Consider the following 144,179-nt stretch of genomic DNA (forward strand, 5'->3'; position numbering starts at 1 on the left):
GACAAAAAATCAATAGCATCACAAAATATAATTTCTTATTCGTCATTTTCGTCAAATAGTAGCAAAAATAGGAACCTCTCTCCTTCACGTTATGTTAGCAGTCAGCTTAAAAAATTACGAAAGGAGACACTATACATATAAAAACATGTGGAGTACCCGCTTTAGTAATTTTATAACTTGACTGTTAATACATCTTGAAATGGAGCAGTATCTGGCATATTTTTAATACAGACGATATAATCTGTATTACTACTTAACTAGAGTGATGAGTTTTGGTTATTACACTTTCTGACGCCATTGATTAAAATCAACTTGCAAGGTGTCGGTAAAAGTTTTACTATACCAAATGATGATCTGTGGACCGAAAGTCGTATATTCAAGAAATTTTAACAGCAACTCCTGGCGCTCAATCATGACATTTTTCTTACATTTTATACCTTCTTAAACCGTAAATTTTTGCATACTTTTTGTAGTGTATTGTCTTTTTTGATGTGCTTTCCAGTGCATGTTGCACGCAAACATAAACAGTAATATACAACGTATTCCCAAAATTGCTAATAGAAAATGAAGCGTTCTCTCCGTAAATGAGTATTCAGAACGACAGACTGAGCAATGAAAAGTATTTTCAGTCAGCGAAAAGATAGTTAAGAATACTCGAATTCTGCTCCATTATTTCTTTCAGAAACTAGAAGTACAGATGTACCAAACTGCATCTTCGTTTCTCTCAATGACGAAATAAAGGAAGAGAAAATACCCTTTACAATCGTAATTGAAGACTGTAGGGAACAGGTGTAATCCTAAAAATCACTGAGCACTTCCGGTCTAAGTTGGTGCATCGAAAGTACAGCATGCTTAATATGGAATTAGCGGCAATAGTAAGTGAAACAATAACATGAAATGAATTCGTATGGTATGACTGGCTGAAGGAACCCCAAAAGCGATACTCAGCCACCTGTTTGCAAATTCTTTCAATTGGACACCACTTCAGCAAGTAGCGCGCACCCTAGGAGATAGGAGATCTGCAGTTATACATGGAATCTGAATCACGTGTCCTTCCTGGTATATCTACCACCGGACCACAAAACAATGACATGATATAGGCTATTAGAAAGCTGGAAACTGACGCTCTAAGCTTTAGCATTAGAATAAGAAAGGTTGTAGAAAGTAGTACTATACGGGGTGACCAAAAGAACGTTTGGTGAATGAGAAGAAGTCTTGCTTCGACACATCTGCTATACTGGTCTGAATCTTTATAAGAAAATTATCAGACGGTTACTAACTCTGTGCGCAGCATGCTGTGGATGTGGAGATCCGTCAATAGGAAACCGGATATCGAAAAACTGTAAGCGTTTTAAATGTGACGCTGCGAAAGTGCATTAAATAAACGCCTGTACATAAGTGTCAAGTGAATACAGCTTATTTATGAGGTATCTAGATTTGAAATCACCGGAACTGGACAGGAAAAGATGCAAAAATGCACGGAGCTGAAACTCCTGAAGTATATAAATTCATACTAAACGACTTGTTAAATATATCTTTAACAGGTATCAAGTGAGCTAGTTATTCCGCACATTCAATTTATCTGTCTCTGCTGCTAATAGCGATAGTAGGGCTGCAGTCATGATGGCTAACTATTGAAAACTTACATCTTATATAAAGCCCGTCTTTAAAATATAATTTCAGTTCTTGTTGCTTATTATAACCAGCGACTTAGTTTCTGAACTATATCGCAAAAATATTCAGAATTTAGCCTGTTTACGTGAAGTGTACATAAAATTAGTAAGCATCTAAACATTGAATTCAAAACTCAGAAATCATATGGTTTTTCACATTACAAGTAAAGACTGAGCTAGTATGATACCTTGCGAAGGTAATACTAATTCAAAATTCTTTGTGAACGTAATTCCATTTTGACCTCAGTCAGAAAAGACAGATCCTCTTTCGGGCTGTATTTGTGAAACCTCTGCGACAAGTTACGTCCGTATGCCCCCGAAATTCGAAAATTTTGTAAATTTTTTGTCCCTAATGAAATAAGAGAAAACTAAAGTGGACGTTCTGTAAAAGACACATTTCAAGAAGTGGACGGATGTTGTTACTTCGGAAACTGAGTAGATAAGGAAGAAAGATGCAAGAAAGACGTAGTAGGAAGATTAGATAACACCTCCTAAGATCCGAAAATGCACTGCTACCCTTGAAAATTACAACACCAGTAGGGATAGCAAATAACGCCGTTGTACTTGTGCATACACAGTATAGCAGGAACTATATACGCTCTAAGAAGAAACAAATGGCGCACCGTGAAGAAGTTATCGGAATGGGACGGACCGACCGATGTGATTATGCGTACAGACAAACAAATGGTTACAGTTTCAGGAAAAATGGATGGTTTACTAAAGAGAGAGAGCTTCACAAATTCAACAAGTCAGTAAAGCATTGGTTCACTTCTGGTCCTTATGAAAGCAGTTATTCTGCTTGTCATCGATTGACTGAGTTTTCGGATGCCATCCTCAGGGATATCGTGATAAATCCTGTCCAATCTGCGTCTTTTATCGTCAAAATCTCGAGCTGGTTGGAGGGCCCTGTTCATAAAGCTCCAAACGTTCTCAATCGGATAATGATCCGGCGACGTTGCAAACCGAGGTGGGGATCGACAAACACGAAGACAAGCAGTGGAAATTCTCGCCATATGACATATGCGTATGTTGTTTAAGAACCTTTCTGCGAGACATAATTATTGTTCAACTCAGTACTCTGAATGAAACCCGCAAAGACATTATGCCCTGGTGTCGATAGTTCATCGTCTTCTATTCTTTCCAGCTGCACGGTGAAACTGCACTTGCGCTGCAGAGTCACGCATTCATCCATTATGTTTATAGTTTTGAATTTTTCTTCGATATCTGTGAGAGTATTAACTTGTGACCAATTTGCCCTTCTCCATGCGACGTTTTGTATTTAATAACCTGCAGTGTATAAATCATGAGCTAGAAAAATATGTCTGGAAATGTGTGTTAGAAGCACAGCGCATAATGTGTGTGAGGCATGGACAGCTGGAAGACAGAAGTTAATGTGTTAGAAGCCTTGAAATTGTTGTATTACGGGAGACTGTCAAATATCGAATGGACTGTTCACATAAGAAATAAAGACGTCATAACACCTGCATGCAGTGTTCTGTAGAATCCTAAGAAGGATAGCATTGGCCAAGAAACTACGGCTGAAGTGACATTGTTGTTAAAATATTGGACGCGTGCTTGGGAATAATGCTGCTGATTTACCCATTTGGGCCCAGTTTTCAATTCTCCTTGGTTTCCCTACATCAGTCCGAAAGAATGACAATAAAAATTCCTACTGAACGGAATTACACACATCTAGGTCACCAATGCAATTTTCTATGAACACCTACTTACACGTTCCGGGATATTCCCATCATCAGTCTGTGGTAGATATATAAAATAAAAAAACCGCCAATTGCTGTGAACAAAAAACCTGAAAATTATACAATGTGCCGCTAACCAAAGACATTTTTGTGTGTTGCTTGATGTGAATGTGTCTTTGTTACGCTGAAATATTGTAGATTTACTGTTAAAAAATTATTTTTGAAAAGGAAAGACGAGTGTAATTCTATAGTGTGTGCTAATGATGATCGCAGTTCTCCTTAAAGACTTCTTGTCAAAAGTTATAAAAAATTCGAACGTTGCCGTCATCGTCCAACTGAGATAATGATTCGTCTAACCTGGATATCGATGGATAATTCTTGAGGAAACCATTGGGAAAGAAAAGAGCGAACACAGCTACGTATCTAATCAGAGAAATTTAAACAATTAATCCCGATGAATAAGGAACCAAGGGATTGAAAATTCACAGGCTTCAAACATAGTTAAACAACATATAGATAAATACCGGGAACAGATATATACAGCAGCGAAGCTTGCAAATTCATGTAGCACATTACCATAGGCAGCCAAGACAGGACGAGACGTAGCTTCTGAACACACTGGAGATTGCGACAAAAGTGACACAATGAAAGAACGCTGGGTGAGCACAAAGGTCGAAAGGATTTCATTCAGATGTCGTAGACCATAGCTGGCCAAAACGAAAAGAAGATGGCGAATGTGCTACCTAGCTGGGACACAATCTGACTTCATTCTGTCCATTGTTGTCTTTGTTGCTGCTGTGACGGCATTAGTTTTTTAAAATACAAAACAAAACTTACTTCAGTCACAAATTGTGATTTTGTGACCTAGGAGATTTGTTTCCTTCACAAACTGATTTCTTCAATGCAAGCCGTTGAGGCCACTTATGGATCTCTGTATCCTGAAATATAGCCTTCTTCAGAATTCGGTTTCTTCTTTTTAATGCACATATAAATCAGCCAACAAAGTGATCAATACTGTCACGCATCAATTAAATGTCATGCCTTCTGACGCAAATGATAAGAAATACTTCTATGTGTGAATACCCATTCGCCGTAAAATGTTGAAACTACTTTAAAATTTCTTGTATCATCTACCTTAATTGCTCTACGTAACTTAAACTACCATCATCTCCTTGAAATTAGGTAAGTATATTTGTAACTAACTCGTAACTGCACTACAATGCAACGCAACTAGAAACGAGTCGATTATTAACATGATCATTCATGGGACTTCTGGTTGGAAGAGATACCTGCCGAAACTCGCTTATTGAGCTGTAGTTACTACCATAAGTAACTAGATAGAAACAGGCACTGCTTTTGCTGTTTCCTCTGGAAGTTAAAATGTGTGCGTTCTTCATTAATAAATTATAATGTTCTATAGAGTGAAGCACGTTCGTTACATATTAGCATTTCACCGTTACATAAAGGTGTTTGTTGAAACAGTTTATCACCCAATCGTTTTGTGTCAGCAAACCCGAGGTCAGATTTTGCGACGAAATATGTAATTTACGAAATTATATCATTACAGAGCAAGAACTTTCCCAGAATCGGACAATTTACTTTCCCATAATATCCATTTTCCATATTACGTCATAAACGTTAATGCGTCTTGCCGAGAAGAAGTTATTTTATGTACTGATAGCCTAATTTACAAGACATGACATTGTGAAGACCTATAAGACTTAGATACCCCAATTATTAACTGGTGTTCGACGTCTGTGATTCACTTTGATGACGAGCCTACGAAAAATTTTCTTGCTGAAGTCTTATTCATAATTGGAGCTGTTTGTGAGAACAGAAATGAAAATTTTTCTGACAGGCTAATCCTTATGCTGCGGCAAATATATTGAGATGTGGTGGTAAGATAGTAAATGAGGAATTTCTCCACAGTAGAGGCTAGGAGAGCAGTAGTTGGAATAAAAGAAAAGAATGATGTGCAATGTGATAGGACTTGTGTTGAGACATGAAGGTATGACTTTCATGGTACTAGATGGAGCTGCAGGGGGCAGAAACTGTAGAGGAAGATAGGGATTTGATTGTTATTTTCTACTTGGAACAAACACACGTGAAACCGTTTATCTGCTGAAATGGTACATTCATTCATACGCTTATTAATTGTTACTGAGAACATTTATCGCACGTAGCTCTTCCGAGAGTAGTCGACCATCACGTCAAGCTCCAGCTTTAACGACAGAACCGTACCGATCGAGGACTGTAAACAGAATTTTACGGTCCTGCGATTCACGCTCTATAGAGGACGTGGCTGAGCCAAACTTTGTACTGTATCGATCCTCCACGGGGTTCTAGTGCTACTGCATCGTAGGAGAGTTTACTTGTTTGGGCGCAGTTACGAGACGGCAGTCAGAAGCTGAAGCTCTCAGTTTTCCAGGGGCGTTGCTTTGGCTGGCGAATTCTACGAGTAACCCCCCCCCCCCTCCTCCGTTTTAGCTTGTCAAACCAATTAACACAGTCATTCTACGTGAAGCTTAGGCTTAACAACAATTTTATCTGTTATACTTATTGCAGAGTTCGTGTTCGTCGTTGACATATAACGTGATGGTCGATAAAGCTATTTGTTCAGCTCTGTAGCAGTCTTCTATAGTCAAATTCCTTATCAAAATATATCATCTGTCACTAGGACTCGAAAGTGACACCTCAGTTCTTAGAAATATCTAGAATACACAGGGAAAGCACATTACACTCAATGAATGAAATCCACCCTTATTCCCGTTTAGATAGTGGCTGAAGCTAAAAAGAACGAAGTACTAAGAAGTCTTAAGAAAAGACGTTCACCACCAGACAAAATAATAAATAATTTTTCGCAACGACCAGTCAAGTAGTAAAATACGAGGGCTATTCGGAAAGTAAGTTCATAACCGTCGCAAAATGGAAACGATTGTAAAAACCCAATGTGGGCAGTGTCTCTAGTATGCCCGTCGATCGTGTCATGGTGGTCTTCACAGTCCTAGGAGCACAGTCAGCACGTAAGGATGGCTAGGAAGTAGCATCTACCGGCAAGTATGGGGGCCTGGTGAGGGACTTCGCCTGATGTCACGCAGCCTGCATAGCAAAACTGTCACGCGGTTTCTTCTTCATGACAGTTCTCGGCCACACTATGCAGGGGCTATGAAGATACTGCTGCAGCGTTTTCGATGGGGAGTGTTTGCTCATCCACAATTTTGCCCGCAACTGGCTGGCCCTGAGTTTCATCTCTGGTTAACCGCTGACTGTGAAGACAACATTTTGGTACAGACAACGAGCTGTAGAACAGATTAGAGAATTTGCGAAACGCACAGGCGGCTGTCTCCTGTGACGAAGGTATTAGAAAGTAGGTACAACACTGCGACAAATGTGGAAGCTGGAGCGGCGACTATGTAGAGAAGTAGCTGCAAAGGTTTTACTGAAAGTTTCGAAAGGTGTCGCATTATTCTACACACATTTTCGAGAACTCTCGGTTGCTGTAAGGGTAAGTAGGTATTTGCTTTAAATGGAGCTATTGCTGCTCAATATATCTGTGCATGAGACACGAACGAGTGGTAACCATATGAGGCAGGTCACTTGCCTGCATTAATTGGTCGCAAATGTTGTCTACATTACCACTCCCAGAGCGGTGTGTGGCAGGGCTTACTCACTCTACAGACGACTTTTGCACTTGTCTTAAAACATTCGAACGTGGTGAATGCAATACCCTACCCCTCCCATTCTGTCTTCGTGGTGAAGGAGCGAAACATACGTTGGAGGAAGTAAAATGCTCTTTCACCTCTCTTGTAACTTTCCTACTCGTAAGTTTCATACGTTCCGCAGGTAATGTACAACGAGTTTCGTGCGGTGTACCCTACTGCATATAATAGAGCGTTTTTGGCGCTAATAATCAGCCTAGTAAAAAAAAGGAATTCGCCTCTCTTATCTATACCTTATCAGTACACAAAATACAAGAAAAACTTGTGACTGTTGCTTAGTTCTTTCCTAGCAGTGTCAGAGTTGGTAGAAGACCCACCAGCGTAACCAAGTGCGTTAAGGCGGCTCCTCGGCCCACAATAGAATCCGACTGGCGGACTGATGATGAGGGTCGGTGTGCCGAGCAGCTGGGATAAGGTTTTTAGGCGGTTTCCCACAGCCCTCTAGGTGAAAACAGGGCTGGTACCCAAGTACCAGCTAGCTTACAAGATTCGCAAACACTTAAAAAACTTTCGATCACTTTCACATGTATAACAGTAAATGAGGACAGTTGTAGTACACATATTCCGGTTCGGGCTAGTAAGGTGGCAACAAGATGTGCATCATGCCATCGCATAAAACAACCATACCACATCTGTTAGTAGCTGTGACGACTCTGCGCCGATGTGGAACAAAAGCACAACAAATGACAATGAGTCAATCTTGGCAGACGTCATATGGCCTCACGTGTACATTAGTCGTGAAAACAGCACATATAACACAACAGGAACTTGTGAATGCTGCTTAGTTCTTTTCTTGTAGTGTCATTCTTCACAGTACCATTGTCACACATGTTAACCCAACTGCTCCCTGGTAGTTACTGTAGGATGTTGAAATAAGTCTCATTTTTCTTCAAGTAACATCTCATTTGTCCAAATCTGGCTAGATGTCTACTGTTACAACCTTCTTCAGGAAGGAAAAATAATCAACCAGCTAGGGAAGTCAATGCGATCGCTACTGGATAATATTTCGATATCTCCACAATACGGATGTGGGGAAATCAGAGATATTGAATTTAACCCCCTCTACCCGTACGGCTTAACGCAAAACCGTGCTGGTCTGGAATCTATTAAGATGAGCAAAAATCGATTCAGTTCTGGGCACCGAATGTACAGATACCAGAATGGCCCTCCTCACTGCAATTATTCTTTCCCATCCTTTTCTACAGAAACTATAAGTAATTTCTTGTGCCCGTCTCAGTCATACACCACGTACGCATTTGAAACACGAATGCAAGCTGAAGAAAATTGTGACAATCTACCACCAAATAATGCACAAAACTCTAGATTATGCCTCAGACGCTTCAAGCAGTAGGGATGGCATCCCACTAAAGCAATTTTAGAAAAACAACAGTTCGTGGATGATTGGCGGACATTTAGAATGCAGGACGAATGCTGATGGGGTCCCGTCAGTATTTGCGTTATCAGAGACGGCCGTTTGACTCAGCTGAACCTGTTGCTTATACAGTAATATGGGGTGGACACAATAAGACCACCCCTGAAAATGAAAATTCCTGGCAGATTAAAACTGTGTGCCGGACCGAGACTCGAACTCGGGACCTTTGCCTTTAGCGGGCAAGTGCTCTACCAGCTGAGCTACCCAAGCACGATTCACGCCCCGTCCTCACAGCTTTACTTTCGCGAGTACCTCGTCTCTTACCTTACAAACTTTACAGAAGCTCTCCTGCAAACCATGCAGAACTAGTACTCCTGAAAGAAAGGATATTGCGGAGACATGGCTCAGCCACAGCCTAGGGGATGTTTCAAGAACGAGATTTCACTCTGCAGCGGAGTGTGCGCTGATATGAAGTCTCGGTTCGGCACACAGTTTTAATCTGCCAGGAAGTTTCATATCAGCGCACACTCCGCTTCAGAGTGAAAATCTGATTCTGGAAATCACCCCAGAAAATGTTTCAAGAACCTTAACATAGGCAATCTGCCGAAGCTGTGGGTCTACATCTACATCTGCGTTGATACTCCGCAAGCCACCCAACGGTGTGTGGCGGAGGGCACTTTACGTGCCACTGTCATTACCTCCCTTTCCTGTTCCAGTCGCGTATGGTTCGCGGGAAGAACGACTGTCTGAAAGCCTCCGTGCGCGCTCTAATCTCTCTAATTTTACATTCGTGATCTCCTCGGGAGGTATAAGTAGGGGGAAGCAATATATTCGATACCTCATCCAGAAACGCACCCTCTCGAAACCTGGCGAGCAAGCTACACCGCGATGCAGAGCGCCTCTCTTGCAGAGTCTGCCACTTGAGTTTATTAAACATCTCCGTAACGCTATCACGGTTACCAAATAACCCTGTGACGAAACGCGCCGCTCTTCTTTGGATCTTTTCTATCTCCTCCGTCAGACCGATCTGGTACGGATCCCACACTGATGAGCAATACTCAAGTATAGGTCGAACGAGTGTTTTGTAAGCCACCTCCTTTGTTGATGTAAATTGGGTTGCCTATCGTAACGTGGATGAAATTTTTTCTGGCCGAGTTCTGTTGTGGCCACCCTATACAGCTCCCAAGTCCTTGAAGACTAGCTCGAGCATTGATTTAAGGGAATCGACAAGAAATCTCAAACTGCCAGCCAACAATTCATATACCTCTCACCTCTTACTCACTGTGCCGAATAACTTGATGGGAAACAGTGTGTCAGACTGAAGCAGTGGTTGCGGAAAACTTTCGAGCTGAAAACACTGCTTCAGGAGATGCAAATTTTTCCAACGGTTCTGCAACGACAGGAAGAAAATTCTGTTGTAGTCTTGAAGGAATTATCTTGGCAATCTCTAAACGCTTTTTAGGAAAACGTAAACTGGAATGATGTAGCTGGGATTTAAGCTTCACTCCTCCCAAAAATTCTTCTCATATTTTAATCACTGCAACAAGTCGGTCAGCGAGAAACAGTAAAGCTGGAGGGCTCAACTAGACTAAGCTGAACTACGCAACGCTTAAGTACCATAATCGGCTACTGTCTGTAACGAAGAATCTATGCGAAGTATTATCGTAAGCAGATGCTACTATCTGAGGTAGTAGCAACAGAAGACGTCAACATCTTGTGACAGTCTTTGTTGTTTGTGCAGTGCCTGGTGCAGAGATTCTGCTTCGTCTCACAAATCTCAGTACTAGCGGACCAGTGTCAATGTACCTGGCCCTGTAACACTGGTGTGGTAGTGCCCGACAGGGTGGATGAAATTGTCGCTCCCAGTATTTGGCCAGCAACGGGAGGAGAGGTGGCGGAGTAAATTTCTGCATCAACAATGTCATGGCTTAAATCCCACATGTCTCCACCGCGCCTCTTGATGCGAGGGCATTCGTCGCTGCGATTGGTTTGGTTTTGGTTTCGTTTTGCTTTAGGGCGCAAATAACAACTGGGGCCATCGCGCCCAAGTCAGAACTAAAACACGAAGCCTGAGAGGACGACTATACGTCAATCCCAATTGACAAAATAGAGGCAGGTAAAAACAGGCATTTGGAAAAAGGGCTAAAAAAGACTCCATCCAGAAACAGATGTCCCAAACTAAAAACTGAATGGATTTCGCCGTATTGCTTTGGCGGATAAAAAAGCGATCGACATCCCGCGCGTCATTTGCTACAACGGCCGATAATTCAGACGGCAAACCCAAGCGGGAACGTGAACGGTTAAAGAATCACTGCTGATGGTGATCCGTCTATCCCATGGGGACGTTAAGCCTGGCTGGCCAGTTGGTGCTATTCGAGACGAGTTGTATACGTCCCGGCACCATCTCCTATCCTCAACACCACCACCATCTCCCTACCCTCAACACCACCACCATCATCATTATCAAACACAATCGTAACACTGGACTGTACAGGCATGCATTACACTCGCCTACATTTATCAAACTCAGAAATGACACATCGCTCACAAATTCGCATCAATAGGGGCCAGTTTGTACAGGTTAAGAACACTCTTTCAGCTAGGGGGTTGAAATCATCCTACGGGATTTCGCAGCCAACATTGCTACACGACATTAACTTTTGCTTGCAACCCCAGTGCGCTACACAGTGGAGCCCTTTTAGACCTCAGATTTTAAGTCCCATAGTGCTTAGAGCCTTTGTAGTCGGTGTAGTGAGATGCTAGTGGGCAGACAGCAGCTCTCACTTACGTTACGGTAATGAGGAAATTCACGAAGATTAGTCTACTTTGTCGATATGAGTAGCAATGTCTCAGTTTAACTCGTGTTCGCGCAAGTACTGTTAGCAAATAGGATACGGACTGCTTGGGAATTGAACCATAGCTACAGAGGTCTTCTGGGAACCCTTACGAGATTCTTTGTCTCCTAGGCAGAGAGCGCTGACCACAGTGAAATCACTTGCCTTGAACGACATTATGGCGCTGATAGTCGGAAATTCTAGCTTGTGCTTAGTCTAGTAACTGGACACAAGCAGCACTGTCTTAGTTTTACTCGTGTTCACGCAAGTACTGTTAGCAAATGGGATGCCGACTGCCTGTGATTTGTATCGTAGTTACGAGGACTTCTGGGAAGCGACAAAAGACCGTAGTCAGCAAGTTAGAGAGCCCTGACACAGTGGCAAACTCACGATTGTGATTATGGGAATCGGAAATTCTCGAAGAGTGCTTCTGGATAGTCTAGCACATGTGTATGAGAAGCAGTCTCTCAGTTTGACTTCACGGAAGTGGGATGCTGCCTGCTTGTGGTTTGGACTGTAGCTACAGAAGTCATCTAGGAAACCATATGAGACTTTATCCAGCAAGTGAGAGAGCCCTGACCACAGTGGAAATCACACGCAGTATTACCTTGATCGACATTGTAATGATCCTGGTCGGAAATTCTGGAAGATAGCCTCTGGTTAGTCTAGCACGTGGATTTAAGCAGCACTGTCTCAGTTCTACTTGTGTTGGCGCAAGTAGTGTTAGCAAGTGAGTTGTGGACTCCCTGTGATTTGAAGGACTTATGGAACGCCATAATAGACTCTATACCTAGTTATGATGAGAGCCCTAACACAGTGGTAAACACACACGCTCATAGCTTGATCGACAATGTCGTTCCAGGGCTCGGAAATTCGCGAAGGTTACTTCTGGTTAGTCTAGTACGTGGATATAAGCAGCAGCGTCTCAGTTTCAATCCTGTTTGCGCAAGTAGTGTTAGCAAGTGGTAAGAGGAGTGCCTTCGATTTGGATCGTAGCTACTGAGGACTTCTGGGAAGCCGTAAGAGATTCTAATCAGCTAGGCAGGGAGCCCTGACACAGTGGAAATCACACGCGCTCTTACCTTGATCGACATTGTGGTGCTGGTGGTCGGTGCGGGTCTGCTCATCGAGGGACGGGCGAGCGTCTTTATAGCGGGCCGGCGGCTGGACGGGAGGGGATGCGGTGTCGAGCAGATCACAGCTGGTCCGCAATGGCCCCTCACCTTTCACCGCAGCGGCGGACGCGACCACGCCTGCCCGTGGAGCCACTTGCCGTCCCACCGACAGATGTGGGTCGCGACATCGTGCCTCACACACACACACGCACAGCCACACACCCTGGCAGAGAGTAAAAGTGGTCCCACCGCTTCGTCGCATCGCTCGGAGCACGCAGTCGCCCGCCGAAAGCGAAGCCGCGCCGCCGTGCCACGCCGGCCGGCGTCATTCCGCCCGTGGCCGGCGTGTCCGAAACGCGGCGGGCGATCTGGTCCCCGGGCGCCTTTCGTCACCGTCCTACCCCGCGGTAGCTGGCCGGAGTGGAATTTCCGTCGACATTCTATCCGTCACCACAGGCGGACCACTTGTTACGAGAGCGGTTTAGGCGAAACGGTGGCGCGTTCAAAATTGTGCTCCACACTTACGAATGCTCTCCCTAATAAGGAGAAATACCACTGAGTATCGGAGGGAAGAAAACCTTGCGACTTGTGGTTTTTCCGTGGTATTGGTTAAAAACAGTCTTGGTTGCAATTTTAGTTTTTAATTTTTCAACTACGCGTTTCACCTTATTTAGGCATCTTCAGGTATCTTAACCCATTAGCGCCGGAATAAATTTTCTCGTGATTTTTAAAAAAAATTGCGTTATTATGTCTGTAAAAGGCATAAATTACACAACAGATTTGTTTAGACGAAAGGCATTACCGCCATTAGCGAGATATTTGATGTTGCCATATGGCAACGCTAGGCGCTTTCACTACCTAAATTTATATGGATTACAACTTCAACTAAAATAAGTAGGTTATTGAAATTTCTTATTACATATACAAGTTCTGTGCGAATTTATTATTCAGTCTTCATCGTACAATTGATACTTTATAACACAGTACAATTAATAATCAAAAATCAAACCTGGAACTCAGCATTATTTTACATGAAATGGAATAAAACAGTAAATACACAATACCACATTACACTTTGAACACATTGTTCTCACAATATATTTACAGTCCTTGTGTGCACACCTTTTCTTCTTCTTCTTCTTTCCTTCTGTGTGCTGGTCGAGGTGGTCAGTCTTATCAAACCTAATTGAATCTGATATGCGGCTGTCGGAACATGCCCTTGATGCAGATCTCCTGGCTCCTTTTGGTAAAGCTTGATGTCTTTGCAAGTACACTGTTGCTACTTCTCTCTTGAAATCAAGCTGATCAATAGTTTGGTTTCTTGCTTTGTTATACAAAATCCAACTGTTTTGTATGGCGACATCTAACATCCATGTAAAGAGACACCAGTACCATTTCTTGCTTCTTATTGCAATGCGATAGCATGCTAGATTCTGATCCATCTGATCAGTACCTCCCATTATGTTTTATATTTGGCTACCAGTTTTGGTCTGGGAATCATTATATTTCGTTTATTTAGCTCCGTGAATCTCTTCACTTGGCCAACTTCTTGTGCGCCACATGAAGAAGAGATCATTGTGACAACTGAGTTGTCCAACCACCGCACATACAATAATCCATCATTCTTCTCTATTCGGATCTGGGGGATCAACAAACACATCACCTTCAATTTCGTCATTATAAAGAATCTCCAGCCCCTCAGCAAGCGAGAAACCTCTTCTAAAACAAAAAAGAGAAAATTCGTCCTTTTACTGAATACAACCGCCTAGCGTTGCCATATGGCAACACCGACATTCAAACGGCCTAAATGAACGTAATTTATATATGTATTTGAGTATTTAAAGCACAACAATACTAAAAAACGAAATTATATATCGTAAGTCACTGTGTAAAACATACTTACTCGAACTTATACTCCATTTCTCTTCGTCATTCAGCAAACAACGACTTCCAATACTGCTTACGTCGCAGAATTGAAATGTATTGTTAAAACTGTTGCATTGTAGTGATCTATACAGTCTTGCAGAACGGATTGCAGTGCTGCTAACACTCTCGCTTCGTTGATGTCGTGGAATAAACGATTTTAAAAAAGTGTTACAAACGTTGCCATATGGCAACGCACGGCGCTAATGGGTTAATTTGGTATTTCTTAGAAGGATCCTTTAGTCAGTGTAGACAAAGGGCATCGTCGAATACATCAGGCCAACATTGCCTTCGTTAAACTCAGTAAAAACTTTTCTAGATTATTCTGTTACTGAATAGGATTATTCTGTTAGTCGCTCCTGTGAACGGGAACGCGTTATGCATGTCTTGGTGTCACTCGCGTCCATCTAGAATTTTTTTTTACTCAATTTAACGAAGGCGATGTTGGCCTGATATATTCGACGGTGCCCTTTGGCTACACTGACTAAAGGATCCTTCTAAGAAATACCAAATTAAGATACTATTTTAAACATAGCTGCACGACAGCAACGGTTTCACGTAATAATGTTATAAACAGCCGACCAGTTGCAATGAATAAAGAAATTCTTTACCTAGGTTTCGAGAAATATAAATTTGTCTTCTTCAGAAGGTAACCTAAGGACAATGAACATCATAGCGTACATTAGATTTTTTTTTCTTTATTGTTATTTTGAAACCTGTGTACAGGCAGGCCAGCAGCAGCATACTACGCCGCTCTTGGGCCTCAGAGACGTACATTAGAAAAGTGTGAAACTTATAAGTCAAGAATAAATTTTAAGACAAATTAGTGAACTCTTGCATTACAGAAGTATGATATCGACGACTGGTACTTACAATTTTACATTAGTAAGGACTAATGTACCATCGCCTTTTCTACAATTGTCGGCATAGATCCAGATGTCAAAAATAAAATATAGCCCTAGAATTAGGGTTTGTCACGTTAATATAAAATAGCTCATGCATCTTGCAGAGCTCACAACCGACTGAGTGCAATCGGCGAGCGTAGTTACTCTGAAAACAGGGCAGGTGGCGCTCGTGCCGAGAAACATGTGCCAATTGGCGTACAAAGGCAACGTGAAAATTCTCAGTATTGATAACGTCCTTAGGTAGAGTAACGATAAAAAAAGGAACGAAATTAACACTCCCGTTATAACAGTATGGGAGCATTGGTACAAATAATGTAGTTATACATCAAAAACGGCAGGTGGCGCTTACGCCGAGAAACTTACGCCCAGTGGTATATATATATAGCCAAAATATATAAAAAATTACATTACTATATTAGTTAAGCCCACAAACGGTATACATGTCAGAACTTTAAAATTGACACTAATGGCTCTTGTCAAGAAAGAATTACGAACACTGGTACACGATCCTGTTAATACACATTCACAGGAAAAACAAAATTTTAGAGCCAGGCAAAATCACATAAGGGCCGATGTAGTATCAAACATACATTGTGACAAAACCACCATTACATAAGGGGTAGTGAGCTTAAAGCACTGAAGGTGCATCATAGCTTCCTGAGGAAATAAACCACTAAGGTTACCAGCATTAATGTTATACCGTAAACTATACAGGTTTAAAGCCTTCGACAAATTGTCTAGAAGCAGGATTCAACTGGTCGTTCAGATGAGCTCAAGATGTTTGAAAATTTGTAACTCTTCCCACAGATCTAATCTACGCCCTTTGTCTTCTCTGTGTAGGATAACAGTGTCTTATAAATGTTTTGGCGTATGACTGGCTATCAGGAGGTGTTCAGCAAAAGTAGAATTGTGTATATTCGCTCCTTTTTTACCTAATAGGCGTTCTTTATATCTTGTTTTCACAGCTCTACCTGTTTGACCAATGTAATATGAAGGACAGTTGTTACAGGTTAGTTTGTAAACCCCTGAATTGGGAAAACAATCGCCGGCGATCTCTATTGAATGTACAAGATTTCTCTTTAAACTGTTATCTGTAGAGAAGGAGACGTTACAGTTGTATTCTAGGGCTATATTTTCCGTGCGGTTCTAGGCGCTGCAGTCTGGAACCGCGAGACCGCTACGGTCGCAGGTTGGAATCCTGCCTCGGGCATGGATGTGTGTGATGTCCTTAGGTTAGTTAGGTTTAACTAGTTCTAAGTTCTAGGGGACTAATGACCTCAGAAGTTGAGTCCCATAGTGCTCAGAGCCATTTGAACCATTTTTTAGGGCTATATTTTATTTTTGACACATGGATCTATGCCGACAATTGTAAAAACGGCGATGGTACATTAGTCCTTACTAAGGCAAAATTGTAAGTACCAGTCGTCGTTATCATACTTCTGTAATGCAAGAGGCGATGTTGGCCTGATATATTCGACGATGCCCTTTGGCTACACTGACTAAAGGATCCTTCTAAGAAATACCAAATTAAGATAACCTGAAGATGCCTAAATAAGGCGAAACGCGTAGTTGAAAAATAAAAAACTAAAATTGCAAACAAGACTGTTTTTAACTAATACTGTTAAGCACTGGTTTGCTGTATGGCACATATGGATAGGAAGTTTTTCTCTTGGTGGTGGCCCACAGTCTCGTAGAACTTTTGGAAGATATTTCCGCCATTTGACTTTAAATTACTGATCACTTGTTTCACGCAATCACGATTTTAATTTTACAGAGATACTTAAATGTACGATGAAAAGGAACAGATCACAAACGTTAAAATGTTGCGGGTCAGATATAGTACATCATTTCAACAGGCACCTCAGAATGGCTGTAAAGGCGAAATCATATTCGAGTGAAATAATTGAACATTACTCTACACACTGACGGATGCTCTCCCTGTTAAGGCAGGCGGAAACACCACTGAGTATCAGAGGGAAGAATAAGTTGCGATTTGCGATTTTTCCCACGTGGGGGGACCACCGCCATGTCGAATGTTTTGGAGGAAATTTCCACCATTTGACTCTAAATTACTGTTCATTTATCTAACACAATCACGAGTTTGGCTTTATGGCTATTCTCGGATGCACGATGAAAAGGAACAGATCACATACGTCGAAATGTTACAGATCACACATGTTATAACATTTCAACATGCGCCTGAGAATGGCTATAAAGTCGAAATCATGTTTGTGTGAAATAAATGAAGAGTACATTGCAGTCAAACAGCAGAAATTTCGTAAAAAAGGAATAAGTCCATGTTCAAGTGAATCTCTCAAACAGAAAATCATTTAATCAGCGGATTAATGAAACATTAGTCAGACACCGAAAAATTTTACTGTTTCGCTAGAAACATAAGGATGAGACATTATGAAATCTCTCCAGTGATGAAACTAGCGAGAAAATAAAACAGAGACATGCGGAATCTTACAAGAACTGCTACTCATTTATCTTGGCCTTAATTAATCCGTATCTTCAAGGGATCGGAAGTTTCGTGAATAAAAGCGTGTAGGTTGCTTATTAAAACTTTTTTATTTATTCCGTAGTTTCGGATTACGCCCGCATCAGATACCTCCAGTTAAGATCGAAGGAACATAAAGAGAAACAGGCATTTGTTATGCAACAACAACCTAACAAAACGTTAAAAGTATTTTTAAAGGTAAGATCAACAAATTTTGTAACTTACAAACGAAGGTTCTGTGCCAGTGCGGTACTAAAAAGCTATGCGTAATCGGGGGAAGCGTGGGATTATAATTTAAATCGTGTTTCATAATTTCACTTTGAATGTTTATGTTTTAAAGACGATCTATCTTTCTTTGAATGCAATGTGCCAAACAATAGCACCGCTTGGCGATTAATACTTATATCTTTGTAAAATATTTTAACCAAGGTATTTGTTGACGTCCCGATTAAGCATTAGATTTTTAGCACTGACACAGAATCTTCTTTCAAAAGTTATAAGCTTTTTGGAGAGTGTATTTAACGTAACTGGAGATATCTGACAATGTCAGTAGCCTAAACGTTGTAATAAATGAAGAAATTTTAATAAGCGATCTGGACTAAGTCAACATGTTAGTCTGAATTTGACATTGATGCCCTTCTAGTCACCATCCCCAACCGCCCCCTTTGCCCCCCCCCTCCCCCCGAAACCTTCACCGGGATGAATCTGCGTATCTCATCTGTCTGTCTATAGTGTTATCCCATGCGAAACTATGAGAAAATGTTCCAAATGTTTGCGAATCATGTAACTGAGGCGGGATGTGGGTACCAGTCAGATATTCACTTAGTCGAACTGGGGAAACCGCCTAAAAACGACATCCACGACGGCCGGCATACTGGGCCTCCTACAGCAAAGCTAATTCGATCAGGGTCAGTTTCACCTCTCTGAATCCTGGGAACGGCATGCTAAAGTGCGCTGCTATCCGTACAGTATAAATATCCTCCAGATTAGAATAGTGAAATCAACATTTTGCTCTGTACCGACTTTCTGAATCTGACTATGATTTATACGGATTGATTGAAGACCAACGACTGCAACTAAGTGGGATGCGAAATATACTACCCTGCAGAAAACCGTCAAACCCTATATTCCCTAACGAAGGCGGCAACAGTTTATAATGCAGAAGCCACTGCAGTTAGGGAAAAATAGATCTTCCACACGAAGTCGTACTGTACTATTAAGCGAGTCTCTAAGTACACTAAAGATCTCCAAAAAAGCAAAATGAATCAAAATGTGTCGCCCATAATTAATCACAGCATTAACGAAGACGATCCAAATAAGCAAGCTACTGTAGTAAGAAACATGTTGTGGGCTCCAGGACACATTGGCATCTTCCATAATCTAGTAGTAGACAGGTTAGAGAAGTGAGAAATGGCATTATGCATAATTATAAAAGATAAGAGCCCATTACTAAGAAATGCTGAACTTATACACGAAAAATCGATGAAAGTCTGGCAGAGGCAATAGGATTCTGCCGAGGTATCCAAAACCGAAAAAGGGCTAAAAATATGGTACATGGAAATATCTAACAATACTAAAGGACAACAAAATACTTGTAATACAAATCTACAAGAAAGACGAACGAAACCTTGGAAATACATAAACAGGAAAGGCAACAATTTTTAACCAACTGTCTACAGAATCATATTTGTTATTTATGCAAATATGGCTATTTCCGAAATAATTTTGAGCTGAAGTTAGCTTTGAAACGTGTTTATTGAATTAATTGTTTCATAGATCAAGCACAGTAGGAAGCAAAACTACGTGGTAAGTGCTGTATCATGAAATTAACAGCACTAAGATAGAACTTGCAATCAGCGACACAAAAGACATAAAATTTTTGATGTTTAAGATTCCTAAAGGCCTGGAAAATAAAGAAAAAAAGATCTTTCTCATAGTTTTTGATTTAATGAACACAGTCTCTGGAAATGCGCCGTCTATAGAATGATTTAGGTTTCGAGTGCAGCCTGCACATTTTGAAGAATAAGTGCAGAAGCAAATTTATTAAAATAACATGGAAAATAAATTTTTTAAATTCTTGTTTTCTGTAAGAGCCCGGAGTTTGATTTTGGAAGGGCAACGTATGTTTATTGCTGTAAATGACTGATTTTTTTACAGCAAGGAAAGGTAAATGCCCGAGGCGAGAGAGAAAGTAACATGGAAAATAAATTTTTTGAATTCTTGTACACCATAGGAGCCCTGTTCTTTTATTTTAGGAGGGCAACGTATGTTTGTTGTTGTGAATGGCTGATTGTTTACTGCAAGGAAAGGTAAATCCCTGAGGCGAGAGAGAAATAAACAAATTCAAAAATTACAGTTTGTCCTCAGACCTACATACGTCTGTTTTGTAGTAAATAGTTCAAAATGGTTCAAATGGCTCTGAGCACTATGGGACTTAACTTCTGAGGTCATCAGTCCCCTACAACTTAGAACTACTTAAACCTAACTAACCTAAGGACATCACACACATCCATGCCCGAGGCAGGATTCGAACATACGACCGTAGCGGTCGCGCAGTTCCACACTGAATCACCTAGAACTGTTCGGCCACAGCGGCCGGCTACGGCGTCAGAACAACTCCGCAGACAGAGCTGCACAGGAACTGCAGTGCTTAACGTTCGGTTGCCTGGTTAGACTTGGTTCTAGGATAGTGCAGCGGTGCCCGCCTCTCTACCAGGTGAAGCACATGGGAAAATGAGCAGTCGCCTTGGTAAATGTCAGAGCACAAAATATAACGCTTCATCGAGAAAAGCCAATCTATTTACGCAAACAGCTACTATTAATATCTTTGAAAACGCCAGATTTGATGAACATAAATGAACGCAAGAATTTCACCAATAAAGATTTAATATCTGAAATTTGAGTAATTTTCGGTTGAGTTTTGGGATCGCTAGTTTCTGTCTCAAAATAAATTCAGTACATCACAATGTTAGGTACTACTCCTCCATGAAGGCCCGAAGGTAGCGACCGTCCGCCGTGTCGTCCTCAGACCACAAGCGTCACTAGATGCGGATGAGGAGGGGCATGTGTTCAACACCCCGCTCGCCCGGCCGTATGTCAGTTTCCGACACCGGAGCAGCTACTTCTCAACCAAGTAGCTTTTCAGTTTGCCTCACAAGGGCTGAGAGCACCCTGCTTGCCAACAGCGCTCGGCAGACCGGATGGTCACCCATCCAAGTGCTATCCCAGGTCGACAGTGCTTAATTTCGATGATCTGACGGGAACCGGTGTTGCCACTGCGGCGTTAGGTACTACTAGAAGAGACTAAATCATTTTAGTTAACATATGCTCTAAAAATACATTAAACCTTAATAAACTTTAGTTAATACATCAGCAAACACCTGTAATAACACCAGATCAGAACAAGCAAAGATCAACTACAAAACAATAGGAAAAACAGCCTTTACTCAGATCAGAGAAATATTATTTTAACTCTCATGAACAGATAGTCGTTGTCTCATTAAAAGAGCCAATCTTGGAAGTCAGTAGAATGTAATACTCAGCAACGTACTTAGCTTGAATTAAGGTTGGAATAACTTCAAGTTCTACAACCGAATGTTGAAAAGGAAAATCGCCCACATGACTTCAAGTAAAACAGCAGGTAGTGAAATTTAGTATATGTAAACAGAAGGGGGATGACTGCTATCAACTGCAGCGGGACATAAGCGGAATCAGCGACGACGAGCGATAAATATGTTCCAGACAGGTATTCGAACCCAGAATCTCCTGCTTACTATGCAGGTCCGGTAACCAGTTCTACATCCGGTGGACAGCGTTATTGTAACTGCACGGACTATCCCGGTACGCCTCACAGCCGAAGCACACTCCCACCGAGCGCCACCTGTCCACAGTCCCTGTCCATTATACTCCTTTTCGCTACCTAGAGATTTCCACAGGAGGTGGGACATATTGGTGTATTCGTACTGAAGAAAGTGGATCCATTGCCCAGCCAGGCTTATGAACTATTTGGACGCATGGTGTCTGTTTCTACGAAAGAAATGACACCACGCAGATCCCGCCGCTGTGAAACACTGTATGTAAATTGAAGGGGGATGACTATTACGAACTGCAGCGGGCCATTAAGTGGGAATCCCCATTCAATTTACTTACAAACTGTCAATAGGGCTTGTACCTGATAGACAGGAATAACTGTGGCAAAAATAGTTTTAGCCAAGTTGGTGTCAGTGAGCTGTTGATATAAAACTGCGGTAAACCCAAACATTAAGGAATATAACACATGTTGTGTGGTATTGTCGAAAGATGTGGTGCCACACCACAGATGACACGCACTTCGATATCACAGACAGTAGCAATATCTATCTGCAATCCGCAACAACAAAAAAGGGAAGACAAAAGAAGTTACGCCCTCTCCCTGAGCATAGCAGCGCCCCTCCCCCACCTCCCGACCCCAACCCCGTTTGTGTCCTGAACTGAAGCAGTTAACATCAACCTAGCTTTCAAAAACTCGTTTACGGTAGAGGACTGAAGCACCATTCCCCTTTTCAGTTACCGAACAAACGCAAAGATGGCTGACAGTGTTTAGCGTACAAGGGATTGTAAAACAGTTAAGATCCTTAGACGCCAGGAAGGCAACTGGCCTAGACATCCCCGTACGATTATATGTTGCTATGCTACAAATATAGCACCATTCTTGTCCAAAATCTATCAAAAATCATTCGAACAGCGGAAAGTTCCACGGGATTGGAACAAGGCCCAGGTCATAGCAACCTATAAAACAAGGGGAGAAAATCGGATGAGAGAGAGCATCATCCACGAGGAGGAGTTGACGGAAGCCACCTTGGGAAAGGAGACGAAGGGTGTAGATATGGAGAGTAGTGAAGGCGCAGCAGAGGGTGGGGGCTGCAGAGGAGAAGAGCAACCAGGGGGTGAGGGGGATCAAGACGGCGGGAGGTGTAGAGTATGCGGATATGTTTGAGGAATAGGAGCAGATGGGGGAAAGGAATCAGGTTGTAGAGGATCCGCGTGGGGTACGGGAGGTGTAAACGGAAGGCGAGGCTGAGTGCATGGCGCTAGCTTAAACTCAAGTACAACCGTGGTAATGAATACAAAGTTACCTAAAGAGGAACAGTCACTTACCACCATCTGGAAGCTGACAGACCTGTAGCTATTAGATATATTTTGTTGGAATAGTATAAATATATGCAGGATGTTCACAATTGAAGTTGCAGTTTAAAAACGCTGTAGAAAGAGAACCAGTACTTACAAAAAATTCGAACAGCATGTTATTGATGCACGGGAAATGTCATGGGAGAAACCAAAAATTAACGAAAATTTAACCAATAGATGGCGTTGTAAGAATCAAAATACGCACACCAACGGTTGTTCCTCAGTTCTCGTTGGAGGCTCCCAACGTGACTGTCTCCATGAAAGATCACACGTTGCTGGTAAACGTCTTTTACAAGAACGGTGGTTGTACGCTAGTAGCAAAAGTAAGGTCTGAAATAAAAAGACAGCTTCTACTGAAGTGCAATGTGGCATCCTAGACCATCATTCCAGGTTGTCGGACCATATATCCAGCGACAGTCAGGTTGGTATCCCACCACTGTCCTTGGTGTGTCCAGACCCGTCATCGGCATGGACTCTCATTCACTGGAGTAGAATTGTCTTCAGCGATGTGTCCCGGTTCGAACTGAGCCCTGATGACCAGTGAAGGATGGAGACATCTCAACATTCGTGCAATACTAATCTGACTGTTGCCTCCCATATAGACCGACAACTGGGATTGATGGTTTGTGGTGCCTTTGGTTGTCAGCTGCCATACCCTTACAGCACAGTGGTATGTACTGATTTGAACTGAGAAGTTATGACCAGTGGAGGATGGAGAAACCTCAACATTCATGCGATTAATATGTCTGTTGCCCGCCGTACTGCCGGACAAATGGAATTGGTGGTTTGGGGTGCCTTTTTTTGTCATCTGCGGTACCCTTACAGCACAGTGGTATGTCCTGATTTGAACTGAGCCCTTATGACCAGTGAAGGACGGAGACTTCAAAATTCGTGTGATTAATATGTCTGTTGCCCGCCATACAGCCCGACAAATAGAATTGATGGTTTGGGGTGCCTTTGGTTGTTATCTGCAGTACCCTTCCAGCACAGTGGTATTTCCCGATTTGAACTGAGCCCTGATGACCAGTGAAGGATTGGGACACCTCAACATTCGTGCAGCACCGACTGTAGCCTGCCATACAGCCTGACAACGTGGATTGATGGTCTGGGGTGCCTTTGGTTGCTATCCACAGTACTCTTACTGCACAGTAGTGTGTCCCAATTTGAACTGAGCCCTGATGACCAGTAAAGGATGGCGACACCTCAACATTCATCTGATACTAATATGACTGTTGCCCGCCAAACAGCCCGACATTGGGATTGATGGTTTGGGGTGCCTTTGGTTGTCATCTGCGGTACCATTACAGTGCAGCAGTACGTCCTGATTCGAACTGAGCCCTGATGACCAGTGAAGGATGGAGATGCCCCAACATTCGTGCGATACTAATCTCAATATCGCCCACCACACAGCCCGACAACCGGGATTGATGGTTTGGGGTGCCTTTTGGTTCTCATCCTTGGTACCTTTACAGTGCAGTGGTATGTCCCGATTTGAACTGAGCCCTGATGACCAGTGAAGAATGGAGACACCTCAACATTCATGCAATACTAATCTGACTGTTGCCAGCCATACAGCCCGACAACCGGGATTGATGATTTTGGGTGCCTTTGGTTGTCATCTGCAGTGCCCTTACAGCACAGCGGTACGTCGTCAATATTCTACGCCCCGTGCTGTTGCATTTCTCGCAAAGCCATCATGGGGTTTCATTTGAGGAATATAATGCCCACCTGTACACTGCGAGAGTTCCTATTGCTTGTCTTCATGTTTTCCAATCACTAACTTGGACAGCAAGGTCGCCACATCCCTCCCCAACTGTGAACGTTTAGAGCATTATGGGCGTGGACCTCCAATCAGGTCGGGAGTTTGACGATCTAACACACCAGCTGGAACGAATTTGCCACAGTATCCCTTAGGAAGACATTCAACAACTCTGTCAAAATGTCAAGCCGAATAATTGCTTCCACAAGGGCCAGAGGTGGACCAACTCGTTACTTACTTGCTCAATTTGTGTAGCTGTTTCTCTTTAATCATCAAATTTTTCTGAAACTGCAATCATTTTTTGGGCTGTACATGTATAAACATATATCGATTTCAGTCCTATTCGGATAATTCCTTCTTCTTGATGCGTCGTTTTTTAAGATTATATTACAGTTTATTAATCTATGTTTAGTCATTACATGCTTGTTTTCTCTAACGTCTCACTGTGACTGGTGTTATTAAAAAATGTACATGCTCGATAATAATTTGTCCTTATCACATATCACAAATCTACTCAAAAGAAACATCACACGAAAGAAACTATAAACATTTAGACAAATATACTCAGTTATGAGAGGTTGACCATCACTCACAAAATTCCAACTCTATTAGACGTCCAAAATTTTTATAACTAGGCGTCTATCAGGAGGGCTCACCATGTTTAAATCCGGTCACAACGAATATTTCGTTCGCAGTACTACCAACGGAGCATGGAAGCAGTTGCATGCGCAATTTTTCTGACTCTGAAAGTTATCGACCGCTTTGATGCCGCCGTATATCTAGTCCTATAATGTGTTGATCTTTTTTACTCTACGTACTTATTATACCAAATGGTCTCTATGCTGTTCGCTTTCTATCGCTCCTTTTAGTAACAAGTAAATCATTCCTAAAGCAATAATACATCCCATGAATTTGACTACTCTTTTGGTACACGTTTTTCACAGACTGTTCTTTCTAAGCCTATGGTTTCTAACATCTGTTATGTTATTCTGTTAATATCTTACATCCGTACGTCGTGCCCAAACTAAATGTTTCCAGTGGATCTTCCTCCTCCTTTGCCACGTTACAAGACCTCAACCTAGCCTCAGATTTCTTTCGCAGTTACAGAAGTAACGTTAAAGAACGGAGATTTCTATTTGCTTCTGTCTTAACACACTGAAGAGCCAAAGAAACTGGTATACCAACCTAATATCGCGCTGGGCCCTCGCGAGCACGCAGAGGTGTCGCAACATGACGTGGCGTGGACTCGACTAATGTCTGAAGTAGTGCTGGAGGGAACTGACACCATGAATTTTGCAGCTCTGTCCATAAATCCGTGAGAGTACGAGGGGGTGAAGATCGCTTCTGAACAGCATATTGCAAGGTATTCCCCGATATGCTCAAAAATGTTCATACTTGGGGAGTTTGGTGGCGAGTGGAATTGTTTAAACTCAGAAGAGTGTTCCGCACACACTGTAGCAATTCTGGACGTGTGGGGCATCGCATTGTCCAGCTGCAATTGCCCAAGTCCGTCGGAATAACACAATGGACAGAATGGATGCAGATGATCAGACAGGATGCTCACATACGTGTCACCTGTCAGTCTATATAGACTCACGAGGGGTCCCATAGCACTCCAACTGCCGACGCCCCACACCAATTACAGAGCGTCCACCGGCGTGAGCAGTCACCTGCTGACATGCAGGATCTATGGATTCATGAGGTTGTCTCCATACCCGTACGCTTCCATCCGCTCGATACAATTTGCAACGAGACTCGTCCGAGCAGGCAACATGTTTCCAGTCCCCAACAGTCCAACGTCGGTGTTGACGGGCCCAGGCGAGGCGGAAAGCTTTGTGTCGTGCAGTCATCAAGGGTATACGAGCGGGCCTTCAGCTCCGAAAGCCATATCGATGATGTTTCGTCGAATGGTTCGAAAGATGACACTTGTTGATGCCTCAGTATTAAAATCTGCAGCAATTTTGGTCCAGTTCTTTCAGGATTTTTTTTTCCGGCTACAGCGATGTCGAGGATTTCATGTTATAGCGGATTCCTGATATTCACGGCACACTGGTGAAATGGTCGTACGGGAAAATCCCCACTTCATCGCTACCTCGGAGATGCAGTGTCCCATCGCTCCTGCGCTGACTATAACACCACATTCAAACTCAGTTAAATTTGCGATAATCTGCGATTGTAGGAGCACTAACCCATCTAATAACTGCGCAGTACCGCAGTACCGTATTCTGCATGTGTACATATACCTGTATTTGAATATGCACGGCTATACCAGTTTCTTTGGGGCTTTAGTATAGTTACTACGAGTTCCGTAATTTTCCTGCCAGTTAGCACAGCTCGGATTTGAACACCCTTCAAATAGCTTTCCTTTCTTTGTACACCACGAGAAATCGTTCGAATGTGACGTAATATCATTATGTCCCATTAAGTGAACGTAATATTCGTAATGTAAACAGCAGTTATTAATAATACAGTATAATCCCCTGTACATGTTATCATCATTAGAAACAGAGCAAAAATCAGGAGACCAAGTATGAGAAAGAAAATTGCTGGTGATCTCTTTTTGAGGTGATATTCCAACGGGCAATTAGGTGACCAAAAAACCTGTGAGGAGCTCCGTACGAGGATCTGAATATCTGTAGAAAGAGACCATTGCCTGAACTAATGAACCATCTCGCTCGGTTGTTCCGTTTATACTGTTTTCAGTTCTACTATTTAATAATATCTTACTACAAACAGCCAAGGAATGGACGAGAAAGTGAAAACGGTCTCCACTCAATTAGCCTAAAGCTTCCTGTTTTCATGTCCGTAATGACACTCTGAGGGAAAAACTATGAAAATCCGTCACCGTTTGAAGAATTTAGAATACAGTGCGGTTGCATATCAATGACCCTTCTGTAGAAGTCACAGTCGAAATCCCATCTGCAGGATACCACTTAATGTGACGTAATATTTTCCCCCGACCGAGCAGTCAACCGTTTCCGGTTTTCAGAAGTGGACCGTCTCATGCTTCTCGCCTGTGCGAGTCGGCTCTCGGTGACTGTGGTGAGCGAAAGTGCTCTCTGCACGTCCCCGCCGCTATTGTCTCAGTGACCCTGTGACCGCTAAATGAATGACCGTGTACGGCGCAGTCTTCTGAAGACTGACTTCGCATTTGACCAACCCCGCCCTAGAATTCTTGGCTTTTCAGTAAAATCAGTCGTGCAGAGGGCGAAGTCCGTGAACGCCGCATGTCCTTGTTACTAACACCCTCAATGTTTAGGCTGTTAGAAAAGAGAAGCGTGCAAGAATCATGCACTCAACGACAGACCTTCTACCTCCGTGCTCAGCAACAATGATGTCAGTACAGTGGAGTTAAGCTATGCTGGTTTCGGGCTGAGGGCTGTTAAGTTGCAAAAAATGCCTTTCGCACTTGATCACAGCATCTTGTGCCGGGCCCTCTCGTCCTGCGGAACATTTTACGGTATTACAAACGACAGCTGGGGTGGTGGCAGGAGCTTCAAATTATACTCATGCTCACAAATTATGGATGATGTTGGTACATGGTGAAACAACGCTCTGGTGGGCGGTTCGCGGGTTTAAATCACTTTGGTGTATGACCATGCGGTGCATTTGACCTGCAGTCATCGCACAGTGGCGCTGGCAGCAGTCCACATATGCAGAGGTGTGTTGGTGCATGTCAGAGTACCGTGCAGCGAGTAAGTGTGGAGACGTTTTCAGACGTGCTAATGGTGACTGTGTTGAAAATGGCTCAGATAACATATATTGATGATCTTGTGAGGGGTAGAATACTATGGCGACTGGAGGATGGTCAAACACAGCAGGTCGTCTCACGGGCCCCCCGTGTGCCACAAAGTGTGGCAACGGTTCCAGCAGACAGGAAACGTGTCCAGGCACTACAGTACGGGACGTCCACAGTGTACAACAACACAGGAAGACCGATATTTCACCATCTGTGCCCGCAGACGGCCACGGAGTACTGCAGGTAGCCTTGCTCGGGATCTTACCGCAGCCACTGGAACAGTTGTCTTCAGACATACAGTCTACAGACGATTGAACAGGCACGGTTTATTCTCCCGGAGGCCTGAAAGGTGCATTCCACTGACCCCTGGTCACAGGGGAGCCCGTACAGCCTGGTGTCAAGAACACAGCAGATGGTCATTGGAACGGTGGTCCCAGGGTACGTTCACGGACGAGTCCAGGTATAGTCTGAACAGTGATTCTCATCGGGTATTCATCTGGCGTGAACGAGGAACGAGATACCAACTCCTTAATGTACTTGAAAGGGACCTGTATGGAGGTCGTGGTTTGATGGTGTGGGATGGGATTCTGATTGGTGCACGTACACCCCTGCATGTCTTTGACAGAGGATCCATAACAGATCAGGTGTATCGGGACGTCATTTTGCACCAGTATGTTCGCCGTTGCATGGGTGCAGTGGGTCCCACCTTCCTCTTGATGGATGATAACGCACGGCCCCACCGAGATGCCATCGTGGAGGAGTACCTTGAAACATTATAGCAGGCGAATGGAGTGGCCTGCCTGCTCTCCAGACCTAAACCCCATCGAGCACGTTTGGGATGCTCTCGGTCGACGTATCACTGCACGTCATCAAACCCCAAGGACACTTCAGGAGCTCCGACAGGCACTGGTGCATGAATGGGAGGCTATACCCTAGCAGCTGCTCGACCACCTCATCCAGAGTATGCCAACCCGTTGTACGGCCTGTGTACGTGTGCATAGTGATCATATCCCATATTGATGTGAGGGTACATGCGCAGGAAACAGTGGCATTTTGTAGCACATGTGTTTCGGGACGGTTTTATCAACTTATCGCCAATACCGTGGACTTACAGATCTGTGTCGTGTGTGTTCCCTATGTCCCTATGCTATTAGCGCCAATTTTGTGTAGTGCCACGTTGTGTGGCACCACATTCTGCAATTATCCTTAATTTATCAGCATGAGTGTTGATTACGGTGTTCGCACGACAAAAATTGATTTACGATATCATATTCCGTAATTTTATTTTGTTAAGGAATTGCACGCACTGAAAATATATGATGAGCAACTTAGAACTTGCTCTACAGAACAATAATCTGGGGACGAATGAAGTCGCCGCAAACCGGCTAGGCTAGACTAGGGAGAAACGCGACTGCCCGCAATTACTCTGACGTCATACGAGGAAGTAGAGTTGCCGTACATACGCCGATAGTTCTCCTCAGGATCAAAACTGTGAACTAACTGTTTTTGGAGGCAATAATTTGAATGTAAGTCGAATAGGTGAGACGATTGACGCATTAGTACAACTAACACTAACAGCCTTAGGTTTCGTCGGATTCCGACACAAATCAACCACTGACTTCGAATTGGATAAGAAGCAATATGGACAGAAACCAGCTCTTAGTGATCTAGGTAGCAAATAAGACAAACACTCCAAATAGACTCCGAAACATACTGCAAAAGAAACGGCTCTGTTTCTCAGGTCTGGTTAGGCCACCGCACACAAGGAAATCATCTGACGAAGACAGTCTGAAAGCGTCCTCGCCCAACAATAAGAAAATTCGTATTGTCTGTGGCAGGCCTCTGGGTGTGACTGATAAGCTACAGGCAAACCTATGTAAAGCCATTGGAGGCCAGGACTCAACAGAAACAGAAAAAGTGAACAACGACTAGGGTAAGGAAATCTATAATGATGAGACTGAGATTCAAGACTCGAATAGGGACGAATGATGGAAAATACGGATAAGCTGGACGATGGAATTACCCATAATGATACTAACTGGATACTAACTGAAGTCAAGATTAGATACCGTAGACATTTTCTGTGTTTAACTACATAGATGTGTCACTTCTTCAAGAGCTTTTCACTAAAGATAAAATTGGAACTGCCATTTTAATTCGTGATGACGTTTTACATCTCTATGTACGACAGCTTTCGACCCTTTGAGTACCAGTGGCTTCTGCCTGAAACCACCATTTTATTAACGTTTTTAAATACCAATGCCTCTCACGTGAAACCATGGATGCCACAGCGATATTTGATGGTATACTGAGACACTTATACCAACGTAATGCATTGTAGCAGCTACTTACAGGGTTCAAAACGTCAGCGCAGGGATTATGCTTCGTGATTGGACGACATTCTGTCATGCCATTCTTTAATGTGGTCATACTAAGAAGATCACTGACTGTGAGTGTATCTAACGTTATGGTAACGTAAATTTGAGTTTGTACTACTAATGTTATGAGTGCTTTCAGAATTAAACCAATGGAGGAGTATGTACTTTTGATATTATTTTCTTTTTAAATTTTAGGTCCATTTTTTGCTTGTTATTTAGGACTATGATTTGTTGTAGGCATTCTCAGTTCGTGAAAGTTTCGAGACTTGGGATTATGTCTAGGAAAAAGGCGAAGTTGCTTTCCTGTGTATTTCATGAAATGATGGCGGGTTGGAAACTATGTCTCATTCGCTTCGTCCCCGTCTCTAGTGTTTTTCTTCGTCGTCTTTGTGCTGCGCGTAGCTGGTTATCGCGATGGCTTCCTTCCTGTAGCTTTTTGTTTAATTGTACCTCAGGGACGTTAATGCTACACTGATATCTTACCAAAGGAGACGTCACAGTTAAGAATCTTCGTAAGTGGTTCTTAGTTAAACGTTTTAAAAGTTCTATCCCGGTAATTGATTGACAGAAACCACACTGTTGTTTTTACGTAATGTTCTGGCTTTATCACAGTTGGCAGGAATTTTTTTATTGTTTTTATTTTTTACGTAAGATATTCAACAGAACAATCCAATTCAGAGATCGTAGCCTAATGTGATTGCAGTAGATATTACTGAGACAATTGACTGCAGCACTGCAGTGTATCACACAAATAGGGCACTACTTCTTTATTAAAAAAAAAAATCGGTGTATTAAAATCGTGGCCTATCTTAAAGGCAAAACCTTCCTTTGCTATTCTTTATGAAATTCATCCACATTACTTCAGCCTCTGATTGGGTTTAGTCTCTTTCATATACACAAATTAAGGTCACTAATTATACGCTTTGTAAGTGAAATGCTGGCACGTCTTTTTTCAGTACATTTCCAACAGAAAAACAAAAAGCAGTAGGTATTTTAGCTTCTGTAGCTTATACTCTCTTGGTTAGTTTAATTACTCTATATTAATAATATTTAATTAACTCATTTAAAATTATTAATTCACAATAATGTTTACTGAATTTTCTTGATTGAACGGTTCAACTCTGATCAGGAATAGTTTCACAGTGGTTCGAAAGTCGAATCACATCTTTGAAACAACTGTTGTTTGCTTATTGTTAGTTTCTTCTTGTATTCGTTGTTTACTATGATAAATATTAATTTTGTGAAAATTTTTAAAGTTATATGCCAAAGTGAAACTACCTTCTTACAATAAGCGATTCTTCACTTTTTTCCTATGTCTTCCTGTATTCTTTGCTTAGTATGATGATAAAGGCCCAACTTCTCAAAAATTAAAAAAAATATGTTTTTTGGACTGAAAAGGTTAAATGGTAGAGGCATCAGTGTGAATATCAACGCGTTTTAAATCCATATGCACCATCTGGAAGCCAAAACCGCCGTGTCGAGCAGCCTTTATCCGCACGGGTATTCTAGAATTATTTGCCAACTGCCCTGACGGCTTAAATATCGTGGGCCGTTTGAACTGTGTCATTCGAAACAAGGACCAAATCGCAGAACGGAACATGTATACTCAACTAGAACGCCTCGTACATAGGTTACGCCTGACACCTGGGAAAAAAACTATTGGGCTATAATGTAGAATATGCCTTCACCTGTGCTCGTCGGGCAAGCAGGTTAGACGCGATATATGTTTAAAAAGCATTGTCACAATCAGTGACATTGCACCTATTAATATATTCAATAACTGCACCTACCAGTGTTACCTTAATAATCACTGTCTGATTGTAAACCACTACAGAGAATGTTGGAAGCTCAGTGCAAATATTAATGATAAAAAACTTGTTGTGGCAGTGCAACGTAAATGGCAGGAGATCCTTCAATGCAAAGATAGATACAACAGTATTCCGGAATGGTGGATCTATTAGGTGAAACCACAGTTGCGATTTACTGCTGTCAACTACTGAAGATAAAAATGTTTCTTGCGGAAACAGAGAGCGAAATTCTATTCTCACTGTCTTCGATTTATCAAAGTGAGAACATCCTTAAAACCAACAACTACCGCAAAACTTTAAAAAAGCAAAGCTAAAGTTACAAATATTCCACGACACCACATGTAAGGCTTAGATCCAAACCGAGAAACATGGCCGAAGTTGAATCTGCGTGTCTCTAGGAAGGCGCAGTGCCATGATGACAGGCAAAGACTATGACAAATCCAGACAACTGTTACATGTTGTTGTTGTTGTGGTCTTCAGCCTAGAGACTGGTTTGATGCAGCTCTCAATACTACTCTATCCTGTGCGAGCTTCTTCATCTCCCGGTATCTACTGCTACCTACATTCTTCTGAATCAACTGTTACATGCACAACACGAAATAATGTTAAACTTGCACTTCTATGCCCGTGATCTTTATCAACAACAAGTTTCCAAAGCACAGCTACGCGACACTTCTGAAGGTAGAAAACAACTTCAAGCCGGAAGAAAAATCAACGGGTCCTGAAGAGCTTTCGGCAGAATTTTACGAATATTTTTGGCACATTATCGAAGCATCACTACTTGAATTGGCAAATGACATATGGTGCGCTGGCCAAGTACCAAGGAACTGAAAGGTTCCCCCTTTAAGTTCGTTATAGTTGTAACACCCAGAAAGGAGAAATCTAAGACGATGCAGCAAATGAGACCTTTCACTCTCCTCAATGTCGCCTTTAACTTAATAATGCGAGTGGGCAATCTGAAGATGGAATTTGTTTTAGGTAAAAGTATCATGACTGTGCCACACATGCCTGAAGCGCTACGACGCTCAGATGTATTATCTGCATAGTTGCACAAAGAAAAATCCAAAATGGCTATTTATCGACACTGGAAGACCTTTCGATCACATCAGCGACGAGTACCTATCGTAGATAAGAAATGGGTTACGGAGGCCGTGTGATGAACTTCGTAAGGAAACTTATCATCTATGCAATCTCGAAGTTCTTACTCAATGGACACATCGAAATAAATATTCCTATTGGTCAGTCCGTGAGGCAAGGGTGTTCGCTATCACGGGCAACGTATGCTAATTGCTGTCGAACCGGTATTGTTTAACATAGCATCACAGATACGCCCCATAAAACCAAAATGTCCTCCATAAAACACGCAGACGACATCTGCGTAACTGTCCCATCGTCTGGAGACCTAACGAAGCCGGCACATATTCGCAGACTCTTTACAATAGAGTCAGGTATCAGTTCTGCACAAATAAAACGACTCAGTTAAGCATAGATCAAGGCATCAATATTACTGACAGTACGGACTGGTAAAAACTGGTGCATCCCGTAAATCACTTAGTCTCTATTTAAATCCGACTCCGGCTCAATGATAACCTTCTACAGGAAAGAAATATTACACAGAATAGGAGCTTTTTTGAAAATTCACTCTAAAAAGAAACTAGACTTATTTCGAAAAGTGAATATGATGGAATATCAATAGCAAACTACGATATATGGCGCAGATGTTGTCTATCCCCGACCCACTGGCCAACGACATCCAATGAAACTTTTGCTGGTTCTTATAGCAAGGCAATGTGTTTAGAATACAATACCACACCCCAGCTCTACTATTAACGAAAGTAGAATTTAACTTTGTGCATAAGTTCCTAGCACATTTAATTAATTGTATAAAGAAAGAAGTAAGAAAAGAAAATACAGCACTCAACAAGGAGCCGTAAGGTAACACTCCACCGATAAGACCTATCGGAAATTAACGTTTCATATCAGTATATCATGTAATACTATCATAAGTTTATTTCTATAAAAGGCAAAGCAGAAAAACCAAAGTTATTTATCTACATAGACGTTTACATTATTCCGACATCAACAGCCGATTAGGCTCGAAGAAAAATATCGTCGATCGAAATGGAACACCATCTGGAGAACCGTAAATAACGTTCATCTCAATTCGGCCATGGAATGTAAATGGTACATCGTCGTCAATGACAAATTCCCGAAAAATGAAAAGCTCCACAGAATAACCTTATTCTGACCGACGACTGCCTTGTATGTAGAAATTCACATATTTATTTGTCGACACGCAAGTGGTATTTGGAATTTCCACTGTCGGAAATCGGCAGTGATCAATAGGACAAGTCCTGCAAATGGAAATATAACTGTATTGATGAGAGCGCATAGACTCATCTACCAAACAACCAAGAACAACTATGCAGTCTGGATACTTGCCAATACTGCAACATATATAACACATCATCCAACAGACACGTAATACAACTATTTATGATATACAGAGAGCGAACATGGAAAATCGTGACAAGGCCATGTATACAAGAAACTTTGGCTACGTGCTAAAATAATGATCACATCATAAGTACAGAAGGAGAAGAAGAAGATGACGATCAACTACTGGTAGGAAAAATTTGAAGTTTTTCAGTGGGCCACTGATTGTAAATGAATGTTTTTAAATTGTACGGTTAATATCAATAAATTATTTTTGAAAGAAAATTGGAGGTCAACCAATATTATCAGCGTATGACGTTGTCAAAATGCAAACGTTGTGGTGGTGAATTCTTATCACATAAGCCATCTTCTTCCTTGATTTACGCAGATGGAGTTTTGAATGGGCTATCATATTTCCGCGGGGCGTACCTCATCAACTTCAGCGCTGATAAATCTTTAAATCAGCCCGTAAAAGTTTCCAGAGATTTTGTGATGATGCAGAGGACATAATATCGGTAGTAAAAATACATTTAGTATGTGACAAATAGCGCATGGCGTGTAAAGAGGTTTTAATCCACCTCACTAACTTAGACTACGTACGATGCTCAAAGGGGTATGTTTCTGCCACTGACATAACTATTTTCAATAACTACGTAGACCCACACAGAAATATCTTTAGTGATTTGAGACGAAATGCTGAATGGCTGAGGGTGGACGGCATAAATAACTTCATTATCGCTCGTAATGTTTAACATTTAATAAATCTGCTGTGAATTGTGGAAAAATATAGTGCACACAATCAACCCATTTCTCTTATGTCCCTTCTGCTCAGTATCGTGTTCTACGCAAAATGTCTTCTTACTAAACTTCACCTTGTATATCTGACACGACACCATGCTTTTATTTGATTGCGTATTGGATGTTAACATAAAGAAAGTGTATGTAATCGTAAAACTTCGCAATTCTGCATTGTAAGATCCAGTTTGTCGTACCCTTTTCTCTTTGTGACCACATAAGGGGTTAAAACCTAAAGTTTTGCCGTTGAGTTCTCATATATTCTGCACAACATGAATAACATCTCCACAAGCCAAATTTTCTGAGTCTCCTATGACTCCATTACATACTGAAATTCGAATTTAACCCTTTGTTAGAACTGCAACCCCAACTTTATGAGAACTGCAGATTTTGCACCATATGTTCCTGCACTGGAACTCCATTAATTTCTGCCACTTGATCGTAGGCTACATTTACATTAAGGCCGACGTCTATTTCGCGTCGTGAGAGTGCTGTGACTACATTAATTGTCAAAGAGGGAACATCTGCTGCTGAAATTTGTCCCAGAACCCTGAGTGCATACATAAATGTGTGTAGGGGAACCAGTTGTCACAGAAGATAAATGATGCCCTTGAAATATGCAGAAACAAGCTCTTGAAATGCGCTTTGTATCTGTTTCCCTACAACTGTCTTCGCAGTTCACGACAAAGAAAGATCTGACGAGTTCATCTGAAAAGAAAGATGTGTCACTCGTAATGAAATCGCAACGCAGATATTCATTCGGACAGAGTTTATTGTCGGAAGCAGTAAAACCGACAGTAAAGAAAAGTTTGTGATAGGTTAACTTTGTTAAAAAAATCCATTGTTACCTTCATAGAAGGACCTAAACAGGAATTTTGAATGGGTGTAACTGTTCAGCAGACTGTGATAATTTGTAGAACAAACAACTGTCAGCACACGGAGAGCAAACCTAGAATCTCATCTAAGAAAAGGTCCCACAATAATAAAAAAAAACGACACGCAGTTCAATTAGGACATATATTGGTCCAGAAGAATTATAATTATGCAAACAAAAACAACCAGTTAACACAATAAGAACAAAAGATTTTGAGAGCAATTTTACAAAATGTATTTATGGACGGACAAACTTTACTATTTGAACCATAGTACCAATAATGTTATCAAATAGGTCCGATGTTAATGTACAATAAGGTATATATGATGATTATGAGGCTATTGTGGCCACTCGTTATCAAACGGAAGATCAGTTACCTACACTCATTTACAATATGTAAATGTTCAGTTCAGTGTTAACATAACACGTCATTTGACATTACTGATAACACAGCCCGCATCTCGTGGTCTTGCGGTGGCGTTCTCGCTTCCCACGCCCGGGTTCCCGAGTTCGATTCCCGGCGGGGTCAGGGATTTTCTGTGCCTCGTGATGGCTGGGTGTTGTGTGCTGTCCTTAGGTTAGTTAGGTTTACGTAGTTCTAAGTTCTAGGGGACTGATGACCATAGATGTTAAGTCCCATAGTGCTCAGAGCCATTTGAACCATTTTGAACTGATAACACGCCCACTGAGCATAAGGATTAAAGTGTTACTTTTTTCTAATCCTGTCAGTATCCCCCCTTGCGACATAGAAGCCTGACATATCGCTCACAGGTGCCCGCAATCTTCCCTTGTAATAGTGGAAATGCGTGGCGTCCTGCTACGTCACTGTAGGGCTCGCTACATGTCAGGGTGTCGCCACATAGAAAAATAGCCAAATCTCAGAGGATCATGCGAGGTGTAAGATGGGATAATGATGTTAGCTTGGCACCAAATTTCACCTCAAGTCTGCCCAGTGCCAGCGTCGACGTATCACATGATGGGGAGGTCATCATCAACTCCCACCCCAGCCCCTCTTACCCTCATGTCACTCCTTCTCCTGACACCTCTTTTGATGAAAGGTCAGAACAACGACGCCCGGCGTAAAGGCCAATGATGTTTACGGCGTTCGATGCCCCACATATTATCACCCACGCCACCACAATATTGGTTGCTAATGGCAACAGGTGGCTGGACTGGAGGTATCCAATGCCATGAGGCTGCGGGGCATAGTTGAACTGCTTAGTCGACGAGTAAATACGTGGGTAATCCCAAAAGTAAGGTCTATTTTTTATAAGTAAAGAACTCTGTTTGTGTGGCAGTTGGTCACACTTATGAATAGTTCCTCACGCGCTGTGTGTAAACATGCACACGCCGCACTGAGACACTCAGCCTTGGCTTGGCAGCCGTTGACGATGGAGCTCCCGTTGGATGTTACTGCCAAGTGCAAATTGCGCGCAGTTATTCGGTTTCTGAACGCAAAGGGCATTGCACCGATTGAAATGCAACGCCAATTGAGGGAAGTGTATGGTGAGTCGTGCATGGATGTCAAACATGTTAGTAAGTAGTGTAGAGAGTTTGTAGCTGGTCGGACCGAAATTCACGACGAACGAAGGAGCGGGAGACCGTCAATTTGTGAGGACAGAGTGTTGAAGGTTGAGAAAAACATGCGTGTAGATAGGCAGATCACCCTGAATGATCTCTACACGTTGGTTCCTGAGGTGTCCCGAAGCACCGCTCACACAATTTTAATAGAAACGTTGAACTACCGGAAAGTTTGCGCAAGATGTGTGCTACGCATGCTAACTGAGGACCACATGCGGCAACGAGTTGATGCTTCCCGCGCATTTCTTCACCGCCTTGCAGCCGAACAGGACAACTTTCTGGACTCAGTTGTCACGGCTGACGAAACCTGGGCATACCACTTGAGACCAAGCAACAAACACGCCAGTGGCGGCATCCTTCTCCGCTAAAGCCGCGGGAATTCAAACAAACACAGTCTTCCGGTAAAGTCATGACAACCGTCTTTTGGGATGCGAAAGGGGCATTGTTGGTCGACTTTATGCCCACTGGGACCACAATTAACGCTGACAGGTACTGTGAGACTCTGAAAAAACTCAAAGCGGCAATTCAGAACCGCAGAAGTGGATGTTGAGGAAGGACGTACACAATCTCCATGACAACGCTCGCCCACGCATCACTCGGCAAAATGTTGGTCATCTGCAACACTTTCAGTGGAACATAATCACCCACCCACCCTATAGTCCTGACTTGGCGCCCAGGGAATATCACCTGTTGCCTAGGTTAAAAGATCATTTGGCCGGAAAGCGATTCAGCTCCGACGACGAGGTGAAAGAAGAGGTTCATAACTTTCTGAATAGCATGGTTGCGAGCTGGTACGACATGGGCATTCAAAAACTGCCACAGCGTCTACAAGAACGCATCGATAGAAATGATGATTATGTCGAAAAATAGCTAAATGTTCAAGCTATAAACTGATGTAAACCGTTGTAGAAATAAACAGGTCTACGTACTTATAAAAAATAGGAGACCTTAATTTTGGCACTACCCTCGTAACAACAGCTCTACAGTGCTAGCGGTATTGATGCAAGGCAGAGCAATGGTTGCTATAAACAAAACACATTTACATCTGTTACCAACATACTGTCAGAAAGGAATTGAAAGAATTTCACAGAGTGACAAGGAAGTGGCAGATAAAATATTAGCGTTTCTGCAAGATGAGTCAGCAGAATGTGTGGTGTCGTGTAACGTGCGGATAATGTACATGAGGAGTACAATGATCACGATACATGTTTAACAAGTGAAAGTGATAGTGAAAGATGTGTCAAACCGTGTCGTTCATCATCGTTGTCGGACAAGCAGTCACAAATCCCGTCTCCAATGAAACGTAGTAAACAACAATTGTTGTCCAAGGAGCGGGTACTAAACATAATTACGTACATGGAAGATCATCCACAGCAAAGCAAAGAGAAAAAAAAAACAATATGAACAGATGTCGAATAAGTCCGCAGCAATATGACCGTGTAGTGTATAATAATTCCTCAGCGAGTCACACCTAGTGATTACGTGGCTGGCGACCACGGGGCCCCGAGCTGAGTCCTGGCATTGCCTCCACTTACTTATGCCAGGCTCCTCACTTTTATCTTTCCTATCTGGCCAACCTCGGCCAGCTCTTGTTCTTTCCCGACACTGACGCTATTAGGTTTCGACGGCTAGGGGTCTTTCATTTTCCAACCTATACTTCTCATGCAACGTCTGACCCGGAGCGGGCGGCTGCGAAAGACGTCTGTATCCCATGTTAGGGGTGGCCTCCAGAACTGCGGAAGGCAACGGAATATCCCCGCAGATAATCTTCCCTGCATAATGCAGTCTCCATTTTATGCACAGAAATGGCTTCCTCTCATGTTAAATCAGTGTCCGGAGGCAAAATAGTCCCCCATTCGGATCTCCGGAGGGGAGAACTTGAAAGGAGGCATAAAATCAAAACGAGAATTGGTACCTAGAATGTTAGAACTCTGCTACAAGCAGGAAAACTAGAAAACCTTAATAGAGTGATGGAGTAGAATCATACGGACCTCGTAGGAGTTGCTGAGGTAAGATGGAATGGACATGGAGAGTTGCAGTGAGATGAATATTTGTTGCACTACCCAGGAGGAGAAGTAAAAGGAATGAATGGAGTAGGAACGATTATGACAAAGGAATTGGCTAAATGTGTGGAATATGTAGACTATGCAAATGACTGGGCTATTGGTGTACGGCTGAAGGAGCACAAAAAGATTTTACTGATTGTGCAGGTGTATATGCCAACTTCAGAACATGGTGACCAAATTGTAGAGGAAACGTATAATGTAATACAGAGAATAATGTACGAAAATAAAAAATGCTGCACAATAGTAATGGGAGACTGGAATGCCATTGTGGGAAAAGGGAAAGAGGGAAACATAGTAGGCAGTCATGGTCTTGGAAAGAGAAAGAGGTGAATGACTAATTGACTTCTGCAGGGAAAGGCAACTGATAGCGGCAAACACATGGTTCAAGAACCACAAGAGGAGGCTCTACACTTGGAAATCACCAGGGGATAAATACAGAAGCCAAATCGATTTTATACTGGTAGAAGAAAGATACAGGAATGGAATCAAGAAGGAGCACGCGTTACCAGGTGCAGATATTTATAGTGACCACAACTTACTTATGGCAGAAATAGAAATAAGAATGAAAAAAACTGAAGAAGGCGACCATGGAGAAGAAGTGGGATCTAGAGAAGATAAGATCCAACAAAGAAACAAATTAGAGAAATGCCATCTAGAGAGTCTAAATACATTACGAGACAAAGAACCACCTGATAATGCCAACGAGTACTGGAATATGCTGAAAGAAGGAATCATTAAAGCAGGAAAGCAAACTATAGGACATGTAAAAGGAAAAACGTCAAAAAACCTTTGGTCACATAAGAAATGATTTCCAAGATGGAGGAGAGAAGAAAATTGAAAAACAAAAAAACAAGAGCACTGAAGATGCAAGAAAGATATACCGAAGGTTAAATAATGAACTGCGAAGAGAAACAGAGAAGGCTAGGAAAAAATGGCTAAAAGAGGAATGTGATTAAATTGAAGAACTGGACAGGAAGGGAAAATACGACCTACTATACAACAGAGTAAAGACTATGACATGGGAACAAAACAGAGCAGGAAGTGCTACTATGGAAATTTTGAGTAAAGACGAAGAGGTAATGTACAAAGATCGTGACGATGTCCTCCAGAGATGGGAAGAATATCTAAAAGAGCTATATGACACAAACAGCAAACCAGAAACTGTGGAACTTCAATCACACGACAGTGTAAGTGATGACGAGAAAGGACCAACCATCATAATGGAAGAAGTAAAGTCTGCCATAGCTGCAATGAAAAATGGCAAAGCAGTAGGTACAGATACGATACCGGGAGAAACATTAAAATGCTTGAACCAAGATGGAATAAGAGAAATATTGAGATTATGTAATAAAATACACTCCTGGAAATGGAAAAAAGAACACATTGACACCGGTGTGTCAGACCCACCATACTTGCTCCGGACACTGCGAGAGGGCTGTACAAGCAATGATCACACGCACGGCACAGCGGACACACCAGGAACCGCGGTGTTGGCCGTCGAATGGCGCTAGCTGCGCAGCATTTGTGCACCGCCGCCGTCAGTGTCAGCCAGTTTGCCGTGGCATACGGAGCTCCATCGCAGTCTTTAACACTGGTAGCATGCCGCGACAGCGTGGACGTGAACCGTATGTGCAGTTGACGGACTTTGAGCGAGGGCGTATAGTGGGCATGCGGGAGGCCGGGTGGACGTACCGCCGAATTGCTCAACACGTGGGGCGTGAGGTCTCCACAGTACATCGATGTTGTCGCCAGTGGTCGGCGGAAGGTGCACGTGCCCGTCGACCTGGGACCGGACCGCAGCGACGCACGGATGCACGCCAAGACCGTAGGATCCTACGCAGTGCCGTAGGGGACCGCACCGCCACTTCCCAGCAAATTAGGGACACTGTTGCTCCTGGGGTATCGGCGAGGACCACTCGCAACCGTCTCCATGAAGCTGGGCTACGGTCCTGCACACCGTTAGGTCGTCTTCCGCTCACGCCCCAACATCGTGCAGCCCGCCTCCAGTGGTGTCGCGACAGGCGTGAATGGAGGGACGAATGGAGACGTGTCGTCTCCAGCGATGAGAGTCGCTTCTGCCTTGGTGCCAATGATGGTCGTATGCGTGTTTGGCGCCGTGCAGGTGAGCGCCACAATCAGGACTGCATACGACCGAGGCACACAGGGCCAACACCCGGCATCATGGTGTGGGGAGCGATCTCCTACACTGGCCGTACACCACTGGTGATCGTCGAGGGGACACTGAATAGTGCACGGTACATCCAAACCGTCATCGAACCCATCGTTCTACCATTCCTAGACTGGCAAGGGAACTTGCTGTTCCAACAGGACAATGCACGTCCGCATGTATTCCGTGCCACCCAACGTGCTCTAGAAGGTGTAAGTCAACTACCCTGGCCAACAAGATCTCCGGATCTGTACCCCATTGAGCATGTTTGGGACTGGATGAAGCGTCGTCTCACGCGGTCTGCACGTCCAGCACGAACGCTGGTCCAACTGAGGCGCCAGGTGGAAATGGCATGGCAAGCCGTTCCACAGGACTACATCCAGCATCTCTACGATCGTCTCCATGGGAGAATAGCAGCCTGCATTGCTGCGAAAGGTGGATATACACTGTACTAGTGCCGACATTGTGCATGCTCTGTTGCCTGTGTCTATGTGCCTGTGGTTCTGTCAGTGTGATCATGTGATGTATCTGACCCCAGGAATGTGTCAATAAAGTTTCCCCTTCCTGGGACAATGAATTCACGGTGTTCTTATTTCAATTTCCAGGAGTGTATATGATAGTGGTGAATGGCCTGAGGACCTTCTGACAACAGTAATGATTCCATTACCGTAAAAAACAAGGAACCAAGAAATGCAGTGAGCACAGGACAATCAGCCTCATTTCACATGCGGCAAAGGTGACGTAAAGAATAATTAATAAAAGACTTGAAAAAGTAATGGAGGAGAATCTTGGCGAGGAGCAGTTTGGCTTTAGACGGAATAAGGGCACCAGAGATGCAATAGGGCTCCTACGAACCTTGGAAGAAAGGTTTATTTAAAAAGGAAGAGACCTATATATGTGCTTCATCGACCTAGAAAAGGCATTTAACAATGTGGTTTAGGACAAGATGGCGACTATAATGAGGGAAAAGAGAGTGGGCTGGAAAACCAGAAGACTTGTAAACTCATTATATCTTTATCAAAAAGTTTCAATTAAAGTGAGAGGAGAAAGTATAAACTGGATCGGACTAGGAAAAGGAGTAACATAAGGATGCTGTCTATCATCTACTCTTTTCAACCTCTACTTGGAAAATATGATTGACCAATGCTCATTAGATGACAAAGGCGTAGGAATTGGAGGAAGAAGAAAAGGGTGTTTGAGGTTTGCTGATGATATGGTCCTTCTAGCCACAGGGGAAAAGGAATTACAGGATTTGGTGGACACCATTGAAACTAACGGAAAAAATATGGTATGAAAATTAACACAAATAAAACAGAAGTATTGGCACTAGGAGGAAATAAAGAAATAAAAATTATGCTGAATAGAGAAATACAGGCGCAAAATTTTAAGTATCTTGGAAGCAGGATAGACACTGACTGGAAGTGCACCACAGAAATTAAAACAAGGATAGCAATGGCAAAAGAGGCGTTTTATAAGAAAAGGAGAATTTTCTGCAGCGGTCTGGACAGAGAACTCAGGAAGAGACTCATAAAATGTTTTGTGTGGAGTGTTCATTTATATGGCGCTGAAACATGGACTATGCGGAAGAAAGAGAGAGAAAGACTTAAGGCTTTTGAGATCTGGACATGGCAGAGGATGGAAAGAATAAGTTGGATGGACAAAGTAAAAAATGAAGAAGTATTGAGAAGAGTGGGAGAGAAAAGACACTTACTAGATGTAATAAAGAGAAGAAAAGAAATTGGATTGGCCATATATTAAGAAAGAATAACGGATTGATAAAAACAGTTTTAGAAGGTTATGTAGAAGGGAAAAGGAAGCGAGGCAGGAAGCGATTCCAGATACTGGATGACATGATGGACGGTACAACATAAAGCAGCCTTAAAAAGGAAGCAATGGGTCGCAGAAAATGGAGAGGCTAATATAGCAGATAACTGATGATGATGAGTGTATAATAAAAACTACAGATATTCAAGGGACACGCACTTGTCACAAAAACTGGTGTTTGCGCGTTTCAAGGACGCTCGGTAAAATTTACAGACTGTGCGTGACAGTGGCCTACTACGTTACACACATTACATACATTACAGTGATTGTAAGGGAAGCGGTGGGTGGTTGCGTAAATTCAAACACTTCGACAGAAGTGGACGAGGAAAGATAACGAAATTTCAAACAAAATCTGAACTTGATTATGCGTAGCAATCAGCGGAATCGGCTGGAAAATTTGTAGTGCGATAAACAAATTTATCCCATCGATAAATAAGAAATTTGTTTTAATCTCCGACCATCAGGAACTGGAAATGCATATGAAAGGAAAACTGGAAATTGGAGGTGCCACAAGAGTTGTATCAAAATCAACTAAACTCAGCGCCTTAACGCATTCGTATACAATAATGCCACCTGTTAATCAGGATGGTACATTGGCTGGAAAGTTATGTATTATGCTGTGAGAACCTACTGTTCTTTCTCGTTTACGTAATCTTGCAAGGACAGTAAGGAATATCTACGTCACAGACAGCAAGAGTGGGAAAATGAGCGTAAGAGAACTACAACTGTGTATGAACATTGCTTTTGGCCAATAACTGGTTACAATAATTCGTATTTGCTTGATTTTTGGGTCTGATTATAAAAATCATACTCCCTTACATTCACACCATCTCGAACCACCGGACAAATTCAGCCTCTAGTTGTTGTTATGGTTGTTCTTCTCGTGCCTATAAAACATGTTATGGCACTGTCTGCAGCTACGCCGTAAGGGATAGCCAGTTTCACTATAAGTTCCACGACAGACTATTTCACATTCGGTGGCATGCCATCACATAGCATCAGTTCCGATCATCCAGTTACACCTAGTTGCGAACATTTGTGATCACTGTGCCTCGCCATTTTTCAGTCGGTGTTCATGGTGAACCTTAATGGCTTGTTTTGAACATATCCTGAATGTCGACGATATCCATTTTGTGAAGTGAAACATATATGTAATACACACATCCCATAGAAGGCTGATGTCTGCATCTTCCGAGAAATCATTTTCTGTCGCCCTCCTGATGCACTTGGTGAGTTATTGACAGCTAATATTTTTTCTCTCATAACTGTTAACACAACACTATCAAATTAGCCTTACTGAAGATTGAAACCGCGACCTCGCACTGGAGGGGTTCCTTGTCAGCGGGTGTCTAATAAAGCACCCCTTCCCTTAGGGCGTTCATTTCACAGGCGAAAACGACAATTTGCAGTGCAGTGTGCAACAGGATCATGTACTTTACTCTGCTGGCAGCTTCCGGATGAATCAAATATCATCTAATCACATCGTATGACTACAACCCAATGTAACGTAATCTGACCCCTTTGGAAAGTAGCGCGACAGCAAATTTTATACCAATAGCAAAGGGTATAAGGCATTTTCAACCATCCTTTTTCAAGCCCTCCTGTGGAGTGCGATCATGGGGGGAGGGGGGGGGGGGGGATGTGGCTTTGACGTGTGCTTGAAGTAAGTGGCTGATAGTTCCTCTAAGATCCCGCCCCCACTCCTCCCCCACCCCCACAGTATCAGCACACTCAATACCACCTGCTACCTTTTTTGAAAACTATAAAAATGTACCGGAACAGAGACAACCCGTAACTGATTGCTAGGCACCTGCGTGCAGGCAATCCCTGCGACGCCAATCAGATTCCACATGCTCCATACCGGGGATAATAGCAGCAGTATAGCGCCACCAGATACGGAGTGTTGAAGTAGTGTGACATGTAGCTTTAGGTAGAATTGGGGTGAAAGTTGGTGCTAATTGACATCAACAGCCCACTTTACATCTCACATGATTTTCAGACAGCTTGCCTTTTCTTCACATGTTTCGACACTTGCCATTTGAAGTGTTGCCAAACCTGAGGGTGGTGTCATAAGGTGCCACGCTCTTGCATAATAATACAGGGGCAGGTTGTAGGCACCTTTCGAGCCAAATTTCGAAAATGGGGGAAATAGACAGAGTTTCTAAAAAGTGATTCTTTAATTCTTTTGCATAGTGTACATCAACTATATCAATTAAGAAAAGAGTTGACCATGAATAAATCTCTTAGCCTTCACTTTATATCACAACTTGTCTACTGACAAGTTCTTCAGTAGGGACACTTTTCTGGACCAAAACAAGTGTCCTTAAGTACCTACAAATGTTTTTCTAATTTCTACAACTGATGCCATGAACTGAGTTACTGGTTTGAAAAAGAGATGTATTGTTTATGAATAATTTTAGTAAGGGATGAATATATTGGGAAGGTGTAGTAAGCATCACCATTTCCTTGAAGCCCTCTGCAACAAGTTCTTCAATTCGCACAACAAATAATTCGTATTACATGCATTTTGACATGGGAAACTTTATATTTCCTTTATTACCCATATGAAATTATGAAAGTAAGCGAAGTATGCTAGGTCTTCTGATTTTCGTATCACCTATGTCTGTTAACATCCGCAAACATTCATTTGTGTAGATGCTTCAATAGCTCTGTGACATTCTCTGCATAAATAAATATATTATCAAGACTTGATTCCCAGAATTTCACAATGTCAACTTCTTGCAACTGCTTGTAGTCATATTTAATGTGTGCACTGGCAGGAAAACTCTTATATGGTCCCAGATGCATATAGAGTGTCTTTTTAAAGTTCATCGACAAAAAATAGATCAGAAAACATTAGTTATTTTCATAAAAATTTCATTAACTTATTCTCCTAATAAAACCCTACCAAATAAACTTAAAGGACCTTGATCAGAGGAGTAATTAAATTGGCTCCAGAAACAGTAGTATGTTGCCAATTCTGGTAGGAGGACATGATATGAACACTGTAAATTGTTAACACATGGTACATCGAACCTCAAATCCAATAAAAAATTGGGAGTCAATAACAAATATGTACGAGAAATCTACATGTCAGTTTCTCCACTAAGAGGAAAATGAGGCAGAGGTCAGTAGCTCACAGTTAGGACAAGAAACCTAACATTTTTCATTTTATATAGTTACAATGGCAGACAATTTGTAAGTAAAATAATCGTTTCGATTGTATTACTAAAACGTTTTCCTCGACTAAAAGCATACTTTGCTGTACAGTTTGGCAGGATTATCGTAGAAAATTGTATTTATATTATTTTGTGTAGAGAGAAACAAATGGCTTTCCTCACAGGGAAAATTAATATAATAAGGAAATAAAATAAATTGTTTGGAGTTGTCTTTAAAGTAGGATTTAAAGCCCCTTGCTGTATTTTCACACGTTGCGTAGCTGGAATTGTAGCTGGCGTCCAATTAAGGTTACCTTTTTGTAGTTTTCCTTTTTCCCGGAGGTGATAAATTTTGCGGGTCTTCTAGTACTGATTTTATGTCGTATTTAATTCTAATGGAAGACAATTGGACTTTTTATCTGTGCTTCCTTCTCTTCCGATGCTGATTACTACTTGACTACCGTATTTCGAATAACTCATCGAGACAAATTTTCACACCATTTTGAAGCATATTTCAATAAAATTAACAAATTTTAATGAATTGTACAGACAGGCACTACTTAACATAAAGCTCATGCGAGATATGAAAGAAAAAAGGTTAATAGTGTTCATTTTACAAAGATCTGTTTCACTTTTTCAGTGATATTATATCTTAACTTTCTTGCTCGCCTTTATACAACGTAATTACATATTGTCAATAAAAATTTTCTTTCATCATCGGTCCTTCTATCATTTTTCATTAATAAGTACCGACTCATTTTCCCTGTACATGCGTTACATCACACAGGGAATATCGCACAACTCATCATCAATTTCCAGGATTAAGTCATGATATTCGGCGTTGTCCTCTGAATTTTTCAGATGCGAAATCCACAGTGCGTCGATCAAGGTATGTGTTCTCATCCTCTGCATTTACACTAAACCGGTATTTGGTCTGATTTCCTTATTTCTTTGTTTCGAATAAGGACGAAGCTACTGTGCGAGACTTCATAAACAGCAATTATAATGTGATAATCGTCTCGGTAGAAACTGGCACGTAATCTGAAGAGGGAATAAATTTTCAGTTTCAGAAATACATGCCAATCGGCGAGAAACAGCGACTTACACTAGGCTAAAGTGAGCACCTCTCATTAGATTATGGAGCGGAATCAAATCCCGTAAATAATGCTGATGACATTCGTGACTGCAGACAGTATTGTGGTTCTACGGAATAAACTGTGCAGCAACTTTGTATCATTACTTTTCCTTACGAACATACGTAATCACATTAATAAAACCCTTTCAGTCGTCTACACTCCAACGCAATATATTTGGCACCAGATCGAGAAAATGCCAATTCACTGCCGTCTTATGGAGATCTGTTACGCGAATTTTCCACGTGGTCTCAACACTGAGCGATTGTTGTTGTTGTGGTCTTCAGTCCAGAGACTGGTTTGACGCAGCTCTCCATGCTACTCTATCCTGTGCAAGCATCTTCATCTCGCAGTACCAACTGCAACCTACATCCTTCTGAATCTGCTTAGTGTATTCATCTCTTGGTCTCCCTCTACGATTTTACCCTCCACGCTGCCCTCCAATACTAAATTGGTCATCCATTGATGCCTTTGATTATGCCCTACCAACCGATTCCTTCTTCTAGTCAAGTTGTGCCACAAACTTCTCTTCTCTACACTACTATTCAATACCTCCTCATTAGTTATGTGATCTACCCATCTAATCTTCAGCATTCTTCTGTAGCACCACATTTCGAAAGCTTCTATTCTCTTCTTGTCTAAACCATTTATCGTCCACGTTTTACTTCCATACAAATACTTTCAGAAACGACTTCCTGACGTTTAAATCTTTACTCGATGTTAACAAATTTCTCTTTTTCAGAAACGCTTTCCTTGCCATCGCCAGTCTACATTTTATATCCTCTCTACTTCGACCATCATCAGTTATTCTGCTCCCCAAATAGCAAAACTCATTTACTACTTTAAGCCTCTCATTCCCTAATCTTTTTCCCGCAGCATCACCCGATTTAATTCGACTACATTCCATTATCCTCGTTTTGCTTTTGTTGATGTTTATCTTATATCCTCGTAACAAGACACTGTCCATTCCGTACAGTTGCTCTCCCAGCTCCTTTGCTGTCTCTGACAGAATTACAATGTCATCGGCAAACTTCCAAGTTTTTAGTTCTTCTCCATGGATTTTAATTCTTACTCCGAATTTTTCTTTTGTTTCCTTTACTGCTTGCTGAATATACATATTGAATAACATCGGGGATAGGCTACAAACCTGTCTCACCTCCTTCCCAACAACTGCTTCCCTTTCATGCCCCTACAAATTGTGAATAGCCTTTCGCTCCCTGTATTTTACCCCTGACATCTTCAGAATTTGAAAGAGAGTATTCCCGTCAACGTTGACAAAAGCGATTTCTAAGTCTACAAATGCTAGAAACGTCGGTTTGCTTTTCCTTAATCTGTTTTCTAAGATAAGTCGTAGGGTTAGTACTGCTTCACGTGTTCCAACATTTCTACGGAATCCAAACTGATCTTCCCCGAGGTCGGCTTCTACCAGTTTTTCCATTCGTCTGTAAAGAATTCGTGTTAGTATTTTGTAGCCGTGACTTATTAAACTGATAGTTCGGTAATTTTTAGATCTGTCAAGACCTGCTTTCTGAGCGATTATTACTTCCTATTCTTGTGGTACCACTGACCTTTTCTAGTTGTATCGAAAATTCTACATCTTGTGTCCAGCCTCGCCGTCAAATACGTTGTTCCTAGAACCCTGCATGCTCGGATCGCTAGACAAACAATTAAACCAGTCGTATTAATGAGTTTTATTACAAAAAGAAAATTACAATACTTAACTTTTGCAATTACACAGATATATCGCAAGCAAAGGGTGACATACAATATAATCAATCTTCTTCAGTGTAAACAATCCGAAGTCTGTGCTACATAGAGAGTACAACCGAAGTGTCTAGCATTGACGCTACTGTCCAAGTCGCTATTGAACTGGGTCATCACCAGTCGGTCGAGACGCTTATGTCCTCTTCACACATGGGCCGCTGCTGTCGCGTTGTCCTCCTCGAGGCAGGTCTTGTCAGCGTACGATTGGTTGACTTCTTCTCACAGCCTTCTCTTCTTTGTCGCTCCCGACAGGCGTGCCGGCGCATGACTTTACGCCGTAACACTATACAACCTGTGCCCTAACCTGAGCTTTTGCATTCCCGAACATTTTTATGTGAAAATAAGTGACTATTAATTATTTTTCACGTAATCATAAAATAAAGCAAATTATTGAGTTTCTCAATAGACCATTTTAAGGAGCAGCCTCTTTTTCGATAGCAATTTTCCTACAATAACGATTTACGTCATACAAAAATATTACAACATTTCTCAATAGACCATTTTAAGGACCAGCTTCTTTTTGCTAGCAATTTTCCTATAAACCGATTTACGTCAAAAAAATAGTACAACGTAATATTTGTACAATCTTCGTTTCTTTAATGTTACTATAATACGCAAGTTAGAACTTTCGTCTATTTTGCAGGTCGCTATAGACTCTGTACGGTACAGTACAACATCAACTCGGTAATATTTATCCATTTCATTCACTACAATACTCATCTTGGAGTAAAATGGTACATTTGAAAGTTTAATATATGACTCGTCACTTTCATCTATGAGTAAATGTTTTCCCGAAGTTAGAATATTACTAATAGCCTATACCTGTTACTTAACATTCTGGCTGTCACATTATTTTGGCTGCCATATTTGTTTCGAGACAAATATTTCACACTGATACGTAGTTATTTCTATTTGATAATCTCTTTGTGGATGGTGTCACCCACACTGTGAAATGAACTTGGCATTCTCATGCTACTGAAATGCCAACCTATCATATTCACTTTCGTGTGATTGTTTTTAATGTCAAGTATTTCTGAGACTACCTTTGTTGCAAGGCAGAGAGTTGTTTGATACCGAAGGATGAGGCTGGTTTGGGAAAATTTAAATTTCAGCAGTGACTTGGGGGCTAAAATTGAGATCACTGACCTGTTCAGCTCATTTGTCGAGTGGCCACTTATGATTACGTGAATATCGCTCCCCTCTTGTACAAGAATTCTCAGAATTGCACAACTTTTGAGTCAGAGAGGCCACCAAAGTGCTTTTGTTTGTCTGTTGCTTCTTTTCGTCTCGGGGTCCTTACCAGCAGCCTTCTGCGAAACTTTTTTAATCTTCCAGTAGCTGCGTCAGTTTTGCTTCAGTCCTGTCGTCTTCCAGTCGACGCTATTGCCCTTCTCGTACCGGTTTCGCTCTCACCGATTTCGTTATCAGAATGTGGAAAAGTTATTCTCATCCTTAACTACGTAAGAAAATTTTCGGTTTTATAACTTTCCTGCTTTCCTTCTGTTCGGTGGAGTAGTGAAACGTTACAGGTTATTTATGCAACTTTTCAGATGTCCCCTTCTTTTAGAAAAGTCTTCATTCTTGGCGGGCTGCTTTGCCAAGGGTTAAATTTCCGGAGATTGTGTTTCGTGCTTTATTTAAGGTGTGTGTCCGTGCTGATTACTATACGGAATTTTTAAATGTTTCTCGTGTATACGTGAAACAATGAAGATTCCCTTGAAGCAGTTTTACTGTGATGTACATAGCTTCATAGATTTATTTTTGCACTTTTAAAGAACGGTATATCGTTCCATGCTGATAAATAGTGGGTAAATAGTGGGACAGTGTTTGGTCCTGAAGCATCCGCATGATTTTCTTATTATTTTGCAGACACATCTAAGCACAGACACATCTAAGCAAATGAACTTCTTACTGGCAACATCTCGTCTCAGCATTTGCAAATAAATATGGAACACACTTTGAATTATAGCGCTTTAATGAAGAACATTTTTCCCAGCTTCTGGTGTACAAAGAGAGGGGACAGGTGTAATACCGCACCGACCTCTGTGACCGAGCGGTTCTAGGCGCTGCAGTCCAGAACCGCGCTGCTGTTACGGTCGCAGGTTCGAATCCTGCCTCGGGCATGGATGTGTGTGATGTCCTTAGTTAGGTTTAAATAGATATAAGTTATAGGGGACTGATGACCTTAGAAGTTAAGTTCCATAGAGCTCAGAACCATTTGAACCATTTTTGAACATTTGCGTTGTATTTGGTCCCAGGCTATCTGCAACCCATCCGTCCTATAGTAATGCCCTAATTTAAGCGCAGTGCGAATAAAAAGAAATATGGAAACTGAAAAATTATCGCCGGCCGGGGTGGCCGAGCGGTTCTAGGCACTACAGTCTGGAACCGCGCGGCCGCTACGGTCGCAGGTTCGAATCCTGCCTCGGGCATGGATGTGTGTAATGTCCTTAGGTTAGTTAGGTTTAAGTAGTTCTAAGTTCTAGGGGACTGATGACCTCAGAACTTAAGTTCCATAGTGCTCAGAGCCATTTGAACCATTTTTTTGAAAAATTATCAGCCACGTAAACTAGCGTCATGACACCAGCACATGCTGGAACTGTGTATGGATGGAGTACTCCGTATATAAAATATACAAATGATTAAAAGACTTTAAAAAAATCACGCTACGTTTTCAGTAACCGCAGAAATAATTGTATGTAGTTGTAATACAGAAAATACACTGTCTGATCAAAAGTATCCGGAAACCCCTGTGTAATGAGTAACTGACAGCTAGATGTCATGAGAGGCAGACCTTCCGCTATAATAGGAGGTGGCGAGTATTGTGGCCGGCCGCTGTGGCAGAGCGGTTCTAGGCGCTTCAGTTCCGAACCACGCGACCGCTACGGTCACAGGTTCGAATATTGCCTCGGGCATGAATGTGTGTGATGTCCTTAGGTTAGTTAGGTTTAAGTTGTTCTGACCTCAGATGTTAAGTCCCATAACGCTCAGAGCCATTTGAACCATTTTTTTTTTCGAGTGTTGTGTTCCCAGTAGTGACGCAGTAACTGCAGAATGGGTTCGGCGGGAGAGTTCAGTGAGCTGAAACGTGGACTAGTCACCGACTACCACCTGAGAAATAAATCCATCAGGAGCATTTCAATCCTTCCAAGGCGGCCCAAGACGACGGCTGGTGGTGGTGAAGTGCAAACGCGAAGTAATAACCACAGCTAAATCAAAACCAGACCCACCTCATCTACTGACGGACAAGAGCGCCGATAATTGCGGAGCATATGTGTCGCATGAAGCAGCGAAAATAATCACTCGTGATTTCCAGACTGTCACTTGCAGCCCAGACCGCGCAGGGAGATGAAAAGAAAGGGGTAGAGCAGCTTCTCATAACCGACACACTTCTGTAAAATCTGACACCTGCGATGGTGAAGACAGCGACGCCACCGGACACTGGAAGACTGGAAACGAATGGTTTGGAGTGACCAGTCACACTGCACCATGTGGTAATCCGACGGAAGGGTTTCGGTTTGGCGTTTGCTCGGAAAACTTCGCCTGACGTGATGTCTTGTGCCAACAGTGAAATAGGAGGGACGTGGGGGCAGTTTTCGTAGTTAGGGCGTGGTACTCCTACTGTGCCGAAAAAATCGTTAAAATGTGGAAGGATATGAATACATTATGCAGCATTGTGTACTGTGTACACTAGAGGAAGGGCCTGGAGACAATAGTTGTTCCTATCAGCATGACAATTCACCCTATCATAAAGCAGTATCCGTAAAGCAGCGTATTGTGGACAACGAAATTCCTGAAAGGGACTGGCATTCCGAGCGCCCCGTCCTGAACCCAATGCGATACCGGATTCGCTTAAGATCCCGGTGTTCAATCTGACTACTTTCTTTAGTTTCGGCTTTTGAGGAAAGAGTCGGGGTGTCATTTCTCCACACACTTAGACATAGAGCTGAAGGACTGACACTCATCATGTTAATATACACTAATACATAGCCGGATACTTTTTAATCAGATTCTCTCGGTAGATTCTCAGAATGTATACACTATGTGACCAAAGTATCTGGAAACATGGCTGAAAATGACTTACAGGTTCGTGGCGCCCTCCATCGGTAATACTGGAATTCAATATGTTTTTTGTCCGCCCTTAGCCTTTATGACTGCTTCCACTCTCGCAGGCATACGTTCAATCACGTACTGGAAGTTTTCTTGGGAAATGGCAGCCCATTCTTCACGGAGTGCTGCCCTAAAGAGAGGTATCGATGTCGGTCGGTGAGGCCTGGCACGACGTCGGCATTCCAAGACATCCCAAAGGTGTTCTGCAGGATTCAGATCAGTCGTCTGTGCAGGTCAGTCCATTACAGGGATGTTATTGCGTGTAACGACTCCGCCACAGGCCGTGCGTTATGCATTATGACCAGGTACTCGTTCGTGTTGATAAATGCAATCGCCATCCTCGAATTGCTCTTCAACAATGGGAAGCAAGAAGGTCCTAAACACATCAGTGTAGGCTTGTGCTTTGATAGTGCCACGGAGAACAAGAAGTAGTGCAAGCCTTCTCCACGAAAAACACGACCACTCCATAGCACCACCGCCTCCTAATTTTGCTGTTGGCACCACACACTCTGGCAGATGACGTTCACCGGGCGTTCGCCATACCCACACCCCCGCCATCGGATTGCCACGTTGTGTACCGTCATTCGTCACTCTGCTCAATGTTTTTCCACAGTTTAATCGTCCGATGTTCAGGCTCCTTACACCAAGCGAGCCGTCGTTTGGCATTTACCGGCATAGTGTGCGGCTTATGTGCAGCCGCTCGACCCTGAAATCAAAGTATTCCCACCAATCGCCCAACTGTCATAGTACTTGCAGTGGATCCTGATGCAGTTTGGAATTCCTGTATGATGGTCTGGATGGTTCTAATGTGGGAAGATATTTTATGAAGCCGGCCTATGGAATAAACGTCAAATGGGTTAAAGTTTAGGTATTTTGGACTATAAACGTAAATATTACTGACACCATCGAAATTAACATACCGGCTTTCCTTTCAGAGTGTAGGGCTTGTGGTCCCCCCTCGGGCATGGGTGTGTGTGTTGTCCTTAGCGTAAGTTAGTTTACATTACATTAAGTTGTGTGTAAGCCTAGGGACCGATGACCTCAGCAGTTTGGTCCCATAGGAACTTACCACAATTTTCCAAAAACAAAACTGTAGGGATTGTTCAAATGTAGTAAAAAAATTTTTGGTCTTCATTAAATTTTCCTCTGACAGGTCGCACAATTAAAGAAAAAACTGCGTCGGACATCTTCACTCCGCCTGGAGGTGAAGTTTACCGATTATACTTTATGTGAGAATTGTGAATTTTTAATGGCTCTAGGGTGACTCTAAAGATTATGAAACTCTACCAGTAACTGAAAAATTAATCTATCAAACACTGAAACAAAAGAAAAATGATGCATCACCAAGAAATTGTGGGACGGAGATCGGTAGATGTGATATGCATATACAAACAAACAAACGATTACAATTTCAGAAAAAAAATTGGATGAGTTATTCAAGAGAAAAAGCTTTACAAATTGAGCAAGTCAATGATGCGTTGGTACACGTCTGGCCCTTATTCAAGCAATTATTCAGCCTGGCATTGATTCACAGAGTTTTCGGATGTGCTCCTCAGGAACACCGTGCCAAATTCTGTCTAGCTGACGCGATAGATCATGAAAATCCCGAGCTGGTCGGAGGGCCCTGACCACAACACCCTAATCGTGCTCAATTGGGTAGAGATGTGGCGACAGTGCTGGCCAGGGTAGGGTTTGGCAAGCACCAAGACAACCCGTAGAAAGTTTCCTGTGTGCAGGCGGCCTTTATCATGCTGAATTGTAAGCCCAGATTGGCTTGCAATGAAGGGCAACAAAACATGGCATAAAATATCATCGACGTACAGCTGTGCTGTAATGTTGCCATGGATGACAACCAGCGCGGTCCTGGGATGAAAGGAAGTGGCCACCAAGACCATTACTCCGGGTTGGGGTGTATTGCGGGTGACAGTCAGGTTCGAATCCCACCACTGTCCAGAACGTCTCTAGACTCGTCTTCGGCATGAAATGTCATTGACTGAATTGGAATTGTCTTAAGACTTGAACCCCACTTCAAACTGAGCTCCAATGACGACCGAATCAATGTCTGCAGACGCCCCGACAGCAGCAGAATACCAATTTGATTATCGCCCTCGATAAGGCCAGGAGGTATGGCCTGAGGAGCCATTTCTTTTTATAGCACAACCCTTTGGTTACCATCCACAGCACTCTTAAAGCACGGCGGTACGTCGAGGACATTCTACATCCCGTTTTGTTGCCCTTTTTGGCAAACCATTCTGGGCTAATGTTTCAGCAAGATAAATCTCAATTGCACACTGTGGGAGCCTCTGCTGCTTGTCTTCATTCTTGCCAAACCCTACCATGGCCAGTAAGGTCGCATAGCTAGAAACACAACAAAGAGGAGGGAGATGCTGGTTCCAAAACCATTATAATGTTAGCCCACCACCACACCAGCACAACGCACAACCACACCGTGCTACCAGTTGTGCCACAGGGTTTGTGTGAAGTTTGGTAGGTATGGACCTACATTTAAAATATCCTTTACTAAACGATCTACTACAACAGAGCACATAAAAAATATTAAGCACTTGCACCAAATTTCAATTTCAAGAACTATAATTTCAATAATATAGTATTACAAAAGATCAAAACAAAGTCCACTACAGCTTAAATACAACAGTATAACGAGAAACCATCCAAAACTGCGACTTCCTTTTTTTTTTTTATTCACTCGATGTCTAGTTTCAGGCTTGGAACGATTTTCAAATCTTCGTGATATAATCAAAAGTGGTATTTCCAAAAATTCAAGAGCCATGTCAGAAATGCGCAAACGGTCAGTTACACCACATGAAGATAATATAATAATAGGCAACAATAATACACAATAGGAAATTATGCTAAACTGCATCACTGAATTATACAAACAAAATAATCTGATTCGACCAGAATGACTGTACAAGTGGTCTGCAGAGTAAAATGACAACTTGTGTCTGTCCATGCATATCTTTTACAAGTGGTCTCCAAACAAAAGAAAGAGATACCTTCTGTTCACTAAGGAAATCGCAGAAGTCCACTAAACTAAACCAGCAGAAGTAAGTGATTCATTATGATTATCTAGATTGTGGTGCTATCAGCACTAGGCCCTTACAGACAACAATGCCATATAGAACTGCAACCACTGTTCTGAATATGATAAAATGAAGATAAGCAAAATACAAGATAACAGAAAATATAGGTACGCGAATGTCACTATAAATGAGACGGACTGCTAAACCCGCAGGACAGGAGAGGTAGTTGAAATTGTGGAAAGGGGCCAAAATATGTGGCTGTCTGCTACACTCGAACATACAACTTTATTTATTTGACCAAACATTACAAGAGCCAAGAAAATTTAAAAAAATCAGCATTTATTTTGGGAACTTAATAACCGGCTGAATACGCCATAAAATCTCATGCCTTAAGTGCAAGACCACTTTAATTTAAAATCGGCTGAAAGCCAATAACTTAAAACTCAAACCAAAATCAGAAATTTAAAAGCAAAAGGCCTTATCTTAAATCAGTTCTTTCAATTAGACTGAAGGCCCAAAAATCTCACACCTTAAGAGCAAAACAACTTTAATTTTAAAGAAATCGACTGAAGGCCCATTTCGTAAGACTCAAACCATAATAAAATTTTTAGAAGGCAAAAGCCCTTATCTTAAAACAGTTCTTTAATTAGGCTGAAGGCCCAAACAGTCTGACACCTTAAGAGCATAACAACTTTAATTCAAAATCGACTGATGGCCAATCACTTAAGACCCAAAAAAATTAAATTTTTAAAAAGGCCAAAGGCATTATCTAAAATAGATCTTTGAGGTATGCTGAAGCCCAAACAATCTTACGCCTGAAGGGCAAAACAACCTTAATTTAAAAATGGGCTAGAAGCCACACAAATACAAACAACAAGTACAAATAACAATAGGCAGTACACCCACCGGCGCTCAGAAGTTTCCGAGGGCCTGGAATTCAAACACTAACGCTCGCTTAGGTGAGACAGGCAGTCGGTCCAACCATTCTCGATCCGACAACAATTCAAACGACAGACAGTCAACGGACTCACCGACAAGATAACTTCCGCTCCACCCGACAAGCGCACAAGTTCAATGGAAGAACGTAGAAGGTACTGGCGCCCACAACCAATTATACATTGAGCTGTCAAACTGCACACCGTACTGGAAAGCGACAACACGATGAGGAAAATACACTGCCTGAATTTACGTCAACGGCAAGGGCAGGTAACCGAAACGTTAACGGCCACAAGGCAGAAGGGCAGCCGGGGTGGCCGAGCGGTTCTAGGCGCTACAGTCTGGAATCGCGTGACCGCTACGGTCGCAGGTTCGAATCCTGCATCCTGGCATGGATGTGTATGATGTCCTTAGGTTGGTTAGGTTTAAGTAGTTCTAAGTTCTAGGGGACTGATGACCTCAGAAGTTAAGTCCCATAGTGCTCAGAGCCATTTGAACCATTTTTGACCAAGGCAGAAGATTCCGCTGGTGCACCTCAATTCAAAACAACCAAGTACAGTTAAACTCCACCGGAGGGTGGCTAAAATTTACCAACTTGAAAACACACGTTGTTGCTCCTGGGAATGTCCCAACAGCCGACAATGAAATCCAACCAACATGATGTGAATAGACGTGACTTGCTGGTAGATTAAATCAAAACTCAACTTTCGTGTCTAGGATCGGTGAGCCACGAGCTTCGTAGCAATGGGAACAGCACCACACATACTGACCGCGCCAGCCTGCCTGCGGCCCCGGCCAAACTACGCGCCGCGAAGATTTCCTCGCTGGTCCACGCCAACCGACTAACTGCCAGGCCCGGAAACGGTGAAAGGACCAAATATACGTCGCCCGATGAGACGACCAACCGAACGACCAACCAACGGTCGTTCCGCTCCAATCTGCCTCCGTCGGACAGTTCACGTGTATCGCCAGCGGTCGGCGAGAACTGGCTGTCCGCGCGTCTCTCCTGACTTCACTGCCGCTGCGTCCCGACTGCACTGCTGGTCCGCCTCCAACTGTCCTGCCAGACACACGACGACCCGGAAATACTAACGGTAGCTCCAGAGATGATACGACAGTGCACTTACCGATACGCGCTGCTGCTGCCGCTCACGGGCAAGTAACATAGGAAGTTAGTGACGCCAGCAAATGGAGTAAGAAAACGAGGTGGCAGTACCGTATTAGAAGATGACAAACAATAAGTGGGATAAACGCCAGATGTGCACGGGCGCAATAAGTTATCGCTAGTACAATGTCATCGAAAAACGACCACCTCATATTTACAGTTTACCAATGAATGCTCTAAGCCACGATGGTTACGCAATACGTAACGCCTGACAACAGCTTTGTCATAATCAGATTCCTCGTAGCCTCACTGTGCATTCGTGAAACACCAACTGACTCGAGCCTACTTCAGGTAGCCTGGCACACACCACTGCACTATGAACTAGTGTGACAACTACCACCGTTTGCCAGTGGCAAATATGGCTCGCGGATGCAGATGTTAGTTTATGCCAAGCCCTGTCTTGCCGTAACCAACTTCTTCACCACTTGTCCCCACTGATCATAATATGTCGTCTTTCCCTGGACACCATCAAGGAGACACTATTTTCACGATGTCTGCGTTACAGCTGGCCGTCAACCACACGCACCACTGCAGTGCGCTGCTGCTGTTTTCAAGTTGCTAGCAGTTCCACAGTGTGGAAAGTGGCGAGATTACACTGAATAAAGGTTGAGAATTTCTCGGGCGTTGATAACCGCGCAGTTGAGCGCCTCACAGTCAAACATCATCGTCATCAAACATCATCGAGTGTTTGTCTTGCCTGATGCCCCCCCCCCCCCCCCCTGGAGCTGACAGGCCACTCTGCCATATGTCCTTCAGACGATCGCTGTCCAGTGCCTAGTGTAGCCACATTGTTGCAGAGAAAAGTCTGGCCGGTGCGCTAGAAAGATCCCGACGCTGCCCCATGACCATTCGGACGCTACCAACAGCAGCCTCCGTCGCAGGTACGATACGGGCACTTCTACTGCTTCCTACTGACTCCTAATTTTGCTGTTGCTTGTTTCCCACGCCGACGAAAAGAAGTGTGGTCAGATTTACGTACAAGATGTCCATACTGTCCCACAAGTTGTTACAAAATGCCCTCTGCAGCATTTGACGCTGACTCAACTCGTTGCTGGCGTTTGTTCTCGGTACTTCAAGTGACTTCCTCCCTGTAGTGATGCTACAACTCAGCTCGGCGTAATGCTGGACCCACCACTTGCCGATACAAACTTCTTCTGGGATGATTTCTGCGCCAGAACTGCGATGACGTGGTCAGATGAACGAACAGAAACACAAACGTGCCATGAAATTGCATTGCACAACATGAACAAATTCCATGTTTTGTTTGTGGAAGTTTAATCTTTGTCATTGACGTTGGTTGGTTGCTTGATTTGAGGTAGGGGATCAAACAGCTAGGTCATAGTGTGATGTAAGGATGGGGAAGAGAGTCAGCCGTGCCCTTTCAAAGGAACCATCCTGGCATTAGCCTGAAGCGGTTTAGGGAAACCACGGAAAACCTAAATCATGATGGTCGAACGGGTTTGAACCGTCGTCCTCCAGAATGTGAGTCCAGTTTGGTAACCACTGCGCCACCTCGATCGGTATGTTACTGAGGATTTGTAGTCAGATTATGTTAAGTTTCGAACTACTCGTTACCTTTCAATAGACGAGGACTATTCGGAAAGTAAGGAACAATCCGTTGCGAAATGGCAACCACAGCGAAAATCAAACCTTACAGCTACTTCGCCACACAGTCACCGATCCGACTTGATATCTGTTGTAGCATTATACCAACTTTTCATTACTCTCATCATGGGACGCGATGCCTTCTGACAATTTTTCGCTGGACTGGAGCTCACTGTCTGTGCTAAAATGTTGCCTTCATAGACAGCAGTTCGTTTGAGCAGAGATGAAAATCATGCGGGAGCCAAGTTCCATCGGAAAAGCTGCAGGAGTGTCCTCATTGCCCCAATAGTGGACGGCCGAGAAGCGACATGAAGAAGGAAGTCTTATGACCGTTTATCAATACTAGGGCATGGTTGTCTTAATGGGATTTCCGCGATCGTTCTTTAAATAAAAAAATGGCATTTCAGGTTTTGATCGCTATTTTTTATTTTCAATGACCGGTTTCGGGCTAGATGCCCATCTTCAGATCATATATTGCAGTAACAGAGTAACTTGTCAGTACAGAACTATCCGTTCACTGTCTTATGACCGTTACGTTGTGTAGGGTTGGTTGAAATCAACGAAATCTCTCGGCAGGCAACCATACTTGGCGGGAGATACTGTTATCAAGGCATGTTTATAGCTCACTGTGCACTCAGACACTGCCCAACACATCTGTGCAAAGCTTAATCGGATTTTCACTGTGGCTTCCATTTCGTGACCGACCGTTCCTTACTCTGTGAATAGACCTCGTAATAAGCATGGATCACTTACAACACCGTAGACTAAGCATACATTTGATGATAGTCACGGAACAACTCTAAACAATTTCGTCTTCCGAACAGAAGGCGTTGCAAGAAAATCTAAGGCCTGATGGTACTCAAGCCGATGTCTTATTTCAATCTGGTTGAGAAATACGGCGTCTAGGTATTTATTTATAGTTGCGGGTCCACGCATGAACCACACAGCATCTCGCCTTGTGCTTAACGTTTATTACGTCTTATCTCATGAGTACGTGTCGCACAATGATATAATGTTGTTGGTATATTCAGCGCAGTATGCGGACACCGTCTGCAAAATATGTTGTAAATAAATAGACTTAGCAGCAACGAAGTAATGTATTTAAACGTCATGCACCATGCTGCAGTTTTTCTCGCATCTCACTTTTTATGAAGTCATATGTCCTGAACTACGTCTCGTACAATGATGTAATGTTGTAGGTACATCCAGCGACGTACGTGGATACTTCCTGCGAAATTCATAACGAATAAAGCGACTAGCGAAGAAGTAATAAATTTAAACGTATTAAACGTCATGTACCCCCCCCCCCCCCCCCCGCCAGTCCTTTGATTGGCAGGTGGTCCCTAGCCCCACAGCGGTATTGTTGTCTGACAGTAGGGTACATGTGTACCAAGTTGGGTTGAAATCTGCCCAGTGGTTTAGAAGGAGATCTGGAACATATATGCACAATCACATATACAAATATAAACATCTATTTTTTGCAACATGTATGGAAATTACTTCAGGAACATTTCGAAGCCTCATCGGGTTCCAATTCGGTTTTTAGGAATAGTTGTTCATCCAATTGTGAAGCCTTTAATGAAGCGCTGTTCTTAGTAGCCTAATTTGACCCACGGGTATGGAGTTGTAATCATGATCGACACTGCAGCCTCCGTCATCAAATTGCGGTGGGCTTTAATGTACGACGTTCAATACACCTCTTTATTTCCTACGCACTATACTTTCCTGTCCATGGCGGGCTATAATAAAATGGAATAAAAACCAAAGTATATGGTCTTTAGATACTGCGATGCACTGAACACGAATATCATGATTGAAATGACCTCCCAACTCAGGGTTACAAGGAAGTTGGGGCTTTACTTTTGACGTATACTGCTGCTGTAATCTATAGGATATACATTAATTGAAGTAATCTAGTTTATTCGCACCGTTTCTTTCCATTACTCTTCTGCGAATTATCTGCAGCGTATCTCTGCTGCATCCAACAAAAATCACAAATTGTCCTGTGTACGTCTGTTCCATGAGGGAAATATCCTCTTGCAACCGCTAGCTGTGCTCATAACTGAATGTACCACAATTCTCTGGCAACATTCTCAAGTGGGACTGAATGAAGAGCGTCTTCAGGATCGTACTGCAGCGAATGACCTTATAAACATGAATGAGTTCTTCCACGAGGTCCTTTTGATTTTCAGCTGAACTGTTTCCCAGGAACAATGTTATCACGTTGCGAAACCAATACCATACATACAGCTGATCGGAGGTTAGAGCGGACTCATTGTATTCCCCAAAAGCTGGGCTACCTGTGGCCGAATGAATATTCCATTTGTGATCTTCTCTCTGCTGAAACGTGAAAACTTCTTACACAAATATTGAAATGCTGCTTCATTCCTGTGCACAGCCTTAACAAAATTTGTCATGAGTCCCAGCTTAATGTGAAATGATGAGAGAACGATTTTCTTTGGATTCACTGAAGGGTTCTTCGGCAATATTGTGGCCAGAGGCACCAGAGCAGTTCGTCTGTGTAGTGTTGGGGGATCATGCACGCCTGAGTCACTGACGCAGGTAGCAGGAATACTCGCAAGGGCAGACCAAGGATTTACTTCAGACTTTGTACACGCTAAGCAGGTCATCAAAACATTATATACAAGTAGTAAGGTACACTTCTCTGGCAATTCCGAGGAAATCGCGAGAGAAGTAGCTGGCGTGTATTATGTAACGCATGTATTTGTGGGTAGGTGCAGGATATAACAGTTCACGGCGGTCAAGTGGTTAGCGTACGATCTTCGTAAGACGAACGTATATGAGATGACGGATCAACAGTGTTCATCTAACACAGCACATGTAACAAAGATGGATGGCCTTTCATTAGTATTATGTAATTGTAATGCATTCAGTCTTGCTTATGAGCCTTCTATGAGAAGTCTCCACTCATATGAGTTGCATATAATGTTTAGGTCTTCCAAGAAACTGTCAGTGTCTCTTCAGAACCTGATGTCGCCTACAGTACTGGAATGACAATCATGTTTTTCTGATGCTGTTTCAACACACACGCACATGTACAGCATCAGCGAGCAAATCCCATTGCTGTAGTCTGGCAGCCAAGAGTTTGACTTTACGCTTTGGAAAATATAAAGCCATAACAAGTCACTGACGCCTAGCTGCGTGATTCTGTGTGGTTGTGCAGACGAAGATGTTGGTATAATTGTAGTGCCAGTGTCACTGGTGAATGATTGTCTTTTTCGGCTGTATGTGTCGGTTCAATATGATCGCTGTCACTACTTGATGGTGGCACATGTAGGAGAACAACAGCTGTCAGTCCTTCAGCATGAGCAACAGGGCGGATGACCGTCAGGATGGCAAGATATTCCCCTTTTTCTTGATGTTGACACCTTTTCCAAGGAAGATACCATATAAAAATCACAATCCGGTCCATAATGGTTCACGCAGACAAAAAGGTTCAAATGGCTCCAAGCACTATGGGACTTAACATCTGAGGTCATCAGTCCCCTAGCCTTAGAACTACTTAAACGTAACTAACCTAAGGACATCACACACACTCATGCCCTTTAGCCTTAGAACTACTTAAACGTAACTAACCTAAGGACATCACACACACTCATGCCCAAGGCAGGATTTGAACCTGCGACCGTAGCAGCAGGGCGGTTCCGGACTGAAGCGCCTAGAACCGCTCGGCCACAGAGGCTGGCTCACGCAAAATAGCAGGCACTCCAAACATCATGGTGTAAAGCAATGTTGCCAAAATGTACTGGCAGTGTCCATCTCACTCAATTAACGGCAGAGGAACCCAAATCACGATGCCTTTGCACGTAGCTCTCATGGTGTTCTGCAAGTGTGATTGTGGAACGGCAAACACCTTCTTTACTAGTAAGCCCGAGCTGGGGTACAAAGTTAACCTCAAAATTCGTGTTCAGCGCATCTATATCCATAAAGCGCGGTTACTTTCGATCTGTAAAAAACAAAAGATGAAAATTTTTTGACCAATGTATTTTAACTCCGAAGTGACGAAATCCTTTACATTTTTTTTAATTTCCTTATCAATGATCTTCACACGAGTTTCGTGTTCTTTCTTTAAACGGTTAAGCTGGTTGGCCACTATTTGGCCAACGCATTTATCGGTTTCCCCTTCTAATCTTACAGAGTCGCGTCGCTCATACTTCGCTGCTCACTCTGCTAAGTAGTAAATTTGTTGTTAATGGCTTCGGCGATCTGAGCATCTTTTTGAGTCATCTCTGAGTCATTTATTGCTGCATAGCGGAGCGATCGCGATATAATTGCTCGGAGATTATTCTCTCCCGATTCGCCGTTAAATTCTCTGCCTGTTCAACAAGAACTGATTGGGCTTGCTCGTGTGCACGGGCAGATTTTTCCTGCGCATATGAAATCTCCGTCATCTGATTTCATAATTCTGTCTTGGTCTGTTCCTGGGTTGTCAACGCACTCTGCATGGCGAAGGTCAAAGTTTGCAATTTGTTTCGCATCTCATTTATCTGAATCATAGGGGCTCCTACAAAAGTTACTTGTTCACCGGACGACACTTTGATACAGTTCTTAGTCTAATTAATATTACTCAAAAATTATACTAGGTATAAGTAATAGCAATTCTACAAAATCGAATAACAAAATTAAAGGGCTCGCTGTTCAGACCCCACGTAATGGTAGCGAGAACTGCACAAAAACATCGTCTTGTCGGCCATAAATTCCGCCATTACCTTTTTGGCACATATACCTTCAACAATGATTTTATTGAATTCGGTTCTGCATTTCCTACACAGAAAGAATTTATCTTTAGGCATTACTCTGTGCAAGTTTCCAGCTTTAAATAAAAAGAAAAATTTTGAATTTAATTTTTTCCCGCGTCGGAAGACATCGGTCGACGTCTGTACTTCTAAAAAATATTTTTGTTTTCGTATGGCTTCATATATGCACTCCGTTGTCCCTGTTCAGTAGTTTGAGCACGAAACAAACAGCAAAGGCTTATATTAATACACTACAATAAATGTCTTAAAAACATATTGCACAACGTGGCGTCCGTAATGACAGTTAGAAAAGAGGATTGAATATATCAGTATGTAGTTTTAATATTAATGAAATTTACAAGGTATTTCAACCAAGATTAATTTAATAACTACTGTGATCGTCTGCAGGCTTTAGTTATTCGGTTATCTTCGTGACGGTCAGTGAGATAAATATTTACCTTAAAGTACTCTCGCTCCGTCGTTAATTAAAAACAGAATGCAGCACAGAATTGAGTCTGCACATCTCAGACACATACAGAGCAAAGCAACGATGTGTAATATGGTCCGAAGTTGCAATAACTCGAATAATGAATGGTGGATAGTTAGTTACCTTAAATATTTATATTCAATGAAAGTTTCTCCGTGACATGAATCAGCACACATGTTACTGTCTATTACAGAAAATGAAATGTGTGTGGAATAATTGCTAGTGCACTCACACTCCTGTGCTAACACTATTGACGTGGACATCCAACGGATAGAAGAAGACAGAGCTAATCCGTATTCTGCTGACACAAATAAATAAAAAGCCGAATTGCATGCAACGACGCAATTGAAGATGCACACTAGCAGTGAGAATACGAGTAAATTTAGAGCATTACAGGAATGGAACAATTAGAATTGAAGAATGAAAATCGTTAATCGACAAATTTAGAATCGGAGACGGTTATGCTAGGTAGTAAGAATTTTGTAATGGGCATAAGCCGAGAAGAAAGTAGATCAACAGTACAGTAACCTCTGTGCTGCGAGTTTGACAAAGAATAATAGGTGCGATGTCGTGACAAATATTTACAGTGTTTGATTGCCTCACGGTCAACATCCTAGACAAGTAAATTTAGTAATTCATTATGTAAGCGGCTAAAATTATAAGTACGGTGATGTATGGCAACTGAATAGAGAAATATCAAGAACTACGGAGCGAACTGCACAAATCTAATAGTAATGGTATGTGGAATACTTAGCCCTTGTGATGGATGATTCTGGGTGAATTGCAGTATAATGGGTCAAATGGCTCTGAGTACTATGCGACTTAACTTCTGAGGTCATCAGTCGCCTAAAACGTAGAGCTAATTAAACCTAACTAACCTAAAGACATCACACATATTCATGCCCGAGGCAGGATTTGAACCTGCGACCGTAGCGGTCACTTGGTTCCAGACTGTAGCGCCTAGAATCGCACGGCCACTCTGGCCGGCTGCAGTATAATATCATCTCTACTTAGATGCAGGTAGAACTGTACACGTCGTGGTAAAATATTTCTTATTTGTATGGCTGTTCTTGTTGTATAATGAACTTATCAATTGTAAATGGAATAAATGTATACTAAGTTGTGGACTGAGCTGCCACGATGGGTGCTAGTGTAATACAACAATACTTTCATCTTTGGGTGTGAAATGGAATGGATTGACCAACCAAGAGCACCTGTGTAGAATACAAAACAACAAACTGCATTAAATACTGTGCAGATTATGTGAATCTGAATGACGTATTGTGATAAAAGAAGTAAAGCTAGAATGGTTCTGAAATTATGTATGATTTTAAATGTACTTGGATCTGCATGTAAGTGTTTCTTGGAATATAAATCTACAAAGTAGCGGTTTTTGGAAGGATAAGTGTAGTCACTGCAAGGTGAATATTCATGAACTAGAAGGTGTGATGCTAATTATAATGGGGATTGAATCCAAGTATTTAAAGCATAACTAAACTACGACTCATTTATGTAATAATGCTGCTAAATACTGGCAAAATTTTCACGAGAATGCAATGTAAGAAATACTTCTCTTGAACAGGAAAACGATCTCACTCAAGAAGAATATGGAAAAAAGGACTGTGGATAGGACGAACATTAAAACTGTTACGCGAACACGTACGATGTGGCCGAAGGGACCCCATGTAAGGCGAGTACTGAATCCTGCGACCCCTGTCCTCATCTGCGTAACTGAAAAGAGTACTATGGAGTGGGCTGAGCAGATAAGTGTAGAGACAGGAACATAGATTTTCTTCTTTCAGCGAGCCACATGCACAGAAGGAAGGGGAGCATACGGCGAGCACTTTGCCCGCCCCAACAGTCCCAAATCGACAACCGACATTGTCGATTCTAGAAGTCTTACAGTGTGCTTCGAGGGCAACAGCTTGTGAAAAGCGCTACTAAACAAGAACTGTACTACTCAAAGAGAGAAAAATGAACCATCGCTTTCGAAAATGTTCTTGTGTTTCAGATATGTGAAACTCATTTTTTAGGTATTAATAGCAATAGTATTAGGTTTCTTTTCCGTAACAAAAGAACGTCGCTGTTTCAGGTTAGCTACAAGGGATTCACACAATAACTTCTATGGTAGAAAGTATTTTCACTCTGCAACGGAGTGTGCAGTTATAAGAAACTTCCTGCCAGAAACAACACTTTGACTGCCGGGTCAAGAGCTGACCCCTGAAACTTTGCATTTCGCAGGGAAGCGTGTAGCAAGGCAAAGGTCCCAGGCTCAAGTTCTGGTCCATATTTCTATGCCAGTTTGTCTAAAGTAGATGAAACAGCTGCAGTGGATAATTCTATAGTGCAAATCGTAAAATTAAGATAAAATTCGTTTCTTATCTTACTTAGTAAATAAGAAAAAAAAGTGTCCATTTGCGAGAAATTCTAGCGCTCTTAGGTTTCCTAAAACCTTACTTATGTATATAGACAGTTCATCCACTCCGGGAATCGAGAATCCCGATAATTTTTGCGTGTTATCCATACTTATACTGGCGACATATCGGTCCCGCAATTTCCAAGACTTTCGTGAATGTTTCTATTTTGATTTTGAAGTCGGATAACAAATGACAAAATAATTTTTTTCATGTGGTATAATTACAAATTAAGAATTTCTGATTACTTTTCCTTTACTTGTGCTGTGATTCCTTGCTTGTTTCCAAATTTCAAGATTCTAGGTCAACGGGGAGCATCCTATAAATTTTGATCAGCAAGCTTTAAAAGTATCGAAACATGTGACATAAATAGCAGTATCTTTTTTTTGCAATGACTTAGAAACTTACGATTATTACATCGCCAAGATACTATAGGCCTTACATTGTGTCATAAATTTGAGCTTCATACGTATATCCATTCCTCAGAAAAAAAGGTGTCTGAACGGATTGACGGAGAGGCAGTCAGTCAGATAACAAATGACAAATTGTTCTTTCGCGTGATACAAATGATAATTAGCAGTTTTCTGATTTTTTCCTTTACTTGTACTGTGAAAACTATCTTCCTGCAAAATTCCTTGATTTCACGCCAACAGGAAGTACTCTATAGGTTTTATGAGTGAGTTTGCGAGTATTAGAAATATGTGACATAAGAGATCGTATCTTTTGATTTCATTGACTTAGATGCTTCAGTTTTTTACTTCATCAAGGGACCATATGCATTAGTACGTGACATAAATTCCATCTTGATATATGTACCCATTCCTGAGAAAATGAGTTTTCAACAGTCGGACAGACAGGCAGACGGACAAAAAAAGTGAATCTATAAGGGTTCAGATTTTACCGTTTTAGGTACTGGACCATACAAAGAGAAAACTCCAATTAGATAAAGGGTGAAATACTCGCTTTAAAAGGATGAAACGGTGATACTTCCATAAACATGAATTTGTTGCGAAAAGTGATCACAATGTCTAAATTTTTCTACTACACGAGTGTTAGTCTTAAAACGAGCTGAGATGGTAAGACGCGGAGCAGTGATTTTATTTCCCTGCCCATGCTTATTAGCGAATATAAGTTACGTAATAACATAAGCAGGCATGGCTAGAGGACAAATGTAAGGATGTAGAGGCTTATCTCACTAGGGGTAAGATAGATACTGCCTACAGGAAAATTAAAGAGACCTTTGGAGAAAGGAGAACCACTTGCATGAATGTCAAGAGCTCAGATGGAAACCAAGTTCTAAGCAAAGAAGGGAAATCAGAAAGGTAGAAGGAGTATGTAGAGGGTCTATACAAGGGTGATGTACTTCAGGGCAATATTATGGAAATGGAAGAGGATGTATATGAAGATGAAATGGGAGATATGATACTGCGTGAAGAGTTTCACAGAGCACTGAAAGACCTGAGTCGAAACAAGGCCCCGGGAGTAGATAACATTCCACTAGAACTACTGACAGCCTTGGGAGAGCCAGTCCTGACAAAACTCTACCATCTGGTGAGCAAGATGTATGAGACAGGCGAAATATCCTCAGGCTTCAAGATGAATATAATAATTCCAATCCCAAAGAAAGCAGGTGTTGACAGATGTGAAAATTACCGAACTATCAGTTTAATAAGTTACGGCTGCAGAATATCAACGCGAATTCTTTACAGACGAATGGTAGAAGCCGACCTCGGGGAAAATCAGTTTAGATTTCGTAAAAATATTGGAACACGTGAGGCAATACTGACCCTGTGACTTATCTTAGAAGCTAGATTAAGAAAGGGCAAACCTACGTTTCTAGCATTTGTAGGCTTAGAGAAAGCTTTCGTCAATGTTGACTGGAATACTCTCTTTCAATTTCTGAAGGTGGCAGGGGTAAAATACAAGGAGCGAAAGGCTATTTACAATCTGTACAGAAACCAAATGGCAGTTATAAGAGTCGAGGACCACGAAAGGGAAGCAGTTGTTGGGAAGGGAGGGAGACAGGGTTGTAGCCTCTCCCCAATGTTATTCAATCTGTATATTGAGCAAGCAGTAAAGGAAACAAAAGAAAAATTCGGAGTAGGTATTAAAATTCATGGAGAAGAAATAAAAACTTTGAGGTGCGCCGATGACAGTGTAATTCTGTCAGAGACAGCAAAGGACTTGGAAGAGCAGTTGAACGGAATGGACATTGTCTTGTAAGGAGGGTATAAGAAGAACATCAACAAAAGCAAAACGAAGATAATGGAATGTAGTCGAATTAAATCAGGTGATGCTGAGGGAATTAGATTATGAAATGAGACAAAGTAGTGAAGGAGTTTTGCTATTTGTGGAGCAAAGTAACTGATGATGGTCGAAGTAGAGAGGATATAAAATGTAGACTGGCAATGGCAAGGAAAGCGTTTCTGAAAAAGATAAATTTGTTAAGATCTAGTACAGATTTAAGTGTCAGGAAGTCGTTTCTGAAAGTATTTGTATGGAGTGTAGCCATGTATGGAAGTGAAACGTGGACGATAAATAGTTTGGACAAGAAGAGAATAGAAGCTTTCGAAATGTGATGCTACAGAAGAATGCTGAAGATTAGATGGGTAAATCACATAACTAATGAGGAGGTATTGAATAAAATTGGGAAGAAGAGGAGTTCGTGGCACAACTTGACTAGAAGAAGGGATCGATTGGTAGGACATATTCTGAGGCATCAAGGGATCACCAATTTAGTATTGGAGGGCAGCGTGGAGGGAAAAAATCGTAGAGGGAGACCAAGAGATGAAAACACTAAGCAGATTCAGATGAATGTAGGCTGCAGTACGTACTGGGAGATGAAGCAGCTTGCACAGGATAGAGTAGCATGGAGAGCTGCATCAAACCAGTCTCAGGACTGAAGACCACAACAATAACAACAATAACATAAGTTAATGAAAAGAATAAATTACTGGTTACTAGGTTAGAAAATATACAGTAGAAAATTTGCACTTAATTCGAGCAATCCGCATATCAATCGAACTTTTGGTGCGATGCAATTTTAAATTTTGCCGAGTGGCAGAATACAGCGGGCCAGGTTTGCCGTTGTTCCGAAAGGCGAGAGGAAAAACAGTCGAGGGAGCAGTGGAGACGATGACACGTAAAGAAGATGTATCGTTGAGAGGTGCTAAAGTGGTTTATCAATCTTGTGGAAGATTGTTGTATAGACAGATTTCCCGCGAAACTAAAAGATAAGAGGCAGTTTAAGAGAACCCACGCTGTCGCAGGAATGTACTTGTCTCTGAGTCTCAAGAGGGTGAGGTTCAAAATAGTGGATCAGTAAACACACTGTTTGTATAAGAAATATACATATTAAAGTTCTCGTGATAGTCGCCCTTAGCAGCTAGAAGTGTTCGCCGTAGTTCGTGCTACAAAAAGTATTTTAATGACGCGCGTTCCGAAAGTTGATGAATCTGATGTCACAAGTGAGGAAACGTTTGTGCATAAGGAGAGGTTTGCTGATGAACCTTGAGCCTCAGTGGGGGAATAGCCTGAAATAGTATTTTATTTAATATTACACACTATTTTGTGCGGGCCACAACCCCAGCCACAAGCAGACATGTTAAATAATAACCGCTTGGCTGCTCCGGTAAATAATTTATTTCGGGTTTCGTAGACTAGAAGCCAAGTAATCGGGTTACACACGATGAATCGTGACATTACGGGGTTACGACAGGTTAATGGACGAAAATATTGCTCAAATGCAGTATCTTTTTTCTCCGTACTGGAATGTAGTAGACAAATGGAGTTTGGTGCAATGATAAAGCATACATAGAAGCTTTTATTGGTATTTTTTCTTGAAAGGTATTAATATCTTCACTGTGTAATTGGGATTTTCCCTAGGCAGTTCTGTAAGGAGGCAGACCGATGGTTGTCGCCGTAAGTCTGGTTGTGGTTATCTGAAACATGAAATTAACAAATCACCCAGATCCTTACAGACGTAATTTTAATTCAACGTATGAGTCTGGAAGGAAAAAAAACGAAATTATAGGTATTTGAAAAAATGAACCCTTTTTCTTTGGCCGAAAAAGTACTAAATATCAACATTAAAAATCGGCTACGATAAACTGAAGAAAGTTCTATTGGCTTCAAGGAAGACCAAAAATCATTACAATCGGATGAAAATTCTAGCGCGGGCGACATGTCGAAAAATACGGTTTTCAGAAAAACGCGTTTTAAGTTTGACAAATATTTACCGTATAAAACACAGGGACAAAGCTTGTAACATACGGGATATCATCGACACCTGGGCCATAATATAATAATTGTCACCCCGGCTAGCGAATGCCCACGTTCTTCTACTTTGACCTCATAAGCCCTCATTTTCATCTTCAAAGCCCTTTGCGTAGCTGACGTCGCTGACGTCTCTATCTTCAAAGAAGATTTGAAGGGCAGTTTTCACGTACATTAATGCAGAATGGCGTTCATTGAAAAGACATACGGCGAAATTTGAAGCAATGTTGACAATTTCGCTTCGGTTGAATGATATTTTTGGAGCGTATCTCCGAATGAGACTATTGAAACTTTCGTCTACATTTGGAGTAAAACCGCGCAAACAACTCTACAGAAAATCAGGTTTACTCAGTATAAATGGTGACCGTGAGCGCGGAACCGGTACTCAAACGTCGAGGCATTCCGTGGATTGCTCGGCTTAATACGCTCACAGAAGCCTTACTTTTTGGAGTTCGCGCATAATATTTTGGGGAATAATTCTTCAATGTATATACAATCGAATTCCATAATAAAAAAATTCGAGTTTTCTTGTCCATCATCCTGTCGTTCCCCATTAAAGTTACAGCATGGACGGGACCGAACGTCCCTTTTCTATGAATCAATGACTCAATTAGCGGATCGTCAAGTAAGCGTCACGTACGGGGTCCACTGTGCCTCAAGCATGTCCTGAATCCGGAACGGACAGCAATAGGCCGAAGATAACCGTAACAACGTTACAAGTCATCCAGAGTGCTATAAACACAGCAGGCAGCAGTGCGTGGAGATGTAGGCGGGCACTCTGGATGGAATGAGCCCCTGTATGGGATGTATGTATTCGGATGTATGTATTCGGCCTTCCGTCGTCCGTTCCGTATTCATGGTACCCTTGAGGAATCGTGGACCCATACTTTCCACCTACCTGACGGTCCGCTAATTGTGTCATTTATTCATAGACAAGGAATGTTCGCTGGAAGTATGAATTTAAAAAAAGCCTTCAGTCTTAAATTTTCGTGTTCTATTAAATATGCGATGCATTTTGGACCGTGTGGATCCATCATCAGGAGTAACTTGTCTTAACATACGATTTAGTCTTGCTCTTGAATGGGATGAAATGCTTATTCCTGTCATGGAAAGGTCTGATGTTAGGTTACGAATTTCGTAAATCAGCTGCCTAATCATTCATCCTCAAGAGGCACATATGCACACACATGTTTGTAAACACCTCACTGACATTGTGGTACAACAAATGGCCACACTGTGAAAGAAGAGAAAGTAATTGCTAGTATCCCATACTTGGGCCCTATATCACAAACAATCGCTAATCTTTAAAGAAAAACAAATGTAACAGTTGCATTCGTAATAAATAATAAGTTAGGAAACTTACTCATCAATAGCATAACATCATGAGCACAAAAATTCAACAACAGTGGAGTGTACAACGTATCACGCCCCAGTTGTCCTGCCTACTATGGAGGGGAGCGAGCAGAAACTGCACAACCCGCCTTCAAGAACACATGAATGCTCTCAGTCTCGATCATTTCGAAAAACCAGTTACTGCACAATATACATACGTCGTAGACGAAACATATCAACAGTCTAGAAAACAATTTGGTAGTACTACATAATTACGCCAATGGTAAGATCCTAAATCTGTTAGAACAACTGGAGATATATGTAATGGACTGACAAGGCAGCCAGTCCACAGTGACGGGTAGCCGAAAGAAAGGCACGCGTACACACACGCCGACTGGCGTGATTTCTGGAACAGGATAAGTAGTGAATTCTAATAAGAAAAGTATGCAGCTCCTCGAATACTTAACTTTATTCTATCCTTGTGGTACATCGCTCTTGATAATACAAATAAGACTATCTTCAGATACGGTTAATGGCGCCTTGCTAGGTCGTAGCCATGGACTTAGCTGAAGGCTATTCTGTCTCTCGGCAAATGAGAGAGAGGCTTCGTCAGTCTAGTCGCTAGCAATGTCGTCGTACAACTGGGGCGAGTGCTAGTCCGTATCTCGAGACCTGCCTTGTGGTGGCGCTCGGTCTGCGATCACACAGTGGCGACACGCGGGTCCGACATGTACTAAATGGACCGCGGCCGATTTAAGCTACCACCTAGCAAGTGTGGTGTCTGGCGGTGACACCACAATATACCCCCATAAAAAAACAGAATCTATGTTAAATGAACAAACAGATTTGCAAGCCACAGCTATTTCAGTAATTTTAAGGACCTATTCTAAAGTTAGTACCTGCATATGTCAATTGTTTAATATTTAGATCTCTGGCACTACGAAAAAATTCATTTTTGATCACACTATGTACAATAATATCTGCAAATGTGACTCTTGAGGGAAATGATACGCATGAACAGGATGGAGAAAAGAATGTATGAAGGTACTAATAAATTATAAACGCTTTTCTTGGATTATGTGGCGAGCTTACACCGTTCATTTTTCCCACCTTTTCGCAAATATTTACCGCCTTTCACTTACGAAATTCATAACCTAACATCAAACGTTATCATGAAAGGAATATGTTCTTCGCCTTATTCAAGAGCAAAAACAAATCATATATTAAGACAAATTAAATCTGATGAATGAGCAACTAGGTTCGGAATGCGTCGTGTATTTAATATAACAAGAAAATTTGTGACTGAAGGCGTTTTTTAATTCATACCTCCAGTGCATTGAATACAGTCACGTTTGAAGTTGCCAAAATATGGATAAAATTAAAAGGAACGTTATTCCCGCCCATGTTGCTACTTTAATGTCATGGTTCACAATATTTAACTTGATGATGTAACTTCTAGGCTACTTAACTTGTCGATAAATAAAAACTTACAAGAGTAGCTAAGCGGTTATTCTTCAAGACGTTTATTTGTTTTGACTACTGAATCACACAGGAACCGACTTTGATTGGTGAACAAAAGTTTTATTTCGAATGGTGTCAAGAAGTGCAGACGTGGTTAGATCAAGTGAATAAATCCTGTAGCGTTCCATTGTGTCATTGATCTCCACTGTAATAGTAAATGGGGCTTCGCTAACTAGCCTCCAGAAGATATTCTAACTGTTGTTTTAAACTGCCGCAGATGACGTTACGGCCCTGACTGTGGTAGTGAACGAGGTTTGAGTGAGGAAACCTTTGATAAACGGCGCCTGGCAGTATGGCTCAAATGGCTCGGAGCACTATGGGACTCAACTGCTGAGGTCATTAGTCCCCTAGAACTTAGAACTAGTTCAACCTAACTAAACAAAGGACATCACAAATATCCATGCCCGAGGCAGGATTCGAACCTGCGACCGTGGCGGTCTTTCGGTTCCAGACTGCAGCGCCTTTAACCGCACGGCCACTTCGGCCGGCGCCTGGCAGTATTTCAGTATTCTGGAATTTGTGTACAGTCCCTGATGGCACAATAATTGTACAGGCGCCGTTAAATGTGTGTACTGCTCGTCTGTGTGTTTTATCGCCCACTGCTGTTGAATCAGGGTAGGTGAGTTTTACGGCTTGCAACGTCGCGTAACGCGCCGACACCCCGAACCAAACAGGTGGGTGTCAGTCGGAGCACAATTGTTCTTAATACACTACTGGCCATTAAAATTGCTACACCACGAAGATGACGTGCTACAGACGCGAAATTTCACCGACAGGAAGGACATGCTGTGATATGCAAATGATTAGCGTTTCAGAGCATTCACACAAGGTTGGTGCCTGTGGCGACACCTACAACGTGCTGTCATGAGGAAAGTTTCCAACCAATTACTCATACACAAACAGCAGTTGACCGGCGTTGCCTGGTGAAACGTTGTTGTGATGCCTCGTGTAAGGAGGAGAAATGCGTACCATCACGTTTCCGACTTTGATAAATTTCGGATTGTAGCCTATCGCGATTCCGGTTTATCGTATAGCGACGTTGATGCTCGCGTTGGTCGAGATCCAGTGACTGTTAGCAGAATATGGAATCGGTGGGTTCAGGAGGGTAATACGGAACGCCTTGCTGGATCCCAACGGACTCGTATCACTAGCAGTCGAGATGACAGGCATCTTATCCGCATGCCTGTAACGGATCATGCAGCCACGTCTCGATGCCTGAGTCAACAGATGGGGACATTTGCAAGACAACAACCATCTGCACGAACAGTTCGACGACGTTTGCAGCAGCATGGACTATCAGCTCGGAAACCATGGCTGCGGTTAGCCTTGACGCTGCATCACAGACAAGAGCGCCTGCGACGGTGTACTCAACGACGAACCTGGGTGCACGAGTGACAAAACGTCATTTTTTTCGGATGAATCCGGGTTCTGTTTACAGCATCATGATGGTCGCATCAGTGTTTGGCGACATGGCCGTGAACGCACATTCGAAGCGTGTATTCGTCATCGCCATACTGGCGTTTTACCCGGCGTGATGGTATGGGGTGCCATTGGTTACGCGTCTAGGTCACCTCTTGTTCGCATTGACGGCACTTTGAACAGTGGACGTTACATTTCAGACGTATTACGACCCGTGGCTCTAACCTTCATTCGATCCCCGCGAAACCCTACATTTCAGCAGGCTAATGCACGAACGCATGTTGCAGGTCCTGTACGGGCCTTTCTGGATACAGAAAATGTTCGACTGCTGCCCTGGCCAGCACATTCTCCAGATCTCTCACCAATTGAAAACGTCTGGTCAATGGTGGCCGAGCAACTGGCTCGTCACAATGCGTCAGTCACTACACTTGATGAACTTTGGTATCGGTTGAAGCTGCATGGGCAGCTGTAACTGTACACGCCAACCAAGCTCTGTTTGACTCAATGCCCTGGCGTACCAAGGCTGTTATTACGGCCAGAGGTGGTTGTTCTGGGTACTGATTTCTCAGGATCAATGCACCCAAACTGCGTGAAAATGTAATCGCATGTCAGTTCCAGTATAATATATTTGTCCAATGAATACCCGTTTATCATCTGCATTTCTTCTTGTTGTAGCAATTTTAATGCCCAGTATTGTACATGTAGTTCAGCTAGCCAACAAGGCACAGACTTCTTTTTCATAGAGACGTTGTGATTTTTCGTTTTCAGCTAATTGGTAAAAACGGTAGCAAAATTAGGAGACTGGTGAATAAGCTATAATCAGCTGACCTTACACATTGTAGTGGGACGAAATTGAAGCGTCACCCATCCACCAGTGTCAGCCCAGTTTGCAGGTGAATATAAGTTCAATTTAGTTTTGTTTATGTATTTTTCTTAATATTTGTAATAGCTGTGAATTATCTAAAAGTTTTGTATTTTTTTAAGTTTCATGTACGGAGAGGGCGGCGCAACGAACGGAGACAGCATCTTCGCTGCCGCGACCAGAGAGGAAATTGCTGGCGGGTCGACAGCCAAAGAGCAACAGAAGATCCTGGAACCGAGTTGTTGCATCGTGCTTCTAAAAATTAAAAATGAATTTTTTTGTACTCTTTTTGTACAACAATGACGTCACAGAGAGCTTAATCTTATTGAAAAGTCAGTCCTAGTTTGTCAACGGTCAAGTTCACATCTGTATGTGTAGGAAGCTAATAAAATAGTGGATGCTACTAAAGTTGAAACACGTGTTCTGAGGATTTATTTAGGGAGAATTATGTGAACGGATTAATAATATATTTGACAAGATTATTGAATTCTGACAGCGTTCATCGAAACTTTGAATCTCAAAGGTTTATTCAATGTGTAATTCCGAAATCGATTAAATCAAGATAACGTGTGTCAATATAATTTCTGAGGAGAAACAAACGAAATTTAAATCGAAAAAGTTTACGAAAACCAATTGGCCCAAGTGATGTAATGCTTTGCATACGACTCAACTGGTGTTTTACAGTTTCGTTCAAGAACCATTCTATGACAATTTAAAAAGAATATAAATCATTTTGAAGTGGGTTGTAACTGACGAAGGTGACGAAGTCTGCACATGGTCATATATCAAACGAAAATCGGTTATAAAAAAACTTACGTCGTTACACTGCACCGTGGCGACCGTGACAGGACTTGTGTGCAACTAAGGCACACAGGTACGAAACAAAACATCAAGAGTCCTTCGGAAGTCAACGCGAGTTTTCGTGGAGTCTTCACCAGCCAGCGGCGACTTCGCGGGTGTGGGCATCTGACGGAGCGCAGCCTTGCAGTACGGTCACGCAGTTGTTCCACGAGAAGGCGCATCTGTTGGGCAGCAGCTGAACGCTGCAAACCCCGACAACCTTTTTTCTCCCTAAACTAATAGGCCCAGTACGTCAGCTGCGGGGCATTCCTCCGGCTGGTATTAGAGGTGTTGCTGAGGGCTTCGCCTGTCTACGGCGGTGCCGGGCATGGTTGCAGCCAGTGACGTCTCCGGTGTTCGACTCAGCGTCCTGCCGGTTGCGGAAGCGGGGTCGCAGCATCTCAGCGGCTGCATCGACGGCTGTTACATCTGCAGCCCATAGCAGCACACTGATCATCGAGAACTACAAATTACAATATTAGTGTCCGGTGAGTTTGTTTCAAGTTGGAAGTGGAGTGTTGTACATAGGGAGTGTGCTTTTACAGGATTGTTGATTACAAGTCTGCGTGTGTAACTAGTTAATATCTTACAATAATGTCGGGAAGTGAAATGTCAGACGAAGAGCAGTCTACGTCCGATAGGAGCATGAGATCCCTTTTTAGGACGATCGCTAAATTGAAACAGGAATTAAAACAGTCTGATGAAGAATCTATTACTAGATTAAAACAGTCTAACGACGAATCTACGGCTAGATTAAGAGAGGAACTGAAACAGGAATTAAAACAGTCTAATGAAGAATCTGTTACTAGATTAAAACAGTCTAACGACGAATCTACGACTAGGTTAAAAGAGGAACTTAAAGGGGAGCTAACAAAATCGACAGACAGGTTACAGGAACATCTTCATGAAACCAGTCGAGAATTAAGTGATAAAATAGAGGCTTCTAAAGTTGAAATGCAGGAGAAATTAGTAGGACTTGGTAATAAGATTGCGGATAATTGTAAAAGGTTAGAAGAACATATCCAGGAATCGCGTGAGGAAAAAGCTCGCATGCGAAACGATATTACTGACTTAACCGAGAGACTAGATAGTGTCAATATCTTAGTTGTAAATGAAATACAGAAAAATAACGATGTGTTACGAGATGAATTTTCTATGCAAACAGAAACTGTTCGTAGAGAATTATTGGAATCTATTAAAGAGGTCTCTACCAAACCTGTAGAGATTTCTTCAATAGATAATGTAGAATTAGAGACATTAACTCATCAAGTAGAAAAAGATCATACTGAAATCGAAAACATGAAATTTTTAATTACTGAAATATGCAGTAACCTCGAGACCTCCAAAGATAATAACATTGACGAAGGTACAGAGCGTTCACATCGTGAACACAATGAAGAATCGATATTAGCTAATCGCGTATCCAATACAGAAATACGAATACAGGAAATTACTAAACGGTTATCGGAATTAGATAATAATGAAAACATTTCAAGAAGTAGAAGCAATAACGTAATCAGAGACAACAGTCGCATCGAATTTGCTAGCTCGGACGACAACAATACGAATAAAGAAATCACGGCAAGCCGATCCGATGCAACTCCGTCTCTGCAATCTAAACAAAATCCAACTATTTCTCTCGCAGAATGTTTGGATGATATAACGACAAATTCAAATGTAGCAAGTCGATTTCCTGTATTCAAACCAGGAGGCGAACTTCACCCTATAATCTTTATAAAAGCTTTTGAAACATCATTATCTCCTAAATGGAGTAATGAAAAACGGATTCAATTTGTAATAGGACATTTAGAAGCAGCAGCTGCGGAATGGGCAGTACTGCATAGAACTGAATTTAGGGACTGGGATGACTTTGTTAAGCAGTTTAAACAAAATTATTGGTCAAGAGGAAAACAACAACACTTAACTTTAGAGTTGTTAGACCCTCCTCCATATTCTAAACGGTGGGGAGGTTATAGGAATTATTTTGAATGGCATTTAAACCGCGCTAAATCAATTGAAGAACCAATTATTGAAAGTCATTTAATACGAGTCCTAATTAGTAGGTTACCGTATTATGTAAAGGAAAGAATGATAGAAAGAGAATGGTCACAGCCGTGTGAATTATTAGGATATTTAGAACAGTTAGATATACTTAGTAGAGAAAGGGAAGACGAGAAATTTAGATTTGGTAGAAATGACAATCCTCGAAATAATAATAATTCAGAACCACGAAAAGCTAACAACAACAATCATAGCCGGTTTTGTTAAATAAAACGTCAATCTAAAGATCAAGAGAGCCAACAAAATCGTGGTAATAACTCTAAAATGCGGAAATTACACAATAACGATCATGAGATAAATCATCCTCAAGTAATTAATGAAGGTCAAGTGGTAAGTGACGTTATCATATAAAGTTCGGAAAACTAGTAAAGTCCTTTAGTACGGGTCAACTAAAGGGAACTGTTAGTCAAGATTATACAAGACCCAATTGCAATTTATCATTAAACTGCCAAAAGGACGGTGATTGGCAACAAGATTTACTTCAGGAAGACAATCAGATAAGGGAGAATATAACTTATAAACCCGTTATTAAAGGTTATATTAAAGATACCGAAGTAAATATTATAATTGATTCGGGTAGCGAAGTAAGTATTTTATCTAAGGAATTATTTCAGCTTAAAAGAAAATATTGGAGTTTACCAACCTTACCTGTAACTGGGGTGAAAATTATAGGAGTTACTGGTAAAAGAAGTCAAAATATTACTGAGGAAGTTTATTTAACTTTTGAAATTGCTAAACAATTAATTGCTCACTCTGTACTCGTCGTAGCCAACTTAAATGTGGCCATAAATTTAGGTATAGATTGGCTGTGTAAATATAAAGCTACATTAGATTTTAAAGACTCTTCCTTAACCATCCATAAGGAGGCATGTGCTTTTAAAGTGAGGTTTTCTAATAATCAAGAACCTGAAAATTGCTACGAATCCTTACAGATTAAGTACGCACCGACCATGAACCTATTAACAGATTTTAGTGATCTTGAATATGCAGTATACCAATGTCAGGCTAGTAATGGTATCGAAACCGAAGTGAAAGAAAAATGTTATTCTACGAATTGCCTATCCGAACAAGAAAAGGGAGAGTTGGAATCTTTGTTGCTAGAATTTAGAGCCGTCTTCTCAGATGAACCGGGGAGAATTAAAGATTACGTTTGTAAACTTAAGATTAGAGATCAAAAACCATTCTTTAAGAAACCTTATCCTATTCCAGTACAATTCAAAGAACCGGCTAGTAGAGAAATAAGTAGGATGCTAGAACAAGACATTATCGAACGATCATGTAGCGCTTTTAACAGTCCGTTGTGGGTAGTTAAGAAAGCTACTGGTGTGGTACGACTGGTTCTGGATGCCCGTGAATTAAATAAAATTATAGAGATGGAAGAGACAGACCTATTCCTATGGAGGACGTACTTCTTAAGATTGCTGGTTCTCGTTATATGAGTACAATGGATCTAACCGCTGGCTACCATCAAGTAACATTACACCCGGATTCACGGCAATATACGGCTTTTCTTTTTGAAGGCAGATCATATCAGTTCCAAGTTTTACCTTTTGGACTTAATATATCAGTGTCAACTTTCATTAGGGCATTAGATTCTGCTTTGGGTCAGCAATTGTTACAAAAGATTATTTTATATGTAGATGATATTTTGGTAGCTACTAAAACGTGGGAAGAACACGTAACGATATTACGGGAATTGTTTAACCGTTTAATTGACAGAGGAATTACTTTAAAATTATCTAAGTCTTACTTCGGAAAGGAGGAAGTGAGATTTTTGGGGCATATAGTGGACAGTAAAGGTATTAGGCCAGACCCAGCACGTATTGAAGCTATTGCTCGATGCCCGAGTTCTAGAAATCGGAAACAACTGAAATCATTCTTAGGAATGGTAGGATTTCTGAGAAGATTTCTTCCAAGGCAGCATATTGTTAATCCTAAATTACTATATTTATTAAAAGAGAAGTCAGTATGGCTCTGGGAACAAGAGGAAGAGGAAGTTTTTAATAAGATAAAAGGAGCGTTAACCGAAGCCAAAATGTTATACCACCCAGATTTCAATCAGGACTTTTGTATGTGTACGGATGCCTCTGATTATGGTGTGTCTTGTGTAATATTCCAAGGTGATCTGACCAATGAAAAGGGATTATATCGGCTTATTGGATTCGCTAGTAGAACTTTAAATAAACATGAAAGAAATTATTTTGTATCCGAGAAGGAAGCTCTCGCAGTGGTATGGGGTTTTCAACGATTTAGAGGATTATTAATGGGGAGAAAAACAATTGTATATACTGATCATCAGGCCTTAATCTTTTTGAACAATTGTCGGTTACTTCACCGTAGGCTATTACGTTGGGTATTATGCTTGCAAGAATTTCAGTACGAAATTAGGTATATAAAAGGATCTCAGAATGTAGTTTCGGATGCTTTGTCGAGGCTTCCCGTAGGAATGGAGAACATTAACATTGCAGAAGAACCAGGAACAAATTACCATGTTTATTTCCTTTTAACTCAGGAGAACGAACGTAAGGTTAAACGGATAGTAACTGCTATTAGATGCAATCAAAGAAATGATGATCAATATAGGGACCTTATACAAAACCTTAATAATGGGGACGAAACAGTTAACACCCGGGGTGTGTGGTTATATTTTAACGACTTGTTGTATTGGAAAGCGCAGAGGGAACACCAGAGATGGAAGATCTGCATTCCGAAAACTGTTGTGTACGAGTTAATTACTTATATTCATGAAGGATACGGGCATTTTGGAATTCATAAATGTATTAAACATCTAATGAAGTATTATTATTTCAAAAATATGTCCCGTGTTGTGAGGAGTATTATTAGGGCTTGTGAAACCTGTCAAAAGGTTAAAGTTCATAACAAATATAAGCGTTATAAATTATATGCTGTAATTCCTCGAGGTCTGTGGGATCTACTGTCATTAGATTTTTTCGGCCCTCTGCCTCGTAGTTCAGGAGGATTAACTTATGTGTTTGTTGTAATGGAATGTTGGTCCAAACATGTGAAGCTATATACTTTGAAACGAGCGAATGCAGCAAGCGTACTACTGCTGGTATGAGTGGTGTTGAAATGTAACCACCAGAGGAAGATGTAATTTTGACATACAATCATTAAATTTTAGTTCCATTTTTGCTTGTTATTTATGACTATAATTTGTTTTAGGCACCATGAGTTAGCAGAAGTTTCGAGAAGTGGGATCGTGTCTCGGGAAAATCGAAACTCCTTCCAAATATATCTCATGAGATGATGTAGTAAACTGTATGGCCCAGTGGTTCCATTGCGAAATCACAACTTAAAACAACTGACTGTTTTCCTTTTACAATATTTGATTGTATTAGTTGCTTACTACGATGCCAAAGTTCAATTTTGTGAATTTTATTAATACTGTTGGGACTCGAATGGATAAACGTGCTTCTCGTGCAGGCCGTGAAGGCCCAAGGGTTGTCTACCGGCCGCCGTGTCATCCTTTGCCTTGCAGCGTGATACGGATGAGGTATGGAAGTGCTTGTAGTCAGCACACCGCTCCCCAGCAGCTTTGCAGACTTTTCAGAGCGTGGGGCAGCTACGCTGGGTCAAGTAGAACTTCAGTTGGTGTCACGAGCCATCACATCTCGTACCAACGTTCCCACCATGGTAAAATTCTTGCTAGTATGGGAAATATAACCAGGTTCTTTTTTAATGTGAAGAATTTGTCCTTGGTGGGAGACGTCTTAAATGAAATTTTTGGTCCTAGTTTCAAAAGCATCTGTGTAATATACAGTTCTACGACTGCCGTTAAATGGCGCCAAAAGGGAAAAAGAAAAACAGAAAAAAAGAGAAAGCAATGTATCGATCCGGCCCGATCCTGAAGTTACGTTATGTTCACTGGGTTACAATAAGGTCGTACAAGTTAATATATATAGATGGACACTGCTCTTGAGTCTCACCAACCGCCGAGCCTTGGTTGGAACGATGGCGTGTTAAAGTAAACAAGTGCGAGCCTGTTCTGTTCACACGCAAACCGAAAAACTTCTGAATGAAAGTCAGGTACCTCAGTGTCTGGCTGGACCACACACTTACATGGGGAGACCACACTGAATACGTAATCAATTGAGCACTCCTGAGGCTGAACAGGCAAACAACACTGAATAGAAGGCTGTCGTGGTCCATGTACTTCACACTAATTAGACAACTGGTGACGTATGCAGCTCCAATTAGGCGATACACATCTCCAATACGCCTGCACCGCTTGCAGGTCGGGCAGAACAAAGTGCTACGTATCATAAGCAACGTTCCACGATACTCAAGCACGGTGGACCTTCACAGAGAATACTAAATCGAGACTCACACGCAGATATTCAGAGAACTTGTCACACGACTGTACAAGGAAGCGAGACAGTCGAACAATCCTTTCATCCTTAACCTGCTTAACTACGATCACAACCATAGGCGGAAACACAACCACCCAAAAACGTTACTACTTATGGATAATTAAGCAACTATGAATAATACCAACACACAAACGTGACAAATACTAGTGAACCCCTGTAGCATCTGTGACCGAGCGGTTCTAGGCGCTTCAGTCTGGAACCGCGCGGCTACTACGGCCGCAGGTTCGAATCCTGCCTCGGGCAGGGATGTGTGTGTTATCCTTAGTTAGGCTTAAGTAGTTCTAAGTCTATGGGACTAATGAGCTCAGATGTTAAGTCCCACAGTGCGTAGAGCCATTTGCACCACTGAAACCTGCAGCATAGCAAAATTGACTGGTACCGCCAAGAGTAAACTAACCGACCAACGGGCAACGCAGGGAAGCCGTATTGCACAAAAAACTCAAATAGACCCATCCAAAACCCATACACAGTGATCGATTTATGACCAATCGACCACTTGTATGACAATCTTGGCCCAGAAGACTTTGCAGGTGCCCCTCCCAGTATTACCCCTTCTCGAAAGGACTGACACTCTTTATGACGCTCTAAGCTATGATAACGGTACCGAGCACGATACCCAAAACTAACAACCACCTTACTGTCGCATGATCTGCCACAGATAGCAAGAAACCACTACTGCTCTTACTACCTTACCACACTATAGCTGAAGTTTGTTTTTCCTTAGCGCTTGCCTTGGCACTTTTTTCCCTCTGGTCTTGAAACCGCTACCTTTCGTTCGCTTTCCGTCCACTATCTGTCTCCTCGATGCGACCATTTTAGTGGGTAATCCGATCCAGATGTACGGGCAAAATGACGGCCTCACATCCAGTGAAGTCTTCGATTAGTAAGTAGCAAATACGGAGGTGACGTACACCTTTTGTGATGGTCACTACGTCCGTATGGACGTGGAGGGGCTCCACGCATGGGAAGAAAAAAATCTTGAGTCTCCTCATTTGTATCTTTTTCTTCTACGCCTCAAATATGTAAATACTTATCTGCTGCGATGTTAACCTACGCCTTCCTTTTCTCCCTTCAAGTTATCATATAGCAACCGATAACTTGCTCATTCCATTAAAGTGTTTGTTCCACTAAGTTCTGCGTCTATGGAGTACGTTCACGTTTAATGTTCTATGATTGTCGTCAATCCTAATTCTGTCTAATCTACATCACTTTTTACATCCTGAGAAATTTCTGTTCTGCTACCCAGATTCGATTTTTACCAGATTTTAATTCTGTGTCTTCCATGTTACGATTTTCCCGCATGTACCGTATGTATTCTTCCAAATAATTTTGTGTTACAATGTGTTACCCAGTCTCGAATTAACAAGATACTACGTCTTCGAATTGCTCCTATTAGCGAAATCACGCTTGGGCAACGAGCGGCCCATGGGCCACTTCCGGCCTGTGGTTGGTTTCAATCTTCCCCACTGGGGAAACTTCCGGGTGAATATAAAATGAAGGTACTCTCAAAAACGCAAGTTTTCAAGCATAATTTGTTGGCATGCTGTTTCGGGCAAGGGATGCCATTCATGTTGATGGGCTACCCCGTGAACATTAACCTCGCCGAGCTCATAGTCATGTCACGGACGCTATAGTTTTGGTTTAATACCCTAGGAGCACTGTTGTCACGTCACGTGGTGAGATGACCTGATAGTTTAAGCAAGTATGTGAATCATGACTGTGGTTCACCAAAGGTTGCTCAGGCCTGATCTAAATGGTAACATACAGTCTATTAAGTGGGTATTATACGACGATCCGCCGCGAGAGACACCTAGCTGTAGAATGGGTGAACCAACGTAAATTAGCAGGCATATTATCCGCGCGCCAGAATAGAGAGGAAGAAGCACGATCAACCTGATATTTTCTATGTTAAAAAATGACGAAATTCCCCCAGCTGTATTAAGGTGTTGGTTTTAATGGCTACTAATTTTGATGTTGTTATATCATCATCTTCAGGCTCTAAATACAACATACCATACATAAACAACCAATGCAACAACAGACAATTATGAGTTATTATGCAAAACAATTCTATTATAATCATATTACATAATGGATAATTTTAATGGAACTAATTATATTTTTGGTCATTTCCGTTAAAAAGCCATCACTCTGGACATTAGCCATTTACGTGGTACCACTAAATACAAATGAAGCTGTATATACACAATCGTTTTATTATGGGTTAATATCAGGTATGAAAAATGGGAGTTTATAAAAGCTTAAGCGACAAGCCGTTATTCTAATGGATAATAATATAGACGTGGAACATTGAAATTTTTTTAAAATAATGAACTATAAAAAGGAACGGTGGGCAAGTTAGACTAGAGTTACGTTTGCAAAATTCTGTACTGTCGTCATACTTAAGTAACAGTGGCGTAATTAACTTCGTTCCTAACACCACGAAAGCAATGGTAAGGGACCGAAAAATGGTGTGAAACCCAGTTGATACAAGGTAGTCGCGGTAGCGTTCTCGCTTCCCACGCCCGGGTTCCCGGGTTCGATTCCCGGCGGGGTCAGGGATTTTCTCTACCTCGTGATGGCTGGGTGTTGTGTGATGTCCTTAGGTTAGTTAGGTTTAAGTAGTTCTAAGTTCTAGGGGACTGATGACCTAAGATGTGCTCAGAGCCATACAAGGTAGTCAATAATGTAAAATACATGCTAATCAATTTAAAAAATCATTCATTCCAATGAAGTATAAGTTAACACGTAGCTGAAATAATTTACATGTCGGTCTAAAATAATCAATTCCAGTAAGTTTACATGGTCAAAAGTGCGATCAGGTACATGGCAATGCTCTAAATAGAAGAAATCTAGGTAATGTCATATATGTAACCTATTTGTTGTTCCTCTAATAAATACACAAAAACACAGCCACCCGGCAAAACACACGATGTGTAAATCTCGGTTCAAATGGCTCTGAGCACTATGGGACTTAACATCTGTGGTCATCAGTCCCCTAGAACTTAGAACTACTTAAACCTAACTAACCTAAGGACATCACACACGTCCATGCCCGAGGCAGGATTCGAACCTGCGACCGTAGCGGTCACGCGGTTCCAGGCTGAAGCGCCTACAACCGCACGGCCACACCGGCCGGCTGTGTAACTCTTGTATTAAGTATGTGATCTCATCGAGTGTCAATTTTCTATCCGTCAACTGATGGAAAAAAGTTGGTAGTATAACAAAAGGGTGATAATGGTTTTTATAGACATATAAAAGGCCAATGACTCAGTTAATAGGGAAAGACTCTGGGAAGAAATGGAGAGGATAGATATAGAAGATGGATACATTGTTGTTGTTGTTGTTGTGGTCTTCAGTCCTAAGACTGGTTTGATGCAGCTCTCCATGCTACTCTATCCTGTGCAAGTTTCTTCATCTCGCAGTGCCTATTGCAGCCTACATCCTTCTGAACCTGCTTAGTGTATTCATGGATACATTAATGTAATACAAACAGGGTACAGAGGACATATTTGTAGAATTAGAACACCACTGGGGAACTCTGAATACTTCGAAATAAAACAAGGACCTAAACAAGAAAGTATTCCACTTCCTGCACTTTTTAATGCTGTGATGGAGGGAATGAATAGGGCAGTTAAAGATATAGTAAAAGATAAAGACCAGAAGCTGATTTTTGCAAATGATATGGTAATATGGGGCGATAAAGAGGTAGGTGTACAGTTACAACTTGATGCATGGTAGGAAATAATGAAAAGGTATGGATTAAAAATAAATAAAGATAAGAGTGAAGTAATGGTATTTGGAAGAGACAAAGGGATCAACGGAAATATTACTTCGAATGAAGAACCCCTCAAAGTGGTAGACAGTTTCACTTACTTAGGGAGGGAAATATCTAGTGATGGAAGAACAACCAGTCAGATTAATAGGAGGTTACAGAAGGGAGCCAGTTTCTACCAAACAATAAAACATCTGATTTGGAATAAGGAAGTTTCAGATAAAGCAAAACTCCTTCTGTATAAGAGTTATTACTTCCCCGTTGTCACCTATGGAGGAGAAACATGGACAATGAGAGGAAGGGACTGGATCTGACTGCAAGCAGGGTGAAGCGAAATTCGCACACTCGGGCTTCGCAGCGTGATTTCTCACATGCCAGCGATCAAAAAATGCCTCTCACAAAATTTCGTCCAGGGAATACATTCAGCAGAAAAGGAAATTAAAGAGTGGCACTCTGGCAACACTGTAACCACTTGTACAGTAACTACCTCTGTCAAAACATCGTGCTAGTGCTGTCCGGTTGGAGCAGTGGACTGTGTTTTGGTTTAGCATGCAGGGTTCAAACATATGTTTTTATTTGGTAAATGTAGTTCAGGTGGTACGGTATCTGGCATCTTAATCGTCAACAGCGATTGCAGTGGGTACTCTGGAAAACATTTGCACTTACATACTACAATCGTAGAAATGGAAGATTGGTCAGCTTTGAAAGAAGCCCTTTCTACGTCGTGGGCTCGAATTTATTCGGACCACTTCATCTACTAGATGCGATCCTGTTTTCTTTGTACCTTTCTCTAGTGGAGACATTGATTAGTACCAACTATTATTCTTGCTCTTTCAGGTCCATTACATTTGTGAAATGCCTTACGTTACCAGTAGGACTAGCAACGTGTTTTGCAAATAACGTACAAACTCGGTTACTATTTCTATGTGTTATCACTATGGTCCCATTAATTGTTTCAACTGTCTACTTCTTATTTGTCTAACCACATATCTATTGTGTCCAGCAATACAAAATGTTCTAAATGTAGGATACATGCGATATAAGAAACGATATATATTACAGTAGGAAATGTCAGAATGAAATTAGCAAATAATAAAAATGCGCCCCAACTCAGTGTTGAATCCTCAACCTCCTGCATGGTAATCCAAAATTCTAGCCATTGCTCCAATTGTGCAGCACAAGTGAACTCTCCAGTCAGAGGTAGTTACCATTCATTTGGTAACAGTGTTGCCAGATTGCCACTCTTTAACGTCCTTTTTCTACCAGTTGTACTCGCCGGACGTAATTTTGTGACAGACGTTTTTTTATCGCTGTTATGTGAGGAGTCGCGCCGTGAAGCCCGAGTGCGTGAATTTCGCTTCAGCCTGTATATATTTACTATGATGTAACTATGCACCGGCTCCTCAGTAGAGGGCACCACATGACTGACTTCAGTTTCTCTTCTACACCTACATCTATATGACTACTCTGCAATTCACATTTAAGTGCTTGGCACGGGGTTCGTCGAACCACAATCATACTATCTCTCTACCATTCCACTCCCGAACAGCGCGCGGGAAAAACGAACACCTAAACCTTTCTGTTCGAGCTCTGATTTCTCTTATTTTATTTTGATGATCATTCCTACCTATGTAGGTTGGGCTCAACAAAATATTTTCGCATTCGGAAGAGAAAGTTGGTGACTGAAATTTCGTAAATAGATCTCGCCGCGACGAAAAACGTCTTTGCTGTAATGACTTCCATCCCAACTCGCGTATCATATCTGCCACACTCTCTCCCCTATTACGTGATAATACAAAACGAGCTGCCCTTTTTTGCACCCTTTCGATGTCCTCCGTCAATCCCACCTGGTAAGGATCCCACACCGCGCAGCAATATTCTAACAGAGGACGAACGAGTGTAGTGTAAGCTGTCTCTTTAGTGGACTTGTTGCATCTTCTAAGTGTCCTGCCAATGAAACGCAACCTTTGGCTCGCCTTCCCCACAATATTATCTATGTGTTCTTTCCAACGAAAGTTGTTCGTAATTTTAACACCCAGTGTTCATACAAGTAAGCAACGCCTTCAGTTCACGCTTGACTGCTATAAATCAACAATGTTTGCTACGTCACCGTGTGGTGCTTATTTTTGGACTGACAGTACGGTGTCAACCATCTTATACTTGTCCCAGATTCTGCTGTTCTGTAAATTTTAGCACTGTAGTTGACTAAGTGGCAGTTTAAATCTACATCTGCTGTAGTAAAACGACGGATATCGCAATCGATTTCTGTTCATTTCTCCATTGCCTTCATTATGTTTATTTCTATTTCTAATTCATAGATTTGCCAGAAGCAGAATTAGAGCAGCTATGCAGCGTGTTTTATAGTAGCCTAACGAAAGAATTTGGAGTTTGTATCCTCTGTTCATATACTTAGAAATTAATGTAGTTAGAACGGTTGTACGGGAGCTGCATGCGCACGGCCTAGTCTGTCTGTACTTGCAGCGCACAGTGTTTCATCCGGTATGAGGGTGTGGCTCGTCCTAATTTCCACACAGCGACCGAGCTGCCATATCCTGCGGTACCAGTGATCACCAGGGTATTGCTGTGGCACAGGAACGCGCACAAAGGTCGGCGCAGGCGTGGTGCCGATCACATTAGCCCGGCTGCCGCTCTGCACACCTCTCCAGCCAGTCTCGCACCAGTGCTACAAACACACCGTTCTTTCCGTAACCGCGAAACTACGACACTGCACTGCGCAACACAACTAAATTGCCTCCCACTACGACGTATCGCTCGAATGCTCGCTACAACGTTCCTCTGTAATTGTTCAGAAGGTACGTCAACTTCGGGCTCAGCGACGCTTCAGACAGCAAGGTGTCGACACGCGTGGAAAAACCAAAAGAAAGATGCCGGAGCTCAGAAGTTCTCTCGCGAGCGGAATAAGAAAATATGTTACATGGACATGGGCCTAGAAACTCTTTATTTCATATTAGATCCCAGATTCTACAACTTTTCAACGCATTAATCTTGGGAAACATACAGGAAATGCCGTATCAGCATAATGTGGAACACTTTAGTGACAATTTTCAACAGCCTGTACATGCTGATTATGAAAATTTACTTCACTACTAGCCATTAAAATTGCTACACCACGAAGATGGCGTGCTACAGACGCGAAATTTAACCGACAGGAACAAGATGCTGTGATATGCGAATGATTAGCTTCTCAGAGCATTCACACAAGGTTGGCGCCGGTGGCGACACCTACAACGTGTTGACATGAGGAAAGTTTCCAACCGATTTCTCATACACAAACAGCAATTGACCGGCGTTGCCCGGTGAAACGTGGTTGTGATGCCTCGTATAAGGAGGAAAAATGCGTACCATCACGTTTCCGACTTTGATAAAGGTCGGATTGTAGCCCATCGCAATTGCGGCTTATCGTATCGCGACATTGCTGCTTGCGTTGGTCGAGATCCAATGACTGTTGGTCGAATATGGAATCGGTGGGTTCAGGAGGGTAGTACGGAACGCCGTGCAGGATCCCAACGGCCTCGTATCACTAGCAGTCGAGATGACAGGCATCTTATCCACATGGCTGTAACGGAACGTGCAGAAATGTCTCGATCACTGAGTCAACAGATGGGGACGTTTGCAAGACAACAACAACCATCTGCACGAACAGTTCGACGACGTTTGCAGCAGCATGGACTACGAGCTCGGAGACCATGGCTGCGGTTACCCTTGTCGCTGTATCAGAGACAGGGGCACCTGCGATGGTGTACTGAACGACGAACCTGGGTGCACGAATGGCAAAACGTCATTTTTTTCGGGGCGTATCACCCTGCGTGATGGTATGGGGTGCCATTGGTTACAGGTCTCGGTCACCTCTTATTCGCATTGACGTCACTTTGAACAGTGGACGTTACATTTTAGATGTGTTACGACCTTTGGCTCTATCCTTCATTCGATTCCTGCAAAACCTCCATTTCTGCCGGATAATGCACAACCGCATGTTGCAGGTCCTGTACGGGCCTTTCTGGATACAGAAAATGTTCGACTGCTGCCCTGGCCAGCACATTCTTCAGATCTCTCACCAATTGAAAACGTCTGGTCAATGGCGGCCGAGCAACTGGCTCGTCACAATACGCCAGTCGCTTTTCTTGACGAACTGTGGTATCGTGTTGAAGCTGCATGGGCAGCTATACCTGCACACGCCATTCAAGCTCTGTTTGACTCAATGCCCAGGCGTATCAAGGCCGTTATTACGGCCAGAGGTGGTTGTTCTGGTTACTGATATCTCAGGATCTATGCACCCAAATTGCGTGAAAATGCAATCACATGTCAGTTCCAGTATAATATATTTGTCCAATGAATACCCGTTTATCATCTGCATTTCTTCCTGCTGTAGCAATTTTAATGGCCACTAGTGTAGTAACGTCAATTTATACACGTAGGTACATGGTAAGTGCTGGTGATATCCTAGATGCGCCTGATACACAATTAACTGAGGCAAGCGGAGGGCACCAAAGCTAGGGTACATGAGTAACCAGTATCGCAAATTTAATAGTTAAAATGCAGTACGAGTAGTAATTAATTAAAATTACTTCATGTGGAAAAATGAGTGTCTGACAGTGAAACATGTACTGACATACAATACATGGAATTAGATCCATACTTAAGATCCACATTAAAAGTTCAAATAGTGAAATGGTAAACATCTATCCTGTCAAAGTAAAACACACAATTGTGTAAAAGCCACTGTAAAAAGTTTAAAAATAAAATCACATCTGTAGATCTACGATAGGTAAAACTGCATCTATAGATGTGATTTTATTTTTAAACTTTTTATACTGGATTATACGCAATAGTTTGTCAGGCTAGGAGCTTACCATTATTACTATTTGCACTTCTTATGTGAATCTTAGGTATGGATCTAACTCCACATATTGTACGCCAGTACAAGTTCTACTGTCAGGGCTAATTTTGCCTTGTGAAGTAATTTTAATTAATAACTTCTCATAATGTATTTTCGCTATTAAATTTGCGAAACTGATTACTCATGTACTTTGTCTATGGTTCCCTCTGCTGGTGTCAGTTAATTGTATAAATACCAGGCGCATCTAGGTCGTCACCAGCACTTCCTATCTACCTACGCGTATAGTTTGACGTTCATATTTACAGCAGAATTTTTTATGGTACAATATGTAAGGCTGGTATGCATGGCCGTTAATCATGTAAATATTTTTTTTATGTTTGACCAGGCATGTCATAGATTTAGCTTCAGCTAATCGAACATACTTGGTTACACCACTGTTTTTGTTTGCAATAGAACTAAAGATGGCAGTAGACGAAACCGCTAATAGTGAAGCGTAAAAGTTTGTGTGATCAAGACGGACCTGTAAAATAACGTGCCACAATATGATTACCAACCCATTTTCAGACTTCGTGTCTTATACTGACACTTTCTGCTTTAGGTTGATCAGTATGTTCGTTCTATTGCTTCAATAACTATAACTCATATCCATTTTTCTCTCCCTCTGCTGTTGTCCTGTGCATATCGGCTAACGAAATTGTAAGTTTATCAGTTCCGCGAATCTCTGTGAATGAGTAACAGCAACTTTCTCTTCTGTTCTTTGGCCTCAGCAATGCTTATCTCTGCTGCAGCGTGTTCGATCAGGCGCAATCTTAAAAAATCCTTCCCTGCCCCCGCCCCCCCACCACTCCTACCCCCATGCTGATAATTTTGTCTGCTAATTTAGTGTCAAGTCTTCATTTCGTAAGGGACAGTAGCATTTAAGAACATTGTTTTTTATGCAGATAAAAGTTCCTTCCTGTAAAAGTAACTGTTAATGAGCTCAATGGTTTGAATTCAATCTTTTACTTCGAGCCTCTGGGTCATTTTGTGTCCCATCAGGCATTAGAGTTAGAAATACTTTGTAAGTAGGCTGTTCAGGTTTTTATGTTTGTAACGCCACGTAGCGCTCTACATAAAAATCACTGGCAGAGCTGTGTGCAGTCTGTATTTATCTCTCTTGTAGTTATTCTCTATTTTAGTTATTGTTCTATGTGTTTGTGTACCCTTGTGTATTTGTGTTCTTCCTGTCTTTACGTGTTTATCTGATAATAGTTAAACAAGATTCTAACTACTGAAGGCACTAACTACTGATAGGCATCGTTAGCAAATGATAGATTTTGGTGGAGAACAAACAATGTATTTACCTTAATAGTGTTCAAAAGTCATGACACCCAGTCTTACAAATTTCCTTTTTCTGACGGACACACATGGGATCCAGTTACACTGACCTACTTGTTTGCTCTTCATGGGGCAGTGTTGTTAAGGAAGATGCGCAAATAATCTTATAGACGGAGACGTATGTTTCTGCTTAAGTTTTGCTGGAATACTGCTGTGTCCGTGGTCATATAGGAAAGGGATAGAGATAGTGCTACTTATTCTGGCGTTGTTAATAATCATTTCACTACCGATAACGTCTTTCGTTGATCATCTTCAATTCTGAGGTAATCGTAGTTCCTTACAGAACGCGTCGTCTTCCTATGAACACCGTATTTTGGCATGGAGCGCTGCGCACACAACATTTAGAGCGACCCCATCTCATTCGTGCTTTGAAAATGACGGGGTGTGCATCTGACACAACGTCTATGATTGTCGAGAACATCGCCCGGCTGCATTCCCCTCACTTTTTTGAACTGGGTTAATTACATTTTCCTGAAATTTGAGACCGATGTATCGTGTATTATCTGATTACAAATGGCCGGCCGGTGTGGCGGAGCGGTTCTAGGCGCTTCAGTCCGGAACCGCGCTGCTACTACGGTCGCAGGTTCGAATCCCGCCTCGGGCATGGATGTGTGTGATGTCCTTAGGTTAGTTAGGTTTAAGTAGTTCTGAGTTCTAGGGGACTGATGACCTCAGATGTTAAGTCCCATAGTGCTCAGAGCCATTTGAACCTTTTTTTTTTTTTTTTGATCAAAAATGTCCAGACACTCCAACAGTATGTAAGGCAGACTTGTCTAGTTGATATCACGAGAGGTGGACCTGCTACTGTAAGAGGAGGGTGCGGGAGTTGGGTTGTCAGTAGAGGAGCAATAACATCAGAAAGGGTGGATCAAGAGAATTAAGATACTTCGAATGTAGACTATTCATTCGGTATCATCTAAGTAACAAATCTGTAAGGGATATTTCAACCTTTCTGTGAAGTGAAAACGCGAACCATAGCTAAACCAAGATTGTGCAGACCTCTAAGTAATGACGGAGAGGGTCGTCGAGCATTGTGGAGGGTCGTTGTAAGACATCGCTTGACATCAGAGGAAGGAGTCGCTCTTGAGCTATAAAATGCTGCAACAATGTTCGGGCACAGCGGAGTTAACAATAATGGAGTACAATAGCAGAGCAGAGCTCATAAGCTAAACGTTTCTGTAGTGAACGCGAACCGGTGCTTGACGTGGATAAATTGCAACGCTACTGGACAGAGGACTGATTTAGAGCGATGAAACACGCTGTACGTTGTGGCAATACAATGGAAGTGTTTGGGTTTGGTGAATGCCTCGAGAACCTTACCTATGAATTATGACATCGTGTGTAGTGCCAACAGTGAAGTATGGAAGAGGTGGTGTTACGGTGTGGGGTAGTTTTTGTAGTTAGGCTGCGGTTCCCTTATTGCGCATAAGAAAACACATACGGAAAGATATGAACATATTTCGCAGCACTGTGCGCTGCAATACGGTGGAGGAACAGTTTGAGGACGATGACTTTTTGTATCAGTCTGACAATGTATCCGGTAATATAGCAGCATCGATGAAGCAAAAACATTCCTGAAATGGACAGACCTGCCAAGAGCCCAAATCAGAGCTCAATGTAACACCTCAGGAATGTTTCTGTAAATCCGTCTTATGTCATGGAATGGCACTGCAGCTAGTCGAGGACTTGAAGAAAATGGATATCAACTGCTGTAATTTTATTTAATAATTTTATTTAGTTACCAGTTTGGTTGCCTCATTGCAACCATCATCAGGTCCCTACGCACGAAACGAGGTAAATCATCCAGGCGTTTGTGTTACTGTAGGGTCCACTGTCACCAACCGCTTTCGATGGACTTGTTCTCGGTAGACGTGCACCCTTCACATCTCTAACGACAACTGTCAGCGGAAGGCTTCCCCTTGTCGTGTACTGACAGTTGGTGTTAGAGGTGCGAAGGATCCACATCTACTGAGACCAGCTGGATGTAGTGGTCCCTACAAAAACACAAACGACTAGAATCTTCCATAACCACTAGCATCTGATATAACCACCTTGTCCGACTTCGGCTCTTCACGAAAGATGACCTGCCATTTCTGCATACACTTTCAGATTCCATATTGAAAGTATCCCTAGCAGAGTTCAAGCCGTCATGAAGAGGAAGGATGGATAAACCAACGTTAATGATTTTTTTTTTTTTGGTTCAGGTAGTGTATGTTTGAGCCATGGCGCTCGTTACTGGGGTGCCAGTCTCTTGGATGTCCATTATCGATCCTTCGATGTTTCTTATCTTTGCTTGTCTTGTTGTTTTCCGCATTCGCGGAGCGAGTGGCAGTTGACGTTTGCTCGGGCTACCTACTGAGACGCCGGAAGGTACGAGGTGGAAACAATCACGTATATGTGGAGTTGGTTGTACGCGGTCTGCCGGTTCAGCATGGGGGATATGTTTTGGCTGCCTGCCTGTCTGCTCTGCTGATTTTGCTCGCCGTGCCTTGCGACCGGCTAGCTTGGGTTGCTGCCTGGTGTATCCTACACGAGCCATACCGGACGTCCAGCAGAAGCCAGCAGAAGTTAAGCAGCCTTGTGTTTCTTTAAAGAAAAGGAGCAGATGTATAAGACCTTTTGTAACCAATTTTGGTGGCCTCTTAAGTGCGGCCTTCGCGTTTATACTGGGGAGAGCTAATTCTTTTAAATTTAAATAGTTGGGGTTCCCTGTCCTTTATAATCTTTTGGGGGTTTTATTTGAATTTTCTCTTTGGGGTTCCTTCCTTGCGCTTGGTTAAACGTTTACTTGTATAACGGGAAGTGACTCCTGGTTAAAACTCGGAGAAGCTGTTTGACGTTACTGCCGCTTCCGGCATTTGTCTTTTCAATTAAGTGTTGTCATCCCTTCGAGCGACCTGGTGTCACTCCTCGTTAATCAATGCTGGTTTATGTGTAGTTAATTTTGAATTGGCCATTTGAATTAATATTTTGGAGCGCAGTATAGCACTAAGGCAACCTCATTGTCTATCACCTTGTGCCCCGGTCTAGTACCTTAGTTTTCAGTGGCACGAGTTAGCTCCACTAACGGTTTTACTGATGTGCTCCCTTCAAAATCTTGTCTTGTATAAGTTTGTCCCATGTGTGTCTGGGAACACAGAGATGAGCTTTAGTGTGACTTCAGTGCTAGTCAGTTAATGGAATCTTCATTTTGGCTTGGCTTCCACTGTAGAGTTTCAGTGGAGCGTAGTGTGTTTGATTTGTTATTCATTTAATTACTGTAAGTTTGTTTATTTAATGGGGAACAATACATTTAAAGACTGTTGGTATTAACTCCCCTAGTTGCGGTGTGTTGCTAATGCGTTCCAAATGGCCTACTACTTATTCAATGGCTAGGCTGTTGATTAGTTGGTTACTGTGAGTACAAATTCACGCTAATTATTTGTTACCGAAATTGCTGAAGTGTCTGTGTCGTGATTCAATCACTGGCTACGTGTTTGAGCTAAATTGATATTAACCTTACATTGCCTCCTTAAAATTTGTTGCCAGCAGAAACCCTTAAGACAGTAAAGGTTATGTTAACCTTTACTGGGAGCAATATTTCATGTAGTTAAATTTTGTCTTAAAATGTGTATTTCTCTGATGTAATAAACCAGTGATAAAAGAAAAAAAGCAAAGGGTCCTGGTCCTTCCCATTGTGTCCGGTTTGTAACACGTGTCAATGTTCTTGCAGCGGAAGCCTCGTAAGTTGGGCTATTTGTGAGGTCTTAAAGTTGCTCCTTGGTGTCTCAGGAGTAGCATAGCGATTCGTGATCTACAGTGATGTTAGCGCTGCTGAGGGCGCTGTGCAAACTTCACGTAGCGACTGCTTTGTGGAACAGGTGGGTGTGTGCGCCAAGCCCTCGCCGTTCAGCAGCCGCCCGGCCGGGATAAGCGGCGAGTTACGGCTCTGTAGCGCACCCAGCAGGAAACGCCCACTGACCCTCCGGGACACTCCAGCCGCCTGCTGTCTGCTGTCTGCTGTTCGCGAATGCCTTTGGCCTTGCGTCACCGCTACGGTTGCTGTCTAGCGATAAGTTTCCCCTTAGCGGAGCTGAAGACGTAGTTACGATTTTGTGCTCGATAGTTTAGTTAATTTTCAAATAACTTAAGAGAATATAGCTGGATGACGTCGTCGACAAGCGCCGATATTTCTACAGGTGCACACTTGGTCATTTTCAAGATAAAGTGAAGCAAGTAAGCGCTGAGCAGGTGAATTTAAAACTTCGGATTGTGGAGCAGTTCTGGAAAGATAGAACGCGCTGTAAACATGACATCACCACACAATCAAAGACGATCGACTCCAGAAGTTATCGACAGTGAAAATTACTAAACAATGGGCGTGGTAGCATTAACTCTGTTCTTCTGTTTTCTGACAAGGGAGATAGCAAACTGAGGCTTTTATTTAACTTTACAGGCTGCAGTTTTGCCTTGAAAATGTCACGATGTGCACCTGTTGAAATACCGGCGGTTTTCGGTGGCGTCATCCCGCTGCATTCCTGTAAGTTATTTAGACATTGTACATACAAAGGGCATTCAAGAAGTTTTGCACAGTCGTCTCTATTTTTTTATTTTTTTTTTTTTTTTTTTTGCAGCAGGAGAATGAAATTTTTTGTGAAAATACTTGGAACGTTTAGTTATAAGTTGGTATATAAAAGTGCCGGCCGCGGTGGCCGAGCGGTTCTAGTCGCTTCAGTCCGGAACCGCACTGCTGCTACGGTCGCAGGTTCGAATCCTGCCTCGCGCATGGATGTGTGTGATGTCCTTAGGTTAGTTAGGTTTAAGTAGTTCTAAGTTCTAGTGGACTGATGACCTCAGATGTTAAGTCCCATAGTGCTCAGAGCCATTTGACCCATTTTTATATAAAAAGTATTTCCTTTTGTTTACGGGTGAGCCATAATTGTCGGTGAAATAGATCAGGTTGCGACAACGGGCGGTGATGGAGTTCCTCTTCAAGACCGGCGATGACTCTGCCACATCGATTCACAGGAAGTTGCCCGCTGTTTATGGGGAGGACATAGGGATCGCAGCAGTATCCAGTAGTAGTCGCAGAGGTTTGAAGAAGGTGATTTCTCTCTACTGGACAATCCACGATGCGGCAGACCATCGATCAGTGTGGTGTCATTTTCACTGACGTTTTGGAACCTGGCTCCACAACTAACCGGGATCATTAGTGTTTGTCATTGGACAAGCTGCGACGTGCCATCATGACCCATAGACCACAGCTTCAGGCTCAGCTCATCAGACAACACCATTACAACGCCAAACCCCATACAGCCTTTATGAAGCAGGAAAAAATCGGGAAAATGGGTTGGAAAATTGTTTCTCATCCTCCCTACTGTCCGGACTTGGCTCCGTCTGATTTTTACCTCTTTGGTCGTCAGAAGGCCCACCTGCGCGGTAAAACATTTGATAGTGAGAAAGACCTTATTTCCTGTGTCAAGCGATGGTATACAAGTCAATCCCCAGGATGTTACCAAAGTGCATTTACATCATGGGAAGAACGTTGGGCCAGATGCGTCACAGCTGATGGAGGCTACATTGAGTAGGCTCAATGTATAGCCAAATGTTCCAAGTATGTTCACAAAATGTCGCCTTTCCTTTTCTGAAGCATCACCGTAACAGTTGAGTGTTGTTCGAACCTACCGCTAACAAATCTAGCAGGCCGCCTCTGAAGCTCTTCGATGTCTTCCTTTAATCCAAGCTGGAATTGATCATAAAAACTCGAGAAATACCCAGCGTCCTATATACGGTCTCCTTTACAGATGAACCACTCTTTTCTAAATTCTCGAGATAAACTGAAGTCGACCATTCACCTTCCTTACCACGGTTCTCATATGCTCGATCTAGTTCATATCACTTTCCAACGTTACGCCCAGATATTTAAACGACTTGACTTTCTCCAACAGGACATTAGTAATATTATTTGCGCACATTACAAGTTTGTTTTTGCTACTCACCCGCATTAACTTAACATTTTTCCACATTTGTCTAAGTCATCTTGTATTTTCCTGCAGTCACTAACTTCGTCACCTTACCGTACACAACGGAATCATCAGCAAATAACCGCAGATTGCTGCCCACCCTGTCCACCAAATCATTTATGTATACAGAGAACAACAGCGGTCCTACGCACTTCCCTGGGGCACTCCTGACGATGCACTTACCTCTGATGAACACTAGCCATCGACGAAAATATACTGGAGTCTATTACTTCAGAAGTCTTCGAACCACTCACATTTCTGCGATTCAGTAACAAAGAGCCGTTGATCTGAGGACCGTCGTGAGCATGTGGGTGCTATTCTGTCGTTCTGCGTAACGGATTAATCTGAGATTTACTCTTTACCCTGTGGCTCCTGAAAGATGCAATTTCCAACCCATATTACTACAGAAGTCAGACAGACGCTCCTAACGTTCTAAAGAGAAATGCCTGAAAAACTTTCAGCAATAAATATCTTCTGGAGTCGTCCGCTGTAAGGACATGACACAAAAATTCGCAACATTTCTTACGTAACTTGTGGGTTTCTTGGGTACGGGAGTAGTGATAGTGTAAGAAAAACATGAAACTAACGAAAATTATTATTTATTTTGCAAATATTCTGAGAAATCACAATGGCACTTTTAGTTATGAACTGAATAAGTTATTTCCGGGTTCTTTTCAGAATGTGAAGTTACCTCTTAAGGATAGGATTCGCTAATGAAATTTCTATACAAAGTTTACGATTGTTATTGACTTGTCAGAATGGCTGAGAGCCGCGCCTACTGAACTTGAATAATTATCTGTTAGAATGTTGCTAGGTACGGTCGAGGCTGTCGCGTGTGAAATGCAGTCAAGTGTACTGTTGTGGAGGAAATATGGGACTCGCAAGAGCTGTAGCGCACAATAGTATAAGCTGCGATGACTGCTGTCTGCACCGCTCGCTGCTGACAAACAAGATAACTCTCGTTCTATCTGGAGTGACCTTCGCCAATCAAACTCTCCGTACGCCTTGATGAAGTCAAGGACTCCTATGCGCCCCTAGTCTAACTATTGGCGCGGTACACTAGTCAGATAACCAGTCCACCAAGATGCCACTCAAAAATTCGCTCGCAGGCGTTTACCTACGACTCTGTCTGTTCACACGGCATAATAAATGTGGCGGCCAACACAGTGAACAACACTTAATCGCAAGGACTCCCGATTCGCTCTCGACAGAGGTGCTCTCCCAGTGAAGTACTGAGGAGAGACTTCTTCCTTGCTCTTTGAGCACACGTACGAGCGCAGACGCTCTCGTTTCGTGTTGTCACTCCAAGAGCGACAACGGAACGGCCCCTCTCCACCCCAGACGTGAAGGGGTATGTATATCTTTCGGTCTCTTCCATTGCTCCTTCAGCTCAAGGCATCAGGAGTACCGTCTGCCAATCAGCATTGCTCTTCTAAAACGGGAGAATGACGTTTCGTTTAAGGCGACCAATCCAGAAATCTGTAGCATCGGCGTTTGGCGTTTGCTGTCTCCGTGTGAAAACCTCTGAAACTGCGTGCTATGTTTGTAAAGAATGCGTAGGCTGGGTGCTCCCACACAATGTAGCGGAATTTGCTTTTAAGCCGAACACGGGGTTGTTCTCCCTTTCACTCGGGCAAACGCTGTCTGCTCCACGGGCGGTCACCGGTCGACGTAGATAGGCCGACTCGTCCTTTGAAGGGACAGGCCTCCTGGCGTGTGGCTTGCCCCTCCCGAACTAAAAGCTTTTGTGACCGTTGTGTCTTGAATGTGTGTGTGTGTACGCCAGCCTCGAGTATTTCAATCTAGGTGCGAACTTGCGATTTACTATTTATTTGCATATCGTTTACATGAATTCATACAACATTGACTTTATCTTATCGAGTTTGCGTTCGAATGAAGCGTCTTGATGTGCAGAACATGATTGTGAAGGCGGAATATGTAAGCAATGAAGGTCAGGAGACCACAACGTCTTACACCGTTGCAGGGGCACTCCATGGGGTTCCTGCTAACTTCTGGAGAATATTGTTCTGAGTTTTAATTTTAGCTTCCACGTACCAGACACGGATCTTGTATGTCAAATACCTGTCTAGGGTCACACTCTGGTATTTTTCGGTGTTGCAGTATTGGAGAGTCTAATCTCTAAATCCGAGTTTAGGATGGTAATTTGCTCGTTTATATCGTAGTTTTGACAGTTGATACAAAGGTCTTTTGAGGATTCGTTCGGATTAGTTATATTTGAAGTACTCATCTACAATCTTCAAGTTTCCAAAAACCTTTGGTCCTGTGCAATCAGAGCAATATCATCAGCGTATATAAATTTCCTGGGCTTTGTTTATGGTAGTTAGTATGTATACAAATTAAAAACGAGTAGGTCCAAAGCAGAACCTTATAGGTTAACATCGTTTATTTTGTGAACTCTGCTTTTAGAGTTCTCTGAGAACACGTGCATATATCAGTATATTTTCCATCTGAAGTGGTTAGTTTCTGACACGGAGTGGCACTGGAGAATTTGAACAGGAGTCTGTCATACCAGACTTATCATAGGGTGCAGTTATATCTAAGAAGATGCTCACATTTGTCTTCTGCTCCTCAAAGCCATTTTCCGTATGATTTGCTTCTGGTAGAATCTGTTTCTCACATCTTCTTCCTGACTTAAACCCAGCCTCCTCTACAGGAACGAGATTGTTGGTGGATGAGTTGATTCTGCTATGAATGACCCTCTCCAGCAGCTCGAACGTAACGCTAAGGGAAGCAATGGAGCGATAGTTTCCAACTTTTGAGGGTTTTTGTATGGCACTGGTCGTAGTTATCGTGAAGAGTGTTGACAGATGACCTGACTCTTAGATGTCTGAAATGAAGGTGTTCAGCATTTGACTGTAGCAGGACCAGAGTGTAACAGAAACTCATGTCGGATTCCGTCATAACCTGTTCCCTTTCTAGGCTCCATGTTCTTTGTAGCGTCTATATTCTCATCCAATTGAAATGGAATGGAAGACTCAGACGTTTGTGGAGCCAATCGTTTCTTTACTTTGAAGAGATGTCTATCTTTACTAGTCAACTTGGAATCAAATCACGTAAATTTACATTACTTTTGTGTCGGGTGGTGGTGTTTTCTGTATCCAACTTTCTGATCAAAGACCAGGCCTTTCTGCTGGAGTTATTATGGTACAAAGAGGCTAGGGTTTACAATGGAAGCAAGGCTTGATTAAAATAGAAACGCTCTCATGGGATTTTTTCGCCCACGAAATGCATTCCCCAATGGAAAGTGGTATAAGATTCTTCAAATCGTCGGAAATATAGGAATCCACTACGGAGATATGCAGTCGGTGTATTTTATCTGTACCATGAGAACAAGGAAATTCACAAAGTACTGTGCAATCATTTTAACAGCTCATATATCCAAGTTAGTGACAAGAAGAATGAAAGCAACTGTTACACGATGGTCAGTTTGGTTTTAGAAAAGGGAAAGGTTCCTGAGAAACATTTCTGACCTTGCGCATGGTAATGGAACCAAGAAGAATCAAGACACCTTCATACGGTTCGTTGACCTAGAGAAAGCGTTCGACAACATAAAATGATACAAAGTACCCTAAATTCCCAGAGAAAATAGGGGTAAGTTGTATGGATAGTCAGTGCTGATATAAAATATCTGCAATAAGAAATAGGAAGAAATAAGAATGAAAGCCCAAAATAAAAGAACTCGAATTACACTACTGGTCATTAAAAATGCTACACCACGAAGATGACGTGCTACAGACGCGAAATTTAACCGACAGGAAGGAGATGTTGTGATATGCGAATGATTAGCTTTTCAGAGCATTCACACAAGGTTGGCGCCGGTGGCGACACCTACAATGTGCTGACATGAGGAAAGTTTCCATCCGATTTCTCGTACACAAACAGCAATTGACTGGCGTTGCCTGGTGAAACGTTGTTGTGATGCCTGGTGTAAGGAGGAGAAATGCATACCATCACGTTTCCGACTTTGATAAATGTCGGATTGTAGCCTATCGCGATTTCGCTTTACGGTATCGCGACATTGCTCCTCGCGTTGGTCGAGATCCAAAGACCGTTAGCACAATATGGAATCGGTGGGGTCAGGAGGGTAATACGGAACGCCGTGCTGGATCCCAACGGCCTCGTATCACTAGCAGTCGAGATGACAGGCATCTTATCCGCATGGGCGTAACAGATCGCGCAGCCACGTCTCGATCCCTGAGTCAACAGATGGGGACGTTTGCCAGGCAAGAACCATCTACACGAACAGTTCGACGACGTTTGCAGCAGCATGGACTATCAGCTCGGAGACCATGGCTTCGGTTACCCTTGACGCTGCATCACAGACAGGAGCGCCTGCGATGGTGTACTCAACGACGAACCAGGGTGCACGAATGGAAAAACGTTATTAATTCGGATGAATCCAGGTCCTGTTTACACCCTCATGATGGTCGCATCCGTGTTTGACGACATCGCGGTGAACGCACATTAGAAGGGTGTATTCGTCATCGCTATACTGGCATATCACCCGGCGTGATGGTACGGGGTGCCATTGGTTACACGTCTCGGTCACTTCTTGTTCGCATTGTCGGCGCTTTGAACTGTGGACGTTACATTTCAGATGTGTTACTACCCGTGGCTCTACCCTTCATTCGATCCCTGCGAAACCCTACATTTCAGCAGGATAATGCACGACCGCATGTTGCAGGTCCTGTACGGGCCTTTCTGGATACAGAAAATGTTCGACTGCTGCCCTGACCAGCACATTCTTCAGATCTCTCATCAATTGAAAACGTCGGTCAATGGTGGCCGAGTAGCTGGCTCGTCACAATACGCCAGTTACTGCTCTTGACGAACTGTGGTATCGTGTTGAAGCTGCATGGGCAGCTGTAGCTGTACACGCCATGGAAGCTCTGTTTGACTCAATACCCAGGCGTATCAAGGCCGTTATTACGGCCAGAGGTGGTTGTTCTGGGTACTGATTTCTCAGGATCTATGCACTCAAATTGCGTGAAAATGTATTCACATGCCAGTTCTAGTCTAATATATTTGTCCAATGAATTCCCGTTTATCATCTGCATTTGTTCTTGGTGTATCAATTTTAATGGCCAGTAGTGTAATAACTCTGAAACGCAGAGATGTAGCTTTTATCCTTTACTTTTCAAGTTGTATTTACGGAAGCAGCAAAGAAACTAATAAAAGTAAGCTTAAAAGTGGTTTTAAGGATCAATGAATATCAATCACGAAATTCACTGATGAGGTATCTTCAGTGCAAGTGAAGATCATACGGACGCGTTGAACGGGGAAGAACGGTCTATTCAGTACACAATATTGACTGAGGGTAAGTCTAAGAAATTGGAAAATTCTGAGAAAATTAAGAAACAATAAATATTGAAAATTCTGCTGTAATTGAACCAACGTAGCAACGAAAGAAGCATGGTGATACAATAATTAGAGTATAAGATACAAAAAAATGCATTTCTTGCCAGACAGACAATTACAGCGTTAAACGCAGATTATAGTTGCAGAGAGATACTTATGAGCGCAGTGCTATACACTAACCAACTGCAGAACTGGAAAAAGGGAGAATCGAAGCTTTTGAGGTACCTCGCACTGACGAATGCTGACAATTCAGTTCTCCGCATAATCACAGAGGAAATTAATATGTGAAATACAATAAATAGGGCTTATGAAGTACTGCGTTGAAGGTGAACGTGTTGCACACTCAGTCACGAAATCCTATTTCTCTCGTTTCCAACGTAAAGTGGCCTCGTTACAGATATCTCTACCGGAGACATTTGGAACGCTCCTCTGGTCGCTGACATTCAGTGGCGCGACACGGACCAAGCGATTGTAACGAGAATGGGACCGGTCCCATAAATTGTGTTAGCAGAAATGCTAATCGCTGTGCATACGGCGAATCGAGTTAAGCGTGGCGACCGGGCAAAGGGAGCATTACCTAGCCTGACCTGTCTGGCAGCAGCCTGGCGGTCTCTACATCCGGGAAGGTTCGGTTCCGGTCGATGCACTCAGATTTCAGGTACGAGTCTCCTGCGTGAATAGAACCGAGTCCTCGGTAACAATTTATAAGTGAAAGACTAAACAAAAAGAGAGGGAAGAAAAAACTTTACGTATAACAAGGCGACCATTGATCAAATTACTCGCCTCTTGTACAAGTATCATAAAATACCAGATTGTGGCAATTTAAAATATGGGCTGTTCTAAATATTACCCACCGTTAAGAAAGCAATGTTAATTGAACTTTCTTCAGTTCATGACAGGATATAGCGACCAGTGATAAAATTAAATATAAAATAATAAAGCCTGTTTTATAGCCAAGACTGTTTATTCCTTCAAAATGTGTTCATTGGTTTTACCGTCACTTCTTGGTAGAGAAACTAATGTATCTTTCACATCTCCTCCTAAACCACTTGAGTGATTTCAACCAAACTTGGTACATATGCTATTTACTGTCTTTCTGTAAGGGTAAGGACCACCCACCTACCGAAGCGGTAGGGGTGGGGGTGAAAAAGCAGTGTAGCCCAAGATGCGAGAATATCCATACTTTAGACCTGTATTTGAGAACGAGAGACTTGCAACGAACTTTACACAAAATTTCAAACCGTTACGAAACACTTTCTCGCTCACGACCCCCAAAAGAATGATGTAATTCATAAATAGTCTTTGCCCAGCCGGCCGTTGTGGCCGAGCGGTTCTAGGCGCTTCAGTCTGGAAACGCGCGACGGCTACGGTCGCAGGTTCGAATCCTGCCTCGGTCATTGATTTGTGTGACGTCCTTAGGTTAGTTATGATGACCTAAGATGTTAAGTTCCATAGTGCTCAGAGCCATTTGCGCCATTTTAGTCTTTACCCCGTATTTATACAATATACGGCCAATTCAATCCGTCACTCTGGAAATGAATGGCTATCTGTTGTTGTTGTTGTGGTTTTCAGTCCTGAGACTGGTTTGATGCAGCTCTCCATTCTACCCTATCCTGTGCAAGACTCTTCATCTCCCAGTACCTACTGCAACCTACATCCTTCTGAATCTGCTTAGTGTCCTCATCTCTTGGTCTCCCTCTACGATTTTTACCCTCCACGCTGCCCTCCAATGCTAAATTAGTGATCCCTTGTGAAACGTCCCCTTAGAAAGATTTAGGAATGACTGTGCTGATAAACCTTGTAAGGTGTCAGGCAAATCCAACACCTTCCATGAAAATCCAGTAATATGCCACATAGCTCCGAATAAATCATGACATTAAATTAACCAAAGTAATACGAGTAACTAGTGAGAAAATGGAATACCACAGACTAACACAAGAATGCCTAAATGCATGTCATACCTTCTCACCGTGAGACAGACGCAGTTCCGAGGGGAGAAACGAGAACAGAAGCTGAGAGCAGAACCGTGTTAAGCGAGAAGGCCCTACAATAAGGACGGACACCCACGTCGCCAGCTAACTGCTAGGACTACCCCAGACGTAAGTTTTAGCGTGAGACTTTTTCGCGTCTCTGTTACGTTGCAAACTTTAAAAAACATTGCCCCACCGCGAAAAGTATAACGTTTCTCATTGGATAGACAGAATTTTTGTAGGTGGAGCTTAAGGTTAACATTGTGACCCTGATTGGTCAGATGAAAACACAGCCAGATAGTTTTTTTTTAAACCAACTTCGGTAAATTGTAGTAAGGAGAAGTTAGGACAGAGTTGTTTTCGAGACAGTGAGGTGAGTGGAGCTGTGCTGCCCGCCACCCCCTGACGAACACCGACAAGGTAATGAACGCACGCGATGCCGCATTTTTGAGCGCATAAGGCTTCACTCAGAACTGGAGAAGTATCATCTGTTACACCCCCTTTTTGCATAATACTAGTGTCGATCGTCAATTAAAGCTCATGGTGTTCACATTTGCCACTTGAAGTAAAAATCTGAAACGCGATGATTTTTCTGTTATATAGTTATTGAGAAGCCACATCAGCTACTGTAATTTACGACAAGTTAGATAAATAATTAAAGATAATTGAGTGTCACTGTAGACCATTTTGATAGTTTTCTCTTTTGTGAAACTTAATTTAAACCTAGATTATAGATGTGATATGGCATAGGTCATCCTTCGATCCATTGTAGAACTTGGAAACCCATTCAGGGAATATTCGTTCACATTTTTGTTGAACGCAGTTGGTTTTTACCATCCTGTATTAAAACATTTCCTTTTATCAATAGTGCAATTTAGAAACAATGTTTTGTGAGTAGAATAAAATTTCCAGTGGTAAACTTAACTGCTTTTTTGACGTTATTTTACCAGCTAACTAAAAATAGGAAAGCCTTGAGCCCCTTCCACTAACTTTAGTTAGTATTAAGATTATTTTACAGGGAGTGCAGTGGAGTTGACGCTGAAATCATTAAGTATTTGGTTATATCATCGCTAGTCTCACTGAACTCTTCTGAATTCTACATGTCATGTGTGGTCTGACGTCTCCTTACCAGCAACAGGTCCCAGGTTCAAACTAGTCAATTCCCTAAAAAAGACGCTCAGAGCGTCGTTGCGCTAAAGTGGTAGGGAGACACGATATAGAACAAACAGACACCACGCAGAATGTTAGAACCTCTTACATTATTTGATTTTCAAACAGCTGAGCAGAACTGAACGTACTCAGACATTTCGCTCTTTACCTGTTCTGATGAACACTAAACTGACACACAATATTTTTAGCGCAACGCAGTCTGACTTTCAAAATTCCCTACAAAAGAATGGCCCTGACTGACAATAACCTATACCTTTCATGAATCACTTACCTCACAAAAATCTTTGTTACTGGAACTATTGCAATACAGCGAGCGCCAATACTGCCAGCTAAATAAAAGATTCTAACTACTGAAGGCACTAACTACTGATAGGCATAATCAGAAAATGAAAGATTTTAATAGAGAACAAACAATGTGTTTACCTTAATAGTGTTCAAAAGTCATCATATATATTTATATATCAGGCCATGACATACAGTATTACAAATTTACTCTTTCTGATGGGCACACGTCCAGATCGTCCGCTCTCAAAATTCTGCCATCTCTCCACTGCTGGCGGCTCACCTACAACTGTGCAACGCTACGTGCTGTTCACATCCAGCTGCCTAACACTACAATAGCAAATATTCCAACAATGCAAACCGGCCACAGGCTGCACACAGCACAGCCAGTGATTTTCATACAGAGCGCTACGTGGCGTTACCAGCACAAAAACCTAAACAGCCTACTTACACCACCTACCAAAGCAGTAGGGATGGGGATGAGAAAGCAGTGTAACCGAAGACGCGAGAATACCAATGTACTAGACCTCCAGTATTTCATAACGAGAGATTTGCAACAAACTTAACACGTAATTTGAGACCGTTACGAAACTTTTTCTCGCTGGTGACCCGTATAGAATGATGAAGTTTATAAATAGTCTTTACGCCGTGTTTACACAATATAAGACCAGTTCTGTCCATCACTCTAGAAACCGACAAAGGAGAGCAAAGAGCATCTCAGATCGGCAAAGGAGAAAAGCGGCCCACTTACACTGTCGGGAATACACCGCTTACCACGTACATGTGGAAAAGTCGACATTGGAATGACTGTACGATCAATCAATACCAGGAACACCGAACATAAGCAGATTTGAACGTTGGGGCAGGTGGAGAAATCTACTGTGGCGGAGGACGCGTTGTGTGAGACCGACTGCATCGTGAAATTCGCTGACACGGAACTTATTTGTGTAGAGAAGAGCTATCACACCCGCTTGTTTTGGGAAACTGTAGAAACACACAAACATGACAACAGCTTCAATAAGAAACAAGAACGCCTTAGGCTGAACGTATTCTGGACTCCTGTGCTGCAGTGAATGGCTATTGCTGGTACCAAGGAGAGAACCGCAGCAGTAATGACCATGGAAAAGTCGTTGGACGTTGGCGGCCACGAGCTCGACTCCAGTCCACCATAAGCAGTGGATGGTGAAACTTCGGCAATGCCCAGCTATTCGTGATGGCGAACCGACAGAAAAATCATCAAATAAACGTCGGCCAAAAAATACGACAGAAGGCAACAGACAATTTATGACCACGAAAGCCTTGCAAAATGTGTAGTCAGGTAGACTGGAACACACATTCGATCGAATTTTAAAATGAGTCGAGAAAATCTTGTCCGTACTGTTTTCAATAGTCTTTTACGTGTTTGCCCTATTACACACCAGTTATGATTCAAATGGCTCTGAGCACTATGGGACTTAACATCTATGGTCATCAGTCCCCTAGAACTTAGAACTACTTAAACCTAACTAACCTAAGGACAGCACACAACACCCAGCCATCACGAGGCAGAGAAAATCCCTGACCCCGCCGGGAATCGAACCCGGGAACCCGGGCGTGGGAAGCGAGAACGCTACCGCACGACCACGAGATGCGGGCACCAGTTGTCAGTTAGTGAATTTAGATTTGGCAAAAGTATTATCAAAAACCAGTTACAGGTTAAATACATCGTGAAAGAAAAGTTAATGGAAACTAAAACAAATTTCAATTTCAAGACAAGTAGAGTAGTTAAGACATTAAAGAAAACCATTTCACTAGCAAGTATCATTTGTTTATTGGTAAAAGACCTTCTTCTTCTCCAAGGTGCATGATGGTGCACAACGATGAAGAATTGCATATCATGCAAGTTTTAGTATCTGTGACAATGCTGCGAACCGTCGCTGTCGATACGAATGTGAAATATACGAGGCGACAGTGGCTCGACAACAAGCCGGGAGCCGAACTCCGGAAGAGGGATTTAAACTCAGCGTGCGAATCAATCCATGGAGGAGCAGAGAGTCCAAACACTGAGCAGTGATCGAGCACGGAGGAAAACCCAAGAAGCGACCAGTGGGAGTGACTGACAACTGAGCACATGGAAACACAGTGGGCGGGACTGGTTGGTCTCTCACTATCCATTAAACAATCAGTCCTCGTACCTGGGTAGGTTTCAGGTTGTCTGTCCGTTCACTCTACGATGGTAGATACTGATTTAGCCGACAAAGCAGCGTTGACAAAAATCCTCCTGAATACCTACTACGCAAAGGCCATATAACTCCATTCCATTGAGTTCGGGATTCTTGCATGACTCGTTTGAAAAAACGTCTAAAATTTCCTTTTAAGCCGGTTTATTGTCTTTAAAAACACAGAAAATGGCTATCAAGTCCGTATTTCATATTCCTACATCAATTATGCGATGTTAATGACTGTCTCTGTTAGTAGTTCACACCCGAAAGCAGCCGGAAGATATTTAATCCGGCCCTATGTTTGGAACGTCCTAAACAGTCACTGATCCACGACTACGTTCGAGTTGACACATTCATGTAAAGAAGTGCTCACCATAATGTCTCGTAAGCTGCACGAATCACGCCAGGCGGAGATTACATACGACATTACATGTTCACACGCGAAATCTCCTAAAATCAAAAATTCACAAAGCTCAAACTTTCACAAAATACTCAACACTGTAGTATCTTTTCCTCAACGACACAACTCCAATCAAAATGCGCAAATTTCTTCATTTTGGTATAAATTTGATTACGACAAGTAATGTAGACTAGAAATCTCGTAATTCCGAAACTAATTAAAATTTAGTGAAAACAAAATAAGATTCCTTTCTACAAAATAAATTACTAATCAATTTAATAGTCAACGCCCCTTCTGGCTGCCTTTTACAAGCTCACTCGGACATACGTCACAAATTCCCCTATTACATAACTTTCTCAAGTATACATTTACATAGTTTTAGTAAAATATCACATTCTGACTTTACGTATGTCCTCCACTCACTCTCTCAGTCTCTCAAAAACATTCACGTAACCAAAAGATGAAATAATAATTTTCCAATGTACTTTTAATTACGTCAGGAATCCGTGATAATGAAACTAAAGAAAATTCCAGAAAATTTGATTATATCTATCCCCTTGGTTGTAGTTACAATTGCTACTTTACATGAATACCTTAGAGTCCCTAACTCAGGTTCACAATGCCATGACGCTTATTATATATTTTAGGTAAAAATTTATATCTCCGAAAGTGTTGAAGTTATTAACGGTATGGTTCTGTTGTCCATAGAATTTTGTGCACGAAGTATGAAAAAGATCGACTAATATTTAATGGTACATCTTCAGATTTACAGAGAGTATGTGTAACGTATTTTACGCAGCGTTACGCAAGCACACGGCCCAGTAGCCAGCGTCAACCGTGCCAGCGTGAGAGCAAAAATCTGCTCTCCTCCCGGCTCCACGGCAAACTACACTTTCAACGCAAGGTGATAGCGTGGAGTAACTTGCTGCGTGACAACAGTGCTGCGCAATGCTAAAACCGTCGGCACACGGACCGTGCTGTGCAACGTCAACGTTGAGCGTGCCAAGTTCAACGTGCTGACGAACGCTCAGAAATGATGCGACTTGTGCATACGGTACGTGGGCCCCAACGTGGTTCAAAATGGCTCAGAGCACTATGGGACTTAACATCTGAGGTCATCAGTCCCCTAGAACTTAGAACTACTTAAACCTAACTAACCTAAGGACATCACACACATCCATGCCCGAGGCAGGATTCGAACCTGCGACCGTAGCGGTCGCGCGGTTCCAGACTGAAGCGCCTAGAACCGCTCGGCCACCCAACGTGGTATATGCGATCACAATGCACTACAGCGGCAGTTGCGGGATGTTTCTACACTCCTGAAATGGAAAAAAGAACACATTGACACCGGTGTGTCAGACCCACCATACTTGCTTCGGACACTGCGAGAGGGCTGTACAAGCAATGATCACACGCACGGCACAGCGGACACACCAGGAACCGCGGTGTTGGCCGTCGAATGGCGCTAGCTGCGCAGCATTTGTGCACCGCCGCCGTCAGTGTCAGCCACTTTGCCGTGGCATACGGAGCTCCATCGCAGTCTTTAACACTGGTAGCATGCCGCGACAGTGTGGACGTGAACCGTATGTGCAGTTGACGGACTTTGAGCGAGGGCGTATAGTGGGCATGCGGGAGGCCGGGTGGACGTACCGCCGAATTGCTCAACACGTGGGGCGTGAGGTCTCCACAGTACATCGATGTTGTCGCCAGTGGTCGGCGGAAGGTGCACGTGCCCGTCGACCTGGGACCGGACCGCAGCGACGCACGGATACACGCCAAGACCGTAGGATCCTACGTAGTGCCGTAGGGGACCGCACCGCCACTTCCCAGCAAATTAGGGACACTGTTGCTCCTGGGGTATCGGCGAAGACCATTCGCAACCGTCTCCATGAAGCTGGGCTACGGTCCCGCACACCGTTAGGCCGTCTTCCGCTCACGCCCCAACATCGTGCAGCCCGCCTCCAGTGGTGTCGCGACAGGCGTGAATGGAGGGACGAATGGAGACGTGTCGTCTTCAGCGATGAGAGTCGCTTCTGCCTTGGTGCCAATGATGGTCGTATGCGTGTTTGGCGCCGTGCAGGTGAGCGCCACAATCAGGACTGCATACGACCGAGGCACACAGGGCCAACACCCGGCATCATGGTGTGGGGAGCGATCTCCTACACTGGCCGTACACCACTGGTGATCGTCGAGGGGACACTGAATAGTGCACGGTACATCCAAACCGTCATCGAACCCATCGTTCTACCATTCCTAGACCGGCAAGGGAACTTGCTGTTCCAACAGGACAATGCACGTCCGCATGTATCCCGTGTCACCCAACGTGCTCTAGAAGGTGTAAGTCAACTACCCTGGCCAGCAAGATCTCCGGATCTGTCCCCTATTGAGCATGTTTGGGACTGGATGAAGCGTCGTCTCACGCGGTCTGCACGTCCAGCACGAACGCTGGTCCAACTGAGGCGCCAGGTGGAAATGGCATGGCAAGCCGTTCCACAGGACTACATCCAGCATCTCTACGATCGTCTCCATGGGAGAATAGCAGCCTGCATTGCTGCGAAAGGTGGATATACACTGTACTAGTGCCGACATTGTGCATGCTCTGTTGCCTGTGTCTATGTGCCTGTGGTTCTGTCAGTGTGATCATGTGATGTATCTGACCCCAGGAATGTGTCAATAAAGTTTCCCCTTCCTGGGACAATGAATTCACGGTGTTCTTATTTCAATTTCCAGGAGTGTAGTTCGTAAATCACACTGTTTACTAAACGGGCGCTCGTAAAATTCTCACGTTAGTTCTATTAAGAAGCACATTTCCCCCATCGTCCATGAAAAGGAAAGTATGATGTCCAATCAATAAAGACACAGGCTTCTACAAGTTCCATTACAAACAGTGCAGTACAAATTTGGAATACTTCTCCGCATAAGATAAACATTACTTCAGCATTCCCACATTTTAGTAAAACCCCAAGGTCAGTCTTACTTGATCACTGTTCCTAGCCAGTAGCAGAATCATTGCAACATGTGAATTACGAAGCGTAAAAGAAAAAGGAGCAACATATTATTATGCAAGTAGCGCAAGCTGTCCTGTAGATTAAGCCAATCGAATAGTCGCCCCTCTAAAAAAGTAAACTTATATTTACATAACTTCAAATATTATATACTTACATTAAACTAATAATAAAGTATCAGAACTTAATAAAAACGCTAATGTTAAGCAAAAAGAATTGGATGTGTAGAGACGCTAAACCACCGCCGCAACAAGCAACAAGATTACTGACGCTACTCATTACGCTAAACTAACTACACACTGTTTGTTTCAAATCAAAGCATATTACAACTTCCTGAAACCCTTAATCGTAGATATGTTACTATTTGAAATTTAATTATAACAAATTGTACCAAGAACAATGCGCTTTGGATGATTCTTCAGTGTGTCGCTGCCTTCAAATAACATACAATAATTCTTTTGCCACGAATATGATGTTTCTCATTATTTTATTGGAACGAATCACACAGTTAACAACGGGTTTTCCAGTGATTCTCAATTTGCTGGTGCTTAGAAACGGCATATATACGTATAGGCTTGAAATGAAGGCCAATACGGCGCCTCACAGCTCTGTACATTTCTGTACTGAAGGGAGATGGCGTGCGTGTGACGTAGGTGGCGTTGTGCCATCTCATTGGTCAACGCTCAGACGCACAAAGAGAATCTCTGACATGCCAGATATTGCTCTGCACGTTCGAAAAGACCCTCGAACGTGCTATTCCACGCTATGTCGTCACAAACTTGGCATGCTCAACGCTCAACGTTCGGATGCACTGTCCGTGTGTCGACGGCTTAAGGCATGGTCCACGAGCGTTAGAACTGCCGGCGCACGTGTGCTGTCGTCGGCAGGGAAACAGCTGGGCTAGTGGTTCTCCCAGTGGCACGGACAACCCGTGTCCTCCGTGACAGCGTTCAGTACTAATCCGCTCCGATAATAGCGCCAGCTCTTCTGCATCCTTCTCAGTGGGGCGTACTATACAAATAGTTCTAAAAATACAGAGCATTGTTCTCGTCATTCTAAAAGTGGTTCTATGCACTATAGGACTTAACATCTGAGGTCATCAGAACTACTTAAACCTAACTAACCTAAGGACATCACACACATCCATGCCCGAGGCAGGATTCGAACCCGCGACCGTAGCAGCAGCGCGGTTCCAGACTGAAGCGCCTAGAACCGTTATACCAAAAACAGATCTGTAGAAAATGGCGGAAACGTTATCGTGCTCGCATTCCTTCATGAGATTCTAAAATCAGTCCCTAGACTGAAGTACCGACTAAAAAACGTCTTGTGTTCGTATGTGCACTAACCTCTCGTTACAGCACTCACTCGTACTCACTCCCAGACCCGAATCTAGGAAAGGGGGGGGGGGGGAGCGGCAAGCCGGGCGGCGATTTGAGGGGGCGCCAAATTCATATTCTTCAAGGAAAAAACCTTGTTTCACAAAGCGCCTGGCATCCGGCGCACGGTGGTATATCGATTGTTCATATTATTTTGAAACGCGTCCCTGTTGGTTTTCGAACATTTTTGAACATATTCTAAGTTGATTTCTGAATGAATCATGAGTACGGACATAGTGTATCTGATGTCACTGCCAGGAAAATCCCCGTCGCATCTAGAAATAAAAAAAATTCCTGCAGCCAAAACTTGACGGGATTATACGACCTGAGACGAACAAACTCGAACGGGTGATGCCAACCTTTATGTGGTAGATTGGATGTGCGAATGATAAGCATTGTTACAATTATTAGTAAAATCCATAGAGTCAGATTACCAGAGTGGAAATAAACGACTAACAAGAATAACTGGTAAGAAAGATTGCATATTATTTTCTCGGTGTATCCAAGAAAATGAAATTTTGACATAAAATTTTTGTCATATCGCTCAATATAATGGCCAGTTGTACACTCCCCGGTTAGCAGCCGCTTTATCCTGTTCTCAGAATAGCGCGGAAAAGGCGTTGTACGAACACGTAATAACGCCTCACCAGAGAATAAACGCGGTAAAATTAAACCTGTGATTCTGGCAAGATTAGTAAAGTTAGTCGGAGAATAGTTTTTGGCAACGGCAGGAATAGTTACAGAATTAGTAATGACAGAATTGTTTGTTACAACGAGGACGGAGAAGAAACAGGACATCAGACAAATTGTATGGAAGAATATGACGATTCCAAATTTGTGTAAAAATTTCGTACTACGGCTACTTTTAGATCTCATGCTTGAGAAACTGGAGCACATGAATGAATGTGAAACTCTTTCTTAGCATCAAGCTTTCTGTTTCTCATAGGCCTAATATTTGATATTGATACTTCATGAACTATTTTCTGTCGTATTATTTATGTAAATTAGGTAGATAAAAATGAACATCGTGCCAAAACAGTCTTTCTTGTTCGGCGTGTGATACAATTTCTGCAATATTACAAAAGTCTATTTGGTTTTCTCTAGCAATGAAAAAATAGACGCAATCAAATCGAGAAACCACCCAGATTCGGGCGGTATTCGTCTTAACAGCTTTTTCAGTATTAGACAACGACATTTCTATTTTTCATGTAGCATAACGTTCGACAAACTTTGATGTGAGGCTTGTGTTTACTGTTTTTAGGTTTCATACATTTAATAAGAGAACGCTATTAGCTAATAGTCTATAAGGAGTGCTGACTTTCTGAAGAGTTCTTATTCTCGCGGTCACAAATGATGCCAGCCAGTATTAACTGTGAGTATTTTTTTTTTTTTTTTTTGTAAGAGGGGCTAGGATGTCAAACAGGCCGACTGGCATTAGGGGAGGCACCATAGGACACTTTAATTTCCTGAATATAGGCTTGATGGCTTCCATTACAAATATAAGTCTAAATTCCACAGAGCGAAATACACTGACGTGCGATTTAATAATTCTGCGTGAAGAGACGTGGCCCTGCACTTTGGCACACTTAAGACCAAATAACTTGTCTTACATTTCCCCGAACATATACGCTTTATATATATATCAAACTCCTCAGAAAGACGTGCACTAAAAAATGCACAGATTTTTGAAAAGTCTTATTTTTAATTTTTGACGTTCTATCCAAAATGCTCGATTGGGAGAGTGGGGGGAAATGCTCTTATCATATGCGCCTATATGCACCTTTTACACTCCTTTGGGCCCAAGAAATAAAATAACGCCATAGGACCACGGTTTCATAAGCACGTTCAAGATTAAGGAGTTAATTACACATGATTATTTGTATTCTCTCTCGAATCTGCATTTAATTTATGACGACCTTTATTGCGAGAGTTGCCTTCTGCAGAAATGTGAATCAGTGTGAAGCCGAACTGCAATCAGCACAAGCATTGTTCATTTTTATACACGTCATTACGACTCAGATGGTAAATAATGCTGCAGACGCTCTGAAACTACTTGCTGTTTTCCAAATTATGTTCGATGTGATTTTTATATTTAATGTTATTGTTTGAAAAGATGTCAGGCCATCAGACTGAGGCTGACATCCTCTTAGTACTTGGTCTATCTGCAAGGAAAGTCGGTTATATATTCACCGAATCAGGTCACGTATCTTCGGAAACTAAGCAATGCGCAACGCGTGGAAATGGAGGCTTGGATGGACATCAGGATGAATTTAAGATCACAAATACTTCTCGAAGAATCATAACCTGATTCTGTGAATATGTAACCGATCTTCCTTGTAGGTAGACCATGAGGATATCAGCCTCAGTGTGATGACCTAACACCTTTTCACACAAGAATATGAAACGTAAAAATCCCGTCGAGAGCAAGTAGTTTCAAAGTGTCTGCGGCACTACTTATCTTCTGAGCCGTAAAGGTGTGCGTAAGAATAAAAAAATGCTTCTGCTGATTGAAATCTGTCTTCGCTTTGATTAGCATTTCCGCTAAAGGCAATTTTCACAATAAAGTTTGCGCTCATATTAAACACAAATTTGAGAGTGACTACAAAAATTCTGTGCAATCGGGTTTTTGGCCTAGGTTTCATTAAGTTACTTGGGAAGGAAGACATTTCAGTTAAATTCCTGATTCTTGAAACTCGTTTCAAAGGTAATACCAAATGAAATGTTACGCTTGTTCTGTGATAAACCACATGGTATACAGTGTCACGTTAAATGAAAAATTATAAACACATCAGCAAATCCTGAACCCAATTGCATTAACGTTTGGATGAACTAATCGAAAATTGATTCTGTAGCACGTACATCGATGACCCTCTTTGAACAACGGAAGTTAAGTCTGAACAAGAGTTAAGTCATGTTTTAAGTACTGAAAACGCTCTATACAAAATACAACGCCCAGCTACAAGTGCGAGCCACCACCTCGCCATAACACTCGTTGCATGAGAGTAGTCATCAGCCAGCAACCCTGCATTAGTTACCCATATATACCCAAAATCCGTAAGCAAGCATTCGTCCTTACAAGGGAACCTCCCCATCGCACTCCCCTCAGATTCAGTTATAAGTTGGCACAGTGGATAGGCCTTGAAAAACTGAACACAGATCAATCGAGAAAACAGGAAGAAGTTGTGTGGAACTATGAAAACAAATAAGCAAAATATACAAACTGAGTAGCCCATGTACAAGATAGGCAACATCAAGGATAGTATGAGCGCCGGAGCGCTGTGGTCTCGTGGTTAGAGTGAGCAGCTACGGAACGAGAGGTTCTTGTTTCAAGTCTTTCCTCAAATGAACATTTTACTTTCTTTATTTTCGCAAATTTATGATCTGTCCGTCCGTTCATTGACGTCTCTGTTCACTGTAATAGGTTTAGCGTCTGTTTTTTTGCGACCGCACCGCAAAACCATGCGATTAGTAGACGAAAGGACATGCCTCTCCAATGGGAACCGAGAACATTTGATCGCAAGGTCATACATAGGTCAACCGATTCCTCCACAGGAAAACACCTCTGATATATTCTATACGACACTGGTGACGGCATGTGCGTCACATGACAGGAATATGTTTTCGACCCACCTAACCTGTACACTTGGCGAATGGGTAAAAAGATTCTTCTACCTTGCCCGATTTAGGTTTTCTTGTGGATGTGATAATCACTGCCAAAAAAGTGATGAAAACATAAGAATTTTTCACATAAACTGCAACAAATGAATGCAACAGTTTCACAGACGCGCAGTTTTCCCTGTGCTCTGTCGGAACATATGTTTTTAACGTTTTCAAATTTTTCCGTGTGTAGACCGTCAAATCCTGCATATGTCCAAGCAAATCTGAACATGTTCTGGAATTTTGGAGAGCGAAGTTGATTATGTGTCAGTGCCTGAACTTTGACAATTGGCTGAAAATAAAAAATTAAACTTTTCACTCGAGGCATGACTTGAACCACGAACCTTTCGCTCCGCAGCTGCTCACGCTAACCATGAGACCACGGCGCTCCTGAGTTAATACTATCCTTGATGCTACATATCTTGTGCATGGACTACTCAGTTTGTATATTTTGATTATTTTTTTCATAGTTCCCAACAACTTCTTCCTGTTTTCTTGATTGATCTGTGTTCAGTTTTCCAACGCCCATCCACTGTGCCAACTTATAACTAAATCTGAGGGGGGTGCGATGGGGAGGTTCCCTTGTTAGCAAAAAGTGAAAGAGTCGAGAAGGGCCAATAGCCAAGAACAGAATCAGAATTTGACACAGACTGCTTCCGTCCGCCGTTTAACAGTGCCTACAAAGAAGCGATATGGTCCATACTCACCTACATTGGTCCGTACACTGTTCCTCCTAAGTAGTGGCCAGCAGACAAACTTTCAAACGATTAATCAGACAACAGGATATATTAAGCAATCGGTAACCTGGTACGGAACGTCTTCACAACGGACTTGTGTCTCATGGTTCGTGTAAGAGCGAATAACTTGACAGTTGGCAGTTTAACGAACGACTTTCAATATAGGTTATACTCAGACACAACTTTATGCAGAATATTTGGTCTGTGTTAGCATTTGGGTAACGGACCAAAAGAAAACAGTCAATACACTGAAGGTGGTCATGTCATTTTGGCTTTTGTATGTTATCGATGTGCACGTCAGAGACATAGCTACGTTGTTACGTTACTGTTAAATAATCTTTGTTGTTGTCGTGGCACGGTCTTTGCCTCTGCGCAGTCTTATACATTCTTAGTTGAAGTGTGGTAGGCGATGGGCGTATTCAGTAGTGCCTTGTCGACTTGTGATTGTATCTGTTAGATGCCGAAAATTTGATTGTAAAGGACAGCAAGGATCAATATTATGTATATACTGGAAGGCGAAGAAGGATGTAAATTTTGAGTAATGAAGTTTGCGGTAAGACTGCAGCTCTGCGCGGCTGGGAAGGATTATTGCTCAGAGTTGAAAGACCACTCCACTTCCCTCAGTCATGCATTAACATATTAAGTGATTAATGTGTTTGATTTTTTATAGAAATTCTCTGTTAACATAGTGCCCATTTAAAATCATTGTTCACTTTGTTAAGCATAGTACTGAAGCCAGGGCACTTTTAATTATTTTCCAATTCAATTCAATTCAATTTTTAAAACATTATGTACAAACCTGTAACAGTTAAGCTTTTTATTCTTGTAAATATGGATTTCTGTATTTGTTTATTCAATTATGTGTACATTGTCACTATGTGTTGCCGATGGCTAAATTGAGTACACACTCAAAAACCAAAAAAAAAAAAAAAAGGCCACGCAAAGTTTTAGTCTGTTTTTTCAATACATACTTCATTCTAAATTAGTGGTCTTTGAATATCATTTTATAGGGATAGTGACCATCCCCACCCCACTGTTTATCATTACGCATTAGCGCATACAACAGTTTGAATATGTATTTAGAAACAGAAATTTTCGGTTAGCCGCTGCCTGTTTGCTGTTTGCTGTCGTGCAACGGTGTTATCAAGACGCGTGGTAAATGGGAATTTTGATTAGGGTCAGATAACTGCTTTATTTCAGTTGCACATTTAATATAAAACAAGTTGCATTCTGATCATTTACAGTTCAGTTCAAAGTAGGTTCTGTTTGGTAAAAGGTTAACACTCGAGTTTAAGTTGCGTAACGGTTTGTGGGAACATATTTTTGTTAATATGTAGACTTTTATGGAATTGGAGGTAAACTTGGGCTAAATTTCATACAGTAACAAGTATAGTGGTGAGGTTACAATTATCGAAAGGGTACAAATATTTGGTTAACTCGGTATGTAGTGCTGTAATTGAAACTAAAATTAGATGTTATGAAATACATAAAAAGAATTTTTTTCTTCTCAGAAATACCAGACGAGACGAAGCATGTCCTTTCAGTGAATCTGCTTTTCGAGTCTTAGACGAAGGAGCCCCAGTAAAAGCTGCGTTTCGTTGAAGTGTCTCGATAAAGATCCGATTCGCAGAAGGATTGAAAAAGGAAGGAAGAAAGATTAGAGTTTAACATGTCGTCGAAAGCGCAGTCATTGGAGGCGGAGCACAAGCTCTGATTACGATAGCTTGGGGAAGGAAATCGGCCGTCCCTTTTCAAGGGAATCACCCCAGCATTTGGCTCGAGCGAGTTAAGGAAATCGCGGGAAACCTAAACGTGGATGGCCGGACGGTGACTTGAAGAGTCATCCTCCAGAATGCGAGCCCAGTGAGCTAATCACGGCGCCCCTTCCCTCGATCAGGAAGGACGAGGCGAACGTCCGTTTCAGATGTGCAGCCGGATACGGGGCAATCGTTTCCCGATACCAGAGCGCAACGCGCCGACAGTCCGTGAAGCGTACTGTTCTCGTTCCCGTCTTCCCTGTAATCAAAGAAACTTAGCCAGTTCTTTATCTACTTAACGTTTTGCAGGTCGAAATACTTAAGTATGTAGAACTACACTGAAGCTGCTGTGTCCTAACTTTAGGAAACACTACTTTATTTGTCTCTGCTCTTTAATACAGATCGATTGAAATGAAACAACCCTCAGTTGTTCATTTATAATTGCAGCGTCTTTGAATCTGAGGCAAGCATTTTTTTTTTCTCGTGGCTAATAAGGAGAAGGAACTATATTTCATTCGATAGCGAAGACATACAAAATGGACAATGTGAAGTCGTATAATTTTAGGGATGTTGTTCGTATAAATATCGTAGAGTTCATTCAAACCATAGATATATCTAGACCAGAAGTTTTAAAGCTTAGCAAGAGCATCTTAAGTGATTCTCGACAACATACCGCTGTGACGTTTCAAAACGTTTGGCCACGTTTGAAGCGCTGAATTTCAGTGAACAGGCGTGGTAAAGTGGGAAACATTAGCAAGATGCCTGAACATTTTTAAAAATCGATTTGCTGATTTTTATTAACTCGTCTAACATTTTAATGTGATGATCCTTGCGATTCTTGAAGTTTTCCCGGCGTACGGAATATCCTATGAGATTTTGGGGGTTGCAGCCGGATCATGTTGACTTCTTGGCACAATACCTCGGCTGGCAAGAAGTCAACATAATCTGGCTGCAATCCTGAAACTTCAGATAATAGTGATGATCCTTCTTCGAAAATAACTTAAACTATGTTCTTTGCAGAGATTCGGATGTTATCAGTAAAGTGGCTTTACGCAGATTGCAGCTTATCATTGAATCTTAGAACGACTCAACAACAGTTCGTTTTGTTCATGAGAAAAGTCTTCTACATTTTGGGTGCTTTTGCTAGAGCTCTAAGTCAGCAAATGGTATCATGAAACTTCTGAATGACCAAAATTATACTTTGGTAAGACCTCTTCTCTTATTGAATCCTTTAGAAGTTGAAAGCAACAGTACTAAAAGTCACTTGTAAAAATAAAATTTAATCCTTGATTACTCGATTATTATTTTTTTCTAGTGAAAGACTCTTGGAGGAATAGAAGAATTACACAATAAGCCACATGTAACAATATTGACTCAAGACAAAATGAAGTTGTTCTTACTTCTACTTCTGCTCTCCAATAAATAGTGTGGTGTTACCACGTCAGTTCTGATGTTTCCATACTGGATTACTAAAAAAACAGACTATATTTAATTTGTCGCTTCCCTAAAGTTTTCAAATAGTGCATCACAAAACGATCGTCTTCCTCCCTCCAAGTATTCTCATTTGAGCTCACGGAGGATTTCCGTAACAATGAGCGCCGGTCTGCCGCTGCTGGACCACTGGTTATTCTCCACACTGCCCGTGTTTCGTAAGTTATGTCATCAAGACACTATCTGGCAAGCATGAAATCTGAAGCTTTTCAGTTTCGTAAGTTCGCAGTTGTACTCATAACCGTTATTACAATAAAATGTCCAATATGGACAGTGTCATTCTGAATTAGTCATCAATGGCTTCTATGAAAACTATTAGGCAGTTTAAATAAGATTAAATCCTTGAGATTTAAACATCATATATGAAAAGTTACCGAGCGTTATTAAACACGCGCTGTTATTCACCTTAATTAGTTGACTCACTCTAATAACTTTTTTATTTATTAGTAACTCCCTATCAATTTATTTATACAGGGTGTTTCCGTAAAGCGTGCAAAAATTTAATAATAATGCTCCACTGACCAATTTGCGGTAGTTCTAAGTCTAGCGGACTGATGATCTCAGATGTTAAGTCCCATAGTGCCTAGAGTCATTTGAACCATTTGAACATGGGGTCGTAGAGGCCAGCCTAAGGAGATGATAGGAATAAAATCACATTACTGTGTCCTTTTTTATTTACATTAGTTGCAGTTAACTGCAAATACCATCCCTGACACAATGAACGTACCATTTGCACTGTATCTTACAAAATGTGCTGAAACTGACAGCAACCAACCTTAATGCAAGCACGACATCGGCGAAGAAGATTCTCACGCAACCTGACAAAAATTCCTGGTGTGTTTCGAATCACATCACAGGCAGCTACAATTCTGGCAAGTAATCCACTGGGGCCTCATCCTCATAGGAAATAATCAAGGGGACTCGAATGTTTTTTATTCCAGTCTTTGATCACAATATCAATTATTTTGACGATGACCGGTTTCAGTCAGTAACGACCATCGTCAGATATTTTCTACACCATGTCTGAGGATTGTCATTACTGATTGAAACTGGTCGTTGTCAAAAGAATTGATATTGTGATCAAAGACTGGAATAAAAGACATTTGGCAGTATTGAATCACTGTTCATATACGCGACTACGTCGCTGCTGGTGAAACAAGGTGACTCAGATTAGGTGGTCTCGTAGGCCATGGAATAGAACCTCCCCTTAAAATCCAGCGACTAGGAAATTCAGCGTTGAGATGTCCACGGGCATCCACACTGAAGCGAGGCGGTGCACCTTAATGTTGTATCCATATCCTCTCGCGAACAACCAAGGGTGCATTCTCCAACAACCCAGATAGAACTCCATGCACGAACCTCGAATACAGGTGACCACTCACACGGCCAGGTAGAACATATGGCCCAATGAGATTGTCGCCTGCAATGCCTGCACAGATATTCACAGCAGAACGTAGTTGATGGTGTGACTCAACTATAGCATGAGTTGGCTGTTCCCGCTGTTCGAAATACCATCACGATCAAATGAGACCTCGTCAATAACCAGCACGACTTGGAGGAGATCTGGTCAATCAATTCTTTGCTGGAACAACCACTGATAAAACGCGACCCTTGGTGCAAAAGTCAGTCACAAGCACTGCTTGGACTCGTTGTGCGGGTGTAATTGTTGTTCGTGGAGTACTCGCCACACGCTAATGTGTACAGCACTCATTCACATGTAATACGACGAGTACCTGTAGTGGGGTACGCTGCAACACGTCCCAGCACCTCATCTTCACAATCGGGTGTGCGAGTGGTCCTCATATTGCCAGGTCTCTAGTTTCTTCTTTCCAATGAACCATTCTCCCGCATTCGTCGGTCGAGAGAAATAAACACTCGTCTTGACGGATGATGCCTGTTAGGAAATCTTTCCCTGTACAGCCTTTCAGCAGTGAGAGCATTGAAACGTACTTCCACATTTACAAGCTGCATGTCAGTGAGTTCTGCGAAACTGTACCGGTACTACTCCATCATAATGTAGTGTGCGTCTCTGAAAATCATTGAGTAATGACCGGGTCTGTCGTTGATTCATCATGGGACAGTGTAAATACGATACAACAGAACCACCTCACGGACAAGTAAAGTAAACAAAAAGTACATCATGATATCCTAGTAATCAGGCTCGTCCTCATTGTTTACTTGTAGGAAATAAAGAATGTTCATGTAAATAAACAGCAGAGTAGGTGTAAACTTGTACGCAAGTCAGTTGTAAATAAGTTCGAAAACATTAATTCTGGACAAAGCGGTAGACAAGTTTACTTCCTTATCTCCTTCAGCTGGCTTCTCCGATCCCAGGTTCCCTACCTAAAAATGGTTCAATGAAGCATTTTCTATGTCATATTAAATTTTTGTACGCTCTTACGGAATCAGCTTGCATATCTGTTTTACCGAGCGACTAAAACGGTCAACCTTTTTCGTAAAGTAACATATACGGACCAGATAAGAGATAGAGAAGATCCAACGGAGAGCAGTGCGCTTCGTTACTGGATCATTTAGTAATAGTGAAAGCGTTACGGAGATGATAGATAAACTCCAGTGGAAGACTCTGCAGGAGAGATGCTCAGAAGCTCGGTACGGGGTTTTGTTGAAGATTAGGGAACATACCCTCACCGAGGAGTCATGCAGTATATTGCTCCCTCCTACGTATATCTCGCGAAGAGACCATGAGGATAAAATCAGAGAGATTAGAGCCCACACAGAGGCATACCGCAATCTTTCTTTCCACGGACAATACGAGACTGGAGTAGAAGGGAGAACCGATAGAGGTAGTCAAGGTACCCTCCGCCACACACCGTCAGGTGTCTTGCGGATTATGGATGTAGATCGATCCTGCATCTTCTACTCATCCACAATCGCATAAAAAAGCCTTATTTCATTCTGCTGTTCACCGAGCTATTTCCATCCCACTTTTTAAAGAAAAGTTCAATGACGAAATCAATTTACTTAAAACAATAGCCGTTAACAACAAGTAAATGCCTAAAATAGTAGATGACGTGCTTAAAAAGAAAACTGCTAAAAGAATTACTACGCTAGGCGCTTCTGTTATCGAGTCTAACTCAAAAAAATATTTCTCTATTCCTTTCGTGGGGCCTATCTCGTATCAGATTCAACGCATTCTTCGAAAGAAATACGATTGCTACGTTGCTTTTTCAACTAATAACAATTTGAAAAAAGACTTTCATTCATAATTTACCTTCTATTCGTACCCTTTTAGAAAATTCTGGTGTCTACAAAATTGTCTGTGATACTTGCTCCTCTTACTACATACGACAAACTGGACGCGCCTTCACTACCATATATAAAGAACAATTGCTAAGAAAAATTGGCACTAGCTTCCAAAATTCGTCTTTTGCCGACCATCTTCTAATTACGGGTCATTCACCTAAAGCCATCTGCGATAGCAACATTTTGCAGACCGAAAACAAAGGGCGTAGACTAGATATTCTAGAAGAATTAGAGATTTTCAAACATGATAGTCTCATCTTTAACGAACAGCTACAGCTACGTAACAAAACTTTTTTCAACGGTATAAAGCCGTTATTCTATATCTGACTTCGTGTCTCCATGTGCAGGTTGCCGAAATGTTATTTTCCTTCTAAGGTAGTCCTATGTTTCCTAATTATCAAATGCTTTTTGGCTGCATTTCACGTCAATATTGCTTTCTACAAGTTGTCATTCAGTCCTATCTACATTTTCATAATGATGTTTTCATGTTTCATCTTACTGTTATAAGCTTGGTTTTTATGCTGTATGCTACTATCAAACAAACATTGTTTTCCATTATGTACCAATCACTGTTTATTTATAATCATTTCTGCCTATATTTCAATGTGAAGTAGCCTAATTGTATCTACGGCTACTAGATGGCGCGCTCGTTGCAGTGCCATGTTCACCTGGCCGCATCTGTTAATGCGGGCACCTCAGTCCGTTCGCAACATGTAACCGCGCAAGTAACAAGCAGCCCTTAGTGGCTCGCCATCACAATTTTTTATCTTAAATATCTTTGTGACTAATGCCCTTTTGGCATATTTATTACTTTATAAATGACATAGAAGTACTGCCAGTCTTTCACGATGGTTCCGTAGTTAACTCTGTATCATACGTTTTTAGTCATAATTCTGTGACCATGTTATAGACCATTCTTTGATTTAAATTCTGAGGAAGACACTCCTAGCAGTGTTGCAACCCGGTTAATTCTTTAAAAATAGTGACAGAGGGCTGTTTTCCTTAAATTGTAACTATTCACGGTCTCTGAACGTGCAGCCATGTTAAAAAAAAATTGCTATATAGTTTCAACGAAGAAATCTTTAAATGGATTTCAAATTATTTCTTGCCAGGCACAAGGGAAAAAGAGGTGGAGCACAATCGTCAGATCGGAGGATGAAGATTTTCCTTTGGTATGTAGCAGCAGAAATTGGGATTCATTAAACTACAGTGAGTAAAACATTGAACAGAGTTTCTAAGAAGATAAGGCTAATTTGCGAGCTACATTTCCTTCGTCACTACATGATGTGATTGTGGCACAAAACTAGTGACCAGGAAAATGTAAATTAACGAATGTCGTACACAGGGACGAATTCCGAAAGCTATGCAGTATGGCAACGAGTATGTGAATGGAAAGCTTTACGCTAGTATAAATGTGCAGTAAACGTATAATGTAAAGGAACAGCTCTCTAGCGTTCAGAGTAGTTGGCCCGGACCAGTACAAGACAACCGAATATGAAGAAATGAGAGTGTCGATGAAGTGGTAAGTTGTACGACCAGTAAGTGAGTGAAATATGCCTCCTTGCCCGATGTAGGTGTTCATATGAATGTCATCACTCCCAAGGAAATGATGAAAGCATAATAGTTTGTCACATAAGCTGCAACGAATGAACGCAACAGTTCCACAATCACGCAGTTTATCTGTGTGTTTTCAATGTTTTGAATTTGCGCTCCATTTTGGACGTCCTGACACTTGAATTCCTTTGTTGTAACGTGGCTCATAGCCGTTTACTTGTTATTTTCGTTTCTGTGAGACGTCTATGTGGCATCTCCCTTGCTCTCACTATTAAGTAACGAGCAGCCCTTAGTGGCTCGCCATCACAATTTTTTATCTTAAATATCTTTGTGACTAATGCCCTTTTGGCAAATTTATTACTTTGTAAATGACATAGAAGTACTACTAGTACATTTACTTACGACGGTAACGTATTCTTACCACATTGCTCATATTCTACAATTAAAGTATAGTATGACGGCTGCCAAGACTACAGAAAGAGAACAAATATTTCAGTGACCGCAGGGACAGAACATAATGCCTTCAAAAGTAAATAAGTAAATGTTAATTAAATATTAAGAACACGGTTCTTATGAGTGATGAGAGCTGCGGCCTAGAGCTCTGGTTGATTACCCCTTATCGCAGCCCAACAGAGGAGAGTCACAAATCATTCAACAGGTCTTTAATAAAAAGAAGGTCTTGATAGAGCACTGCTTTGGTCAGGTGAAGAGGCGGTTTCCTGTTTTGTAGTCTGTGTGTTGGGTTCCCTTATCAAATGTTCCAACAGTAAAAGCATGCTGCTTCGTGCAGCATAATTTTGCGAAACGACTACAGGATCAAGATTTTGAAGATACAGCACTGGATTTTCATGACGATGGCGATAATGAATAGAAGCCGGTAACTGAGAGGGAAATTCTTAGAAAAGGACGTGGAAAGGACAACAAATTGAAGCTCTCGTACAAAATACTGAACGTAGAATTATTTTATCTATCAGGTCATCTACGACTAGTTATTGGTAACGAGGTCTAAAGAATAATATAAATACTAAAACTAATTTCATTTTCTTCCTATTGAGCATTGTTTACGATGGTCAGCTTTGGATTAGGGAAGTTCATTATCATAGCTTCTTTTTCTATCAGCATAAAAGTCAAGTTAAATTGCTCCAGTGGCACCAGCCCATGTAAATCCGTAGTATATAAGAAGCTATCAGCTTCAATTGTGGTAATGAAACCATCCTTTACCTTGGTTTCAGCCCAAATAGTTGAGCCTTCTTCAGAGGATATACCTGAATCTATAATTTGTCTAAGAGGGCATGGTCTAGAAATAAAATTAAAACAGCCTGAATAGGCGTAGTCACATTTTAAAAATGCGGTACACAAGTACTAAAATGTGACTACGCCTATTCAGGCTGTTTTAGTTTTATTTCTAGACCATGCCGTCTTAGACAAATTATAGATTCAGGTATATCCTCTGAAGTAGGCCTAATTATTTGGGCTGAAACCAAGGTAAAGGATGGTTTCATTACCGCAATCGAGGCTGATAATTTCTTATATATTAGATTACCACTAATGCTGACTGTGCTGCAATGTTGAAAGTACAATAATTCCGTAGTATTCACAAGGGAAACCCCCATCGCACCCTCCTCAGATTTAGTGGTAAGACGGCCGAGTGGATAGCCCGTCGAAATCTGAAGACAGATCAAGTATGAAAACAGGAAGCAGGGGTGCTGAATTGTGAAAAAAAAATCACAATAGAAAAAGTGCACGGTCCTAGAACAAGAAGTGCAACAAAGTGCACCTTGAAACAACAACGACGTCGTAAAGTGGTCATGGTGTTGGACTGCCAAGCAGCGAGCCTTGTACAAAACTCGCTCGTGCCATTTAATTATTTGTTTATTTTCACAACTGTTCGTCCGGTCATGGAAATGTTTATTCTCTTTCTCTATTCTTGGCAGTTGTCATACTATACTTTGGTTGTGGAATATGAGTCAAGTGGTAAGAATATATTACGGTCGCAAGTACGTAATTCACTAAACGGATGTGAACTATGTTACAGCAATTTTGATTAATGGCACGTTGTAAGAGAATGTCGATTGTTGATTCATTGACACACCACTCAGCAGGATCATCACTAACGAGGTTAATTCTTTTTGTAATGTCTGACTCGACACTTAGTTTTTCGTGGAACTCGAAACCAGGAAAAATTTGCTTTTCTTCATTTTTAACTTTTGTTTCCTCTGTATTTACTTCTTTTACAACAGATGCAGTGACAGAAACATGATCCGTACTACTTGAACTCAAAAATGTTCAAATGTGTGTGAAATCTTATGGGACTTAACTGCTAAGGTCATCAGTCCCTAAGCTTACACGCTACTTAACCTAAATTATCCTAAGGACAAACACACACACCCATGCCCGAGGGAGGACTCGAACCTCCGCCGGTACCAGGCGCACAGTCTAAGACCGCAGCGCCCTAGATCGCTCGGCTACTCCCGCGCGAATACTTGAAGTCGAGCCAGCAACATTTTTTGCGAATAATTTATCTACTCCGCCAAGCGTTTTTAGATCATTGGCTTCTCGTTCTCGCCTTTCCTTCGATAATTTCCGAAATGCCGCCCACTTAATTTTGCACGTTTGCTTTTTTTCACTGTTATTCATGTTACGGCACTTACAAAATTGTCAACTAACAGTGAAAACAAAAGAAAAAAATTGTAAAAGGAAAGAAAGAAAGACTGTATCCAGTGCCTATCGAACTACACAACACATGAGCACAAAACTTTTTACTTTAAACACGGCACACGAGCTCAAAGATTTTTCCTTTAAACATGGAGCGATGAACTGACCAACTCGGATTACTCGACGTAACTGTACTATGAAAGAACGACAATGCAGAATAATTTAATTTCATTCTCGCTGTTTCTTTGTTGTCATTGCACAGTAGAAGCACACCGGCCGGCTGGAATTCGTCTCGTAAAGAGAACGACAGTCCCTTTTTTCGCTTCTGTTTCCCGCGTCGCCGGAATTTTAGCTGAGAAGCAAATATGTTCTGAATATTCTTGACACTGTCTTTCTAATTTAAAAAGCAAATAAGTTTTGCAGTTTCTTACAGTGAGGTGTGCTGGATCGATTCTTGTCCCACTTATTGTTATAACATTTTAGCGGTTTATGTGGGCAGACAAACTACAACGTTTAAGTAGTCTTGTTGGTAGTTAACGTGGTGTGTTGTCATTTTTGTGAACACTGCCGTCATGTCTACATGCAAATGCGCCTTTTTTTCCAACATAAAATAAAAATAACCTTTCCGAGAAGAAAAAAAGCCATACCACGTTCTATTCGATTGCACAGAGGGAACTTTGATATCGCGCAGGCTGCAGCACAATAAATGAGAAAACGAAAGTTGGTTTCTTCTTATTTTTCGCCAAAAATAAATGCATAAAATTTTTAAACTATTGTGAAGTGTATTTCATACATAATTAGATAATCTGCTTATGTTCTTTTCGTATAAACATGTGTTTAAAAATGTAAAACATTCCCAATATCAACATGTTTTGTTAATCGGGTATCATTAAATCAAAGCTCAGATATTGAAGACCACTGAGATTTCATATTAATTACCGTAATGGAGGGTTGACTTGATGATTCCCTGTAATTTCTGCAAGAAATATATATAGAGTCGGGTTTGACGTACTGAGGCCCACGCATGTTACAGTATTTAAGAAACTGCTGATTAGTTTATCACAGCTTTTCAGCGCTCCAGGTATTTTCGCGGGGAAATTATGGTAGGGTTAAGTAGAAGCTTACAACATTCTCGGAATAATAACATTTCAAATACTGTATTGTAGATTACCGTCCTGATAGCTTACTTCTAAATATTTTGAACAATGATGAAGATGATTCCAGACAGTAATCCAATGTTAAATTTGCATTAATTTATCAAGTAAACTATGTATATTTCCAAGCTTGTATTGTCGAATTTCGTCCTTAAGGCTTATTTAAACTAGCAAGTTGATTAATAATATTAAAAATTTTTGTCGTTTGTAAGCACAGTTATTTCAAAACGTAAAAGGTTAAAATCAGTACAGAGCAAAAAAACGCCGCCCCCCCTTAAGGTGCCACCCCTAGGCCCGTGCCCAATAGGCCTACATGTAAATCCGCCACTCAGAATATGTAAAGCGAAAGAAGTCCTACACTCCTACGGCCCGCTAAACAGCTTGCTCAACAGAGGTTGCCAACAGTGCAGACGGAGCAGATCACTAGAAGCTTTTACTTTTGTGTTCGAAGTAAAAAGTAGGAGGAAAAGATAAACGTTATTCATACAGAGCGACGAAAAGGCTTCATTTCTTCCTTTTCCTTCCAAATAAATGCTCTGAGATGTACCTTTATCTTCCACGCTTGTGCTTTAGTATTTTCTTACGTCCCAGTAACTTCAGTATTGAAGTTAAGAAGTGTTTACGGTCGGCAATCCTTATAGCAACGTCGGTTTTAACGACATGTTGCCTATAGCACAAAAATCTAACGGTCCCGTAAACGTTCTATTGAAGAAACCGCTTAGTACGATATTACTTATTGCGACTTATCGTATAAAGCGACCTAGGCCTTCGAAAACCAGGCGTTTATCAATTTCCCGGTCACAGCGAAAAATCATACATTCGGTAGACAGTCCGCTCTGTAGAAGAGAGGTGCCGCGAACACAAGCGCCATACCGAATTACGCCAGGCCACTAAATCAGCCGTGGCTGACCATTGTACAAGGACTGGCCATACTATGGACTATGAAAAAACAAAAATACTCTGTCAATCCTCCTACTTCTGGGACTGCGTTACTGAAGAGGGCGTCGAAATCCGACTACAGGACGATCTAATTAATAAAGACAGTGGCCTTGAACGTAGTCAGGCTTGGAACCCTGCGCTCAGCTTGGAGAGAAAGATGCGCTCCCAGATATCGAGGACCACCCCCGACGGCGGCAGCAGGGAGACTGAAGACCCCAGTTCAGACCCAGGCGTCGCTTCCCCCACCACCTCCAGTAGCCGCCGCGCCTGCCGCACCGAAGACACCAGGAGAGGAACGGTGGAGGGGGTAACGGCTATTATATATAGGGCGCCGAGAGGAAAAGCACAACATTCGTCATGAACCACCTGAAGATGGCAGCGTGTATGTCTGCCGAAATATTGTGGAGAAATTATGACGCTACCCGGTCGGATACCCGAGAGCTGTTCAAATTGGAAATACGCCGGGCAAACTTCAGATCGCAAACCCCGGCATTGTTTCAGGTGCGGCAGTACGGATCATTTGATGTGCTCCTGTGTTCAGCCTCGTGCACCCAGAGCCAATAGATGACCCCGGGTTGGGCCACGAACTCAGGTTCGAGCTTTCAGACCTTGGCGTACTAGTGTGGTCATTCCATCATCATCCCCCCCCACCCCCCACCCCCCACCCCCCTTGCCTCACATTTGTTCTCGGGTAGGTGGCAAGCCAGGTTGCACTCTTTTGGATTCTGGAAGTTCCTTTTCATTATTGAACTTCGAGTGGCCTATGGAATTCGGGCATCTTACGAAACTTCGGTTGGTCCCTTCGCCGGTGCAGGGATGTCGGGTGGCCAATAGCCAGGTGTTGCCCCTGTATGGTTGGGTCCTGGAGAGTATATCGGTTGGCGATGTTTCCTGGTCTATGTCCTTAGCGATGGTTAAGGAACTGAACGTTTAATCTAATTTTGAGGTGTGACCTCATCTATACAACCGGGTTGGTCTTGGATTGTTCCGGACACACCTTTTCCTTTAAGTTCGCTCCTGAAGAGATGTTTGGCCTTTGCGAATGCGCTAAACCTATTGTGCATCCAACTGTCGGGGCGTTGGCCCTTGAGGCCGTAGCTAACGACTTTAATCTGGCCCGTCTTTTGCCCCATCAGGCTTCTCAGTTACGCGATTTGTTGCATAGTTTTCCTCAGCTCCTTAGTGATAACCTGGGTGATACTAGCGTTCTTGATTATCATAGGTGAAGCCACTCAAGTCTAAAATATCTCAGATGCTCCAACAAGGAGTGATTAGGCCTTCTACATCTGCTTATGCTTCCCCAATATTTCTTGTACCTAAAGATCAGGGGCGCCGGCCGGTGTGGGCGAGCGATTCTAGGCGCTACAGCCTGGAACGGCATGACCGCTACGGTCGCAGGTTCGAATCTGCCTCGGGCATGGATGTGTGTGATGTCCTTAGGTTTAAGTAGTTCTAAGATCTAGGGGACTGATGACCTCAGCAGTTAAGTCCCATAGTGCTCAGAGCCATTTTTTGATCAGGCGCGTGATTTCAGACCTGTAGTTGACTACCGCCGTTTCAACGCTAAGGTTGTCCTTGAATCGGTACCCTTACCCGATCTGCATAATTCTTTTAGTTGGTTTGCCGGCGCTAATTGGTATACGGTCCTTGATTTAAATCAGGACTGTTATCAGATTCCATTGGTTGAAGAATGTAAACATGTTACCGCATTTTATACTGATTAGAACATGTTTGAGTTTAACAGAGTTCCTTTTGGGCTAGCAACTGGAGCGGCCGTGCTTACTCGTTTGTTGGATAATATCCTTGGCGACTTGAATTTAGTCTGTGTATATAACTATTTGGACGACTTGGTTATCAATAGTCATTCGTATGAGGATCGTTTGGAGCATATCCATCAAGTTCTTTTGAGATTACAGGGAGCCGGGCTGACCGTTAAGCCTAGTACGATGACGCTAGCCAAGCAACAGGTATCTTTCTTAGGTCATATAGTGTCGGTTCAGAGTATTCACATTGACCAAGAGCGAACTAAAGCCTTATGGGCTTTGCCTCCGCCGACTGATAAGTGGAGAATTGCTAAATTCATAGGCATGGAAATAACTTTAGGCGTTTCGTTCCCAGTTTTGCTCAGTTGGCGTCAACCATCAGTTACGCCGGAGGGGCTCGCGTTTTGAATGGCTACCCGCCCAAGAGGCTGCATTTGAGCATATTAAGGCAGCAATAGCCAATCCTCAATTTCTTGGGGTACCCGATTTTAATAAAAGTTTTGTTGTTCAAAATGACGCTTCTAATGCCGGTATTTCAGCTGTTCTCCTCCAGGAGTTTGATGGGCCGAGACAGCCATTAGCGTACGTGTCTCGTCGGTTAACTAATACCGAGTGCGAGGCTTTGGCCGTTTTATTTGCATTAAAGAAGTACAGCTTCTACCTTGAACATCTGGTTTTCCAGCTTTGAGCTGGTTGTTGGCTAGGCTGCGTAAGACTGGCCGTATTGCCAGGTGGGCAGTACGCATTTCGGCATTTCAGCTCGAAGTTAAACATGTGAAGGGCTGTGAAGATATCTTTATGGATGTCCTTAGCCGGATGTTCGCTGAAACTACACCCAGTGAGAGAAACTAGTAGGTAGAGGGTGACAGTCTGAAATGTATGGTGTCGGGTGAAATTCCCCTCTTGCTTGAAGATGTGGCTCAGCATTAGGATCACGACCCTGTTTGGGCCCCCATTAAGCAGCTGGATGAGTATGTTGTTAAGAGTGGTATTCTCTGTAAGAGGGTGGGTGAAGCTAAGCAGTTTGCCTGTAACTTTGGTGGTCCCGGTTTTTCGTTATTTTCATGATTCGTTGGTGGGTGGCCATTTAAGTACTTACAAGATTCTCCAAAAAATCGAGGAGCATTTAATTTGGCCCTCTATGGACCAGGATGTGAGAGAAATGATATCCCAATGGCGATTGTGTAATGTAGCCAAACCCAAGAATGCTCTTCGACAGGGTTTGTTGAGTTCTGAACGAGAGTCCTGTTCTATGCACAAGCTCTATATTGATTATTTAGGACATTTACCTCGTACTAAGAAGTGTCATCGATATGTACTAGTTATTATAGATGTGTTATTCAGATTTACTTGGCTCCTCCCGAACCGTAACATTACCGCTGCCACCACTATTTATCATTTAACTAATGTCTTCAGTGTTTTTGGCTCACCCAAGCAGATTGTTAGCGATAATGCTCCTGCTTTCCTTTCAACTCCTTTGAAGGCCTTCTGTTTTCAGAACGGTGTCAAGCATATCACGACCACCCCGTTTTATCCCCCAGGGGTCCTTTGCGGAGAGTGTTAACCGAAATCTTAAGTCGACGTTGATTATTTATCATCATAAAACCCCTAGTAAATGGGACTCCATTCTTCCCCGGCCTAGTTTTGCCTTGAATACCGCCTGTCATGAAGCCTTGCGAGCTACGCCCACCTTCTTCATCCTTTCCTATCCGGTTAATTCTCCTCTTTCGAATTTGTGGGGAAATCAAGATCTTATTCCAGCCAATATTAGTCCTCATACTATAGAGGAAAACTGGAACCAGGCGTGGCGTAATATACTCAGAGCCCATAGTAAACAAACTGAGTGTTATAATCGTAATCAAGAAATCTTTAAGGGCAGGCCAGGAGACCAAATTTACGTCCGTAATTTCCCGGGGAGGCAGGAGCATGGTGGGAATCTTAATAAATTTACTCCTTGTTTTCTGGGACCTTGCACTATCATGCGTATTTTAGGCCCAGTAAATCTGATGGTCAAGGAGATCAGTTCAGGTAAGCAGTATCGAGTTCAGCTTAGCTAAGTTCAGGTAGCTCAGGGGTCGAATCACCCCCTCCCTGTGTTAAGTTTGAGGGGGGTGAGGTTGAGCTGTGGCTGGCTCATGTTATGCGTTGGATTAGATCTCGGTTGCTATTCTGTGTTTAGTCTCCCGTGGTTATCGCGATTATGCTGTTATCCTCTCTCTCCGTGAGCGGATGCAGCAGTGTGTATCGATATTCGCACCTTGTACTGTCTTTGGCCTCGCGCTTATAGTTTTCGACTGTGATGTGTGCGGCAAGTTGGTCGGTTGGCATGGAACAGCGAGGAAATCTCTGCGGCGCTTAGTTTGGCCGGGGCTGCTGGCAGCGTCTACGCGCGGCCGGAGTTCGTGATGCTGTTGCCATTGCTACAAGGTCCGTGGCTCACCAATCATGGACACAAAAGTTGACTTTTGACTTAATCTAACAGCAACTCGCGACTGTTCAGATTGTGTGTTTTGGATTTCGTTGTCGGCTGCTGGGACATTCCCACGAGCAACAAAGTGTGTTTTCAAGTTGGCAAATTGTAGCCACCCTCCGGTGGAGTTTAACTGTACTTGGTTATTTTGAATTGAAGTGCACCGGCGGAATCTTCTGCCTTATGGCTGTTAACGTTCCGATTACCTGCCCTGCCCGCTGACGTAAAATCAGGCAGTGTAGTTTCCTCATCGTGTTGTCGCTGTCCAGCACGGTGTGTAGTTTGACAGTTCTATGTATAGTTGGTTATGGGCGCCAATACCTTCTACGTTGTTCCATTGAACTCCTTGTTGTGTGCTGGTCGAGTGGAGCGGATGTTATTTTGTCGGTGGGTCCATTGACTGTCTGTCGGTTGGGTTGTCGTCGGATCGAGAATGGTTGGGCCGACTTCCTGTCTCACCTAAGCAGGCGTTAGTGTTTGAATTCCAGGCTGACCCTCACAAGGGAACCTCCCCATCGCACTCCGGTCAGATTTAGTTATAAGTTGGCACAGTGGATAGGCCTTGAAAAACTGAACACAGATCAATCGAGAAAACAGGAAGAAGTTGTGTGGAACTATGAAAAAATAAGCAAAATATACAAACTGAGTAGTCCATGCGCAAGATAAGCAACATCAAGGAATCTGTTAACTCAGGAGCGCCGTGGTCCCGTGGTTAGCGTGAGCAGCTGCGGAACAAGAGGTAAGAAGATCCCTGACAGCTCACAGCACTCTTGCTACGTTTCAACTGTAGAGGGGTAAGGGCTGCAGACAGAACAATAGCGATCTGTAGTGCTGAAAACACTGAGAAGTTATCATGGAGACGTTTACAAACTCCCTTTACATCTTTCGTTAACACAGACACACAGCTTGCTGCAACTATCAGGGATCAACTCAGCCTGTGTCAACTATGTATCATCTGACATGAAGAATCCAAATTCTGTAAAATTATGCTGTGGGATTGCGGTGTTGGAAGGCACCAGCGGCAAAAACAAGCATAATTAGATGGTTCTGACATGCAGTATTAAAACTTTCCTCAGTGTGGGTATCCGTATGCGTCTCAAGCATGTGTTGACTGACTGCAAACTGTATCTCAACATAAACCCACATTGGAATATGAACAAGCGGAATGTGCTGAATGCAAATTTCGTGAGATGTGGATTGGTTGTATTGGTCTGGCCACATGGCCGCTACGATCTCTTGATGTCATACAATTTCTTCTTATGGTATTACCTCACGTATCGCATGTAAATAACTATGGTCAATTACATTGCTGTTGTTTGAACAGTAGTAAATGAAGCATTCAGAACTGTTGCAGCTGCAGTGATGAACCAAACCTGAGGAGATCTGTAATATCGCCTTGATGTTCTACAGAGGACGAATGGGGCACTCAGTGAAACTGTGGCATTGCAAAAGAAAACTTTGAGAGCTGCTAAACGTTTTAGTGGGACTTTCTGGACCCATACATGATAGTAATCAGTGCGGCGTGCCACAACTCCGCAGTTCAAAATACGTTTATCATGGATTGCAAATAGATATGACCCCATTTTAATTTTTAAAAGCAGCTTTAATACGTTAGCCAGATTCTTTACACAGCGATGTATGAGTGACCTAATGCGAACCATGCGTAAACTAACCAGCAACTACTTTTTTCAATTTAAATTTCACAAATGGAGTTTTTGACTCTGTAACGTTAGAATAACTGAGCATTAATGGGGGCATAACTAGTCCTTGGATAGCTATCGATGCGAAACAATACGATAAAAACCCATGAACTGTTTAAACAGAACACATTACTCCAAATCGTTTGAGAGATTTCATTTTCCGTGTGCGCGTCATGTACACATGCAATGCGCAGCGCTTAGCGGCGGAAAACCTTTCTGCTGAGATGCGGCGGGAGTTCATCACATTACGTCGCTTCGCAGCGTTGCCAAATTGCCAACAGCCGCGTAATAGTGGGCAACTCCCATTACACGCCTCGAGTTACAACATTCAGGTTACAATAGGAACACTGCGACGTTGAAGGCGTATGTTCTGTTGCGTCAGTGTAGGGAACGCCTGAAGCCGGGTTTTCCTAGGAGCAGAACTTCTGCGCCGCCTAGAACGTAATGCGTCCGTACTGCGTCAGTCTCTCGACACTGACAAATTAGTGCAGCTGTTTTGTGACAGAGCGCAATGCGTAGTGCCGTAGCGCGTTACGTCAGGCGTGCCAGTGAAATGGGTTTTGCGCGCGTCTAATGTTTTGTACGCTGCGTTCTAGCGAAGCAACTGTCATCGGTCAGGCACATTTCGGGTGCAACATGGCAACAAAGTGTGCTAAAAAGCTAAAAGTGGTTTTCGTTTACCTGCTGGCGAGGACTAACAGTTACTTGACGCAGTGTATACACAAACACTTTGTGATGAAAAGATTCCAGATGCCTATTAGTGAATGTTATTGTGCGGTGTATCCACTTTCGTCACCCTGCGGATACTTCCAGTGAGGTCTGTGGAGGTAAGGCGCCCATTCTTCTGCTGCTAGACGCTGGTGTCTGCAGCAGAGTCGCCTTTGTAATTCATCCCAAAGGTGTTCGATTGGACTCAGGCCAGGACACTTGGTTTAGCTTTAGTTGGTCTTTCGTGTTTCCGCTTCACATTCACGTCACTAACAGTCCCCATGGACAGCTTTAGGAGGTTACAATGTCTCTGATGGATTTGTTACACAACTGAAATCCAATGACTAGTCGACGTCTGAAGACACTGAGCACAGTTGACTGACCAGTTCTGCTGTTGATGCTACTCTAGTGACAACGCAATACTCCACGTCTCTTTTTTTATGTTGTGTCCTGTAGCCACATTTGATGTCCTTGAACCGTAATTTTAATAAAAAAATTAACTAGTCTCATTGAAATATTTAAGTATTAGTTATAAAAAGGGATCACAATACAATCCTAAGAGAGTAAAGAAGTAAGGGTGTACATAAAGTACTATCAATTATTTATTGCACAGAAATCAAACATTGTACAAATATCACACATATGTCATTTTGAAGAGAAACCCTGAAAGTTTTTCTTTTATGTATACCACCACAGCTTAGTTTGGTAATTTGCCGATAGTCGGCGCTAGTCGCAAGCATGGCGAGTTCAGGTGCGGAGCGAGCTTTCTCTGTGTCGGAGTTCGACAAAAACAAGTGTGCTACAGCTGTTCAACGGACGTTTAGAAAAAAGTGTTGTGGACTGGCATGACAGCCAATCCACAGTGACGGGTAACCGAAAGGCACGCGCTTAAACTCACGCAGGCTGGCGTGAGGTCTGAAACAGGATACGTAATGAATGCTATAAAGAAAAGTACGTAGCTGCTGGAATACTTTAATCCACAATTGGTGAACATCGGTCTTGTTACTGTACATGCTTCATTAGATACATAGCAAAGGATAAATGGCGCCTTGCTAGGTCGTAGCAATTGACTTAGCTGAAGGCTATGCTAACTATCGTCTCGGCAAATGAGAGCGTAATTCTCAGTGAACCTTTCCTAGCAACGTCGGCTGTACAACTGGGACGAGTGCTAGTAAGTCTCTCTAGACCTGCCGTGTGGCGGCGCTCGGTCTGCAATTACTGACAGTGGCGACACGCGGGTCCGACGTACACTAACGGACCGCGGCCGATTGAAAGGCTACCACCTAGCAAGTGTGGTGTCTGGCGGTGACACCACAAAAAGTACGGTAAGAAGCCACCAACAAGGAAGGCCATTTACCATTGGCACAACAAATTCGTTAGGACGGGTTGCTTGTGTCCGGCAAAGAGAAGCGGACGTCCCAGTGTGAATGAAGTGAATGTGGAGCGCGTACGAGAGACATTCATAAGGAGTCCATAGAAATCGGTGCGTGGTGCATGCCGTGAACTCTCCGTTCATCTTTCAGCAGGATGGGGCTCCACCCCATTGTCATCGTGAAGTTCGTGGGTACCTGAACACGGAGGTGCCGCATCGATGAATCGGCCGTGCTACAGAAGGGGCAGCTGTTTCATGAAATGGCCTCTCCCATCACCAGATCTCACTCCGTTTGAGTTTCTTCTGTCAGGAAACATTAAAGATCTGGTGTATGTACCGCCTCTACCACGTGATGTAGCAGAGCTCCGGGACAAAATACAGGAAGCGCCTGCCACAGTCGACGATGCTAGCAGGGGCGGCTATGGCAAGAATTCCATTACCGTATTGACGTCTGCCTGGTCACTCATGGTTCGCATGTCGAGTGTTTCTAAAAACCATTTTCAGAGTTTCTCTTCAAAATGCAATATGTATAACATCTGTGCAATGTTTAGTTCTTGTGCAATAAATAATTGAAAGTGTTCCCGGACTTAATATACACCGTGTATCAATATGTATGTCCAGATCAGCTCTGTACGAACCTTGTCCGCTAGCACTAATCACTTCCATGTGATGTATGATTGTGAACCGGAAGTTGAAATAATTTATTAAAACTGTGTTTTCCCCGAGTTATTCCAAAAACTGAATTCGCTGTGTGGTTGGCATTGATTCGAAAGATCACGAGATTTTCACAAGTGTGATAAATCAATAAATCAGCTAAAGAAACAGAAAGCCTTATTTTCGTAGATAGTTGAAGAGACTGCGTTTACTAACACGCAAGGAATATCGACAGTGAACAGCATTGGAGTGATAATATTTGATTTCTGAATTTTTAGCATAGCGAGCATTACGCTATCCGGTACTCAATTGTTTGAGCAATTTTAGAAGGGAATAAGAGTTAGCATCTCTGGTCGCTGTAGAAAGCGAGCACTGAAATCATTTTTGCTTCGAAAAAGAGTTTTTAAATATAACCAAAGTGCATTTCAGTTAGCTAGGCCCAAGACTATAAAATCAGGTAATGAGACATTTTCTTAGTTTTGATTACTTTGTATCAGAGAAGTAAATCAACGACATTTATTTCGCGACAAAAGTAAACTGTATTTAACCTGGACACTGGATAGTTTTCTCTTCTTCCACGTCCCTGAGAGACATCGCTGTGTGCTTCATAATAAAATCGGCTGCTAGACCATAATAAGAAAGAAGCACGTCAGGACAACTTCTAATAACGCTACTAATTAAAGTAGCCAGAAGAACACCAGATAAATACAGTCCACTTCCCGTGATATGTAATGTCAATACTACATTACATAGGGACGCCTAGATAACTTTCATCAGACAGCGTGCTTGTGTGTGGGACATAAGGAACGCAGACTTTGGGAAAATTTCCAACAAGACAAGTAAGAAAACTTAAACGAAATAGTGTTAACGTAGGTAGTTTTTTACGTACAAAACACACTTT

This window comes from Schistocerca piceifrons, chromosome 1 (assembly GCF_021461385.2).
Source record: "Schistocerca piceifrons isolate TAMUIC-IGC-003096 chromosome 1, iqSchPice1.1, whole genome shotgun sequence".
In the NCBI taxonomy this organism is placed as follows: Eukaryota; Metazoa; Arthropoda; class Insecta; order Orthoptera; family Acrididae; genus Schistocerca; species Schistocerca piceifrons.